This window comes from Stegodyphus dumicola, chromosome 8, assembly GCF_044657685.1.
Source record: "Stegodyphus dumicola isolate Sdum_Otavi_A_Nest chromosome 8, ASM4465768v1".
Lineage (NCBI taxonomy): Eukaryota > Metazoa > Arthropoda > Arachnida > Araneae > Eresidae > Stegodyphus > Stegodyphus dumicola.
The window spans coordinates 93,772,387-93,904,858 of record NC_140775.1 but is presented as its reverse complement, the minus strand read 5'-3'; the positions used below and the strand labels follow the sequence as shown (position 1 = coordinate 93,904,858).

The 132,472-nt window shown below is 32.6% G+C and overlaps 1 protein-coding gene across 1 annotated transcript; it reads left to right on the top strand.

The window, feature by feature from the left end:
* The first annotated feature begins 34,535 nt into the window (after nt 1-34,535).
* LOC118181384 (putative cytochrome P450 49a1) lies at nt 34,536-128,405 on the top strand. Its single transcript, XM_035350511.2, has 12 exons — nt 34,536-34,667; nt 38,298-38,527; nt 42,243-42,389; nt 42,483-42,573; nt 48,036-48,226; nt 61,499-61,709; nt 71,977-72,133; nt 75,708-75,874; nt 93,849-93,927; nt 101,691-101,900; nt 115,272-115,387; nt 127,864-128,405. Exons 2-11 carry the CDS (start codon nt 38,308-38,310, stop codon nt 115,380-115,382), a joined length of 1,584 nt encoding a protein of 527 aa, XP_035206402.1. The 5' UTR covers nt 34,536-34,667; nt 38,298-38,307; the 3' UTR covers nt 115,383-115,387; nt 127,864-128,405.
* The last annotated feature ends 4,067 nt before the right edge of the window (nt 128,406-132,472 follow it).

Here is a 132,472-nt window from a genome sequence, read left to right as displayed (position 1 = left end):
ATATATAAGTATCAATTATTAAATTTTTCAAGATTAACATGATTTATCATAATTTTTGTATCAGTTTTTCAAAAAATCTAAAGAAGAAAAATGTTTTAGATGGATGTGTGTGAGTAGTCTGTAGACATATAAATATTGAATGGTAAAGAGTGTGGTAGCCAACAGAGTCTGAGGTTTGGATTTTGGTTTGTTTCCAGCAAGCTGACAATAGAGATTTTTATTTTGGCATTTGAAATTTTAAATCGGAGAAAGACTTCCGAAATAGCAAAAGCATGGCAGTTTAGTTCACATACTTTGTGTGACTGGCTTCAATTTATTTTTATTTTATTTTTTTTTAATACACAGTCCATTAATCTATACAAGGCCAGATGTGGTGGTCTCTTTATTATAGAGGCACATGATAGGTGGGCCGCCATCGCCTCCTATGAAGGGACGAACAGTTACAACCATGCCTTCTCTGGGATTCGAACCCAGACCCTTCAGTATCGCAGTCAGGCTTCCCTAACCACTATACCATCTGGGCAGCTGGCTTCAATTTATTAATGAGACCATTTTGGATTATATTTTTAATACTTCTGAGAAAATAGGGGGTAAAGATAATGTGGCTGAAATTGGCGAATCTAAGTTCAGAAGAAGAAAGTATCACCGAGGGTATCCTGTGGGGGGGGGCAGTGAACGTTTGGAGGTGTAAAACTGCAAATATTTGCGGTTTTACAGCTGAGGATGGTGGTTTGGTAAAACCATCGAAACTAGTCCTGTGAAAATTTTGAAAATATAACGCTGATTTTTGTTGTTTGACTTCTGAATTAGTATTTATTCAGCGTGTTATTGTGTCTTAATTATTAAAGTTAATTTATTAATTTTTCATTTAATATGTTTTCCTTTTTCAAACATAAATTTTATTTCTAACTTTCACAAACTGATGTTTATTTCTACAAAAGTGAATTTACATTTTCGTTTTACTTTTTATTTTGCAAAAGTTTATTATTATTATTATTATTATTATTATTATTATTATTATTATTATTATTTTTTCAAATTTATTCCTTTCCGTATTTTTGCTTTAATTTTTTTTTATATTTAACTTTCTTTTTGGTTTTATAAAAGTAATATTTATTTTTGCGAATTTAAATTTTCCTTTTCGCTTTTTATTTAAAAAAAGTTGTTACTACATTTTAAACTTTTTTTTTCATTTTTTTCCCTTATGTGTTTTACTCCCAAAAGTCAATTTTAATTTTTTTTTTCCTTTAAAATTTTTTGTTACATTTTTATTTCCAAGACTCTAAACAAATCTTGTAAGGAGCAATAAATTTTTATGGTATGAAGTCCACTCAAACCAATGCATGGGGCATTTCTACCCAGTTAAGTTTAGATACGTACCAATAGTACTTCATTTCTTCTTATATTACTCTACAGACATTTATACGTATATATTCAGAACACTCCGTTTTATTCAGTAAGATTCATTTATACTACTAACTCAAATTTTGATCAATCTTTGAAATATTTTACAAAAATATCTTGTATTTTCTTGCGCACATCCTACTTAAATCACTAAACATATACTGATCCTTGATTTTTCCTTCATGTGAAAAAGTCACTCGGATTATTAATATGATTCCACTAGTTACTGCAGAACTTTATAAACACTACTATATTTGAACTTATCACAGCCTTACTCTCTTAACAAGGTACAGAAGACTGAATTATATTTTAACTACAGAGAAGAATATCTACATTGTATTATTTTAAATTTGAATTATAGTTACATTTTGTGAAGGGGAACTTAAAGTCTATAATACACATGGAATTAATATTCAGCAATGGAAATGAAACTTTATCGCCTTTTTCCCAACTTGGAAAATTTTTAACGTATTCATTGTAACTTAACTGAAAATGCCCATTTTTCATATTGTCAATAATTTATTTAGCACTGAACTCTTACACCCTTTTGAGAACGAATTTTCTCTTTTAACCGGCTGTACTCTTAAGAAAAGATGCAGTATGGAATGCTTAGAACCACTTGGTGCCCCAGTTCCTCATTTCCCCACGCATTGATCAAAATATACATGTACTTTAAAAATCAGTTAAACAAATTCAAATGCGAGTATTTAAACAGGAATACTTCACAAATTAGATAAAAGATAGGTACACAATGAACTTAAGTGATAAACACAGAAAAGCATGTAAGGACCAAGAAACAAAAATGTATTTGCGCAGAACTTAAGATAAAGTTGCTCTATTTTTGCACATGGATTGCATTTTTCATTTCAGATTAAGCAAATATTCAAGATAATTCCTGTATAACTATGGATTTTATTCACACTTGTTAGTAATGTAATTTATTGGAACAGTGACAAACATATAGGAGAAGTATGCCATATCCATGGAAAAAAAATTTCCCACGCCAGACTGTAATAGTGAAATATAAAATGGAATAAGAAAAGACCATATTTCCAACAAAATTAGTATCTGAGTATGCAAAACATGAACGAGAAATGAATATTTTTTTCTGAAAAATATTCCGAATGTGATAAGTCAGGACTAGTTTCATGAGCATACGCTCATTACATTTGATTTAACAAAATTACAAAGAAGTTAGGAGTTAAGTGAATATTTCCTGAAATACTGTACATTTCATTTCGGAAAGCTTACATGAGTATCTTCATTTTGAACCTTGTAATGTTCCTTTTCCTGCATCCAAAATATATGTTAAGTATAAAATTTTCAGTTTTGACGGAAGTTATATACGGATGGCTGTGACGTGCTCGTGTTTTCATAAACCGTTTTTGTGAAGTACCTTATTGATAATTTTTTCAACACTTTTAGTAGTACTGACACTGCAAGTCATTGAATTTTCAAATATTTTCCTATTTATCGTTTACAACGCCTCGTAAAGCCTTGGGAACAAAATTTTACTAAATAGTTACAACAACACTATCACGCTAAACCAGAAATTAAGCAAAGAAACAGAATTTTTATCTTTATTCTATAGGGATTGATTAATTTTCTCTAATATTGACATATTTGTATGCAGATAATGGAGACTTTTAACCCAGCTCATACACACTTTGAATATTTTCTCTTAAGTCATCAAGAATCACTGACTTGCACTGTCATAGATTTTTCTCATGAAGTCTATTTATTTCTTAGAAGAAGTTTACATACTAATTTCATTAGAAACTATCTCGCATTCATAAGAAACATCTGCGCTTTGATTTAAATTACTAGGAAACTAAGAATCATTGTTTTGTAAATATGTTTCTCTTTGACTCAAAAGTTTCTTCTTTATCATATTTGAAATGAACAATTAACTCTACATAACTAATATATTGTATTGATGAACCAGAGTTATATCTTAACTTACTGTGTTGCATTTCAAGCGAATGTGTTCATTGCAACTTTTAATAAAATCTTAAAGGCTGAAATGAGTTTTTCATTACCAAATTTGTACTTTCTAACTTCATTATACTGAAACGAAAACATTCATAACTTATTGCGAAGAAATTTAATTTAATTTTAAAAAATTATTTATTTTTTTACATGTTATACGTTTTGATTAATTTTCAAAGCAGAGTATTATCTTTGAATATTACTAATTTTCGCTCCTTCAATACATTTCGTACATGACCAAAAAACTCAGTTTAAAAATGATTTTTACTTAAAACCTTGTATTGCATAGCTGAACCGGGGCCATGCTTTCATTTTTATTACATATCATAGGAATATTTTTAAAAAGGCATATTTTTTCCTTCTCTTAGCACAATTTTAAACAGAATTTTACTATTACAGAGACTTCTTTAGTAAAATCTCAAGGGTTAAATTGAACGTTTCATTACTAATGTTGAAGATTCTGGAGATATCCTACTTAAAAGTTCATAATCGATTAGCAAAATAATTTATATATGTACTTCGTTGTGCTCTTGGTTAATTTTTAAATCGTTGCTCAACTATAACACTTGATTTCTAGTGAGGTATCGAAATGATTACTTACTTTCCGCTTTTTCCAAAGAATTTCGTAGACACATATGTTCAGTATAGAAAATTTTCCTAACTGAAAAGTATTATTACCAAAATAGAAAACATGCAAAATTTCACTAAAAATTTATACATTTGTTTTTTTACAAACATATACACGAGTACCCACATTTAATTACTTAAGCCCCGTTCACAAGAGCAGATTCGACCGGTAGCGAAAACCGGTTCTTCCAACGTGTCCCGTTCACATGGGACAAGCATTAACTGCCTCGCCGAATTGGAGGTAGAACTTGGTTGAATGTTTCTTACCTCTCGGGAGCAGGGCAAATGGGGGAGATTTCCCGTACTATACTGCGCGGTTCACTTAATTTTAGTTACTGCTCGCTGGACTGTCAGCGAAACAATCGCGCTGATAGATGTCTGGGGATGTGATAGCATCCCCCCCCCAAAAACAAAATTAGACAGAACTGTACAAGATACGGAAATTATAGGCAAATACAGACAAGGTTTATCTGATGCTAGGTAATCCAAAAATATCGTTCAAATTAAAACTAAAGTTAAAACAAGTGCATATCGGCTTCAACGCAAAAAGGGACTCGGTACCTTTTGAATGATTTTTTTTTAAATTTAAGCATTTTCATCTACTTAATAATTATGAATCATCCATTTAATAATTATGAATATTATTAAATGGTTTTGTGAGACAAAATAATTTTGAGCTGAAAAAAAGTTTTTGCTAGCATTTTTTTTAATTTAAATTTTTGAAGAAAAATTTTACGATTAAAATGTCTTTCTTCTCCTACAATTTTCAATGTCTCCCCCCCCAGTTTTTTATTGTATTTATTAGAGTGTTCTTAATAACTTCAAGGAATGATTTTGCAATTAATGAATTAGTTTCTGAGGGGGGAAAAATACACTTTTATCTAAAATCTTTAAAACAAATATGATCTCTGTCACATTTTCATTTCAAATAATTTTTTCCGAAAGTATTTTGCAAAATCCATCCTTGTTTCTATAAAGTATATAATTTTATATAAGCAGTAAAAATAATAAAAAATTTAATCCATACCTGTATATGTTTTAGGAGTAAAAGGATTTATTGGAAAATGTGCAAAAGTTTCTCAGTTTGCATTTGCAGTTTAAAGAATTCAAACTGTCTAAATAGACATTTAATCATTTCAAATCTTTAAAATTTTATTACTGAATTTCAATATACACATATGTATATAAATCAAACCTAGTGCTATTTATTCAATTGGTAAATATAAACATAAATTACAATCCTTTTTTTAAAACCTTATGTGGCCAGAAAAATTGCAAAAACTCATAAAACGCAAGCAGAATTTTTCTTTACCTGTTTTTGTTTCGTAAAACACGTTCAAAACAATTTTAATACATTAATTACTTATAATATTGCTGCGTGCGTACGGGTTTGTAATAGATTGATAATAATTTTTAATAGTTGTCATTGCACTCAAATCCGATGATAGCTTAATTAATTTTATTTTATCAACATAAACACTTCAAAGTTCTGGAATTTTCCACAGAAATACTCGTACAAGTGTTTAGTATATCACTAAGTATAATCAGTAGTTATGCTTCAATCTAAAGATCTAAAGAACGTTAAACACAACGCATCTTAAGAGAAAGTTAATTCAGAAATATCTCCAATCTCACGCTGAACTAACAACTGGTAACAATAACAACTTATATAGCGTAAATAATGTCATAAAAATAGTGTGGTATAATGAGATTATTACTTTGAAACCGATGTTTCGAATTGATGCCCAAGAAGAACCAATATTTTCCATTCTGCTTCATTGCATATCTTTCAAAAAAGTACAAAATCATCCATTTAATTTCCTTTATAATTTTTTTTAATGCAAAAAGTTTGTTTTATAAACTGTGAAAATGTCGGAAGTTTGTAACCGATATATTTTTAAATAGGAAATTTTAAAATTAATGGGAGTCAAAAAGTCTAAAAATCTGAACGATTTTCAAAAATTCTACCAAAATATTTTAAAAAAAATTACGCTAAAAATTTCATTTAATTTTTTTTCTTTCACAGTGTGTTATGGTGCAAACTATAATATTCTGAGATTCTCAGTTTATTTGTTAATAATTGCAAAAAATCGTTTCAACTTTAAATTTGAAAAAAAATCTAATCCTCTAAAAATCAAAAGCGTGACACCACATCCACAAGCAGTGTATGTACAAAGTTTGAGTTCTATATCATATCGGGAAGCAGTTTAAAAATTCATTACCATCTTTTAACCATAGCGACAAGCACCAAGAGTGAACTAAATAACAGCTTATAAAATAATAATAATAATTAAAAAGCATATATTTTTCAGGAACCATTACGAAAGTACAAATTACAAAATTAACAACAGTAAACCACGTTAAAAATGTGTGAACAGTATCGTAAATGTAAATGTGTGAACAGTAGTGAAATCTGCCAATTCGGAGACGTGATTGTTCATAGAGGCTTTAGGTGTAAAGGGGAATGAAGACGGTGGTCTTCTGAACGGGTCCTAAAGACGAAACTCTTTCATGTCTCCTTTTTCTCCCCTTGCTAACGGCAGCTGTGCGAAGGAGCGTTGCATGTGAACGGGGCTTTAATGTGATTTTCCTATAACAGAACGAAAATTTTTAAATAATGTCATGTTCCATAAAATTTATGTATTTGTGATGTCATTGTCTTTTCGCAAACGTTTTGAGAGTGTGCTCTAGGTAGTCGTTTAGACATTTCGAAACTGTTTCCTCTTTTCTATTGGAAACTATTTTATCTTTGCTGCTTTATCTCTTTGAACATATCCCAATGAATTCTCGACACTTTTTTGGTTTATCTTCAGCTTATGAAAGATTTAAATACTTAAAAATATATTTGTAGCTCGTTTATGTTGACACTTGTTATAGATTTCCTGGATGTTTGTTTTGGAGAATGTATTTATTTTATTCACGTGAATGAAGCTGATGTTTTCTTAAAATTTTATTATTCAGAGTATTTGTCAATTATGACAGAATGCCGGATTTGTGCTTTTTATTCAACATTCATTATTCAGTATTCCAACATTCATTATTCAGTATTCCAAATCTCTCACGTAATTGTAATTTTTCTATCAGTAATAGGAAGACGAATGGAATAAATGCAGGTTATGCAGACATAAGATAAAAATCTGGAAGTCAAAGAAATTCTTCAGAACTAGGCAATTCAGTAGAATGTGCTAATATTCATCCTATTCGAAGCTTATTTTTGGAATTACATAGCATATAAAATGTAAATTTAATAAAGAGTTATTATGAAGATCAAGTACACTGCAAAATCTGGACGGTAATTATACAAAATTAGTTATAAGGCAGTTTTTCATAAAAAGTGGCTCCTACGGAGGAAACACGTCAGCAGTCTCCTAAAACTCTAAGTGAGCTCCTGATCTTTGCTCTTACAAAAGTTAAGTAGAATTGCAAATTCTACGTAAGAGCGAAGATCAAAGGCCCACTTAGAGTTTCAGGAGACTCCTGGCGTGTTTCCTCTACTGAAACCATTTTTTATGAAAAACTGCCTTATAACTAATTTTGTATAATTACCGTCCAGATTTTGAAGTGTACTTGATCTTCGTTATATCTCTTTTTTTTTTATTTACATTTTATATGCTATGTAATTCCAAAAATAAGCTTCGAATAGGATGAATATTAGCACATTCCACTGAATTGCCTAGTTCTGAAGAATTTCTTTGACTTCCAGATTTTTACCTTATGTTTGCATAACCTGCATTTATTCCATTCGTCTTCCTATTAATGATAGAAAATATTACATTTACGTGAGAGATTTGGAATACTGAAGTTCATATGAATGTTGAATAAAAAGCACAAATCCGGCATTCTGTCATAATTGACAAATACTCTGAATAATAAAATTTTAAGAAAACATCAGCTTCATTCACGTAAATAAAATAAATACATTCTCCAAAACAAACATCCAGGAAATCTATAACAAGTGTCAACATAAACGAGCTACAAATATATTTTTAAGTATTTAAATATTTCATAACAGGGTTCGTAGCCGTCCTTACAAGTGCTTATAAGTCCTTATATTTGAAAATAAAATATAAGGGCCCTTATAGGTGCTTACTTTTTCTTTAAAGCCCTTATTTTTTTGTTTTTAGTGCTTATTTTTTGCTTTTAGTGCTTTTTTTAATGAACGCGCATTTTTCCTCTCGTACCAAAGCCGAAACTAAATAAACAACTTTTCTTCCTCATATGGAACGTCAGATGGTGAATCATACTCCCGGAAATAGCTTCCCCCCCCCTTTCTCTGCATTAACGTAACCTATGGTGCGCGCGAGAGTATAGACAGGTGCACGTCGTTCTTTTGGTCAAAGAATTGCGAAAACCGTAGAAAATTCCGGTAATTCGGTATTCTTTTCCGCCCACCCAAATACTACACACGTTTGAATTTCTATCAAGATTTTAATTTGCATTCTCGTTCCGCGTGGTCAGTTCATATTTGTGTTTATTATGATCGTTATGCTTATATTATGAGCATATGTATGAATATTTATAGTAATATAGTTGCAGTAGCTCCTGAAGTGTAGATAAACTTCCAAAAATGGGTGTATTTTTACACAGATTAGCTTTCTAAGGAATAATATGCGGAATGGCTTAAATAAAAGGAAAGTAATCGAATAGTCAGAATATTCCCCCCCCCCCAATACATTATACAGTACGGAGGTTGGGAGGTTCTCCCCTTTCTCCGCAAAATCTCTAGTATTGAAGCAGCAAACTTTTTTTTTTTTTTTTTTTGGTCACTGTCCAATCTGGATTGAATAGGACTAAAAGTTTTGCGGTCTACCCAACCCAAGCGAAGAATGAAAATTGCGGAAATTTAACGCAGTCTGTTCAAAATTAGAATCAAAAACACCCCAGATTAGTAAGTCTCTTTTTTTTTCCTTTGTTTAGTTCTTTATTCTCCGAATACCGGCAGTTGTTGATTCCGATTGCGTAATATCACATATGAAAGAATTACACCGCACGTATTGCGCAATAATGTTTGCGATATTTTGCAGATATAATTAATTTTGATGTGCATTCTGAGATTTATTTATGAACACTTAAAAGAGTTTTATTGTGCTTTCTAAGCAGAATATTTCTCAGTTCCGTTGTCTATTTTTATATGATGCACATATCGAAATGTCAAAATCATTTATTTAGCCGAGAAATCTAAAGAACGGCTACAATCTCCCCCCCCTCCTCTTTTTCCAGTTACGCCCGACTATACGGAATATTCGGCAATTTCCGAGTATGCGGGTTAGTTAAGCTTTTACTGTTTAAGAATGACTGCATGAAGCAATTTCCCGTCTCCTGATTTCAGAAATGTTCCTCTTTTTTACTTAAATTACTTTGCTTGGAATATATGTTAAGGGAAAACTGTTATGCAATGAAAATTTAGAAAATGTTCAGAATTTTGATTTAAATTATTTAAATATTAATATGAGTGGGAAAATAAATTGTATTTATTATTAGATGCCAAGCGAATACAATTAATATGGCTTATTATTATTTATTTTCTACATTTTGAACTGAAATTTCATCATTAAATCTTGTAATATAGTTTAGTTCTGCATATTCTTTTTTTTTTTTTTTCTCTCATTGTAAACTAATTCTGTAAATTGAACTGTCATTTAAAATTAAAAAAAAAAAAAAAAAAGCAGTTGTTTTCCATGGTTGAGGAGCTCATTCTCTTGATAAATATTGCATTGCTCATATTTTAAATAGCAAGTCTAATTTTTCTTTTAAGGTTATGCAGTTGTGTATAATGTAATTAGACGGGTGCTTATTTTTTTTCTTAAAATGTGCTTGTAAAGTGCTTATTTTTTTAACTAAAATGTGGCTATGAACCCTGCATAAGCTGAAGATAAACCAAAAAAGTATCGAGAATTCATTGGTATATGTTCAAAGAGATAAAGCAACAAAGATAAAATAGTTTCCAATAGCAAAGAAAAAACAGTTTCGAAATGTCTAAATGACTACCTACAGCACACACTCAAAACGTTTGCGAAAAGACAATGACATCACAAATACATAAATTTTATGGAACATGACATTATTTAAAAATTTTCGTTCTGATATAGGAAAATCACAATAAGTAATTATATGTGGGTACTCGTGTACATGTTTGTAAAAAAACAAGTGTATAAATTTTTAGCAAAATTTTGCATGTTTTCTATTTCGATAATAATACTTTTAAGTTAGGAAAATTTTCTATACTGAACATATGTGTCTACGAAATTCTTTGCAAAAAGCGGAAAGTAAGTAATCATTTCGATACCTCACTAGAAATCAAGTGTTATAGATGAACAACGAATTTAAAAATTAACCAAGAGCACAACGAAGTACATATATAAATTATTTTGCTAATCGGTTATGAACTTTTAAGTAAGATATCTCCAGAATCTTCAACATTAGTAATGAAACGTTCAATTTAACCCTTGAGATTTTACTAAAGAAGTCTCTGTAATAGTAAAATTCTGGTTAAAATTGTTCTAAGAGAAGGAAAAAATATGCGTTTTTTAAAATATTCGTATGGTATGTAATAAAAATGAAAGCATGGCCCCGGTTCAGCAACGCAATAGAAAGTGTTAAGTAAAAAGCGTTTTTAAACTGAGATTTTGGTCACGTACGAAAGGTATTGAATAAGCGAAAATTAGTAATATATTAGCAGTGGACTAGGAAACAAATTTTCAAAGATAATACTGTGGTATGAAAATTTATCAAAACGTATAACATGTAAAAATTTTTCTTCGCAATAAGTTATGAATGTTTTCGTTTCAGTATAATGAAGTTAGAAAGTACAAATTTGGTAATGAAACATTTCAGCTTTTAAGATTTTATTAAAAGTTGAAATAAGCACATTCACTTGAAATGCAATGCAGTAAGTTAAGCTATAACTCTGGTTCATTAATACAATATGTTAGTTATGTACAGTTAATTGTTCATTTCAAATATGATAAAGAAGAAACTTCTGAGTCAAAGAGAAACATATTTACTAAACAATGCTTCTTAGTTTCCTAATAATTTAAATCAAAGCGCAGATGTTTCTTATGAATTCTTATGAATGTGAGATAGTTTCTTAGACATGTTTCGGCTTTAGTGTAGAATTGGGTGCCCCTTCGATGGGCGACATTTTTTTAAAATTTTGACGATGAAACCTCACTTCTGGTTACCACGATAATTTTAAATTTGTTGTAGCTTCCCGTTTTTATTTAAATAAAAATAGATTGATGTGTACATGGACATATTTAAGGCAGCGCGCAATGCCTAGTTTGTGCAATTCTAGGATGTTTTTTTTTAAGTAAAAACAGATCGATGTGTACATGGACACAGATCTTATGCAATTCTTCGACTTCTTATTTTGGTTTTGTGTAGCGGCCATCTTGAAATTGTGACTTCTTGGCGTCAAGAAAGAATCGCCAATAAACAAGGGGCACCCAATTGTAAACTTTTACCTATGGTTTCTAATGAAATTAGTAGGTAAACTTCTTCTAAGAAATAGGCTTCATGAGAAAAATCTATGACAATGCATGTCAGTGATGCTTGGTGACTTAGAGAAAATATTCAAAGTGTGTATGAGCTGGGTTAAAAGTCTCCATTATCTGCATACAAATACGTCAATATTAGAGAAAATTAATCAATCCCTATAGAATAAAGATAAAAATTCCGTTTCTTTGCTTACTTTCTGGTTCAGCGTGATAGTGTTGTTGAAACTATTTAGTAAAATTTTGTTCTCAAGACTTTACGAGGCGTTGTAAACGATAAATAGGAAAATATTTGAAAATTCAATGATTTGCAGTGGCAGTACTATTCAAAGTGTTAAAAAATTTATCAATAAGGTTCTTCGCAAAAACAGTTTATGAAAACACGAGCACGTCACAGCCATCCGTTTACAACTTCCGTCAAAACTGAAAATTTTATACTTAAAATTTACTTTGATCACAGGAAAAGAAACATTACAGGGTTCAAAATGAAGATACTCATGTAAACTATCCGAAATGTAATGTACAGTAAGTATTTCAGGAAATATTCACTTAACTTCTAACTTCTTTGTAATTTTGTTAAATCAAATGTAATGAGCGTATGTGAGACAGGAAATGCATTCGTATGCGAAAAAAAATAACAAACATTTTAACTATCTGGCAATGAATCAAATTACATTGGAAATGTAATGGCAGGAAAAGTAGAAAAAATATATCTGTATGGAAAACATCTTGATGATCATTTCTGAGTGTGTTTTTTTCGAATAAAAAAATAGTTAAAGGCTCCTAGGTTCGTAATCAACTACTAAATTCGGTCAATTTTCATCAAAAACCCAATAAGAAGTTCTGCGTGTTGATAAAATATTACTTAAATTCTTTAGCTTCGTGATTTCCCTCAGACTTGGCAAAACCAATGGCTGTCACGGCAATACAAGATAATTTGGTGTTTAGTAGGTTACTTCAAAGCTATTAAAGAAATAACGTTTGGGAAAAAATATGGACATTTTCAAGAAAAACGTTCTCTTATGCTCTTTCGATATTATAATTGTAAACAAAATGCAAAAATTAAATAAATCTCGGGAAAACATAAATTAACGTGAAATGTTTTCTTAAAGTCTATGTAAATGGGGAAAAAAAAAATCATAGTTCATATACAGTACATCAAAATTTTGCTTTCACGGAAATCAGCGAGAAAACGTCATTTATCATATTCGCTTGCTTACGGTATATTTATTCTTTTGTCGTTTTAATCTTTTTGCTTTTGAGTTGTATTATTTCCGAGGTTGTAATATTTCTGAATCTGAAGCTTTAAACACAAAATCACTGCCATTTATCAACTTGTGGCTAAATGTAGAATACAGTCAACCAAACGGAAGATTTTAGTATAAGTAAATGTACTACAGACAAAATAAAATTAAAAATTCTTCATTATTTTTCATGCTTTGTTCATGAAACTAGTCCTGACTTATCACATTCGGAATATTTTTCAGAAAAAAATATTCATTTCTCGTTCATGTTTTGCATACTCAGATACTAATTTTGTTGGAAATATGGTCTTTTCTTATTCCATTTTATATTTCACTATTACAGTCTGGCGTGGGAAATTTTTTTTCCATGGATATGGCATACTTCTCCTATATGTCTGTCACTGTTCCAATAAATTACATTACTAACAAGTGTGAATAAAATCCATAGTTATACAGGAATTATCTTGAATATTTGCTTAATCTGAAATGAAAAATGCAATCCATGTGCAAAAATAGAGCAACTTTATCTTAAGTTCTGCGCAAATACATTTTTGTTTCTTGGTCCTTACATGCTTTTCTGTGTTTATCACTTAAGTTCATTGTGTACCTATCTTTTATCTAATTTGGGAAGTATTCCCGTTTAAATATTCGCATTCGAATTTGTTTAACTGATTTTTAAAGTACATGTATATTTTGATCAATGCGTGGGGAAATGAGGAACTGGGGAACCGAGTGGTTCTAAGCATTCCATACTGCATCTTTTCTTAAGAGTACAGCCGGTTAAAAGAGAAAATACGTTTCGTACATTGTGAAAATGTTATTTACTTATTATGTGTCATGCTCATGATAAATAAAAATGTTATACATGTGCGCAGGACTGTGTGGCTCCAATGTTTAATTAAAATAATGCTTTTCAAAAAAAGTGTGGTCTTTCTTATGACATATTAAAATGCGTTAAAAATTTTAAAGTTGGTGACTATAGTAGATCATCATATGGAGTTTCTGTCATTATTACCTATTTTGTATAATTATTTGTGTGTAATTTTATTTACTATATGAGAAGTTAAATGTCAAAAAAGCTGTAAAAGTTCATTATTAAGCAATGTCAGTTTGAAATTTCTATCTTAAAATTATTTGTGTTAGGTCTTTTATGTTAATTACTATGTTGGATCATTATTTGGAACTCTACTCAATATTTCGTACAATGTATCATAACTCTGTAGGAGTTATTTGTCAGGTATGATAAATTAAACTTCGTCCTCAAAAAAATGTAAGAGTTCAGTGCTAAATAAATTATTGACAATATGAAATATGGGTATTTTCAGTTAAGTTACAATGAATACGTTAAAAATTTTCCAAGTTGGGAAAAAGGCGATAAAGTTTCATTTCCATTGCTGAATATTAATTCCATGTGTATTATAGACTTTAAGTTCCCCTTCACAAAATGTAACTATAATTCAAATTTAAAATAATACAATGTAGATATTCTTCTCTGTAGTTAAAATATAATTCAATCTTCTGTACCTTGTTAAGAGAGTAAGGCTGTGATAAGTTCAAATGTAGTAGTGTTTATAAAGTTCTGCAGTAACTAGTGGAATCATATTAATAATCCGAGTGACTTTTTCACATGAAGGAAAAATCAAGGATCAGTATATGTTTAGTGATTTAAGTAGGATGTGCGCAAGAAAATACAAGATATTTTTGTAAAATATTTCAAAGATTGATCAAAATTTGAGTTAGTAGTATAAATGAATCTTACTGAATAAAACGGAGTGTTCTGAATATATACGTATAAATGTCTGTAGAGTAATATAAGAAGAAATGAAGTACTATTGGTACGTATCTAAACTTAACTGGGTAGAAATGCCCCATGCATTGGTTTGAGTGGACTTCATACCATAAAAATTTATTGCTCCTTACAAGATTTATTTAGAGTCTTGGAATAACGAAATTTGTATAAGTCTATTTTTAATTTTTGGGGGAAAAGGAATCAGAAACACAGCATGAATATGTTTTATCATTTAAATATAAGGGTAAATGTGTAAATCGAATGTGTAAAAATTACATTTGTTAGACATAGTTTGGTGAATCCTTTGAATAATAATAAGACGTCTAAAAGAGAATCCGCGAAGTTTTGTATAGTTGGCCAAAAAGTTAATACACTCATTAATAGTTAGTACAATACATTAGAAGAGAAATTTCTGAGTATCTCCAACTTAGTAGTAAAAAAGTAAGGAATGTAGTATTCCAGTTAAACTATATAGAATGAACATTGTGTATATTGGTTTAAAGTTACAGAAAATATTATCTAAAGTTATATGCGTGTAAATTCCAGGTTAAAATTTCGTAGATAGAGAAATGTAGGTAAGTTTACTTTTGGAGAAATGGTGATGTGACATCATGTTGTATTTAAAACAAGGAAAAAAAAAAAAGTTAAGGGTAAAATAAAAGGTAACAAAAAATTTTAAAGGAAAGAATAAAATTAAAATTTACTTTTGGAAGTAAAATACATAAGGGAAAAACAAAAAAACTGCATTTGTGTAAACAAAAAAAAAAAAAAAACCAAAAAACTTTAAAAAAATTAAGCTTATGGAACTAAATATTACTTTTGTAAAAAAAAAAAAAAAATAAAGTTTAAAATGTAGTAACTTTTTTGTTACTTTTCCGTTTTGCCGGCGCAAGCGATAAAGTCGCCAATAATGATACGACCGATGCCAAACGGAATATTCTCGCTGGTAACCTTTTACGCCTCATTTTCAAACCAAGTGGCAGCTTTTTCTTATCAGATTGATTGTTTCTTTCAATACTGGCATATCATTACATAGAATTTTTATCAGATAGTTCAGTTTTACAAAAGTAATATTTATGTCAAATAAATATTACTTTTGTAAAACTGAACAAAAGTAATAATATTACAAATAATATTACAAAAGTAATATTTATGTCTAAGGCAATTTTCGGTAATTAAGTCAATTAGGATGCAATCACAGCGTTTACCCGAAGCCGAAAATATAGAAAAGGTAATGTCAAGGGTTAAATTCATCAATTCTAATGAGAATACATTAGAGAAGTAAAGTACTGCAGTTTTACATAATTTCTGAGTAAGTTATTCGTACGAATTGAAATATTTCTTGCATTTAAACTTGTGTTCCAAATTCAGATTTAACTTGAAATTAATGTAGATAATTACTGATAGCATTAGATTTTTGTAGAATAGTTTACGTGAGATGAGATCGCTTGGGGTCACGTGATATGAACCGGCGAATCAGGATGTTGAACCATGAAAGCATAGTAAATTCTTAAATTAATGTCTTTTTACAAATTTGTTTGTCTTTATTTATTGGCTTTTTATAAAATTTTAAGCGATATTAAAATGTTTATGCCTTCTTTTTTAAAAAAAATTCTTATAACTAACATTTTTTAAATATTTTTTATGTGTATACTGTACGTTGTCGCCAATAAAGTCTGGTTGGCGAGATTTGCGTCGGCGAAAAGGAAAAGTACCTTTTTTTTTTTAAAAAATAAAAATCTGATATGTACACCACATGACTTCCTTGTACGGAATATTAAATTATACGCATTTTTTCTTGCATTTTATTTAAACTTATTAGCTTGAATTAAACCTATTTCGCCGACAGCGCATAAACCACAATAGACTAAATGCATTCTTTAAAATTCACTTTGTTTACCATAGCGAAACTCTGACGCTAGGTTTACTTAACAGTATTATATTGCATTCATATTATAACTCAGAATGCACAAAATGTACATCATTTAAAGAATTATCTAATCGTTGCCACATGTTCAATTCAGCTAGAACTATGTATAAAAGAAATTAAGCAAACAAAACAAAAAAGAAACAGTTTTTCACAGACGATTGAGTATTTCTCATTTAATTAATTCAGTTCTCAATTATGAAATTCAATAAAAATTAATGAAAGGTAACAATTAAAATAGTTATTAAAAAGGGTAAATAATTAAAATTAATGACGTATTAAATAATTAAAAAGCGTAAATAATTGAAATAATAAAAGTGATGTCATTCCAAACACGTGGTTCAAGAGCTCGTTGCCACAGAAAATAAAAACATAAAATCGTTGCCACACAAAGCGAAACTTTGATGACGTCATCCCATCCATCTACGTCACTTCCGGTTGACACGTGATCCAAGATGGCAAAGACCACCTATAGCTTCGGCGTCGCACGAGGACGCCCGGTGACTACTTAGCGAGCGTGCTGACCACTACACCACAAAAACACGCCAAGATGGTGAGAGAAATACCTTATAACTTTATAAAATACAAGAGTTTAAGCTTGGAGTTAAATATTTAAGGAAGGCAGAAAATGCGTTGAAGATAAACATGTTCTGATAAACCATTCACTTCAGCTAATGAGCAACGTAAATTAAGTCAGGTATTTAATACGTAATGTTCGTCCTTTAACAGTTAGGAATATTTTGGATGTATTTTCAATATTATTTATATCATATCAAGCAATTTTAAATCGAATCACTTGTCCTTGCGGCACGTCACTTCTATAGTTTACCTAAAAATATTGAATTTTTTCTAACAAGAACAGCGTGGTTAAGTGGCTCAGGAGATGCTTTCTCAAAACGGGACTTTCTTATCCCATAGCTACAATTATATTATTGAAAATCTATCTACTTGTTTGTTTGTTCGGGGCATTATCTCCACCGGAACGGCGAGGAGATGAGCTTCGATAGAGGTATTCCGAATTCTAAAAATTCGGGGGAAGCCATTTCGAACATTCTCATCTTCGTACGATTTTAATTAGCCGAGATATTAATTAAAAACTCCGAAAAACGCTAATTTTCGCTCTCATTTTTCCGAGTGGGAGCAGTCTCGCACACGAGATAAAAATCAGCTTTATTTGGAGAAGTGTTGCCACTGCTCGCTTTGAAATTGTATAGTTTGTTAATAAAAAATTTCGGAGTTTTACAAAATACGAAACAAAAATAGCATTACCAAATATTAAATATATTATTATTATTATTATTATTATATAAGGTCATATTCTGAAGTTGAAGAAAGCATGCGATAGTATGTGACGTCGTCGAACATTGTACGTCGAACATTTTTCGTTAATATCAGCACTTTAAATAACTAGCTGCTGTTGGGAACTTTTTTGTTTCGGGTTACGGTAATTGACACGATGTGGTATTACCACGTTAATTCATTTATTGGTATTAAGAAGAAGCTGTTATATTAAATTTAATTTAAATCATGACGTTATACGTGATCTGAAATGCTTTTGTTTCATGGTTTGGCAACAAAAAAATTATTTACGAATTGGTTGTTGCTGTAGAAGAATGAACTGATTTTATTTATACTGAAATATTTTTATGCACTTTCTTTTCGCGTGTACTTATAAATTTTGCTTCGCCCACAATTAGCAACTTTGTGTACAGAACATTAGATTAATAATAGTTCATTTTATTTTCAGGTTTTTGGAGGATTTTAATAATTTAATTTACAAGTATTTAATTTCTTTCATTATATATTTTCTGATTAGGCTCAGCAGACAAGTGGAACGAACGCAGAATATGCGTGATGATGAGAGAGAAGTTGCAAATAGACGAAGGGCATAAGACTCACTCAGCATTACCGTCAAATTCGAGTGGAAGAGTTAGAAAAGGATGCCACTAAACGGCGAACGCAAGAGGCTTTATATAACAAACAAATTCGATCTGAAGAAACAATGTCTGTCCGAGAAGACAGGCTTTGCATCAGTAAAGCACGACATTCACGTAGCACTCTTCACAATGCAGGAAGATGTAGACTCGAAGTTTACTTTGAGAAGCACAGTGTCGTTTCAATGGTAGCTTGCTGCTATCTCTGCAGTGAACTCTTCTTCCAGGAGAAAGGAAGACGGAAGTACGTGCACTACTGTCGCAATGGGAAAATTGTAGAAGCTGAAAGAAGATATCCAGACTAATGGCATATATGGGAACCACCAATTTTCTCCAGATTTTTTGCTTACATACATATTTATAACTGTCTTCTTAGGTTTACTTCTTTGGGTGCCAATATAGAAATGCCTATAGGTTGAGGTTCCTATTATTTTAGATTTTATGCTACTATATATGGACGAACAAATCACCTTCATCCACCTAATCATGATCAAGAACAGTATGCCCAGTTGTATTTTTTAGATTCTGATCAAGCCCTCAGGCAAAGAATGGATATAGTTCAAAATGTTGATCTGAATGCTGAACTGCTCAGACAGCTGGATGTAGTTTTATGGAATATGAATCCATATGCAGAATGATATGTACAAGATGCTGAAAAAAATTTGAAGAAGGAACTCTGCGAGAGCAAGGTGCTGAAACTGTTGCTGCTATCCATATCATGTACATCAATTACATCAAGGGCGAAAGTGTTGTTACAGGTGAGCAGAGAAGACGTTACAACGCTCCAACAGAAAATGAAGTTGCAGTTGTCTTCAAGAGGGCAGATGGCGTTACTCACTCAAACAGGCTTCCAGTGGCTCAGGAGATTCTTTCTCAAAACTGATATTGTAACATATGCAAAAAGTGTTGGTCTCATTAATATTAGTACTTTAAATCCTAATTCGGAACCGATGACGTATGTAATTTTCTTTCCTCATGATAATCAAGGATTCAGAATTGGACAGCTGTACGCAGAATAGCAGTTTTACAGTCACAGATATCTGTACAAAGCATTAGTAGAACCCTATTTTGTATGACCGAAAATTGTTAATCAAGGCAAAATAAAGCTGAAACATTTTATATTAAAATGTTTTTATGCATTTGCTTTTCAGATGTACATAGAACTTATAAATCTAGCTTTGACCGCAACTCGCTCATCTGGTAGGCTTGCCAATTAGTATATAAAATAAAACATGAATTTGCGCTTTTGATATGGAAGCAGCAGAACAATAAAGAGAATGACGCTTGAAATATGAAGAAGGACTGAAAAGGCTACTTCATAGTCTGCCAAAAAGAGGGATAATTTTGATCGTTTTCTTTAATTATTTTAATGCATCATGAATTTCTACCAAGTGACCAATCACTTAGTACAGAATATTATTTGAGAGTTTTGCGACATTTACCTGAAAAAAGTCGTAGAAAGACGAATTGGTCAATGCAGACTGACACATCAGTATCTCTTGAAAGTAGATATGAGCCTATTTGTGGCACTTGCAACCTTCCCGTTTCAGTCAATCACATTTTAACCTGCTGTCCTGCTTTTAGTCAGAAACGTGAATATAATTTTAATGCTACGAATGTTAACTTAACAGATCTCATTGGAAGAAACCCTCACATCAACCTCATAAGATTTTTAAAAAACATCTCTTTTTACCATATGATTTGAAGTTTTTTTTTTCTTTTTATCCTGCTCTACCTGTTGCTAGAGCATTTCTCAGTCATTTCTCCATGCCTTCGTCAGCATTACAGGTTCATTTGAACAATTCACATCTGATACAGTGTGTTTGTGCATTTTGGGTTTTATTCACCATTCTTCTGGCGCATAATAAAGGTTTTGTGCCATTAAAAGACAACCAACCAAGTCGTAGAAAGCAACCTGTACTGTGTCAAAATAATGCATGGATTTTGTGCAGTGGTAATGTTGTTGATCAGAATGCTCTTGTTTGTTCAAAATTTCGTCAATGTGGCTTCAGAAGGTTCACTTGGTCTCGCACAATATGTGTTTTTCTTATTTTCAAGATAAAACTGCCGCTTCGTGGTCACCGTTCTGGCAATTGGTAGAGTCAAAGAAATTGCGCTACGAGTTTTGAAGGACTTTGAAAAATGACTTTAAAACTTTCGAGATTTGGGGAATTCTTTTGTCCTAAGTTCAGTGCATACGTCGGGAATTATAAAGGGCATGTAGTAAATATTGACAAATAAATTGAAATCACGTGTTTTATGCAATTATTCCTAATACTTTTGGATGACAGCGGTAAATACAAAAATCAGCATGTTTATGATTCTTTTGTGAGAGGTGAGAATTTCTGAACAATAAGCAGCTTTATGACAGCTACTTCTATCATTGATGAGTGGAAGAAAGTCTGATATGGACACAACATTAATGTTACGGCCTATTAAATTATACACGTTTTTACTTTTTCATTCAAACTTGTTTCCTCGAATTTAATTAGTGATATATTTCTCATTCAATTAATTCAGTTCTCACTTTCCGGCAAAGGAAAAATACATTAAAAACTCAAGATATCTTCATAAAAGATTATAAAATACAGAAGAACATAAGACACCAAATACAGTTAAAAACGTAGAGTTTCTAAGCAAAAAAAAAAAAAAAAAAAAGCAATTAGGCCAGCGGACAGGAAGATATATTTGTTGATGCCCAAAACTGAACGTTTACTTTTGGTTCCACTTCCCCACTCCAAAACAAATTCTGAAAGTTTTCGGATTTTATATTACGCCCAAAGGGGCATTTTTTAACGTTTTGTGTGTTACCTTTATTTATCAAATATTATGTTCTTCGCACTTAAACCATAAAATTCAACTCAGCAGCAATACCGCAAAAATATTTTAAAATGAGCATATGTTTAGAATTACCGGTACACAGTCTCGCGCGGTGGAGATAAAAATGTTTTTATTTATTTTTTTTCGTACAATGTTGCATTGCTCGCTTTGAAATCGTTGAGTTTGTTAATCCAAAGTTCGTTAAGGGACTAAAAAATATGAAATAGGTAGTAAAACAAATTCCAAATTTGTGCTTCCAGATGCCCATATTCGGGTGGAAACGCATGTTATTCAAAATTTGATGGCTCTAGATACCGTTGTTTTATCACAATGCGAGAAACATACGTGCATTTATGTAGATTCTTCATCATTTAATTTTTTTTAAATATAATACAGGACTCTAATATTTGGTGGAAACAATTTAAAAAGTGAACCGACATTTATAGTGAATCAATGCAAAATTCGAAAACGAAATTAATAGTCCTTTTGGGTTAACGCCCTTTGGAATAAAAATTGAATTTGGTGCCCGAACTTTATCTGCTATTCTACAAAGTGTTTCAAATGTAAACAAATGGCGGCTTCGTTAGGCTTAGTACCACTTAAACAACTTTTAAATTGTTGATACTTCTACAACTATTTATGCAGATTAACTAAAGGCGTAAAAACCTTAACTGGGACATAAGAAAAATATAGTTCAATATTTTTAAAGCAAAAAATACGCAATTTTTCCAATATATAAGAATAAAAAAAAATTAGCTCACTGATCCGGGTGACAGAGTGAGTATATGTATATATATAAAAACGTTTGGTGCGGCCGATTGCAACCAAAAGGGAGATAGAAAACTACATCTTATAGCAGTCCCATATGCAAAATTGCAGCGTTCTCAGTCTATTCGTTTTTAAATTATGCAAGATACATAAATACGTACGTACATAGGTACAGGAGTCACAAAAAAATCTCTTTTGAATCCATTTTAAAATCCGTTTTGGAAAAAAGAGTCCTTTATTCTACCCGTACGTAGAGATTTCACTCAGAAACAACGTTCAAATGGATTCAAGACCGGTTAAAATGGGTATTTTCGTTTAAGGGAAGTTAAAAGAAATAATTTGAATTCGGACAAGCGCAATTTTAGTGCTTTGAACTTTTGTAGCAAAGGCATTATATTTTGTCTACTGTCTTTGTCGACATATGTTGAACTAGTGTAACCTCTATGAGAGCACTTTTGCTCTTATGTTTACCTTTTCCAAGTACATTTAAAAAATCATGCGTCTAGATAGCTTTCAAGAGGAAAGGTATAATCTGAAGAATAAAAATAAAAAATGGAAATTTTTTCTAACAGTTTATGCTTTCTCAATTTAACCACGAGACACGTGTTTTACTGGCTGACGCCAATAATAGACGGGTATGAATATTTATTAACCCTTTGCGGCACAGTGTGTCCGGTCTGGACGCACAGAAAAATTGAATAAAAACGGATTTCTAGGTTAATATAGGTTACTCTGAACCTTCTTTATTTAATGTAGATGGCAGCTCAACACAAACCAGTCCATATATTTTAGCCATGTTTAGTTTTTTAAGACCCTCATTTTTCAAAGAAATCTTCCAAATTTTTTTAGGGTATAAAAGGAATTGTTTGAAAAGAAATTTGTATGCTATTTTTTTGGCTGTATGCTAATCTCCTTATTCTATATTAGTTTTAAATTTTTACCTTGGAAATCTTGCCTAAAATCAAACGCGAACCCTAGGTGTGCCTAGACTGGGCTCACCGATAATCTAGGACAACTGAGTGTCTGTATTCTTTGTTTCTCCACATCTCATCGGTCAGTTCATTGACAACAATGCTCGTTTCAGCATTCTTTTCGAAGTCTATTCAATCAGTTTGCCCTCTTCGGGCACAACCTCAGAAATAAACGATACATGCGACAAAATTTTACTTGTGTACTCCTCTAGCCTATTTAGACTGCCTACCTTTTTTTTTTTTTAAATCAAAACTCCGACTTTAAAAGGTAGCGTGCCGGAAAGGGTTAAACACCAAACAGAAACGAGCTAAAAGTAATCCTCACAAAAATAAAGTCACGAACTTTATTTCTTTTGAATATTTTTCGTCTACGACAGAAATTTGAATTACATGCATCGGAAAATACTACTCGAAAATACTGTATCTTTGCTGATGGGTTTCTGTGCTTTATAATGAATATTTTTTCAGTTATCTAATACCTTCCGCATCCTTTATTTACGGCTCAATTAAATATTTTGGGGGGGGAAGAGAATGAAAATGTGTTCAGAAAAGTTCAAAGTGATTTAGGTAGTTATTTTCGAAATTGGATTTGAACACAATTCAGTACAAACAGCATGTGATTTTCCAGCCCTGGTAATAGAATTTATTCTTGTAAAAATTTATAAATATTTTCAGATATATACAGTAAGAATAACGAAATGCAAAATTGTCATCTTATAGAAGCATAAGGTTACCTACAACAGAAAGAATTCGTTCATTTTTTGATGGCCTAAAATCACACTTCTAATTTTATGACTAATGTCCAAAATTATTATTTGATTTATTTTAAAATCTAGAAAGGGAACTGTTTTTAAATTTTTATATTGTACTCTACAGTTATTTAATAATATATCTCTGAAATTCTAAGCTAATTCTATCACAACAAATAGAAGCACTTCAGACATATTCTGAATTAATTTCTTAGCTTCAGGAAAGAAAACCCCACAAGTTTATACCATCTCATGCTAATGAATTGTTATGCATTCTAAAAGAAAATAATGATGTTCAAGAATAAAACTTCTTCTCAAGCGTATATAATTTTTATAATTCTAGTATCCAATACTTAGAGTTGTGAGGAACCAGTTTTGATAAAGTTAGTAAATTTCAGTAGATAAATTTACGAACTGAAATTGCCTTAGATGAGATTGCACAAGTTGTTCATGAAATAATAAAAAAGATCGATAAATACTAATGACCTATTTGATTAACGTACTTTGTTTAACCAGGTAATTCAAAACCAAAGGGTAGGTTGGAGTTCAGGTTCTGAAAAAATATCATATGTTCTTGAAGAGAAGTGGAAAGCAATTTTTAAGGTGTTTCAAAAGATTGATATTTCATGTTACAACATTTCTAAAATGGTTGAGTTTGCGATGTCTTTTCCTGAAACATCTGCTCCAGTTGAAAAAGTTTTCAAAGTTATGGAGAATGTTTGGATTGCAGAAAGGGGTAGACTTTTAGTATCTACTGTTAAACATCTGCTAAAAGTTATAATTAATTCAGAACTTTGTTGTGAATTTCATGATGCATTAAAACAAACATACCATTTCTGAAAAAGTCATGTCTGGGCAAAAAATACAGCTGAATAAATGTTTTAGTAAATTGTTAAGACTTTTAAGAAATTTCAAAAATTTGTCATGAGCTGAACCCAGAAAAATAAGCCTACATATAAGGTATGTACGAAGTTTCAACGAATTTAGTCTATCAGAACTGACTCTATCCAAGTGTAACTAGTGTAACTATAATCCCATGTAAATTAAGGTCTAAGCTACTTCCAGACCATTTCAGTTGTGGAGTATGATTATCTTGAAACCATTCAGCACGTAGCAGCATTGTGACATGAAGCTAAATCCTCTTCAAAAATGCCTGTTTCCTTACCCAGGAAACTTTCAAGTGCGAAACTGCAGTTTGGACTGAAGTATTTCTTTTGCGTGTTTTCGGGCATATTTATATTCCCATTAATCACATAAATTCTGCCCATACTTTTTAATGTCAGAAAAGATGATAACAGTAATTTAACGTTTCACGGTAAATGTAATTCAGGCAATATTCAAATTTTCTCCAGTTCTTCCAGACCAAATTCCTGCAGTCTGTATCCAAACAGTCCTTATACTCAAGTTCACACTGCATTGCGCTATATTTTCTTTACTCACCCAATATTAACTGCACACATCCAATTAATTTTTTTATATTACATGGGTACAGTCTCTTAATTCTTCTGTCATCATCTGGTGTTAAGCACGTTTTCGACTTTCACCAATCTGATAAAAATAGTCACCAATCTTGCAGTTATTGATTCTCCTTATACCATTATAAAAATTTAGAAATGTCATTTCTCATTAAATTTCCGCCAATTTCCCATCTATTTTCTTCTCAACTGTAATCTTATTTACTTAATAGTGCAAGTGTATATGGTTTTTCTTGGTGGCTAGTCACTTCTTTGTTCCATTTAAAAATTTTTATTACGTTTTAAAAATTCAGTAAATTAAAGAACATCAAAAAGGCAAACATTTTAATAGCAATTTCATAACATACTACAAATGTCTTCCTTGAGTCTTAATCCATGATATCATTAGTTGAATCCTATTCTAGGGTGACCTCATTGGCTCACTGTCAAAACAAAATGACGTTTATTTGGCTCTTTAAATACTCATGCTCACCGGCTTTACTAAAATGAAGAAAATCTATTTTTACATGAACTTAAACAAGTTGTGTTTCTTTATTTTTTCTAGTTATTTGACTTCAAGCAGTGATATTTAATTAACAAGATCTCCTAAGCCAAAAAATACCTGAATTTGGAACAAGCTTGCGTGTCATTACATAGTATAATAACATAAAGTACACTTTCTCTGAAGTAAATAAATTTTTAAAATTTATTAATATTAGCACTTTTGAATAACCCTGAATATATTAATTTGAATATAAATTATTTACCTATATATTTCACCAAATGGATATATGTATTTATGAATATTTTTTAATAAATATAAAGGTGGACTCAACGCTATACCTATTAACTATATAGTAGACGGATTGTGCTCGCGTTCTTTCGTCACCTACTCTAATTATTTGAATTGACTTTTGATTTTTCACAATTTTGACAGAATACAAATAACTGTATACAATTTGATGTGTTATATTATTCATTCAATTATAAATATTTATTGATATCAAACAGTATGTTACATGGTATTAAATAGAAATATACATATGAATAGAATGGAGTTATGAGCTATCAAAGCTATGCATCTTCCAAAAAGTTCCACGATTTTGGTCACTAGTGTATACCAAAGTATGCCATTCTGGGGCTGTCTCTTCAATTTCTAAGTAATAAAAGGTTTTTTTTTCAATCAGAGCCGGAGTATTTGGTTTTGAAAAATCATTTACTAAGAAGCTAGAAACTTCTTTCCCTTTAGCTTTTGAAATTGCATTAAAAGCGTTACTTTATAAAACGTAACATACAGGATACTGGAAGGACATCATTTACTATTAAGTTTGTATATTAGAACAGTTATAATAACGAATTAGGTTTGCTTGTGTGCACATTTGTATCACTACTGTTGTTTGCCCTGAAGCAGTAATAACTTGCTAAAGATTTTAATAAAAGTTCTGATTTAGAAAACGTAAGTAAATAATTAAGATTAGCTGTTGTCACTGAGCGATAAGCCATGAACTGCGTAAACACCTTATCTCAATTTTTTTATCATAAAAGCAATTTCGATTGCGAGAATCAGTATATAGAAAAAAAATGGAATCAGATAAAAGCGTATCGATAAACGTTACTTAGTTGAACGGTTTTGAAACATCATATTTCTGATTGTGTTTCGAGATGAAAACATATCATAATTAAAATTAGGTGCCTCTGCACGCACGATTTTGATAAATAGTGCTGGTACAGCATCAAAAGAAGCCTGGAATACAGCCTGGAAGAATGTTTTTTTCTGTGCATGATAAAAATTAAGTGATAAGATATCGGATTAAAAAATCTCGAAGCTTTATTTATTGTGAAACTCTGATGATGATAAAATGCATCACTCTTATTTTTCCTTTCACTATAGAAATAAATATGATGTACAGAATGGCTCAAAATATTTGTATGGCAAAATACCCTTGGAGATTGACTTCTATCCCAAACTATGAAACGAATCAAATAAAGCAGGACTTCAGACACTGTCAGTTTTGGTAACATGATACATTTTAATAGATATATACTAAATAAAGATGGCTGAGTACATTAAATCTTCCAACGCAGATTACTTAAATGTACCTTAAAAGACAGAAAAATAAGAGTTCAGAAAAACTTGTGTCAGAAAGAATTGAAACTCTAAAATTCGAAATTTTGTGTTATCTGTCTTTCATGTAAAGTCATAAAGTTGATACTTTTCAGCTACAATTATACAAAACTTTAAGTGGGATTTTTTTCTTTTTTCTTCAGAAGAGTTTGGAAGATGATGCTTTTGTATGGGAACCATGAGAAAAATTTAAATATCTTGCATTTTTACTAATGCGGAACAATAAGTGCTTAAAGCTTTGGTGATCTAAATGCTTACCTTATTTGATTTATTTCTTAAACTGAAAACGTGGTTTTAATGAATCAACTCTTCAAGATATGCTATTTAGTTGTGCAGTCTTTCTAGGCATTACTCACGTAATCGAATACATACTTGTATGTCGTTTTCACTACTTCGAATTAGTCGTTAATTATTCTTTTTTTTTTACTTAGGGTGAGTTTCGTTAAAAGTAGTTTTGAGAAAATTAAGCTTCACTTGCTGTTACTGGTTTTATAAATTATCATACGCAGCTTTGAAAGAAACCCAGGCATAAAAATAAGCCAATCTTAAAAAATGTACATTGCAATGTAAACTTTGAATAAGAAAACTGGCTTTTAGGCAGTAACAAATGTGTAAAAATAAAGACTAAATAATGCGAGAAGTTCAGTGGTAAACACAGAATACTCATATTCTCCAGAAAGCCCACCAGCGGCCGAGTAGTAAAGTCTCTGAACCCTAGAGTTCGGTCCGAGGTTCGAATACCGCGAAAGGGTCGGTTGCATGGTCCTTTTCTTGGTTTTCCCCATGTTTAACTTGTATACCAGCCAGTTTTCCTTATAAATTCCTCCACGAAGGCATCCCTTACCTTAGGGAGATAGCCCTCGAGGTTTTGCCGTCATCACATAAACTATTTCCTCTAGATGATGTAATAAGAGCCGCATGTTGATAGGGGAAATTTCACTCAGTCTTCCACGATGCGTGAGACTTGGTTTGGTAGATTATGGCAAAGCACACTAGAGCTATCTGCCTCACGGCAGGGATGCCTACGTAGAGGACTTTCTAAGGGAAACTGGCTTGTATACACATTACACATGGACAAAACTGGAAATCGGCTCGTATATACCTTACACATGGGCAAAAACACGAAAACGCAAGTCCGTTCTCCTGGAATCGAACCCAGGTTGGAACTATCAGTGTTCGGCGATTTTACCTCTCGACTGCTGGTGGGCCGTTGCGTGAGGAAAGATGGGAAAAGGGTTTTCCTTTTGCTCGCGTGAAATACATTATTTCATTATGATGCTGGAATTTGACATCATGCAGAAGCAGAGAAAGTACAACAGTGCGCAACTCTTTTTTTTTTAATTTTATTTCTGATCATAAATAAATTCTTATTAAAAACTACATATTTGAAGTAATTAATAAGGACTTTACAATAGGACTGAATTATAAACAATGATTAATAGTTATAAATAATAAAATAATAAATATTAGATAATAATTTCTTTTTCATAATTTAAACTGTATGTGCTGCATGCATCGTTTGCCTCAAGATGACCTTCCCTGTCCATTTTACGGAAATTGCCAATTTTATAAGACGCTTTCGACTCGCATGCTGACGTCAAATGTAGGAAGTTTGTATTTTTAATTTCCTCTTATGGATGAATGTAAATAGTAATCAGGTATTTGTCAGCAGGCGATTTCGGGTTACTTCACAGCAGTAATCGTGCAGTGTTTGAGGCCATAAAAGCTTGTTGGCAAGAGTTACATTTCCAGAGAGGATATAGCATGACGTGTTACGCAGTGATGTAAGAGGTCAGCTGTGGAAATCAAACGATCGAATTACGATTTACCCAACGCATGCAATATATGAGAGTTTTCTGCTAAGGAAACATAACATTCTTCAATAACATTTTAAAAACATTCTAAATTTCAGATTTTCTTATTATCTAATGGGTATAAAATTAATACACTTTTAGTAGGAATGGAACTGTTGTATTCGGGAATCATGTCTATTATACGGAATAATCCTGCATTTATTAATTGGCATATTGCCGTCATGTGATTGTTACATATCTGAAAACCAGAGCCAGCCTTTCCAATTTTAATATATGTTTGATTGCTTTATTAAAAACAGCATCCTAAGTATGTTATACGTAAATGTTTTGCATTATGTTGGAGGTGCAAAAAGTAAAGGCGTCTATGAAATTTCATAAGAAGAAAGGCACGTCCACTCTCGCTCGCGGCTTACAGGAAATACTTGACTTTCGATTAACAGAACACAGTCTTACTGCCATTACTGAATTTAATTTTCATTATGTTGCATTTTCAACGCCGATATTTTGCATTTAGTGAATGTTAGTCTTCCTAAAAATAGTCAACAATATACCTTTTTAAACTTTGATTAAAAATGTCATTGAATTTGCTTAATTAAGCAAGTAATTTGCTTCAGCAAATAAAACTGAAGTTTTTCAATTTCTAATGGAATTTCATAGAATTAACGTCTATTAGAAGTGGGCGCTTTTGATTTCTCTATGAACTTGGCCAAGAATCTGTCACTAATTTGTGGAATACGAATTTTAGCAAAAAAAAATAATAATAATAACATAGTTAAAAGGTTTTAAAATATTGTAACTAATATTAAAAAATCTGATTTGACAAGCACAACTTCCCGCCAGTTCCACGTTAAAACACGGAATAGCAACGAGCTTTAAATAAATTATCCTTTGTAAGCCAAAATCTGAGTTATGTTTATTTACCTTCAGCCAAATTTGTTTGCTTTCAGTGAAGGAATGAATTTATATTTTGCATTGATTATAACAGTCTAATTGCATCTGTTCACTTAATTTCCTTAATTGTTTAAAATTGTGTATTTCTTTGTCAATTATGTCAATGTTGAATTGTAATGTAAATGCAAATTTGAAATTGAAATTTCAACGCAGGGTGTATATGTTACGTCATTAGCTACACCTACGTACCTCAGCCCTCTAGCGGCATTTCCTGTATATGCTTAGGAGTAGAATAAAATTATTCATTAGCAGAATACAGTCCATAAACAATCGCTATAGTATCTATATTTGCTATATTATTTCTTTAAAAATAATACATAGCGATAATGTTATGAGGGAGCATCCTTTTATTTGAAAAGTAATTTGACACAAAAGTTAACCGAATACTGAGCTGAGGCTAATACATTTAATTGCTTCGCAACGAGAGCTCATCTTCATAATGAGATTATCCTCATTGCATTTAGCATATATCCAAGAATATATTTAATGTTTATGAGTGTAATAGGTTGTTCTCATTCGCATATACGTATTTTAAGAACAGAAAATTTGAATTTACTATTACCTCATAATATATTTTTAATGAAGAAATGTTCAGAGCTCCAAGTACAGAATGACTCACGGCTTATCAGTTTTAGTTAAAATGTTAGATATTGTTGTCTTTGATATAAAATTCTTAAATACTAAAATTGGAAATTTTGGATTGCATTTTAATACACTTTTTCATTAAAAACTATTGTATTGTGACTTATCTCACTTGTCTGACAGTAATATCAGAATAAACCCACGAAACTCATCGTGGCAAGAAGAGAAAAATTGCGCCTGTCGTTGGCAAGAGCCTTGAGTATCATACAGGTGACAGTACGACTTCGCTCAGTTTCTCCTCCAGTTTTGATGGAAAGCACTACGGGAGGAAGGGGTCCGAGAGTCTCGCGACCCACTTCCAGTACCACCAACCTCTCGAGAGCATTTTCAGATCGACGTATATTTAAGTTCCCCCACGCCGAAAAGACACTATATATTTAAAAACATGCATGCCTTCTCCGGGATTCGAAACCGCATCCTTCGATACCACAGTAAGTTCGCTTAACCACTATATGGTATGGGAGGCTTAAACTTGTAAGGTATATCCTAAGTTTATAACAGTTATATTAAGTTTATTTACCTTCCCTATCTCTTCTAACTTCCCCTTACAATTCCTTACCAGAATGAGGTTTTAGAATTGCGTGAAATGCTAATGAGAAGGAGTAATATTTAAGTCGAAGTTTCACTGACTTCGATAGAGAGAATTAGGATTCTTGAATGCCTTTTGGCTACATCTCTCTGAGCTGTTACTACACTCGGCCGTATTACGTGCCCTTGGTAGCTTCGCTAGCTAATTTAATATTACCGGCCAACTAGTTTAGAAATTATGTTAGCTTCAGCTAAATCTCTTTAGTTAGTCATTAAGTTTTTATTTCTTATATTTTTGAAATTAAGCCCAAGTGGAGGCTTTGTTGTACGTCCTGAGAAAGGGACCATCTGTTAATCTTTATTTTGAGCAATAAAGGGCAATTAACCCTTCTTGCGTTTACGTTTCTGTTTCTGGACTTAAGGGATTATTCGCTTAGTAGTTCACCAGGTTCCTCAACACTTAGTTAATAGATAAAAGTGAGGATCCCTACAAACTATTAATCAGCTTCAAGTAAAGTGTCACTTCAGGTTGTCCAATAAAGACTGTTATGACCCTTATGTAAAGTACCACTTACGTTGTCCAGTTTTACCCAAAATTTAATCAACTCATTATATGAACACAGAAAGCTTAAATTGGAAAACAGATTTTTTTGAAGTTTCATATAAAAGTTATCGTGGAAGAAACGATCATCCACACAGATAGACAGGCATCACTGAAAAAATTGTAAAAATGAGTTGTGAGGAGCCTAATTCGGGTTTATTCACTAAAAACTCACTACAGAATTTTTGATCGTAAATATTACCTCTCTTACCTACCTACGTATAATACGCTAGTGGAAAGTTAAAAATAATAATAATAATAATAATAATAAAAAATAAAAAAAAAAAATCTGAAATGTTTCAGATTTTAAATTACGTCCAAAGGGGCGTTTTTTAACATTTTGTGTGTTACCTTTCTTTATTAAATATCATGTTCCTCGCACTTAAACCATAAGATCCAGTGCAACAGCAATATCGCAAAATAGTTTTAAAACGAGCATATCTTTAGAATTTCCGATACAGAGACTCACGCGCTGGAGATAAAAATGTTTTTTCTGCACAACGTTGCCATTGTGCTCGCTTTGAAATCCTTGAGTTTGTTAATCAAAAATTCGTCAAAGTTTTAAAAAATAGGAAATCGATCATAAAACAAATTTCAAATTTTAAATTTGGTCTTCCACATGCTCATATTCGTTGGAGGATTACGTTATTCAAAATTCGATGACTCTATGTACCGTTGTTTTATCACAGTACGAGAAATATACATACATTTATGCAGATTTTTCATTATTTAATTTCTTCAAATATAATGCAGGACTCTAACATTTTGTGGCAACAGTTTGAAAAGTGAACCGACATTTATGAGTCCGACGCAAAATGCCAAAACGAAACTAATAGTCCTTCGGGATTCAAATCCCTTTGGACTAATAAATAAAAGCGTGGGGGGGGGTGGAAGAAAGCCGGTTTTAAAAACACCGACTTTGTTTCTTTCCCTGCTCTTTTTACCTGAGTGATCTAATTAGCACAAGTCCACGAACTTTATCTTGTGAAGCAGTGCAAGATAGTGTCTGTTGTTGGCATGGGCCTAGAGCACCATACAAGGTGACAGGGCGACTTTGCCCAGATTCGTCACAGTTTTGACGGAGAGTACTTCTGGGGGACGGTTCCGAGGGTCTCCCACTTCTTTTTCCCTACCATCAAATGGGTTCGCAGCGTATTTGAATGCCTCCCATGCCGCAGAGACACTATACGTTTAAGGACATCCATGCCTTCTCCGGGATTTGAACCCCAGCGAACGATATAGCAGCCAGGAACACCCGATCACTATAACGACCAGGGCAACAGATTAATATTGTCACAGCAATTACCAAAGGAAATCCGGGCAAATGGATATTTTAACGTATTTCACGTTAAAATGTGTGTAATAGCAACCCGAAAGCCGGTGTTAACGGTGAACTGACAAGTGTGATATTTGTGTCATATCTCAAAGATAGCATATCGATTACTGTACAACATAAGAAAAGTAGAGACCAGCTGATAGTAATAAAAGATGCAGTAAAGTTTAGAATAGCATAAAATATTCAGATTTTGGGCTCACATTCGGGTGTTTGGTATATTCCAGATTCACTGTAAGATCGCTCTGCCTCTTATGCGCTAATAGCTAAGCGCAGTTGACGTCATAACCCCAAGCAATTCGCAAAGTCCCAACTGTTGCAACAGTCATGAGGATATTCTGAAAAACTCGGCTCCAGGTTTGAATTATGAAGGCTTATATGTTCGAAGACCGAACAATTGGGTAGTAATGTCCAGAGGACATCGTAAAGGGCTTTTCATTGCATTTCAGGAAAACTGGAAATGTGCTACAGAACTCCTAAATTACTTGGTACTTGCCACGGCGTTGGGAGGTTTATATGACAGTTTAAAAATATGGGCATATTTCCTACTGAAAAGTTACACTTTCTGTGAATTGTTCAGTAGAGTTCAGATTGTTTCTGGATTCATCCATGCTTCAACTATATCCACCTTTCTACATGTAACTTGAAATAACCTTGTTATCATTACTTTAGTTTGTTATTTCTAGCCTGGTGATTATTATTAGCTTGCGTTAAATATGGAAAATAAACAGTTTATCGTATGTGTTTGCGTTCAAGTGCAATTTTCACTACAAACTCAAAAATGGAGCTCATCCTCAAATTTCTGACATAAGCAAAATTTCTTTTTACGTAATTTATGACTTTTAGCTTTTTTTTTAAGTAAACAAGTATTATTTTTCATCTTCTGAGTTTGCTTAAATACGATAATGCACCTTATTTTCTTTGTATCGGTAAGACTGCGTTCCGTTGCGTCGTTAATATTGTAATTACTATCAGTTGTAATTGTCTTGTATGCCAAAAATACCTAAACATTAAACATTATGCACTGACTTAAAGTAAAAGTTTGGCAGACAGCTAAGGAGGCTTTTCTTGCCTAAAAAATTTTTTCTTAAATACAATATCAGCATAATCAATTTTCGAGAATTAATTTCTTTAATATAATTTAATATCTATATGTAATGCGAATAAAAATTGAGTAACAACTTTTTTTGATGCACGAAAAAAATTTAAAGAATGAAGAACATCATATTTTCGGAATCAAGGATTTAAAAACCAAATGAAGCTTAAATAAGTATGTTATCTAACTTCATTCGACCTCTACTTATCGTATACTTTCAGACATGTTTTTTATCTCATCTTTTTTCCTTCCGAGTTCTCTTTTTACCAAGGATATTCAGTGCGTTTGCACTGACAATTATCTTTTTAATCTGAGAGGATGTAGTAATAATATTAACAGCCTTTTATAAAAGGCTTTTATTGAACGAACTGTCAAAATAATACGGATCTAACTTAGCTGGAGAAGGTTGTAAGTATATCAGGCGATTTTCGTATCTTAATGAAATTTCTTCTAAACGTTATCCTTAATTTCGCTTCAAATTAAACAAAAATTTAGTGAATTGCTTTGTTATGTTTATTTATCTTTATGTTCGATTTATTTCTATTTACATGTTTCTTCCATAGCTTAATTCTTCGTCTTTATTCTTTGATTTCTGTTACGCTTATTTTATAAGGCTTTATCGCTCGAATTCAGCTACGTGTAAAATTTTGCTAATTATTTTTGTATTCCATTTATTTTGTATTTGAATTCCATTACAAAACTTCCAGTTGTATGAAAAATACAGTTATTAGAACTTGCTTCTTATTATTTCGTTTTTGAAAATTCATATTCATATTTGCTTTCCTTTCAGTAAGGAATTTATTTGTATGGTACCTTTATAGATTTAATCTTAAAAATAATCACAGAAATTAAAATAGTTCATTCTTAGAATAGTTAGTTTAAAATTTCTTTCTGCAGTTTTGACATCAATAAGTTTGAAAGTTATCAGAAATGCTGCCAATCATCCTATTTACAAAATGTAATAATTAATAAAATATTATCTTCCAATAATATTTTAAAATAAATTGTATTCAAGAAGTTGAAATGAATGGATACTTGTTTAAAATTTTGAAAAGTAAGTAATGAAGTAACTTAACTAAATAGTTTTACATAAAATATTGACAAATAAGGTTTTTAAAAGCTGAACTGATTTTGGTATTTGAAATCAAGTAATGTTTAATTATTTTTAGTGTCTCTTAGTTTTTTTACAACTCTCACATTTGCTTTCGGACACCTGTGTTTTTCTATTTTCGTAATAAATATCAATAAAACGACTTTTTTTCCCTTTCACATACATTATTCATAATATTTTGTAAAACCTGCTTGTTTTCAATAACGTTATTCAAAATTGTGTGAGTTTAAAAGAAAATGGGTTATTTAAAATATTCTCAAGCTGAACTAACAGAAGTAGTCGGACACTTTGAACAAACAGTTTATGTTTAGTAAAAACATGAAAGAAACACGATATTCAGTATTTCATAAGATATCATTTATCTAAAATTACACTTTTCATTCATTCTGGCATGGATTTAACTAAAGTTTTCATATAAGCATATTTGGTTTTGTTAGTTTCCTCTGTAATAATTGTTTTTAGTAGAGGTTTCGAAGAAACGTCATATTTTGATATTCTTTTCTCCAACTCATTCTATAGATATTCTACAGGATTTATGTTCGAAGAGTATGAGGAATTTTGGTAACTTCAGTTTTATAATAATTGTTGTATAACAATTAAGAACATCCCATACAATGATATCTTGATATTTGTAAAACTGAGTTATACAGAGCGTTCCAGCAAATCGGTTATAAATTTCAGGAGAGATTGATCCTGAAATTTATAACCGATAATCATATACCAATGCAATGGAAAATCATATACCAATGCATGGTTGGAAATGCTTTCATGGTGCGGTAGGACAACACCAAAAAACAAGAAAGGAAAAACATGAACAGGGTGAGGGAAAATGTTTATTATGCTTAGTACAGCAGAAAGCAAGAAATAAGAACAAAAATAGACAACGATCGAAATTAAAGAAGGAATTCGAAGTTACGATCCCGGGCAGTGATGCAGACCTCACATCTCCGGCGCATGGAAGATCGCATAGAAGATGCATTACGCACAGTTCTTGCATAACGGTCCGGGGTAGTAATTTCGAACACTTTTTTTGATGACGATTGTTATCTGTTTATGTACTTATTTCTTGGTTTCTTCTCTACTAAGCCTAATAAACAAGTTTTCTCACCCTGTTTCGTGTCCTTCCTTTCTTTTGATTTGTCTCGTCACTACCGCGCCAATTAAAATTGCCCGATATATTACCCCCTAGCGACCTATTCACTCAACTAATCGAAATAAAATTTCAGATATTGTTATTTGAAGGTATACGCTTGAGATTGTAATGATTTAAAACAACAGAGCTCTTAACTGTTATAGTGAAAACATTTCGAATGTCAACACCCACTTTTCCAATTTTTTCCTGCGAAAATTAATTAAAACAGGGAAAACCCATAAATGGCGTTGCGACGATACACATAATGACGAAACTTTCTGGCGTAAAACATTTGAAAAGAGATCATCACTATTCCTCATCAGATATGATGAAGATAGTAGGTTACTACTGCGGATATCATGAACGGATGAGGAGTATTTCTCCTGAACTGGAAACGTAAACAAGGACTGCATTCATTGAACTGACGAAAATTTGGCACCAGCGCTCTTACATGAAATTAAGTCACTGTGTGGTGCGGCATGGCAAGCACATTCATTCTCCATCAGTACTTGTTCGAAGGGGTCACTTCCACATGTATCGAAGTACTCCATCACAAGTACTCGGTGTACAACAATGTTGCAGAATTACGTAAATTCAGAATTGCAGGAGCGAAATATCGTTAATGACATTGTACAGATACAAGATAGTGCTGCTCCGCACATTGCCCCATGTGTTCGGCAGGTGCTGCAAAAGCACTTAGGAGATCAAGCCATCTCCCTTAACTTTGCGGTTTCATATACCGCGATCCCCTTTCCCAATTTCTAGTTTTGGAGATATCTGAAACCTAAGGATCAAATCCACGAGATTTGTCAGAATGGAAAGATGCCACAAAACGTGAACGAATTGTTTAAAATGGCTAAATGAAATAACTTAAATGGTAGAAAAAATTACTCTTTTATTATTTCGTTGTAAAATAATGCTACACGAAGATTAATGCTCTTATGTAACAAATAAAGACTTAATTGGTCAAAGCACAGTTGGACATTAATTTCATTAAGGCACTTGTTCGCAAGGCTATACACAAAGCTTTATGTCAAAGACATTTTTTAAAGAAATGCTTATTAAACTCAACAGTTTCATACCAAAGTTTCAAGAATATTTAGTTAGAATTATTTCCAGAAACTGGCTAAAATTAAACTAACCTTTCTTCTTATCTATTTCTATCCTACAACTGCCACATAATAGTATTATCCGAAATCTTAAAGTTAGGTTACAGAAAGTTATTGTTTGAGCCGTAATTGCCAACTCTATTTAATAGTTGTTGCTGAGGAAATGTATTCCTATATCGCAGTAACATTTCATAGAGTTAGTAAAATCTTCTGAAAGTAAAATCCAAGAAAATGCTTTGAGATTTTACGAATGCTATTTAGTAAAGAAAACGGAATAATTAAGTTGAAAAACATCATAAGTACAATATTCATTACCAAACGGTACTTCTTTCTGAATGCATTTCGTAATATATGGATGGGTATAATATAAATTAAAATTAAAAAAATTCTGAATTTTGTTTGTCAGTAAATTGTATGCATATTGTTATTAATAAGATATAAATAAGATGATTTCGTTAGATAATTTTAGTGTTAACATCGGAGATATTTCATCTGAAAATCTTTTTTTAACTTAATTATACAAGTAAAATTGTCCTTAATAAAATTGTACAAGTATACTTTCAAGGCCTTTTACCTAGAACGGTTTTCAGGTTTCCTGAATTACCGTTTTTTTTCTTACCTATTTCATCTGAAGTATTACAGCAATACATGTTCGTGAGCATACGCATATTTGTCTCTCATTTTAGTTTAACACAGATGAAAATGAAAATACCGAAGAATATCCTGTTACGCTGTTCTCGCAGTGATTCAGTCGAATTGTTGACTTTTTTCAAAAGTTGCATTCGAAAACAAACTACATATGTGTTCGACGCTGTTTCACCTGAAGCTCTGAACAATGCTCGCCCGTTTGAAGAAATCCCGGGACCTAAAGCCTTGCCGCTGATTGGAAATTTGCATAGATATCTGCCAATTACAGGTGAATAATTGTTTTCTTTGTTGCTTAACACTGAGCATAAATAGTAAATGGATTTCATTTTCACATTTTATATATTTATGACTTTATTATAATTTTGTTTTTAGAATATTCATAGTATTTAATATGAAAGATAATAAAGAAAGTTTCGTCTTTTGTGATCGTCAGAAACAGACAGACATAGGGTTTATATTACTCAGCGTTAGGTCTCGAAGTTTATCGTTATGTTTATCATCCAGTATACTTTGAAACGATTCTGCAAACAGCTGTTCTGGCGATAAATCATAGCTGAACGAACGTCTGGCGATAAAACGCATGGCTCATGGACGCAAAGAAGTCCATCACTGCATGCTGGAAGTCAGTCTCATTGCTGAAGAATTTCCATCGAAAATTTTTTGCTCAGAAAATGAAACTGGTTTTTAACGCTAGGTCCGTCGAGCAGCCAGATCACTAAATGTATGTCTGGTTCTCTTGCCATTGATGCTGTCGCATTGTAGTCAAGTTACAGTACAAATGCCCATCAACTAATGCTGGCTCTTTCTGCTGCAATGCATGATGCACCTGTGGTAATTGTTGCGAGTACATCAGTGATGGTGTAGCCTTGTGGTAGTAGCTCGTAATGCAGAACTTAGCAACTAGTGTACCAAACACAGGGCATGATCTTGCGTGGATGCAGAGGTGTAAAGCACATGTGGTGACAACACATATCTGGTGCGCTTGAGAGTATCATACTGAAACCGACTTTCATCACTCGTGAGCACGCGACCAAATGCGAGTGTGTTGCGGTGTCTGGACAACAATTACAAGCAAGTTTCACACGTTGTTTCTTGTTAGCTGCTGACAATGTATGGGATATCCACTTTCTCAGCTTGTACACCTTCCGTATCCTGTGCAAGTGAGATCCAAATGTTTCCTCGAAAATATGGAAGCATTCAGTGAATTCACCATACTTTTGACTGCTATTCTCTACGGCTGCCGTTAGAACTTCGTGATTTAACACCTTTTGTCTCCCAGTGGGGTATACATTGAAAAATCTCGTACCTTCCGACCTGAACTTCTGAAACCAGTGCCTGGTTGAGCATTCGTTTACCGCATCCTCCTGAAATGCCTGACATGATTTACAGTTTGAAGTGGATGCTAACAGGCACATTCAAAGTCATATAACAAATTACCGAGTCCGAGCTGCGAAGCAGCTGTATGATTCTGGATGAGCTCTGATTGCTACGTATCCCCAACATGCCTGTATTAGTGTAGTTCAGTAGTTACACTTCCTTTCCATCGCTTTTTCGGCGAGTAAAATACTTCGTTTCCTTTTTGTGAGCGTTTTATCAAGTGGGATGTCAAAGCACATGAATGGTTTTGGCTACCTTGTATCTGTAACAAATTTAACTAACATTTTCCGTAACACTAGAAATGCAAGTCATAAAAATTTAGCGTTAGTTAAAAATTTCAACTACATTTTAAAGAGGAGGATGCGGTATATTATGAGCATTCTGAAAAAGAAAACACGTGATTCACAGAAATAAGACGTAGTTTACGAGGCGAGCAGAGATATGATTGTACTAAATTTAAAAATTAGCGCGAAGTGCTGGTAAATTTACTTTATGCGTTAAGATCACTATATGTTATGTTTTAGAATTTTAATTTTTACTTTATGCATTAGGATCCCCATACGTTTTAGTATCTGAAATTTTTACCTTGCTGTTTTCATATATTACAAATAAATGGTGGAATTCATGACTTTTTATTGCTGAGTTGGATACACATCTTGACTTTCTTGACTCATAGAAAGGTATAGAATATAAAAAAAACCTATGTTCAAAGATTTCGAAGAAATTATTACGGCAGTTTTATTTAAACTGCAAAAATTATTATTTAATGACTTTCGAAATAAAATTAATCTGATTTTATCAATTTTACTTCAGTGCTGATTCGTTTCTCAAGTATATTAGTAAAATGCCTGTTTTTATATTTACCATAGACTGGCTATTGCGACGTTTTACATAGCTTGAAAGGTCTAAAAACGTTGACTCCGCAAAGCCATCTTTATAAAAAGGAACTCAGAGGCGAGAATGTGAAAAATCTGGTAAGTAAGAGTGCTGTGGCATGATAGCAAGTTTCTTGTGATTAAAAAAAAAGTCTTACTTCTTTGGTCTCAAGACATAGTTTAATTCCTTTTATACTGCAAGCATGAGCTACGCTTTCCATGATGATGACCTTTCATAGCGCTTTTCTTCCGTGCAGAAAACATTGTACACCTCACATGGCTGGAATTTTAGTGAATGTTTTGAACAAAGATTTCATACTATTGATTCAAAATTATCGTTATTTAAAGTTATAATTAGAAACTACTATGGAACTTTGAAAAGCTGATACTAAAGGCAGTTTCGTGCAAGCGAAAATTTCAGATAATGCGATTTTTCGTTTGCGCTGGAAAGTACCTGAAATACCCTCACTTAAGAATTAAGAAGGAAAGATGAAAACTTCTGAGTGCATCAATGATAAAAATTGTTTTGATGCGTGGGGAATGATGGAAAGTGAAAAAAATCAATAATTCGTTTTTTTCAGTCTTATATTTGTATCATAAAAATGATAAGAAATCATATAGTCCCGATAACTAATTAGTACGAAGAATGCAATTACTTAATTTTGACAAACTAAAAGTTATCTACTTTTAGATGACACATTTTACTTGAAAATAATAACGAAAGGTTTAAAAAAAAAAAAAAAAAAAAAAAAAAAACTTTTTTTTTTCATTTCAGAAATTCTTTCTTTTTTCAATAGCAGAAGTATTTCAGGATGTAAATGTATTTAAAGACCTCATGTTTTTAAGAAAATACGTTAAACATTTTAGAACATGGAACAAAATGTCAAATTTCAAATAGCTCAGTTCTGTCTTTTCCAAAATAAAATTGAATATTATTATAGCTTTGAATTTAAAATTCGCCTTCAAGTATCTTTGAGACATTCACGAGAATGAAAGGGAACTCTCACCTGGGAACATTGAAAAGATATCGAAAAGAGAATACCGCAAATTACGTAAAGGAGGTTTTTGGGAAAAGATATTCATCATTTGGGAATAAAAGAGATAATACTGTCTTCGATTTTCTAAAAATGTACACATTTTGTATTGTGTAATGTCTACGTTTAGCACTTCTAATGCCACTAACATCAGTTTTAACATGGGTGCTGGTTATCGAAAACTGCTACAGTTGTCTGGTAGTTATTGTTTTATGCCTTATGGACAAAAACTCTTTTAAACACTTTTAGGATTTGTTTCAGATCACTTACTCTTACTTGACTAGTAATCGAATTTTAAAGTTTTTCTATTTTCGAGACATAAATACAGATGCGAATCTGGATCTCTTAAGCCCTGTTGTCTTAGTAAGAGCTATGCCAGGAGAGTACCAAGAGTTCGTTCGCATTTGCACTCTTATGTACCTCTCGTTTATGTTTCGTAATTCTCAATATTTAAAGATATTACTTCTAATACCACTAAATATTTGAACTCCATACTCTGCTAATGTTGGTAAAATTCAAAATAATGCAACCACTGTAGGAAGTGCATACGTTGGCTTACATTTGGAATGGTGTATTAGCCAAGTTTTTTAGTTTCATTTCATAACTATGCAGATTTTTCAAGTAAAATAACACTGAATTCTTTTCAAATCTTCGTGAATAAGCATTCTATTTACTTATTAACTACTTTCTGACACAGGTGAATATTCGAAAGAAAAATGGCACGAAACGCAGAGAAAAAAGTTTGAGGAATTTGGCCCGATCGTTCGCGAAGTAATCGTACCAGGATACAACATGCTTCATCTTTATGATCCTAAAGATATGGAAATTGTTAGTAGGAATGAAGGTAAGTTAATCTTCGTTGCTTAGCAAAATATAGATTATTTATAGAAATATCACATACTGTTTATGTAATGCTCTTAATCAAATGTTTTTGAAGGGCGTTATCCAAGAAGGGATTTCTTCCTTGGTATGAGAGCTCTTAGAGAAGAAAATCCACATCTGTATTCTACTGTTGGAGTTGCTGCTGGGTAAGTGCATACTAATGATAGCTTATAAAGCATATTCCGATAAAGATGATATCATTTTAAAACGAAATGACAACCTTTCTTAGAATATTATCACTTTCACTGATTATGTTTGTTTGGTATTCTCTGAAAATTAATCATGGTTAAACACAAACTACAAGAACGTTAATTTTTTGCAAAACATTATCTTCTCAGATGAAATAAATTTTTTCTTGATTGGATATGCTAACAAAAAATATGGTTTCGGAGTAAAAACAATCTTCAAGTAATTCACGAGAAGCCCTTCAATTTGCAAAATGTCAATATATGGTGTGGTGTATGGCATAATGCCATCATGGGACCATTTCCCCCTCAAAGCAAGGAAGGAGATGCAGTTATAATGATTGGTGAGCGATACTGATGGATGACAACAACTTTTTTCTGAATTAATTTGGAGAACATGTGGTTCCAGCTATACGATGCCACATATGACGCTTCAAACGCCACTATCGATGTACTGCAAAGAAGTTTGGTGAAAGGATAATTTCACTAAATGCAACTGTTAGTATGTCTTTTTTAATGGTTGTGATTTAAGGGGACTCATACACCTTAAACCCCTCATGATTTTCGAATATGTGACTGTTCCAAGAATTGGGATATTTTATTTATTTTAAAAGCAATTACTTCCAACCTTTTACAGCTGACTACATAATATAGTTGCTTTGGAAACTAGTAACCAGAAAGTTTGTGTTGCCACAAATATTTTTGTAATTTAATCCTCTTTGCGACAAAATATTTCGTCATGTTTTCACCTTGCGCGCATGATATTTTAAAAATGGGTAATGGTGCGTACTTGAAATTCGATGGAATTCTTTATATGAGCACTATTTTTTAACTGAACCAACAATCTGATGAATATTTTAATACTGAAAAATTTTATGGGCGAAAACATTATAAATTTTGTTAATAAAATGCATTTTATAAACTCAATTCAAAATAAAATAAAAATTTAACGTGAAATTTTTAGAATTTTAGGTTCACAGTAGTTTTCAAATGTTATAAAAGCTATATATTAAATATGGACTTAAATTATGAAACAGAATGTCTTAAACTGTGCGCGCAAGTTGGAAACATGACGAAAAATGTTGTCACAAAGCGGATTAAATTATAAAAATATTTGTGGCAACACAAACTTTCTGATTGCTATTTCAGAAAGCAGCTATATTATGTAGTCAGCTGTGAAAAGTTGGTAGTAATTGCTTGTAAAATAAATAAGTTATCCCAATTCTTGCAACAGTCACCTATTCGAACATCTTATGGGTTTTAAGGTGTATGAGTCCCCTTAACTCCTTTAGATTTTTTTTGAAGTTATTTGAAATCAACAGTCTATGCGAATAACCACAAGCCCTTGAAACATTAAGAATAAACATCGAATGCTACATTCGTAATATCAAACCCGAGGTATTGCATACAGTCATCGAAAACTTAGTTCATCGAATTCGCTTGTGCGCTCTAACTCGAGGTGAAACACTTTAATGATGTTTCACTCAAAACATAATGTCATAAATTGTACTTCAAAATAATATAAAACATTTAGTTCTATCTGAAGTAATTTTACTTTGATTTCATTTTAAAATCGTATCATTCTTATTGAAAGATCCTATATGTGTATGGCCTAAAGATTAAAAATAGCAAATAAATATCTGAAACGTTTTTTAGGATTCAAAATGAAATAATTCGTTGCTATATTTAGTTACATCAAAGAGAATAGTTCTTACTACAAAAAATTGAGGAAAACCAGTTTTTTTTGTAAAAAAAACATACTAATGTCATATTATGGGTTTTTATTTGAATTCTGTTGTAAAAGTGATTAAATAATTTAACAGTTTTAAACATTTGAATGACTAAGGTCCTTTCACTTCATCAGGTTTACTCATCAAGTCCTGATAAAACACATTTTGGAAAATAAAATATTTTAAATCAGTTTACATTTAAAGGAATCTGAAAAGGATCGAAAATTGATTCCTAAGATTCAGATACTAATATCTACGGGGAGGTGATAGGCGTGCTTCAGCTCGGCTGCCTAAGGCATGCCACATATTTTGAATTTAATTCAAGTCTGGTTAGTATGCTATCCAGTCCATTCGTTTGAGACTTTCTGTTCTTTCAAGTATTCTGACACGAGAAATATTTGACTAGGGCAAGCAAAGATGTATACATATATAATTTGTCTTCCGTTAGCAAACACGCTGGGTGAACAGCTCTTATAAATGGATTTAAACGGAGTTCTAGAATATTCATAGACATATATATATATATATATATATATATATCCGTTTACAAAGTCTCCATCGAAGGTATACAACTGAGCTAGGCCTTTTCTGAGCCCCAGAACAACCCAAAATCATGAAAGCACTTTAGGAAACAGGACCTTTCATAAACAAAGGAAGATAAATAATATGTTTTTCTCTCTCTCTAGATCAAAACATATTTAGAAACATAATGCAGATTATATTTGGCTCCACTGAACATGACGACAACACAAACTTTAACAGGCTTTGTAGCTGCCTAAACTTCTAAAATTGATTCTTTTGTAGTCACTTCACGGACAGTGACAAAAAACGATTTTCGGATGAAGCTCTTGGCCGCCCTTTATCAAGTTAGTTGCTAACTGACTGCTTAAAAACGCAGTTCCAAGTTATTTATATCACAATTTGAGGGAAATTAGTTAATCTACACTATGCTCTTTGCTTAAATGATGGCTTTGAATAATAACTAATGAGTAATTATCATTTTCAAAAACTACATTAACTTTAAACAGCACTAACGATTCGACCTCCAACATGCATGCGTTGTACAACATATTGCCAGCCTCCTAATTTTCATATTTCATGCGTTAGTATATATGCAGAAGTCTACTTTTATGACCATTTACGGGTAATTAAGATAAAAAATTTCACCATTATTGGACAATGGTCAAAATTTTAATCAGTGTGTAGGGTTTATATTTATTTTAACTAACATTTATTTTAAGTTTAAACTATCTTTCCTGTCAAGCCTTACTTTCCCTTGGAACTGCCAATGCCAGAGTATGTAAATGTTAGTAGAACGCGCAAGGATTCAAATTATCAGCGGAAGTATTCTGAGTTAAATAGAAAGGAAACGAGTTCGAGGTGTGCTGTTCTTACTTCACGAGCGCGGAGGTAGTTGGTCAGAAATTGAAGAACCACGCGTTTCGGCCTGTGTTAGCAGCGGTATTGTAAAACGCGGTGAGGTTAGTTACGTTTAGATAGCCTCGTAGTTAGTCTCTTGTTATTATTTCTTTTCAGGTTCTTATTTTTTATTTTAACCGCCGGGTCGGCGTAGTTTGTGAGCGTCAAGAGCACGCATTTGTAATTTCTAAAGTTGAATAAAAAGGGACTTAAACCCTCCGCAGGACTCTGTCTAATTTCCAGTTTCAGCTGTCACCACTTGGTTGCGTGCAGGTTGGAGGCGCGCAACTGTACAAGTGAGCACATTTTTTTTCATATTATCGTTTAAGGGAAATCGCAACAATGGTCATTTTCGATATACATTTTCTCAATATCTGCTGTAAATACATATTTTAAATTTTTTGTGTAATTAAAATACATCTATCTAATTACACTGAAGTGAGCTTTGGAAACATTTTGAGGTTTAGTGTAATTTATAGAATATTGTATTAGGCATAGCAAAATTTAGCACTTTTCTCACAAAAAAAAAAAAAAAAAAAAAAATTACTGAACAAATTTTTATAGTTCATCCAAGAAAAAAAACTTATTTCAGTAAATATTAGGAAACGTAATAAATAAGCCATGAAAATTTACATACCTGTGAGCAGTAGTTTCTGAGAAAAGGTACATCAAATATAAAAGAATCACATTTGGAGAAAAACGTATTTTTATGTAAAAATCCTCATTTATCAAAGCATTCGATGATAAATAGAAACTAGATTTTTTTTACAGTTCTAATTTTCATAGAGGTTAAAGTATTTTTAGAAAGTTAAAAGAGTGAAAAGAATTTGAAAATGCAAAAACCCCAAATCACCATTTTTGAAAATGTATGGTTTCCAACACTCTTTAACAAGCAGTATACAATGCAGTTTATTTATCCCTGAACGCGCATAAAACGTTATCTGAAGCAATAAGTCTGAAAATATTTGAATATGAGAAGATCTTTATATTTCGCTTGCAAGTATATATAAGTTTTTGATTTTTCAGTCAATTAGAATTATTTTAAAAAGAAGGCATAATTTAATATATTTATACATACGCTAAGACTGGCAAAGAACGCGAAAACCTACGAAAATTTCAAAACTTTATAAGAGCCAAACAGCTACTTATAACGAAGAGAGGTTTGCACTGAAATGAAGAAGTTGGATTTTTCTCTTTGAACGGGCGGGCCATCATTTTATTTAAAGAACGAGTGTTGTAGTGTCTTGGCAATAATGATTGTAGTCAGAATAATGTGAGAAAAGAAACGAATTATAATTATCATAAAAGTTAATTTTTCAGTGTATCTTCTTGGATCAGAAATCATTTAGTATAATTATATTGTTGTTCTGATTGCGTTCGTTACGGTCCATACCAATCATTATTGTACAATACTATCTATTGACGAAAGTTTGAATTAAATGTTCCTCCTTCGACAGGTAGGGATAAAAATCTTCTTTCCGTTTAAATTTCGTGCAAGCAGCTTTCCGCTACAGTCATTTGTTTGATTGTTATAAATTTTTGAAATCTTTAGCGAATTTTTAAAATACCTTGTAAATGATATTATTGCAGAATCCCCCGTCAGTTTTTTACATTCGTTGAATTAATTTCCTGTCCAAGAATAGGCAAGTAGAAAAGTGATTATTATACAAAAGTCTTGAAATGGTTTCTATAGACCCGGTAAGAAAGCACATATAGCAGTTATCATATTTTCGAATGGGTCGCGACTGCACACCTGTCGTAACGCACAAATGTAGCCCTTCTTTGTAATTTTTAGAAAATTTCATTACAGGACGGGATCCTGCATTTCCAGTAGCAGGTGAAAGCAGTTTTAGGCATACAGGATGTCACGACAACAAAAAATATCTTGTCGACTTTAAACCGCTCCTGTGATTTCGTTTATTTTACAAACACAGACAGGTAACAGAATTAACAGCATTTTTATCCATATTTTACTCTAGATATATTGATACTTTAAAAACAAGTTACTGAATTCGTTTGAATGAATTATTTAGAAAGACTTTAGTGGCTTTTATTTTACCTGTGACCATGGGGAAAATATGCAGACTGATTTGAAGGGAAATTTCGTAATTTTTTTTTTTTTTTTTTAATTTCAAGAAATGTTTCAGCTTTCAAAATTAATTTCTACACGGAAAAAAGTAGTAGTTTTTTAGTCATATCAGTTTGTGCTAACACTAAAATGAGATTCTCAATAATGTTAATACCTTGATTTTTTATTTTACTGCTTTTTTTCAGTAATGGGGAAGACTGGTATCTAATCCGAAGTCGATCTCAAAAGGCTATGATGCGACCCCAGATCATGAAAACATATCTGCCCCAGATGAATCTTATCGCCGATGATCTGATTCGCAGAATTCGTCTTCTTCGTCAAGCTAATCACCAAGTACCCAAGTTTATGGACGAACTCTTCAAGTGGGCACTCGAATGTAAGTAAATTTTGACCGAGGCAAACTATTTTTGTACTGTACCTCTTAATTTTCATGAAGCTTATCAAGCTATGTCCTTCAATATTTATTATATGCGCCTTTTTCTTTTTGCGTCATTAGTATGCACAAAGGCTATCATATATGCGTATTGTAATAAGATATGTAAATTGCAAATAATTTAAAAGATTGTTTTATTTAATTGCGGTAAAGCAAACACGGGCTACTTACCTCGGACAAGGGTACTTTCATGAAGAACTCTCTGACGAGAACTATATGTCAATTCTATATGACGCATATTTAAGTACATAAATACAGAAAACCACGAAAATGGAAGTATCTTATCTATTGAAAAATCATCGAGAATAGAACCCGGGGCAAAACGTAAAGCTGTAATCTAGGTTACTGTTGTGTGGTTACAGCCTCTTGACTATTGGTAGGCATATGATATACATGCATTGATTATGCTTACATAAATATACAGTAAATATATATATAAGGTGTATATTTAGTTTTTGCGTGAGGGTTGAAAGAAGGGTTCATTGAAAAAATTTCTATATATCTTGAAGGTAATCTGATACTAAATCTGACTGAGAAAAACTAACATTTAATATGCATTTTTTAACCATAAATTTAGAAAAGTAATCCATATGTTATCGTTATTTATTCTAAAACTTCAAGAATTAGATTGCATGCCAATGAATTAGAAGTTAATACTTCGTGTTCCCGCAAGTATAAAATAATTTAGCTTTCGAAATAGCAACAAATACAGAGATATATTATCAAGTACCATAATTTCAGCCTATAAACTTCATCGCATCCTACAGTAACAGTACAAGGAAAGCCTGACTATTTTTAATTAGCTAAGCGTTTTTTACCACAGAAGCGTTTTGGTATATTAATTGTCATGCGTTTTAAGCAGCTGTTATTATATTGTGGCAGTCTGATGTTCGACTATGTGCGCAACCAGACCACGTCATGTGGTTTACGTAAAAACTACCAGCACGACGGTCAACTCACCTACTTCGCCTGCGTAGGATGTTCATTATGCTTAACAGTGCTTAAGAAGCGAGTAGAAGAGGCGAAATAATTGGTTTGGACATAGCAACTCATATACTGCCGATTGAATTCATTGTTTTCTTATAGAACTCTGTTGCATTCAGAAGTGTAGCCTTCTCTCATCTACATTGATGATATTCTTCAGGAATATTTCATCACGAGCATGTTAAAGACGCAAACGCTTTGAGCCAGCATCGACACATTTCACTTTGGGAAGTTTCGAAAATGTAGGCGACAGAACTCTTTTAAGCTCATTATGGATGATGTGATGGATTGATCGAACACTATAGTCTGACAATGGTGCCACTTTCTCGACTGATTTTGTGATACATCGGTCTTCCTATATCATGCTTTCTATGGTTGTAGTGCAAGCTTCGTGAGTGCTGAACTCCTGGGCGGCAAGGATTTTTATGTGTACAACTTTTCATATGTTCATCTTTTCATATGTACAACTAATAAACTTATAACCGTATCGAACCGTATGACGACGTACTTATAACCGTATGATGACGAAACTGTATAGATTTTATTTACTTGTTAAACAGAAATTTCTGAATATTTTATAACAACATTGGATTGAAGCACGAAGTGGGAAAACTCAATGATGGATTCGAACTCTTGATCTTCCACTTACTATCTAGACATACTACTACGTAATTACACCACAATAGTACACAAGAACGATCACAATAATTACCTCCTTATTAGATCATAGTGTTTAAAGAGCCAAACAGTTTGCGAGAAAAATATAATTCTTGCTAATACAATGGAGAGCATTCTAATACAGCGCATATAAACATGTGGAAGCTTTAGTTATAACTTAATATTAGGTAAATGGTGATTTAAAATTAAATATTACATTTTTGTCCGAATATGCTTGTTAATTTTAAATAAATCAGCTAAATAATAGTTGATTTGTCTTAATTAGCTTTTAAAACTAAATTAATGAAAATACGTTTCCAGTTGAGCTTTAATTAAAGAAATAACTTTCACGTGTAATTAAATAATGTTGTTTAGTTTCAAAAGATATTTAGGCTCAAATTTTTATAATTGAATGATTTTTCTAATGCAGTTATGAAAATTTTCCTTACGCTCTTCTAGAAAAATTGATGTGAAAATAATTGAATTTAAACGTGTAAACAATATATCACAGGCAATGTTTCACTGTTTTCGCAGACGGAAACGTTATTTCTTCGGAATAGTAAGCCTTTTTCCAGACATAATTTAGTTCTGTGGGAAAATATTTTTCAGATTTTGGAGATCGAATTCTCAACTTTCCTCCAAACATCAAAAGCTTCAGATTAGAACTCTAAATTCTTTTCTTTCTATTTCTTAATTCAGTACATTTCGAAAACCTAAAGGAACACGAAGATAACGATACTTTTTATTATTTGCCTATTTATTGAAACCGAACAAGAACATGTAAAGTATATTTTAATTTTATAATAGTTAATTTAATTTAGTAAACCTTTCTTGTCTTATCTCGCTTCAACTTACAACTCCCTACCAGAATGAGTTTTTAGAATCGCGTTGAATGCAAATGAGGAAGAGAATAGTATTAAAGTCAAGTTCAACTGACTTCGACAGACAGAGTTAGGGGTCTAGGACATTTCGCTGTTGCTATTTCACCGTGGCCGTTTCGCCCTCTGGACGTTTCGCCGTGAAGACATATTTGCTTTATATTATTGTATTATATCTTGCCATATTAAATTTATTTAGTTTGATAATTCTGTTTTCCTTTTGTATACTTAATAAAAGTTGCTTGTAATACATATAGTTGTTTATAAGTACGAGCGATAAAGAAATTAGACATAGTTAATTGGAATATTACACCAGTATCAAAGAGAACTGGGGCTAAACCTCTGATATAACAGAATTATATTAAAATTTCTTAAAATTTTAACCGCCTAGGTCAGAGAAATCACTCATACGAGCAGGAAATTCACATTTTTAAGAAATCTGAATGGGAAACGTAATTACTTTGGAATCTTGTCAGCACATTACTCTCTTAAAATGAATATGTCGTGTGCAACGATATATTTGTATAAAATTTTACACGAAAACATCTTAAAATTATTTTATATAAAATGTTTATTAAATTAAATGATTAAAATAAACAGAATTATTAAACTAAATCAATTTAATATAATATGGCAAGATATAATACAGTCGTGCAAAGAAAAATATGTCTTGAGGGCGAAACGTCCCGACGGCGAAACGGTCAGGTCGAAACCGCCATGGCGAATAGTCCCATTCCCGAGTTAGGATCTCTGAGTAGTGCCCGTTTGCCTTAGGGCTACGTTTCTCTAAGCTGTTGTTAAGCTTGGCCGTATTACGTGCCTTTTGATAGTTCGCTGGCTAATTTCAGATTACGGAGCCACTACTATAGAATTGCATTAGCTTCGACTAAATTTCTTAGTTAGTCATTAGTCAGTTCTTATTACTTGAGTTTAAGCCCAAGTGGAGGCTTTGCTGTACGCCCGAAGAAAAGAGCCTACTGTTAATCTTATTTTGAGTGAATAAAGGGTAATTAGCAGATCTCAAGATTACGCTTTCTGTTCTTTGACTAAGCGTTAATTCGCTTACCAGTTCACAAGGTTACTCGATATTTCATTTAACAGGATAAAAGTGAGGAACTCTATAAGCAAAAGTATAAGTACAGATTGAGAAGTATGATAATGCTTGCTTAAATCACGCAAAGGAAGATGCGATAATTCTTTATCCTCTCCGCCACTTAGAGAGCAATTGGGGAGAAACGCGAGTCTAAATCGACAAATCCATGTAGGGACGAATTATCGACAACCTCGTATTAGTTTAAGCATATTAGGAGTTTCGGAGCTCAAAGACATGAGAACGCATCTGTGGCTTCCACGGAAGCCCCCACGGATCTTCTAGCTGCTTAGCTAGACATGCTAATCATTCACATCAAGATAGCAACGCATATGGGAATGCCTTAGTTGCTTAGAGCAAGGTCTTCAAGATGACCATTATTTCAATGGGGCTATAGTTTAAATCCTACAGAGCTGAGCATGTGGGTTCAAGAAAGGAAGCTGTTGTCTCTTAAAAATCAGCTATTAGTTGGATATATTTTTAAATCAGAGCTTTTTGTTCTTCATTGCTTGTAATATATATACTTCCAAAGCGAGTAAGAATGGGTAAGAATCCAAATTAAAATTTAATTGACAACAGTGGAAAAATTTTCATTTAGAATCCTTTCTTTTACAAACTGACTTTCACATTTTATAAACGGAAATGGATGGTGTATTTAATTATGGCAAAGCACACTAGGGCTATCTGCCTAAGGGGAGGGATGCCTTTCGTGGAGGACTTTCTAAGGGAAACTGGCTCGTATACACGTTACACATGGGGAAAACCACGAAAACGCCCATGCAGCCAGCCCGTTCGCGGAATTCGAACCTCGGACCGAACTACCAGTGTTCAGCGACTTTACCGCACGGCCGCTGGTGGGCTAAACGGAAATGGAAGAAGATTTAATAGGTTGTCTCATTTCAAATATTTTGCAGCATATAAAATAGAATATCCATTCCCATTTTGAGGCCAACTAGTGGTTAAGAGTATATTGTTCGAATACTGGTAGTTTGACTTAAAAAATCACTGCAAACATAGTAAAAGATGTTTGCGTGATTTCCCATGTGTAATGTGAATACGAGCAAGTTTCTCTTAGAACGTTTTCTAGAAAAGTACCTCTCAGTTTAGGCCAAAATCTCTACTAAGCTGATCACTGCTATCGTTCCTTAGGACTAAAACTAGTACTTTTATAATTTTTTAGTGTTTTAGTACGTTTGCCAACAGACTTAGTACATTCTTTTTTCCAAATATTGCAATGATAATAGCGTGAGAGTTAAACCTATTGATTCATACTTTATCTTATATGCAGTAGAAGATGGTGCTGAACAAATTTCTTTAACTGCACTGTAAAATGCAATGTAAATAGAGTGAAAACTTTTATCATTCTTAATTCTTGCTAGAACTGGAGAGCAAAAGAAGTGTAATTTTGTATTTGTGTTATTTTCACATACGTTATATAGCATGGCTTCAAAAAGGAAAACATTAAAATTAAAACAAAAAAGTTGATGTAAGTTGTGGAGCAGAAACTGAAAAGCTTAGTTTGAGAGATTAAGGATATAAATTTAAAATTTAAAATAAGTAAAAAACCTAGCAAGTATGTATTAAAGGATATAAAGAAATAAAAACATTATAGATTACTAATACAGATAAACATTCCAAGACTAAAATTTAGAAACACTGAAGCATGTGAAATTGACAGTAGTGTTCAACTGATTTTGTTCTGTAAGAGCAAACGATATTCCCATAAGTGGAGTATTATTGCAAGAAAAGGCAAAATAAATTTTGGAAAGTCTGGGACTACAGATCTTCAGAGCATCAAATGATTTTTTTAAATAATTTAAGCAAAGAGATAACATTACTTTTAAGACTATTTATGATGAAGAAAATCAATAGATACGCAGCCTATAACAGAGTCCTAAATAAAATATGTAAAGGATATAAGGCTAAAAAAAAATGTACAGTGCAGATGAAACTGGATTATTGCATCGAATATTCCCTAAAAAATTCTATGCTTCAAAGGAGGGAAGTGTCTTAGTGGTAACAGCTCTGAGGAACGTCTCACCGTGCTACTTTGTTGTGACATGGAAGGAGAGTTTGAGTTCAACCACTTACAATTCGAAAGGCAAAAAATCCAAGATGCTTCAGACACATCAATCTAAAAGCTTTACCAATCCATTGGTACTATATTAAAAAGTCATGGATGACGCAAAGCATAATGTCAGAATGGTCGATTGCTCTTGATGAAACAATATCTAGAAAAAATAGGTAGATTCTGCTATTTCTTGACAATTCGCCTGTCCACTCATCAAATGTGAAACTGAAATCACTGAAATTGGCGTTTTCCCTTACCTAATGCAACACCATTATTATCGCATTTAGACCAAGGTATAATTAGAAGCTGTAAGTTTCATTACAAAAAATTGTTTTTGCGGCATATTCTTTGAGACGCTGCTTGCAGAAACAGCGATCAGCTTGCAAAAAGTATCAATGTACTGAATGCCATTTATTGGATAACAAAGTCTGTTAAATCCATATCACTAAGTTGTGTTCAGCACTGTTTTAAGAAAGCAAGGTTTGAAATTCTAGTTCATTATGCCGTTGGCAAGAGCCTTGGACACCTTACAAGTGACAGTATGACTTTGCTCACTTCTGATTCCTGTTTTGAAGAAGAGCACACCGGGGGGGGAAGACGGACTCCTCTTCTCCTACCAGCAACCTCTTGAAAGGACTTCCGGCTAGACACATATATTTAGAGTGTCCCGGCCCCCCAAGCCACACAAACACTATACATTTACAAACATCCATGCCTTCTTCTGATTCAAACTGGGCCCTTCGGTACGGAAATCATCTTGTCGCTAAGCACTGTTCCGGTTAGACGGCACGAATTGTTTGAGCTTATCAAAAACAATCGTAGTACTCAAATGCAAGTATATCGATGAAATTATAAATCGATGAAAACGTGTTTGCTGAAGACATCAGTGAAGATACAAGATTTTTAATTTCAAATGTAGTTGATGATATAAGTTTTAACAGGAATAGCTTGGAAAGCAACGAGAAAGAAGAGTGTGATGTAAATATACAGATACCTTAAAAATACACCTCCCAATTAAAAGAATTCATAAGTGTTGTTTATAGTGAAGGACTTAGAGCTTCGGTGACTTTAATATTCAAGTTGAAAAAATGCTTTCACTGCATAGATGGTTTTACAAATGCTTGCTTTATACAGACTTTCTAACACACCCGTGTAACGACTTGTTTTCAATAAATTTCTGTAAGTACGAAATATATTGTTCATTTCATACATTTTTTGCAATACTTAAACATTTTAAATTAAAAATTTTCATTTTTCGTTTATTTCAAATTCAAACAAATACCTGTGGCTAAAATACTTATTTATATATAATTTATTTAAAGCTTGACACAACCTGAATTTCTGATTAAATGAATTATTTTAATATGTACCCCCTGAAGAAGGGAAAAATGTTTGTTTTTATACATTTCAATTTACTATATGAAAAGCAAATTTAATCTATTTCACATGATAGATGCCTTACAGAGACCTTGCAATATTCCAGCATTCATTCGCGCAGACGTTGTATTTAAAAGTCCATTTATATTCTGATCGAATTGTGTTTGATACCGACGGATTAAATTTGCAAGAATGGTTAGAATTCCTATGTATATAGTGTTACAAAATTGTAAAAGAATATTACTATTCTCACAAACCTGATTTATAATATCTTTCGAGAAGCTTTGTACATTTCGCGTTAAACCTAAGACCTTTCTATACAAATCATCCATGTAGAGAAATACTTGATTGATATTCTTTTTTCCTGTTTATTAATAGTGACTTCATAATATTTCAGTTTCAATAACTTTTAAAACATATTTTTCCCCAAATTTTGGAGCACATTTTTATTGCTTTTATTAGTATTTTAAAATAATTACATGTTTTGAATGAAATGTTGGTGCATTAAATTGTCTTACTTTTAAAATGGAAATAATACATGCATTTGAATAAATTTAATTAAGAGTTTTATTTCTCCAATAACAAAATAAAAATGTGCATGTTATGTTCTCAATGCTTTGTGATTGATATGGCATATGACGCAGAGATTAAAAGGTCTTCATAACTCCTCTAACCACTACTTGGGTTCATCGAAGATCTGAAGCTGATGAATATCTGGTTTCCGCAAAGCACTCATAGTCGCTTGGCTTGTGATTCTAATCATTGAGACATTTCTATCACTGACTGGGTTTCACAGAGATGCCGCTACATACTTCACATGCGCTTGATCCCGTAATTTCGCAGACTACATTTGCTGACATAATCTCATTCAGATTTGAGAAGTGTCTCTCATAGTTGCATATCGGATGAATGCAGGCATTGATATATAAATTATTAATTTGAGATTTCTGTCCTCGAAACAAATAATCTTGATTTGAAAATCAGGAACACTGACACATGATCCGAAACTTCTTATCATTATACTTAAAATAATTAATAACCAGATCTATAACGAAAAGCCGTAAGGAAAGAAACGATCAATGGCATGAAACAACAGTTTTCCCGTTTGGTGGATTATATGTTTTCTGTTTGGCGGTAATAATATGCAGTATTACGTGTTAAATTTAACCTAAGTTACACTACATAACCTTTCTTGTTTCGAAGAATTCTCATCTTTATAAACAAAACAAGCGTCTAATCAAACTCCAGAAACACAGATAAGAGCAAAACATATCTAAAACAGTTATTCAAGATATTTTTTTTTTAGTAAAACTAAAAATTAATACTTACTAGCTACCTTTAAATGCTCAAAACAGTAAACCACTAAATAAATTTTCATTTATCAGCTTGGCATCAGAATTACAAGACTGCTAGAAGAAATGTAAAATTTGCTGACAAATATATATAAATTGACTAAGAGGGAGGATTGACATACTGTATGGGTAGTTGCCACAGTACGCACTTTAAAACAAAAATTCGCTTAACGTACTTTGCCCTCTGATGAAGGCTATATAGACAAAAATACAAGACATAGAAAAGAATTAACACGAAGTATTTATTATATTAGCCAAAAAAAAAAACATTACATTCGTACTATGTTGTAGGGGTTTATTTTAATATCTTCACATTTATTTTTAATTTTGAAACCCTTTTCTTTACGTTCTTGTTTCCCACCTACAATTCCCTGCCAGAATGAGTTGTCAGTATGACGTTTTATGTAAATGAGGTAGAACCAGCATTTAATGGGAAGTTCTAGTCACTTCCATAGAAGAGCTCAGAAGTTCTCTGTAGAGCGTGTTCTGCCTTCTGGCCACCTCCTTGCTTTAAGCCAATCTTACTACGTTCGGCCGTATTCTTACAGACCTGTTAGTATTCGCCGGTGAGATTAAATAAGCACCAACTTGCTTAGTTATTTCTATACAGCTTCGGTTAAGTGTAAGTTAGTTAATTAATGTAGTTTCTTATTTTCTGTCTCAAATTAAAGCCCAAGTGGAGCCTTTCTGGTAACACCGAGAAGGGCCGACTGTAAATATTGAGTTAAATAAGAAGATATTTTAACCCTTTTCTGGAATTTATGAAAAAGCAATGTCGCTTTACACATCTCTAGTTCTAGCTTATGTAGTCGTATCTTATGTAGTCGCTTTACACATCTCTAGTTCTAGCTGCTAAGGGCCACTTTAACTAGAACTCTATAGTTTTATTAATTAGCGTCATGCAAAATAAAATTTAGAGAATAAAAAAATTCGCTTGCTATTTAAACTCAGCATAATTTATATTCTGATAAAGGCTGACAAAATACAAGAGAAAAAATAATTGACACAGAGTAACATGTGAATTATAATAAATCTTTTATACATACTGTACTGCAAAATAAAATAATGTAAAATACACTTTACAGTATACTTTCTATCGTATGAAAGTAACGGATTTTAACCAGTTTCATAAAAAATGATATTCTGTACTATTCCAAGGGATGGTAGAAACAAAAACATTCTTTTTTCAACAAAACGATGAAAATAATAATAATATGGTCAATACATGAGAAAAAGAGTGGCTTGGTTTGGTTTATTTAATTATGGCAAAGCACTCGTGGGCTATCTGCTTAAGAGGATGGATGCTTTCATGGAGGATTTTCTAAGGCAAATTCGCGCGTTACACGCTACACCTAAAGAAACCACGAGGATGCCCATGCAGACAGCCCGTGCACCAGAATTAGAGCCTCGGGACCGAACTACCAGTGTTCAGCGACTATACCGTTCGGCTGCTGGTGCTCCCGTGAGAAAAAGAACAATGCAGTACAATGAGAAAAAGAAGAATTTTCGGCACATTTTAATAGAGAAATATTGTACCCGAAAGCATAGAAACATGTGTTGTATACACTGTGATCCCTATTGATATATTTATAAATATTAATGAGATGTGAAAGGGTAAAGGCGCTAATATCAGGGGTTGTGACCGCTTTTAATCCTTCTAATTGTTACATTGATCCTAAAGAAAGACGAACTGTTGGCCATGATTTTTAATGCTAATTTGATTTGAGATGCTAATACTGGGCATGTTTGAATCCGCAGGGTAGACATGCTTAATAATTAATGTCAATAGCTTACTATGTTGCAGCTAATTTTCCTTTAGTGTGTATTAAAGGAACTTAAAAAATTGTTTTAAAAATTTTTTAATTCAAAAACTTTTTTCTGTTTTCTTATTAATTACCGATACCGAATCAATAGCTACGAAAGGCACTACTGCATTTAACACTAGAAATAAAACGCGAAATACCAAAAATACAATAGGCATTGTTTTGAAAATTGTTTTCCATTTTCAGGAGCAATTAAAATAGAAAATGACGACACTGATGAACGATTTACAAATAATACCGTATAATAGATAGCGCATGCAAAAAATAATAATCTCATAAAAGTAAACAAATAAAAATATCAAATCATAAAAACTTGTAAGATTCTCACTAGTGTATTTCTCAGTTACTGTAGAAAATGACGAATCTTAAGAATTAGTTAGCGAATAATCGCTTAAGTTCGTGTAACAAGAAACAACAAGAAGGAAGAGTAACCAACCCTTTATTATTCCAATAAGATTTAACAAAACTCCGTCTTGGAGTGTACAATAAAAGCAGACACTTGGGCTTGAACTTAAGAGACTAAGAAATAAGCTAAAACTAAGATTAACTAAAGAAATATAGCCGAAGCTATCAAGATTCTAATCGAGCTGGCCCTTAACTCTATTTGACAACGAAGCTTATCAAGGGCCTGAGTACGGCTGAGCGTAATAACAGCTTTGTGAAAGAAAGAGTAGCCAAAAGGCAGAGGCGCGCAAATCAGAAGCTCTGATTTTCTCTAACTCTGTAAGTAGACTTCGCGATTTAAACACCGCTCCTCCTCATTAAGTATTCAGAATGATTCCAAAACTACGTTCTGGCCGGAAGTAGTAAGTTGAAGTTAAGAATTTGACAAGAAAGGAACTTTAACTTAAAACTTAACTGTTAATAAAATTAACATAATCTTTACAAACTAAATATTATAAAACAGTAATAAAAATGGATAACTTTGCAAAAGCGAATTTACTGCGGAATAGCTCAACTATTATTTCGAAAACGCTTCTCGCATTTTTATTTTAATCTTATACATCCTTTTGCAGAGAAAAAAAAAAAAACCGAAGCACCATGAAGGAAGTGGTTGTTTTTGATGAAATTGAATATGTGTACAGCTGTACCGCCCCTGGCCGCAATGCATGTTTGAATTCGTCGAGGCAAGGAGTGATAGAGGTTCCTAATATCATCCTGCGACACATTCTTCCAGGCATTCCTCAGTTGTCGCTCCAGATCTGCGATATTTTGTGCTGCCCGAATCTGGCGGCCTACCATGCCCCAGACATGGTCGATTGGTGAAATGTCTGGTGACCTTGCTGGCCAAGGAAGAGTATCAACCGCACAGAGACAGTCCAGAGATATGCGATCGGTATGTGACCTGGCATTATCTTGTTGGAAAATGGCTCCAGATGATGTGCCATGAAAGATAATGCAACCGGCCGCAGGATGACATCAATATATCGTTGAGCTGTTAAAAGATATACAGAGGATGACTAAAGAAGACCTGCTGGCATAAGAAATAGCATCCCACACCATCACACCAGGAGTTATGGCTGCCGCTGGCCCAGTCCTCTCTAGACATGAACGCGATGGCCATCTGCTTCAAGAGATTTGCGGATTCATCGCTGATTCATCTGCCGGATTCATCGCTGAACATTATACGACGCCAGTCTGATGGCAGCCATGATGATCGGCTGCGAAACCACTTCAGACGACTCCGCCGTTGTGGATCAAAGGCAAACATCTTAAAGGCCTCTGTAAGCGTACCCCGCCTCAGACAAGCGCCGTGAGAAGGTGGACGATAGGACGGGAGGTATAGACGTGGCTGTAGTGCGTTAAATAGTCGACAATGACACAGTTGGGGCGGTTCGGTAATGGCGAACAATCATCTATTGCCTTGCATTTGTGCTCCTTGGCTTTCCAGAGCCTTCCTTTCGTCGGCAATTTTCTGTAACTACAATTCCTGCCAACATCTTTGCACAGCAGTGTCTGTACACTGCAGGTGGCGGTCTATTGCTCGGTATGACCACACAGCTTCACGCAGCCCTACAATGCGACCACGTTCGAAGTCGTTTAGTTGTCTGTAATGTCTTCTATATCGTCATAATGTCATCTTGAGTTGCATTTTTACGGAATTACAATGGCAGCAACAAAAAAGATACATTTTCCGTCTCTGTTACTGGTTTTATACTTTGCGAATTGCGCACTAGAAATGCGCGCTCACAATTTCTGTTCATTTGCCTTGAAACTTTAATATTTTGCATGTTCAATCAAGTTGGTTTTGCATACCAAATTTCGTCACGATCCCAAAAGTCCTTCTTGGTGTTTCGATATTTTTTTCAAAAGAGTGTATTATATAATCTTTATATAATGTGAAAGAAGTAACCACCAATAATTTTTTTTAAAGCTTTATGTTTTTTCTTGAAAATTATATTAGTGTTTGTTGAGTGAGACAGAACATGATTGTTTACCTGTTTTCTCTTACTACCACACAGTCAATGTAATAACCAGCGAAGTTTACTGTCGTACCAATAAGTTCGAATCACAGAAAAGGCATGGATATTTGTAAGTGTATAGTGTTTGCGTTACAAGGGACGGGACACTCAGAATACACGTCGAGCTAAAAGTCCTGCTAGTGATTGATGAAAAGGCGTACGTGTCCCTCGGATAACTTAGCGGTGATCTGCGGATAACTTTTCGGTAATTTCCTTAAAACTGGGAATTGGGGCTTCAACTAATAACAAGGGTCGGTAATACCTAATTATAGACCAGAATACTTTACTTCATAAAAGGAAGAGATCTTCTCCTAATAAAATGACTAAACTTTTAAATAAGAATAACGCCAAACAAAATTCAAATTTCACTGAGTTTTAAAGATTACCTCCTTCTGTTATATTTTTTCTCAGAATTCAGATATATATACGCATATTTCTATTAAAATATTTATTTGTGCAAGTTATGCATTCTACTTTATTTTTCATTAAACTATTTATTAATTTTATTATTTTTTTTCCAGCTGTAACATATATTCTCTTCAAGCAGCGAATGGGCTGTCTTGCAGATGATATTGGCCCAGATTCCCAAGCAAAGAAGTACATCCAGTATGTTAACGATTTCTTCCGACTGTCGGCAAAAGTTGAACTGTCATCACTACCTATCTGGAGGGTATTTCCTTCGCTGTCACCATCTTTCCAGAAGCTTAAGAAAGTTCATGATTTTTTCTTTGAGTAAGTGGCATAATTGCACATATTATTGCTTATTGCATATATTTCAGTAAGTGAGATTAAATTTGCCTCACAAATTTTATCTTATGCTACTGAAGTCTCATACTAAACTTTAAATAAGAGTAATTTACTTTATTACATCAGCTTTACAGTAAATTAACTTCAGATAACATGTAGTGTCGTGTGGCCCTAACTTGTCAGCAATTGTGGTAGTGACTGCTACGAAGTTTGAATTTACACAGACACGTAAGAAGGGTTTAACGCCCTTTTTATTCAACTTTAAAAATAACAGCTGCGTCCACTTGACGCTCACAAACTACGCCGGCCCGGCGGTTAACTAAAACAGAACGTAAAACTGAACAATAATGACTGGATGAATAAAATAGCGAGATCACTATCCACGATGTTCTGAGATCTTAAAAACTAACCTAACCGCGTTCTAAAATACCGCTGAGATTCAGCGAGCTTACTAATTAAGCAGTTGAAAGATTTAGCAAAAACTGCCGGGATAGGCACACAGGCCGAAACGCGCGGTTCTTAAATTTCTACCTAGCAATCTTTACGTTCGCGATTCAAGAAGCACACCTACAATCTCGTTTTCCTTTTATTTAAACTCAACTTACTTCTGCTAAATTTGAATATACTGCGCGATCTACTTCAATTTACATACTGTAGCATTGGCAATTCTAGGGGAAAATAAAGGCTTGACATAAAAGATAGCTTAAAATAAATGTTAGTTAAAATAAATATAAACTCTACAAACATATAGACATATTATGCCCGTTAATAAACGCAATTCAAATTTAATTATTAGCCGCACATGTAAAATTTCTGCTTTTTGTGAGCAAGCAAATATTAAAAAACTTTTAATAACACTTGCACATATGTTTATAGTTTAACGGTTTGCAATAGAATCCTTGGCTGTTCGGATGTCGAAAGACCGAAAATTTTAACTTGTTAAATACCTCGAAGAAAGGTTTCTGTCTTCAAAAAGAGGATTTCAGGTTCTGGTCAGACTCCTGGACCACCCCTGGGTACTTTGCCCCAAAATTGGGTGGAAATAGAACTTCAAACCTCTTTGAGGCCCTGGCAACCAGTCTTACATAAAATTTGGACTCAACAACCCACACAAGTCTCCACGTGACTCAATTCACGGTGAAGTACTAGCGTAGCAAAGTTTTTGCCCTATCATTTGCCACTACTTATATTTTCATTCTATGATTTTATGCTATGTATTTTGAATTCCTCGGCTATTAATTCTTAAACTGTGTGATGTTATATATGAGACACTTCCGTTCTCACAAACTGGAAGGTTAAACTTAGTTTTTTTTTAAAGTTGTTTTGGGCTTTAAACTGGGATCAAGATACGAAGATATGAATAATTTTTTTTAAATGTTAAGATGTTTATATTTTTCACACATTTAATGGTATCTTAAATGTAAGTTTTTCAAGGTGTTGTTAGTCTATAAGGTTAAATTTATATACGGCATTTTAATTTTTTTTAAATTTGTTTGGCAGACATCGGCATTTGAGAAAATCTGGAAAAAATATAGTTATGATGAATAAAAATCTCCGAAGTTTTCGAATCGATTTTGCTCACTTACTCGATAATTTAGTCTTCGATCTTGTAACACTGTATCTGCCGTCATCTATCATACATACCACCTGTCTTTTTTCCAGAATCACGTTTTTCTCTTTATTTACTCTCCTTCAGTTTTGGGATCCAAATCGGAAAAAAAAATCTATTTATTTCCTAATTAAGTCATTTGATTGCAAGCAAAAATTATTGCCAAATTGTTGCCAGTTAGAGTGAAATAATAATTATTAACTATAGGGATAAAGAAGTGAAATAGCAAGAAAATTACTTTTTAAGGCTCACATATAAAGGCAATTACGAAAGTAAAACTTGTGGAACAATTGAAATGTAATTATAACGATGTCAGCATCGGACGTAATTGCATAAATGCATACTAAAAATAAGTTCGAAGCTTAATAGCGGAGTGCCAGAACTGGCAAAGTTTCTCGCAGGACACTGCCCATAGATGAGCTACCTTTATCTCTTTGGTTACACAGATAGTAAGTAGTCTTAGAAAATATTTCACAACTTTATTTCAAAATGCAGATTGACAACTTGGTGAAGAATTAAGGGAGACATTTTGATTCAGCTGTTAAATTATTTGTATCAATTAGAATATTGGAAAAGGGTTAGTATGCAAGCAAACGTAAAAAATTAAGAATGTTTCTGGTCATTTAAAAGTATGCAACATTAAAACAATTAACAGCAAATTTGATATAATATCACGGTTGAAAATAGATATATTTAATTATATAATAGGATAAAACGCTGTTTTGATAACGTTACGAAATTTCAGAATGCTGTATATTTGTCAGAAAGTTGGTTTCTGACAATCTAAATCTTCATATTTAACAATTGTTAATGGATTATCTGTATATATTTAGCATCTAATTTTAATTGATACCTTTCTTTTCGAATGTACAGAATCTGTATTTTCCTAAACCTGTGTGGAGTTAAAAGCCGGCGGATCGTCTTTGTGAAACTACAGCAGTCAAAACAAATTTTTATCGCCATCGCTTAAATTAGCCAAAATAATAATTTCGTACGTAGATTCAATTTTATATACATTCTTGGTTCTATAGAAATCTCTAGTTTCTGTTAGAGATAGTACAGTCATTCACACTTTTCTAAACCGGGGTTATTCAGAGTTGATCTACAGCTTCTGATAAGTCATTGGACTGCGTAATATTCGTGAGGCTTCAGTCATAACTAAAGTTTAAATCTTTCACATCTATACTTGAGCGAATATGGTAATTTAAATGTGGGAAGTTCAGTAAAATGCGTATTGTAAGAAAGTATTATTCAAGAAGTGAAAAAAATCTTCAAGTTTTAAATAATTCTTCTAAAATGATATTAAAAGAGCTTTCAAAAATGATTAAATTTCCTATTCCATAATTTTGGTCGGCTTTGCAACAAAATATTTCAGTCCAATTGATTTAATGCATCTGTTTCTATAATAAATTAATTGGGATATTTCCTCTCTTTCCCTAGTTTTCAAATTTTCGTTTACATTTTCTCTGGGTAAATATTTCTGACCTGCTTTCAAAATACTGTTACGAATTTGGTATTTAAAAAGCTAATGTTAGTTCAATTACAAATTAAATGGTTTTATTTCTTGCGCAGTGCAGCGCGTGACGAATATTAAAAGAAAGCTAAGCCGGAAAATTAAAAATACAAGAGCGCGTGCATTAAATAAATAAATATCTCTTTTTGATTTCGAGAAAGTACTGGAAAATTCTAGCGCGTGATTTTAAAAGCTTATAAAAGGAGGAAAACATCTCAGTTCGTAGTAGTTGCTTAGTTTGTTGTTGTTTAGAAAACTGCTGTTGTTGATTATAGCGAATTCGCGGATTAGCGTTCTTTAGCTGTTATGAATTACATTCTATTGTACATTTGAGTAGTTAAAAGATAACTACTGTGAGATATTGTAATACTGCATGATAATTTGAGAAAATTTAAGCATTTTTGTTGTGATAATAATAAATTTTTGTTCATTTTTCATCGGATTTGTGCATTCATTTCATAACGAACCCGTACGTACGCAACAATACTTTCTTTAAAAGACTTTTCCCATAAATTATAGGTTTCAGTATTTATATTTAGAATCTAAAATTTCCCGCTTTTCTTTAAAATTTTAGATTTAATATATTTAAAAGTTTATCAAACAAGAAATGATTTGAAAGTCTGAATTTTTTGTAAGGTTGTAGAAATGTAGAAAATTAACGATATTCAGTATAAAGAATAGAAAACTTTTATTCATGTCACACAGAAAATCACTCCCATTTTACAAACTTTTAATGAAATTCAGAAAGAAAAATGTAACGGTGGGAGGTCTCTTAGAAAGGTCCTGTCTCTAAACAAATTGAATATCTTGTTTTCAATTTGTAACTTTTTATACCGCAAATCGGGAATGTCTGGGTTGCGAGTATATATGAATCGTAGCTTGGAAAGAGCCCAGGACTACTTCACTGTGTTAGACAGTTTTTGCTATCGAAGCTGGTCCTACTTAATATTTATTCAAGGAGACTGGAACTGATGTCCTATACTCCCTGACGATTGACAAGGAACCCTTTAACGGCTCCATATGATAGTATCTTTACATGTTTCTAATGAGTTTTCATATTTTCGTCCCATTCTTACGAGAAGTAAGACGTGGTTAGGCCAAATAAACAGACGTGGAGAGATCCGTTATGACATCAAGAATTATGCTTTCTTTGGGGAAAATGTAAAGATCCATTCTCAGGGGAATATGAATCTTGAAGCTTCTGCTACAAGTATTTCAAGAGCTCTTGTTAGCTACTTCTGTAACACTAAGAGAGTTTAAAGACGAAATTGGGAAATGAGATCTTGGAGGCACGACTGTTTAATGTTAGAGATTTTGATTGCATAACATTATTCCTTCGTAAGGTAATAAACATAAGTTTTAGTAAGCAGTTTAGATTAACGCAAAGTAACTCTTCAGTGAAAAAGCCTATAAAATGTAATTAAGTATTACTGATTTTGTGCTTTTTCTCCCTAGTTCTGTGTTCTGTTCTCTTTCCCTGTACATGGTGAAATTTTATTTCTATCTCTAAACTGATCTCTTCGAATTTCCGAAAATAAACATTTTCCATTCTGAAACTGTAAACCATTTTTGCTAGCTCGGTCAACTCAAATAATATTCTGTAACTGACTTTATTCATGCTATACTTGACATTTAAAAAAATGGGAAAGAATTATTGTAAATAAATCAGTAATCTCACTGTCAAAGAGTTTCTGATAGTTACTCAGCCTTTTATGATTACAATGCCAGCAGGTAGGAGAACTGCTATTATTGATAACTTTATACAAAAGTATTCGCTTACTCATCTGTTTAATAATTCACTTGATTATCTTGGATGTCCTGTAGGAAATTGAATTCTGAAATCCGTACATACCAACGAGTACAAAAGGTTTGAAGCAATGGATTCACCGGAAAGTCAACGGAAATTTTGAATGAGGAAGAATGGACTCCTGATTCGTCAAACGAATACCATTCCCAAAGAATTTAATTATAAATCTAAAATAGTTGACTATCCATTCAACAAATATCGTATAAGACAGAATAGGAATGAGGTTCCATAATTAGAAACCATTTCAATGCAGTTACGCACTCTCGATTCCATTGTGAAGTTCCTGAAATGTGCAAGCATCAGTTATCTAATGCCAACTTGAATAGGTTTTCGAACGAACTGGTAATGTATGAGATATTTTCCAGTTGAAATCATAGTAGTCATTATGTTTCGTGCCGTATCGAGAAATATTGGTGTTCCTTATATATAGCATTTTCATTAAATTTAAAGCTGTGTTTATTCTACGTATTTGAAAACTTCTTTTCTGCGTTGCATGTGTTTGTACATATATATAGCAACGCAGAAATAGATCTCTTGATTATTTAATTGCTTTTACCACATACTAAGCAACTTTAATAATTAATAATATTAAATTTGAAATTTCTCTAATTTCTTATTTGTAAAATTTAATGTTGTGATGTTTTTAAAATGTAAATATTTAAATTGTATTTAATTGCAATATTAAAACATACTTTTTATTATTAAGGAATATTTAATTTAATTCTAAAGAAAAAGGGTTTGTCGATTATAAACCTTTTCATTAATATTGCAGTAACGGTAGGGAGTCAAGACAGATGCTAATATTTTAAATCTTTCAGAAAAGTTAAATTCAACTGTATGAACGATGAACTTAAATTACACTTTAATTTTTCATCTGTAATTATATTTAGTATTAAAATAACAATAATATCTTTACTAATGATGCTACAAAGAGTGCGGTGCATGCAGGTTTCATATGCTGACTTGTTGTTGATATAGCATTGTTATTAATAGAACTTATTTTTGGTATTAACCATTTTCAGTTATTTTTTGTGTAAAAATGAATTTTCATGATCAATGTGATTATGGGTTTACTCATCGATTCATCTCATTATTTTTACTCCTTTTTACTTCCTTGTACAAAGTAAAGGAAGTATTGTAATTGCGAAAATTTCGGGTACCACATTTCAACAAAAATATTTATTTTGACCATTCCCGAAACAATTTGGACTATGTACGTACGTATGATGTCTGTACGTACGGACGAAGACTACTTTTTCCAAAACGAATTGTAGAAAGGATTGAAAATTGATATTTCCGCGACATCTGTATCTCGCGCATCTGTTGTATCTCGTATAACTCAAAAACGATCAGTTGCGGAAAGTTGAAACTTTGTACATGGTACTTTGTACAAACTTTGTAAAAACAAAATCTGATTTTCAACGCAGTATCCTGTTTCCTATGCTTATATTTATGTCTTTATGAGAAGATAAAATTAGAAGAAGTTTGACTCCCTTATGACAAAATTGAACGGAAAGTTTTATTTCAAAATTTTCAATCTTTGATGTCAAAATTTTCAGTTCTCAGCTTTCCGTGAAGCATTGGTTAATTAAGTTATAATAATTTGAAGAAATAAATTTAAATGAAGTGCAGCAAGAAATGTGTATAATTTAATAGGCTGTACAAGGGAGTCATATGTTGTCCACATGAAGTTTTTTAAATTGAACAAATATGTGGTAAATGTCTACAATAAATAAGCGTTTAACATTTACTTGTACTTAAACTAGAGCAAAATATTTTCCTATAATGCAGCAAAACAGTATTAACCCATTAGCCGCTGGTGTTGCGTTGTCGCAACGGTAAAAAAAAATGCGTATATAAATATAACTACCTAAGATATTTTATACTACCAGATGATTTTGTGTAGGGAATATTCTGAAGATTATTTCTGTAAAAAAATATTTGCCTTCAACAATCATTTTGTTTATATAATTAATCTCATACTTTAAGCAAAATTTAAGCAAAATTTTCGACCTGGTATTTTTGCTGAAAATATTTAACGAAAGAATCGCCGTCTATATGAGTGATTTATTTTTAGTCAAGTTCACCGTTTATCAGAACATTACATCAGTCAGATGTTTATATTTGTGTTGGGAAGCAAGGAAAAACAGGTGTTGCGCTGACGCAACGTCAGCAGGAAACGGGTAGTCAATCTCCTTTTTCACTCAGTCCTTTCGATGTTCTGGTTCATGTTCTGGTTGTTTAAAAATGCCTAGAACGAGGTATCTTACATTAGAAGAAGCCCTTCAAAGATTTTTTGATGCAGAAACAAATGATGATAATGTTAATAATGACCAGAATGAAACTGATATTGTTGTTGTTCCCCCAGAAATTGCAGAAACTAGTGACGAAGAAGAAAGGCATGGCAATGTTTTAAATAATGATAATGATATTTTACCAAATGATACTGCTGGGGAAGTTGAAATTCACGTAAGAAATCTTCTTACGTGAATAATAAGAATAATTAGAAGTTTCAGCCTTCTAAAAGCAGTTATAGTCATACTAAAAAGTTTAAAAAGCAGAAGATTGAAATTTTGAAGTGGATAAAAAAGGAACTGTTAGTTATGTCTCAGGAAGAACACGAAGAAAGAGATAGAAGAAAAATTATAAAAGACAAAATACAAGGTAAATCTAGTGCACAGATTTTCCATTTTCGTTTTGGTTTCGACATTTACTCTCTTCTCGTTGAACAGACAAATATATACGCTCAGGAAAGAAAAAAAAAAGCCCAGAATTTATTGCATTTGAAGCCTATATGAGAAGATTTATTGGAATATTATTGCTTACAGCATATTATTCTTTACCTCAAGAAAAAATGTATAGGTCTTTTGATAAGGACATTTCTGTTTCTGTTGTACGAGAATCGATATCACGTTTGATCATTGATCAAATGTACAGGAATATGAAACAGAATTTGCATTTGACAATAGTCACATTGACAATACTGATAAATTATATGAGGTGAGACCGTATCTAAACTTACTAAATATCACTACTTTTTACTACTGGAAATATAAAGTCTCTTAGATTTCAGACGCGAGAATGCATTATTCCTTTTGCAAATTCCTATTGAGAGTGTAGTATTAGACAGAAATAGATCAGCAACAGGAAGACCTAGTAAATTCAGCAACCAAAAACCATTGCATGGAGATGGTAAACATTTTATCGTTAAGTCCGTTGATAACAAAAGACTTTGTTGTAAAGAGTACCATAGCTAGACTGTTTATAGATGCATATGTAATGTAGCCTTACATCATGATTGTAATCAAGCTTTTCATGCTTGAATCTTTCAATTGAAATAATCTGTATTTGTAAAAGAAATACAATGCATATTTTAATATTAGATTAATTACAAGTGAAGTGATTTGTAGATTTATGAAACGTTATACAGATAAAAAGTAATCCTGCGCTCCACTCAAAAGAAACATCACACGAGTACAATCCTACTCACTAAACATCCGTAGTCTTATTCCGCTGACGTTGCGCGAACGCAACACTCGCGCTTTCCACAGGTAAGAGCATTTTTTTATTTTCAATGTAAATTTATGTTATAAATGCTTAATTTAATATTTGCTATTATTTTCATGAGAAAAGAAACATTCCTTGTAGTTTTGGCGGTTAATGGGTTAAGTATGGCTGACCTTTACTGTACGGGAATTAATAATACACGTATTTCGAAGCTATTGTACGAAACATGTGCGAAATAATATTATTAAAAAGAATATTATTTATCCACAAAATATTACTTAATGCAAGCAGTTTTAAAAAGGATTATCTGCTGATTCATATTACTGTAACAAAAAATAATATTAGGAACGATTGCTCAAAACAGAATATTTCAATATATTGGTTAATATTTATTGCATTCCCTTCAAATAATTCTCTCTGGCTGTAACGTACTTATACCAACGAATTTTCCCAATCATCGAAACTCGTTCCAAATTTGGTTTCGTGAAATCCCCTTCGGACTTATAGGAAATCCTTTGTAATGGAAATAAAAAAAAAGTTGTCTACTAAGTGGTAGTGGAAATTTTGTATTCATACGTAGCATCTATCACGGTGTGACTAAAAAGTCACATGGGTCCATATCAGATCAATAAAATATTTGCGAAGACTTATTTTTTGAATTTTTGACCAAACATTGACAAATTGCAAGAACATTTTGAGGACGTGCCTTATCTTGGTTCAAATTCAAAAGTTATCTCGTCAGAATGGAAGTCATTCTTGATATATCTGTTTCATACAAATCCAACAGGACACACAACTGCCTAAGGGAAGGAATGCATTCGAGGAGGATGTTTTAAGGAAAACTGGCTCATATACACATTACACCTGGGTAAAACCATAAAAATGTTCATGAAACCAGCCCGTTCACCGGGATTCGAATCACGGACCGAACGACCAGTGTTCAGCGACTTTACCGCTCGACCGCTAGTGGGCAACAGTTGATTGAAATTCGGATATACAACACCACGATGAAAAAATAGGTATCATTCACCTTAATGTTTGATTGACGTTGTTCAGTTAAATTTAACGTTTTGTGAAATATCCAAAGTAAAACATGATTTTATTTGCAACCGATAAAAGCAAGCGACTTATGAAATATGGACTGTTTACATATGTCCATGAATGATGTTATAATTTCTGGGAAGGAAGAAATGAACATTACGTGGGATTTCTTGAACATACAATGAATTTAATGAATTATTTCCGATACATTTTTATCACAATAGTAGTAATTTTCAAAAATTATTTTTAAGCACCTGAACTACTGTTTATAGTCTCATCAATATGAAACTCGTATCATCGACACGTAAAAACGCATGGTATCGTCAACATGTAAAATACAAACGGACCGTTTCTTAAAATCTGATATTTTGAAAAATAATGTTGAATAATTTGTAACTTTTCATATTTTTTTCGTTTATTATACTAAGAAATGTATCAACCATAATTATTGTCTCCCCACGAAAAAAATTCATTTATTGAAAGAGATAAATTTTAACAACTGTTTATCTCTTTTCTTGAGAGGCACAGACTTATTAGTAGGTGATAGTTAGTAACTTTTGCTAGATTTGAGAAAAGATAAAGTTTGTAATTTCCAAATGAAATACAATTTTACCCATGCCTTATTTGTGAATTTATTCATACCTCATGCCAAAAAATTAAACGCTTTTAATGCTAAAAGAAATTGCATAAGTTTTAGAATGCTTACGCAGACGCTCAACTTACATAAGAAATTCTTTATAATGTACATTTTGCAAGAAATCTGCTTTCGTTTCAGGAGCGCTTTACAGTATGTGAATGCAAGAATGGAGGAACGACAGAAGCTGATCGAAGATGACAATGATCTACCTTTAATAGAACTACTTCTCAAGTATTGTTCCCCAAGAGACGCCAGTGTAATGGCCGTGGATGCTATGGCCGCAGGGATAGATACAGTAAGTACCCATTAAATACATATTCTGCGTAAGATTGTTAACTTAAAACTTTATTATCAGTTTCACTTAGGTATTTTGTTATCTCTATTAAATTAAGTTAACAAAAGTATTTTAATGCGTGAGAAATGGCTTTTTATGTTGTACCTTTGTTACGATGGTAGCGCCATTTTTACTTTTAGGAAGTAAAGGAAGTATTGCAATCGTGAAAAATTTCAGATATCGTATTTCAACACAAATATCCCTTTTGACCTTACTCGAATCCATTTGGAAGATTTCTTTGCTTGACATCTGTCCGTACGAACAGAGTAAAGGACGTTTTTCCTCCCAACCGGATTGTAAAATGGATTATAAGGAGATTTTTTTGAGACGTCTGTATGTATGTATGTATGTATGTATCTGGTATAACTCAAAAAGGATTAGCCATAGAACTATGAAATTTTGTATATGGGACTGCTATAGCATCAAGTAGCGTACCTTCCTTTTTGCAATCGACGGTACGTAACGAATGTACGGATGGGCAGTACATACGTATATATTGCAACATAGAATGTACTAGAACACTTAGATTATAAAAGGAATTATCGTTATGTCTTTTAAATACCGCAGAACTAGGGAAAGATCGTTAAGGACCCTTTTATTTGGCTCAAATAAAAGTTAACAGACGACACCACTCGTGCTTACAGAAGTCAAGAATTACTGCTTAAATCAAAGATAATGGAATAACTAAACTAAAAAAAATTCATTAATCTAACGGCTGCACAATCTGACTAACGCGAAACTGGCTGTGACCTGAGCTCGGTGTAACAAGCCTAATACAATACAATATAGCGGGAATAACGCAACGCTGCAAGAAAATCAAATTAGCAACGTGGACTTCAGCAGGCAGAACACGTTCTGATTTTACCCTCTAAAATCCTCCTTTAAATACTCTCTTCTTTCCACCTCGTTTGAATATCAGGCGAGTTAGAAATTCATAGTCTGGCAGGAAAATGGAAATGATGAAGATAGGAATTAACCTAAGATAACCAGTTATAAACTAAACGTAAACTCTAATACATATATATATATGTGTGTGTGTGTGTGTGTGTGTGTGTGTGTGCATGTAAGATAAGAAATATTAACTCAAGAAATAGCCCCTTAATTTACCCTCTCTATTCTAAAAATAGTAATGCTTTCTTCAGCTTGGCGTCATTTCTAGATCAATTCATAGTCTTGCATAGCGCTGATGAAGTAGCAAACTCGTAACTTAAACCAAAACTTTCTCTTAATAGGTTACCATATTGGATAACTGTGCGCATTTGGCTTTTTAGCTCTGTTGCCTTTACGACGCTGCCATGCTGCTTTTCTTTCTTTCGCAATAATATTAAAAATGTAAATGTTCTTGAATAGGCACAATTAGAGTGTCAAGTGAATTCCAGCTGCAAATGTCAATTGAAATGAAGATGAATATTTGATTCCTCGTCTGCCAAATTCTCTTTTCGATGTGGATCAGCATTCGGCATCATCAATAATGCTAAGTTTATAAGGTATTTCTCCCACTTTCCTAGCGTCCTTCGTGGTTTAGTGGTTCTGCACGGTGGACCGGTATTCCAGAGGCACGTGGTTCGATTCCCGGCGAAGGCGTTTGCTATTTTTCATCTTTTCTGCCCCTAAAAATCCTAATGACTCTACAAGTGGCGCCCGAACTAAAAGGATTATGGATGATGATTCTCCGCACCCAGGATTTGGCGACGAGTCCCCTGAAACCTTAGTCGCCCTTTAAAAAGGGGAGTATATAAGGTATTTTTCCCCCTTTCCTAGCGTCCTTCGTAGTGTAGTGGTTCTGCACGCTGGGCCGGTATTCCAGAGGTCCGTGGTTCGATTCCCGGCGAAGGCGTTTGCACTTTTTCATCTTTTCTGCCCCTAAAATAATCCTAATGACTCTACAAGTTTGCTTTATTAAATTTATATAGACACCAGCGCTTACCCAGCTTAAAAGTCTTTACCAGACCTTTATTTTGGCAATCGTTGGGATAATTATATACTTTTAATTGCAGAAGTGTTTTAAATGACGAGAATATTTCTATTTTGTCAATGTCAGATAAAAAATATTAGTTCGGCAAATAACAAATCTAATTTTTTAATGAGGACCCTCGGTTCCTATACTTATATTTATACTCGTTATGAAAAGATAAAATTAGAAGAAATTTGACTAAAATTGACCTTATATTTAACCTCAAAATTTGTAATTTTTGATATAATTTTCAATTTACAGTGAGGGATCGGTTAATTAAGTTAGAATAATTCGAGGAAAAAAATTAAATGAAGAGCAGCATAAAATGTGTATCACTTAATAAGCTATGCAAAGAAGTCATGTGGTAGCCACATCTGATTTATTGTTTAAGTAGGACGAGTAGAGTTTTCATTGTCTGGTACAGAACTATTCCGCGGATTTGTGCTACAGAGACTGTAACCCCAGTAAAACCTTACCTGTGCCAGTATGGCATATTTTTATGTAAGTAAGAAAGTCTGAGGCACATGACTGAATTTGAAAAATATTGTAAATTCTCCAAATTAGTTAATTTCTTTCATAAACACAGTCAGTTAAGTGAAACAGAATGAAATTCATCTTTTTTTTATTGTTTCAAGCGACATATTGATCGACTGTTGCTTTCAGAAGTTCTTTAGGGTTTACGTTCTTTGAAAGGATGTATTTTATTAACACATTATTTTGTGGATTAAAACATAATAGTTGGAATGAGATAATTGTGGCTAATTTAAAGATTGATAATTTTAAAACAGATTTAAAATATTAAGTTTTTGTTTGTTTTATCGATTGCTGCAAAATATTAGAACAGTTAGTTATGACCCAGATTTGACTTTTTGTGAGATAATTCCTATGAACAAACATGTTCTCTAAAGTTTACTTGAACACTGAATCAACGCGACCTGTATCTATTTTGGGAATACCAAGTTATCTTTAAAATTTTTTAATACTGTTTAATGTTCACTTGATCGTGGCAAAACACATGTGGGTCAGATTAAAGAATGTGTTGATTCAATAGAGGATGACCATCTGACTATAAGAAAGGATGCTTTCCTGAAGCTATGTCCTGAGGCATAATACCTATGGGAAAAACATTTAAAACGCCCATGCAGCTATTCTGTTCTTTAAAATTTGAAGCCAGGTCGAATTGCAAGATTTCAGTGCTTTCATTTATTCGGCCACTGGTGGGCGAAATATTTTGACGACACGTCAATTTACACTCAATACATATAAAATGTATTAAATAATCTACATCCTTTTTTAGGATAACTATTATGAAATTTTCTAAATGCAAATTTTCTATATTTGAATATCCTTGAAATACTCTTTTTTGATTTGTTTCATGGGCAGTATGACTACGATCTAGTTTCCCTTAGACATCCGCCATGAAGACATCTCTCCCTAAAGCAGATAGCCCTATTAGGCTTTGCCACAATTATTTAATAAATTCTTATTTCCTCTCTACTTTATGTATGATTATTAATGTTAATTATTAGTGTGAAGTGAAATAAGTATATTGAATGTTATTGTCTCTTTCTTTTATTCTAGACTTCTCTGTCTGTCGCTTACGTTTTGAGAAATCTTGCTGCCAATCCCGCTTGCCAGAAGAGGTTACAGGACGAAGTGGACCGAGTGTTACCGGAAGGAAAGCCTTTAACTGTTCAAGCTATGGAACAAATGCCGTATCTTAGGGCTTGTGTGAAAGAAAGCATGAGGTAATTGATTCTATTATTGTATTTCCAGATATCTTTCTCCATAATTAGTCATTAATCTCATAAATTTTCTTTGAAGTTTCTTCTATTCTTTCTCATCTTTCTTCTTTTACATGCAAAATGGCATACAGGGAATATACGAAAATATTAAAAAAGTAAACAACAATTTGAGTAAAATGAAAATAAAAAAATCACCTTGAATATTACAATCTGTACATTACTGAAAAATTTTATCATCACCTTTCAATTTTACTTCGTGTGCAGACACTAAATTACAGTAAAATTAGAATCAGAAATTCTGCAGTTTACTACTGTAAACTACAGAATTGAAGCTTTGAATTGTATTTTATTTATTACACTTATATTTAAAAATAATAATTACAAAATGTTGTTAACAATAGAGATAAAATATAATTTTAAATGACGCAGTTTCTCAAGCTGATGAGTAGTGCAGCTTAAAGTTAAATTCAGTACCTTATACATCTCTGAGTCGCCGTAACGCAACGAATTCTCGTGTTTTTTATCTTTATTTGTAGGGAATGAGATTTTACTTCTAACTAAAAATAAAAATATATCTTCGAAATTTTGAAAATCTTTTACCCATACGTTTAAAAGACTTTACATACAGCAATATTTTTGTGAGCCTAATTTTTGTTTAAATAAATAATGTAACTAATAACCTTTTCATAAAAGTAAAAATTCACTCTAATACTTTATTTGTATTAAAAGTTCCTTGCTATATTAACTCCTAATATTTTCATGAATTCCACGAAAATCGTGTAACAAATTAATTTTGTTAAAGTAGTTTGATTATGTAAAAATGATGCAAATTCAATTATAAAAGTGTTTATATATATACTGAGTATTTTTATATTTTCTATTTCGAAGCATCTGTACACTCATGTAAAGCCATTGTAACTAAATACGGGGAAAGGAAATCGTCACTTCCGAGCTTTACCTGCATTGCGATACTACAAACCCCCCTCAAACTCTGAGATCGCATTCTAATTTGATGATCATTAGTACGTTGGCCAGAATGTCGGTTATTAGTGATCCGAAAACATCTTTTCTCTATAACCCTAATCATTTTAAATTTACTTTCACTCAGTTTCCACCACCCATGCTACTCTAATTAACGTGTTATTGCGGTTCCTCTTTTAAAGTTCTTTTTTTTTTTTTTTGTCATTGTTAAAGTAAAAATGTAATAAAAAGATACATAATGTTTGTATATAAATTATTATAAACATATTTATTTCTTACTGCAGTTTGACTTTTCTTGACATTTTGCTGAAGTTTGTAGTCCTGAAGAGAAAAGAAAATATCTCCATCTTGCATTATGGATCCTCATCGTTTTAATCGGGTTATTATTTAATCGGGTTATTAATTTAATCGTGTTTAATCTGGTTATTAATTTTCATCTGTGAGAAAAGGCTGTTCACGTGTACATGTTTTCCAAAAAAATCGATTATTATTATTCTGAGCATTCGTAACTGAGCTTATTAATTTTTTGATAAGTACGGAGAAGAGTTTATAAAATCAACAAATCATTGAGTAAGGTATCAAACTGTAGGTTAATTATCTCCATTTATAAATTTTACGATGCGTCATTAATGGTAATGAAAATAATGCAACCTCGGACTTCAAATAACTAAAATCTTGAAATTTTTGCTACAGAGTATTTACAATAGATACAATAACTTTGACGGCCACGAGTTTGAGATAACTGAAATCTATCTGAAAGCAAAAGCATCAGAAAGTTGCTTAGATTCTGGGTGATTCTTGTAAATGATACAGTTGACAGCCCACTTGATTTTTTATGTTTTCATCACAGAAAAACATTTAATAGATTTTAGATCTTCTAAAATAATAATAAAAGAATTTATGAAACAAGACCTAGCAGTAGTGTTAAATAGTAATTTATGAACTGCATAAATTATTAAAAGATGAAGGTGCAACATATTTTTAATATTATGATTTTTATTTAAATTTTTGAAGAACATTCGTAATTTATAATGGATTCAAAATCTCGTACACTTTAATCTGGTGTGAAATTAATAAGATAATTATTTAAATTTGCATAATCAATTATTGAAACCATCTTTATTCCTAATCCATGAACATGATTTTTAAATTTCAACTCTATTAAGAAAACTTTTACTTTAATATCACATTTCTTTACCTTCTATTAGGATTTTTGGCAGTGATAGATTAAAAAGCAGAAATTCCAAATGACATCATCCTAAAACTTTCCGAATATTTCCAATTCTCTTCCTTGATAGCATCTCAAGACATATCTCTAATAGAAGATTGGAATCATTCTTAAAAAAGTTTCGCAATCAATAACTTCCAATCAAATCGCAAAAACGAAATGAAGAAGGAAAGAAGGAATGTTAAGATCTTCCTGATTTACGTCATCTTTACCGAAAGGATAATCAGGAATATCAAACCGGAATAACCATATCCTTAGGAATCCTATCGAACTTTTCTTTTGAGCCGGGATTCAATACCTTTCCTTATTAGTAACGGGTGGAAATTTATGATCTTCAGGCGACAGGAGAAAGATAGAGAGCTTTACCATAATTCTGGCGCGACTGAGAACCCATAAAGTTTAATTCAATATCCTCTCTTAGGGATTTTGTAATAAAAATGGCGAATAAATAAAGAAGAAAATGAATTTTTCCGATTTTTATTCCCTCTTTCAAGAACTACGAAAGATACATTGGAGGGAAAAATTGGAAGGGAAACGTTTCTCTATTTATTTTCTTTGTATTTTAATAGAATTCTTTTCATCTTGCAGTAATTCATTCTTGAAACTTCATTTTTCAATCGGTATATTTTTTTGATAATAAATTTCTAAGTAGCAAAGATGTTGTAAGAAGTTTTATCCTTTAACAAAGCACTCTTGTTCTCGTGTATTTTGTTTTAGTTGTTTAAAATATTTTAAACAAAATAAAACAAGCATATTTTATGTTCGGTTCGATCATTCAATTTGTGCTTGAGAAAAGTTCAGAAATTTAATTCTTCCTAGAATATGCATATAAAATTTTGACTGAGGTTTTCTGGCACATGTACGGAGTTAAGTAAAACTATTTGCCTCCATGCATGTGCTAGAGAAGTAAAAGTTTTATAAATTCTTCGCATAACATTTATGAGAAAAAGTCTTTTGTTATCCATAAAACGGTATCTTGAGGCTTCTTGAGGCTAGTACATTCAAAAAGCTCTTAGAAATGCATTAAACACTGTTATCATGTTAAAAAAGTATCTTCTTGGCACCATCGTAAAGTTTTATATTGTCGATCCTCAAAAGGAGTGACGCTGTTTTCATTTTGTTATTTTTGAACAGTTCTTGCTTCTTTTTTTAATAAAAAAAGGAAAAGAAACAAGTTAAATTTTCTAGAGGTTTTAATCCGACTAAAATATTTTTACAACTCAATAAAATTCATTTTTTAAGTAGAAGCTATAAAATGTATTAAAATTCTGTCAGCTATATTCATAAGTATTTCTTCAAGCGTAAATGATACTGTTGAGGCGTTTAATAAAAGAGTGAGGGATACAATAATTTTATTTCGAGTTTCTGCTATGAAAGTTTAAGCAGCTGGATGAAAATGTGAGCAAAGATTTTTTAAATTATCTAATAGAATAATTTAACTATTAAATTTCTTGAAATTTTCATCTAGTATCTTGTACTTATTTTGCGAAGTTTAGAAATCTTTGCAATCATAAACTCTACATAAACTCTACTAAACATGTGGCGAGATAACGTAAAATAACATTAATTCAAATATAAAATTTAAATTCAAATACACTAGTAGCCGAAGGCTACACAAATTAATTAACATAAAGTTGGCTCAAACGTTAACTGGCGTGGATATTCAACTATCGGCAATAATAATTATTCAAGGCCGAACACTACAAGTTTTATCGACTGTAGCAACCTAGTAACTAGGTTTCAAGAGGCAGAACACGCTCTGCCTTAGAATTTAAAATCCTCACCTAAAGTACACGCCAATTAATTCGCATTCTGACGAGAAAATGGAAAGAATAAGTGGGAGTAAAGATCCAAAACACAAAATAACTGATTAATTAAGATAAAGGAAACTTACACTTTTTAAATGCAGAAAAATATTTAATTTATAATAGAAAACTCCGATCCAAATTCAAGATATTCTTTCGTTTTGGTTCCATCTGTACTAAAAATTGTACATTACAGTTAGCAGTTCATCCTGGCTCGGTTCCTAACAAACAGGCTTGCTGCGTGAACTTTTCGTGGGTTTTTAGTGCGTAGCGCGATTATGATCCAGTTTACCTTAGAAAGCTTTTGGACTATATATGATCTTTAAAGAAGAATATATAAGTACAATTCTATACATTTTCTATATTAAATAAAAATATATTTTACCCATTAATGGTTGAGCGGATAAGACAGCTGAATTTTGATAGTTTCATCTGTGCTCAAATTTGGAAGAACAAGCTGTGCTGGAAAGGATTTTTTATGGTTTTCCCCATGTGCAATATCAATAAAAATAAGTTTCTCTTACAAAGTCTTCAAGCGAAGCATTTCTCTCATCAGACAAATAGCGTTAGTACGTTTAGTCGTAATGCAATAATCAAATCAATTCTTAGAATAAATGTAGGGAAATGACCCTCGTACGCTTTGACACAATAAAGATAATCTAATCCAATCATTAGAACGTATTTGTTATTAAAGAAGAGGTTTCGAAGTCAGTTTCTCTGTGTTAATTTAAAAAAAATTATCAAGTATTAGTTCTATCAAGTTTTATAGAATTTTAAAATACTTTATCTGTGTTACTGTAGTGTAATTATTTTGTTATATTTATATTTTTATACAACTTCGACAAATGCTCGAAACTTCTTGGGGAAAAGATTTAACCCACTTATTACTACTTTCTCAAAGAACGAGAAAGCTAATTGCCATAATAAATTTGTGAAAAGTAAGTTTGCAAAAGCCTAAAAATGCTCTTTATCCTGTATAATAATTGAAACATTTCATCCTTAAGTAATTAAGAAGCAGAATAAACCAGAGTAAAATTTTCCCTGAACTTCTTTTGGAAAAGAGTCATCATTCTTTTCCTAACGAGGGCACATATTGAAATCCTTTACAAATTCCCAAGTTTTCAAAAATTATTAAATTAGTATAGTTTCCTTTAATTAGGCATCTCCAACAACGTGCTTAATTTTCAATAAACATAGCTCCTTGTTTCCTAATTATCGCACGGAAAATTGATGCTGCAAAGTCAAAATGGGGTACAGGATAAGAAGTATCAAATTTCGAGTTTAGTTCTAGATTTTTCACCGTGGTGCTTTGACATTAAGTAATGGAGTCTCTGAGTAATGAACAGGAGAATGTTTTATAATTAAAAGGTTTACTGCATTTGTTATAGGCTAGCGCACTGGTTTTCATGTACTATATGGTTCACACTGGAACAGTAATGGCAAACAGACTAGAATATGAATTTCTTTTATGTATATCTCTTATTCTGGAAGACATTATCACAATATATAAAGTATAATATGAGGAATACAATAGAAACCTTGAAACTGAGAAACTCATGACAGAACTGCAACAAAACGAAAGGAATTTTGCAAGAGGACTTAGACAACATTCTAGTTGAAATGGTACAAATAACAAAAGAGAAACTTCACGATAACGAAATAATATATAGACTGTTTATAATAAAGAGAAATTACAAAAGAAAGAAATTCATTAGAGAAAATTCTCCAATAAAAATTTATGTTAATAATGCGAATACAATTATTGTATAAATTTTATTTGTAAATCAACCACAATATATGGCAATGTAAAAATTTTAGAATTAATTAATAAATACCAAACAAGGGCGGTCGTGGGCAGAACTGATTAACCGTAATGGTAGAGGGTTGGTGGCCCACTTCCTCCGTTACTCTTACTACTACTATCTATCTCTCTCTACATATTTTAGATACATACTACTGATATATGTTCGCGAAAAGTGGCACATGTAATTTCTACTTAAATACAGATTCTAGATACGCACTTCAGTTGCAAAAGTTTTCAAAAGTAGGCAGACAATTTTACAAAAATAGATTTAACACATGTTACAGATTGTAAAACAATTAATATCAATATTTAAAATTATCTGCTATTCACCTACGATTTTCAACTTATGTTTATTGTTATTACTTTTCCTGTTGTTGAATCTCAACGATTATTATAGTAATCGATTATTATTGGAAAATAATCGTTTCTTTTTTGCGTAATCTTTAGAACGAAATGTTTATCATATTTTTTATGTTGTTTATGTTAGCAGTGCAAATTTAAGGCTGGCATTTTAACTGAATAGGTACTTGTTAATTTTTTTAATTATTGTATTCATTCACCTGGAAAACATGTAGTTCATTTGAGTGATTTAAAAGGCTTTTTGTTTGCTGTTGTTATTTAATCTGTAGAATGGGAGTAGTTTTTAAATGAAAGATTTAACTCTTTATGTAGTTAACGTACAGCAGGAGTTCTTAACCGGGGGGGGGGAGGCCGATTTCATAGTGTTAGAGGCGAGTCTTTTATTTACTTGTTAAGTATTTAGTTGCGACTATAAAACTTACTTTTGTTTAAGTTTTGGTATTTATCATCATTGTCTACATTCTTTCTCCTTTAGTTTATAAACACATTAAAATAATGTAAATTTAAATAAATGTATTTTTCGAGTTTTGGAAAGGGGAGAGAATGATCATCTAGCAATGATAAAATGGGTGCATGGAGCAAAGAAAGCTGAGAAAATGGTACGTAGAGCAACGTAGAACAAACTAAACAGTTAGTAAATTGCTCATAATGCTTTATTAAATTAAACAAAACAAAAATATATGAATTTACATAGAAATTCATGGAGATATAAGACTAATCAAGAAAACTGAATAGATATTTGGAGCCAGAAACGTGAAACTCAGATGTGTCCTCGTTGGAATTTAGGCCACGTATCTTCCAATTGCTGACACATGGGAGAAAATGGTAGTTGCTTATAAGATGCCTTTTGAATACATGTCATCCACCAAGTATAAATATGCAGTGCGTCAAAGAAATTTTAGCATAACTTTGTTAACAAATTGCAGGAAATCTGCAAAATTATACTTAATAACATTTATTACTTATGAAAGTAAAACTCACTGATATGGGATGCCGTAGAAGTTATAGTTCTTGACATGGGAGATGAAATTCTTGTTCGGAAGAAAAGATATAGGCTAGAAGTATAATATTCTCGTGAATGAAGAAAACTTCTCTCTGTTCTTGTTTGGAAACAAGCTTGTTTCGAACTCCAAGTCTTTTCTTTCGACCAAAATCGTTCCAGTTTCTACTTCAAGCACAACTTCTACTGCATTCACTAACATCACCACTTTGGTAAAGCTGAACGGAATACCGATGAAAGTGCAATCAGTAATACATTTTTGCCTATTTATACTAATTATGACACTGTACTTCTTAATTTATTTTCTGTAGTAATTTATTGTTCTTTTGCACCACCACGGTTTCCTGTGTTCCGCTGTGTTCTTTCAAGGGATTTTTTAAGCACTCTTCTATCCCTCATTTATGTAATTTTGTTTTAAATTCTGATATTCACAAAATGATTTTCCGTATTTTCAAAGCAGCGTCAGTTATAGAGTCTATGTCTTTTTGGAAGCATAAATTGTAGACCCTACGTAGAAGACGAAGTAGCGAATTCTTGCTACGTCTTTACAACGAATAGCGTTTGCAGTGATCGTAAATTTTAAAAAAGTAGAATAGCCTCCAAATTTTTTTAATATTTTTATTATTAACGTTTTGTGTTTTAAATTTACTAATTAAAGATTACATTCTCCGCACTTACGCCGCATAAAATTTCATTCAACAGCATGTAGAGTTGCGCGCCTCCAACCTGCACGCAACCAAGAGGTGACTGTTGAAACAGGAAAATAGACAGAGTCTTGCTAAGGGTTTAAGTCCCTTTTTATTCAACTTAAGAAATTACAATTGCGTGCTCTTGACGCTCACAAACTACGCCGACCCAGCGGTAAAATAAAAATAAGAACCTGAAAAGAAATAATAACAAGACTCTAACTACGAGGCTCTCTAAAAGTAACTAACCTCACCGCGTTTTACAATACCGCTGCTAAACTTAGCAAACTTTGAATATCACGTTGAACGATTAACAATTCTCCGAGGCAAGCACACAGGCTGAAACGCGGGGTTCTTCAATTTCTGGCTAACTACCTCCGCGCTCGTGAAGTAAGAACAGCACATCTCGAAATCGTTTCCTTTCTATTTAACTCAGAATACTTCCGCTGATAATTTGAATCCTTGCGCGTTCTACTAAAATTTACATACTCTGGCATTGGCAGTTCCAGGGGAAAGTAAGGCTTGACAGGAAAGATAGTTTAAACTTAAAATAAATGTTATTTAAAATAAATATAAACCCTACATTTGCCGCTGCCAGAATTTGGAAAACTTGGAAGCAGGTCCTACAAACGACCTGTTGTAAAGTTTCTACAATTCTGAACTAACTGTCAAGAGCCTCGTTTACACAAAAAAATCTTATGTAACAAAAGTATACTAAATTTCTGTCGATACTTATATAAATCTCTCTTCTTACAGCAACTTTTCCTGGAATTCATCAATCAATCTTGTTCTTTTCCTTCCAGCATCTGGAAGGAATAAGTATCAGTATCTTTCTAAATACATTATAATTTACACTTTCTTGACACTGAATAAATTTTTGTGTTTAAACGATTCGTTTTCCTTAGTTACTGCTTAATTCACATTCATTCAATTATTCAAACATTAATTTAACTTTACCCTGGCTGTCCACCATGTGTGGTGTCAAACGGGAATATTCGTGTTTTAGTCTTACAACACTTCCCCTAACCACCATGATTTGTTAGAATTCAACGACCAAATAGACACACCTTACTCGACATTCTACAACTCGATGAGCTTCTTTAACATTCTTAATAATTCAAGTGTAGGTGGAGAACCCTACAAAACACATTCATTCTAACTTCCCCCTCATTCATCTTTAGACATGCAGGCTTTCGCTCTAAAGCATGATTTTATCTACAGTTTAATACTTAAATTTTGAATTCATTGCTTTAAGCATTTACTTTTAGCATCTAAAATTTTATGCTTCTAGACTAAATTCTACTTTTACATAACTTTCAAGTATTTACGTACATTTACAAAATTTTAATACATATGATTTTTACAATTTACCATAAAATGAATAAGAGAAAATAAATTTTTACTTTACTCATTCTTCGCCAAGCTGGCGGCACTGAAACTAAAATTCTTATTAATACAAGAATACGAAGTTATTTTTATCTTCGGCCAAATTTTGGCTTTAACATAACAGAATTAGTCTTTCAACCAACAGAAAATGCTTGTTCTTAGCTTTTATACTTAAAGAAAATAATACTTTTGCCTTATCTAAATAAAGTAAAACAAAACTAAGTCTCAACCGAGACATATTGACTTTCGTCAAAACATAGAACTTCGTACTTATGCATAACATTTCGGAACAAGAGAAAAAAAAAATTATAGAAGATTTTAACTTATCTTTGAGTTTTCGATGATTGAAACTCCGTCATTCTTTTCTGGCAAAATTGTTCCCACGTTATAGGTTTCATGGACGTCAATCTTCTCCTTACTGACCTCCGAGTGTCGTCCACATTAGTTTTTCTTTTGCGTCCTCTGCATGCTGGCCTCTTGGCGTAGCGATCGTCGGGTTGTTATCTTTTTCGTTTTTCCATTGGACGGCTGGTCTTGACGTCCTCCGGTCTGGAGTCCTTCTTGAATTTCTTCTGTTGTTCCTGGTATTTTCGTTCCTCCTGCTGTCTTTTCAGTTTCCGGAACGGCGGCCTTGTTTGCACCTGACTCTCTGGCCCTGGGAGCGTTCTCCTTGATGTATAATTTCTACTGCGATACGTTGTAGGTGGTGTTTTCCTCTTTACCAAGGTTTCCTTACGCGGTGGCTTTGCATTCTTGTTTTTCTTAAATGCTGGAGTCTGAAAATTTTCATTTTTTCTTTTTGGTACCGTCGTCTGGGTTGTAGAAGGGCTAGGTCTCTCTTCAGTTCTCTGCTTCTTGGGTGGTGGAACGGTTGTCGTTATTTCTGGACCTTCTACTTCTTTTAGGCTTGAGTCCTGCAAGAAACGTTTAAGGATTTCAAAATCATTTGGATTATAGTATTTTTTCACCTGGTCGGGACTTGCTTTACAGATCTCCCCTCTCCCGTTCTTAAGGTACAATACGACTCCTTTGATTTCCTGAATTACATAGGGGCCTTTAAAATTTTGGAGCTAACTTTGCAGTAAAATTGTCTGAGGCACTTGATAAAGAAAATTTCCGCTTCAATACTTTATCCCCAACTTTAAAATCTGCTTCACGGCGTTTTCTATCGTAATACACTTTTTGCGCATTTCTTGCCGTATCCGAGCTTTTAAACGTCTGATCAATAAGTTTTTGCACATCTTTCTGTTTAAACTCTTGCTCTCTTTGTTGCACAAAGAATAATTTATCTAAAGGCGTAATTAACTTTCGGCCTAAAAATAATTCTGCTGGGGTTTTTCCCGTAGTATCGTGATTTCCCGTTCTTAAAGCATAAGCTAATTCATTTATGTAGCCATCCCAGTGCTTGTGATGTGTGCTAACGTAACTGCGAATTATTTTTACGATGTTTTTATTCACTCTTTCTGCTATGTTTGCCTGTGGTCTATACGGAACCATTTTGATATGGCGTATGCCAAGTCCAGTGCATATGTTTTCAAATATTTGACTAATGAATTGTTTTCCGTTATCGCTGATGACTTTTATCGGTGCACCGTATTTTAAAATGTATCTGTGTAAGAATGCATCTGCGACTGTTTTGGCTGACGCGCGTTTAAGTGGAACAATTTCTGTCCATTTTGAAAAATGATCTACAATTACTAAAAGAAAACGATTTTTATTTAACTCGCTCTGGGGGAAGCGACCAAGAAGATCTATGCCTAAAATTTCATTCGGAAATGTAGCGCGAATGCTATTTAAGTACCCGGCCGGGCTGTAATTAATATCATTTATTAACTGACATTGATTGAAGGACCTGACATACGCAGTTATTATTTTGTATAATTGCGGGAAATATACCGCCTCGCGTACCCTTTTTAAAGTCTTTCTGACCCCTAAATGACCCGCTGTTTTCGCGTCGTGTAATTCCTTCAAAATGCTTAATTGAAGCGAGGCTGGGATGACTGGTTTGTACTCGAGATTTTCGTTTGTTGTTTTCGTATAAAATAATAAATTATCTATTATTTCATAGTTTTCTGCTCTATTTCTTATCGCATCGATATCTGTGTGCTCAAAGCTTTCGGGGTCTTTCAAATATGCATAGATATTTCCAAATTCAGGATCAGCTTTCAGTTCAGTGATAATCGTATCTCTAGAATCTAAAATTTTTGAAGTCAACACAGCGCATTTAAGTTCATTTCCTTCATCGTCCAGTTTTATACGAGAAAGTGCGTCAGCTACATTGTTTTCCTTACCCGGTTTATATTTTATTATTAGATTATATTCTTGGAGTTTTAAAGCCCATCTTATTAACCTGGGCGTTAGGTTTTTCCCCGAGTAAAGTCTACCAACAGCCGCATGATCCGAAAAGACTGTTACTGGCGCTTCGCCGAAATAAACTCGAAATTTGTGTACAGCCATTAATACAGCTAATGTTTCTCTCTCTCTGTAGCTGTATAATTCCTTTGTGTCTGATTCAACGTTTTACTAAAAAATGCTAGAGGAGGGCTATTTTGCATAAGAACCGCACCCACCGCATAGTCCGACGCATCTGCTGGAATTTCCAGGTTTTCGTCCCCCTCCGGGAATTTCAAAACAGGGCCATTGATGAGCGCTTCTTTTAATCTTCCAAATGCTGTATTTGCTTCCGCTGTCCACGTAAATTTGCTTTTCTTTCTTTTAATTACTAAGAGTGGTTCAACAATATTAGCGAAATCTTTTATGAAAGACCGATAGTAAGAACATAACCCAAGAAAAGAAGAAAGTTTCTTGGCGGTGTTAGGCGGTGGAAAATTCTTGATTGCTTTTATTTTTGAATCTTGCGTTTCTATACCCTTTTGTGAAATTTTATAACCGAGATATTTAAGTTCTTTAGTTGCGAACTTGCATTTTGAGGCGTTAATTGTAAGACCGGCCTCTTTTAATAATTTAAAAACTTCTTCTAGATCTTTAATGTGTTATTCCAACGTACTACTCGTTATAATTATATCATCTAGATAGATTAAAGTTGATTTTCCTAGGACAGGCTTTAGAACAATGTCCATAGCTCTCTGGAATGTTGATGGGGCCCCACACAACCCAAAAAGCATGCATAAAAATGCATAAGTGCCCGATTTTGTTATAAACGCGGTTGTATGTATGTCTTCGGGTCTCATAGCTATTTGATAGTAGCCAGAAGTTAAGCCAAAGTAGTCATGTATCTTGTAGATTTGATCTTTCTAATAATTTCCTCTATAACCGGCAAAGGGTAAACTGGGAATTTAGTAATACTATTTAGTTTTCTGTAATCGATAGCAAACCTCCAAGCCCTTTTATCCGAAGGAGGAAACGTTCTTTTTCCTACATAGTACGACTGGACTCGCGTACTCCCTATTTATGGGCGTTATTATTTTATTCTTTAACATCTCCTGAATATGTTCTTCGATGATTACGTCTTTTTGTTTATCATAACGATATGGTTTAGTCCTACAAGGATTTTCGGCAGTTAACTGTATCTGATGCGTAACTATTTGACAGCTACCAGGCTTTTCTGAAAACAAGTTAGAAAAATTACTCACCACTTGCTGGATGGCTTGACTTTCATGGTCATTCAAATGGCTAAGGTCAACTTGCGGTTGTTCCAAAGGTTCCATCACCCTCTGGTCCATCTCCAGCACAACAGAACTGTCTTGAAAATTCAATTTGGCCCTCGCGGCCCTTAAAAACTCCATACCTAAAATAAGAGGATTTTGCAGATTCTTCACTACAAAAATTAATACTTTGAGGCTTTCCTCTTTTACCTGTATGTTTAATGATAATTTCCCGATGCAGTAACAGGTTTTTCCTTGCGCCGCTATAATTTCGGTATTTTTGGTTTTAAATAATCGTAACCTATAAAAATTCTTTTTGAAGAATGTTTCGCTCATAAAATTACCTTCTGCTCCTGTATCGATGAGGGCTTCTACTGGTACATCGCCAACCAGGACTTGTATAATTGGTAGATGTGAGTTTTTTACGAGGACCGTATTTAAATGTCTTTTTGAGGGTTTTTTTAAAACTTCCGGGGTGTGGACCCTCGCTTTCACAGGCCCCTCTACTCGTTTAAAGCTTTCCTTTCAACTTCTGCCTTCTGGGTACGCGTATGTTTGTTTTCGAATTTCCTTTTTGGGCCTTGACCTTCGAGGTTCGATGAGTTAGCTTGATAGCTCTTTCCCCCATAAGAGTGGTTTGCCTTTCTGGTTTGCTCATTTGAAGATTGCCTTCGGGTACTTTGAGAATACGTTGCCCCTCTAGCTTTTTCCGCTATTTTGAGATTTTGAAACTTCACCGCCAATTCGAAGAGCTCCTGCAAAGTGCTTGGGTTTCTAATTTCGAAGTAGTCTTGAACAGCAGGTAACAATCTTGGTAAGATTATTTCAATAATTTCCGCGTCGGGTTTCTTCCCATACAGCATATCCGTCAGCTTAATTTTTCGCAGAATAAAGTCCGTCAACTCTTCTATATCCCGTTGATAGAAACTATATAGTTCGGCTTCCAGCCTTGCTCGATCTTTCACTATGGGGAAGGCCTTTACTAACGATTTTTTGAAATTTTCAAATGTATATGTCTGGCTTCCAAATTCCCCTAATAAAAATTTGCCTATATTCTTCCACCATAGCGCGGCCTGTCCTCTTAGTGCAGATGTGGCGATGGCAACTTTTTGTCTTTCAGGCACAGGGTAGAGCTGAAAGTGATTTTCTAGGCCTTCTAGAAATATCGCCACCGAATTTTTTCCGTCGAAATTGACGTTTGGCTTGATTGACGCTCTCAAAGTCTGGACCAGGTATCCAAATCCTTCCAATTGGCTTGCCATTTCTTGGTGTTGTCCCCCGGCTTCCATCCGATTTTCGGCCATTTCAGTTCGATAAGAGTTCGGGCGCCAATGTAGAGTTGCGCGCCTCCAACCTGCACGCAACCAAGAGGTGACTGTTGAAACTGGAAAATAGACAGAGTCTTGCTAAGGGTTTAAGTCCCTTTTTATTCAACTTAAGAAATTACAATTGCGTGCTCTTGACGCTCACAAACTACGCCGACCCGGCGGTAAAATAAAAATAAGAACCTGAAAAGAAATAATAACAAGACTCTAACTACGAGGCTCTCTAAAAGTAACTAACCTCACCGCGTTTTACAATACCGCTGCTAATTCAGCAAACTTTGAATATCACGTTGAACGATTAACAATTCTCCGAGGCAAGCACACAGGCCGAAACGCGGGGTTCTTCAATTTCTGGCTAACTACCTCCGCGCTCGTGAAATAAGAACAGCACAACTCGAACTCGTTTCCTTTCTATTTAACTCAGAATACTTCCGTTGATAATTTGAATCCTTGCGCGTTCTACTAAAATTTACATACTCTGGCATTGGCTGTTCCAGGGGAAAGTAAGGCTTGACAGGAAAGATAGTTTAAACTTAAAATAAATGTTAGTTAAAATAAATATAAACCCTACAAGCAAAATTACAAAATATTGTAAATCAACATTTCTTTAGAATTTCCGTTAGGCAGTCTCGTCCGCTGAAGATTAAAATATTTTATTTCGTGCAGTGTTGCTACTACTCGCTTTCAAATCGTTGAGTTTGTTAATCAAAAATTCTTGAAAGTTTTACAAAATGGGAAATACCATCCTTTTTTTACAGTTCGAGACATATACATATATATATGCAGATTCTTCATTATTCATGTCTTTAAAAATACTATCGGACAACAATATTTGGTGTTTACAATTTGCAAAGTGATACAGCTATTGATGGTAATTCAACGCAAATGCCCGTTTCAAGACTAATAACCCATTCGGGCTAGTAAAATTTTGGGCTTATAAAAATCCAGAAAATGAGTTTTATGTTACGTATTATATCCCAGGACTTTAAGATTCTTAAAAGCTGGATGACTAGTTCTTTGCAATTTTCTGCTTTTCATTTACGTTCATCGCTATGATTTACTGGAACATTCATACATCAAATTCACCTATGTGCAATATACCTTCTAATATAACATTACTTATTAAGCTCCTTTACTTGAAGAGAAACACAGATTCTTTAATACTGGCTTTGTTAATTTGGGAAAAGGATAGCTTTTAGAAATAAAAGTCATTTTCTTTTTCGAATACTATGATTTTACAAAATGTTTCAACTAACACGTTGCAAGAGAATAGCAGATTTATTTTGTGATGATCTACTAAAGACTGAGAAATTATATGTTTTATTCCGAGATTAATACCCCGCTTTTAGGCCAAAATTATTTAATATTATGTCTATCTATGTATCTGTTACTTCATTCACACAAAAGACTACAGAATTTTTGAATCTGAGTTTAGCTTCGATAATATGACTCCTTCGTATGTGCATACGCTGATGGATAATCATTTTCATTATGGAACAAAACTACTAGTACTGTATTTGTTTCAAGAAATCTATAAACAGTCTGCGTTCTGGAAGTTCATGTTGATACTCTCAAACCATCTGCATCCTTATAATATGTACAATCATGTTCGTTTTGTAAAACATAAGAGCACGAACTCTTCTGCGACGAACTTGAAATCTTATTTCATAATAAATACTAGCATAAAGTACGCAAGAATCAGTAAAAATGCTTTCTTTAACAAAATCTTTGTTGATTAGTGTCACACTGTAATGGCTTTTACTGACAAAATTTAGAAATTTTCGACTGTGTTCATGAGCAACCTAAACAACAAAAATGCTGATTTTGCCAATTAATGGTTCTGTACTGGAAAACAGCACTCATTATCAAACATAATTAAAGTTGTAGTTGGTCTTTTAAAGTTTTAATTATTCATGGCTGCAAATTTTGTATGTAAAAATGTACAACGCTTTGTATTTAACTTATTAGAAGATTGCTATTATTTTATTAATTGCAATTTTGTGTTGTGAAAGCTATATAAAAAGTTAGATATAATGCTCGCGGAATCTATATCAGCCATAGTATTGAATATGTTTTCCCTTTTTATAGCCTGTTAGTTTAGTAAAGGCACTTCAGGATCTTTTTCCTCCACACAGTTTGTCCATACCATAGTAACGACACCCGCAACAAATGCTCGTGCCTCTAATTGATATTTCCTACTTCATTTTCCTTCAACGTGCTTCGCTTCGTCAAAATCGCTTGGATGAAGGCTAACTTCAGCCCAGATAAAGGAAAGAAATAAATGCTGTGCGTAGTGATGGCATGCTTTACGATCGTAAATGGAGGAGATTGAATTGCCTATTTTAAAGTAACAGACTTTAGCTTAATTTAGGTAGTTTTATAATTGGAAGTGCCTATCTAGGGTTTTGAGCTTCAAAGTACCAAAAAAATAATAGCACTTTAAATAAGTTTATTATATATAAATATTTTATGTAGCAATACAGAAAATACTTGCCAATGGTGTTTCCAAGAGTTGTTATTACAGAAATCTGTAAACATCATTACTCCTGCCGCGGGACTTTTATTGATCAGGAAAAAATAATAATAGCATTATCTAATTTAATAATAAAATAATAAAAGCATTATTTAATGTGAAGAGGTATGTAATAGACCTTTGTCAAGCAGACATCAAATTTCTGCCACAACAGAATCCATAATTTGATTATCAACGGGCAATAGACCAAACGGAAGCTGCTTTTTCTCCATACACAACGCTAATGAGCCTCATAACTCTGGGAGTAAAAAAATCCTTTTGATCAGCTCTTGCATTACAATAAAAGTAAGTTAAGTATTCTATATCTAATATAGTTATGTAAAAGTTATTTCAGTTGAGTTTTATAAATGCACTAAAGAAAGAAATGATCTTTTATATTTACGACAAAATATGGAACATGATGCTAAAACTTACTAGAAACTCTACTAGAAAGAATATATAATAAATTATTGTTGTAGCAGTAATGTAGGGTTATCCGAATATAGAGCACGAGATAAATATAAACTAATCTAGTTTATGAAATAAGACTAAGACCAGACTTATGAAATAAGCTAATTCAAATGTTCTTAGGGCTTGAAATGTGGTATATGATCATTTGAGAAATAGTAAATGAATAAATAATCTGCCATCTCATTTTAATTTAATTTTGACTACAAAGTATAATAAGCTCTTCTAAGCTCCTGTACTGAAGTGCCAGAGACTTCAATTTAAGTAATGCTTTCCACCTCATTTACATAAATTTCGATCCTGAAAACTCATTCTTCCAGGGAATCGTAGGTGGGAAACAAGAGAGTAAAGGAAAGGCTTGTTCAATAATAAAAATAACTATTAGGAAATTAAAATAAACCCCCTATAATATAATCAAAATTATTTTCGTAAATTAAACAATGTTAACTGTGTAAAGCTAAAATTATTCTTGACTTTATAATTATACTTTCGTTACTAAAAATATGAAAATATCTTTAATGCATGTTAGTTTTATGCTCTTGTCTTTAAAACCGCTGGTATGGCTAAGGTTATAGAGAAGGGCAGTTTCAATGAGGAGTAGTAAATCCGTGATAATGTCACAAAACAATAATCGTTAACGTTTGGTAAGGAACTTAATACCCTGAAAATTACTTTAAAATATTCTTAATTTTACCAAAAGCAGATAGTTAAGTGTGAGAAACGAAAATGTCGCTTTATTTTTCTCTCTCTTTCTCTCTCTTTTCTTATAAAGGAAATGTAATGATATCTAATCTGATTGTTTTTATGAATTTTACAGGTTATCACCAACTGTTCAGGGTACATCGCGAACATTGGACAAAGATATTGTTCTTTCTGGATATCGAATACCTGCCAATGTAAGTTGCTTATCTAATGTTTTGCTGCTTTCATTAGAATCTAAAATCAAAAGGAAGGTCATTGGTTTTTATTATTTTCTTTGATATCCATTGTACGTCCATGCATTTTAATGGCTTGAATCAAAACAACAACCACTTCTAGCAGAAATATTTTGATTCACGATGATTAAGTATATCGATTTAAACGTAATCAATGTTACTACATGTTCTGCGTGCTTAAAAAATAAAATTAAAACATAACCATTTCTTTTTATTACAGCATTTTTTTTTAAATCTTGTAAAGTTTGTCGCTTTTTTTTTGCATAAATCTGAATAAAATTCAATTTATTAGATAAAAAGTATTTCTCGGGGAAAATATATCTGGATTCCTTTAATTGTTTTAATTCTAAATAATTTTATGCTATGACATATTACTACTAACATAATTCTTTTATCCAATCCAGAAAGGAATGATATTTTAATATGTAAAAATAATAATTTACATGAGTAAAATAAAATTATGTGCAAAGTTTTAACAGAACAGTGTGAATGTCTATTAAAAATTTGCGCAGTCTCTTCAGTGTTTCAGTTCATTTTACAATCTCTTCAGTGTGAACGTCTCTTTAGCATTTTCAAAAAACATGTAAAATCAACACACTGGTATACCAGATTGCGGTTTAAAAAAACTGATCCCTGATGTTTTGTCGTAAGGATAAATATAAGTTTAATTTTTCAAATATTTACCGATAGACTGCACTGTTGATAACACACTAAAAAGCTAGAATTAATAATTTACAGCATTTATACGTGTACACCTTTGAGCACTGTACTCCATCAGGAGTTCTCATTCGTGTACATTGCGCAAAAAGTTTTTTTTTTTTTTTTTTCCCAATGAGACGTTTCTATATCTCCCGTTCTACTGGGCTGATTGACGAAATTCAGCTTGCGTTTTTCATGTCTCGAAAGGGCGACTTAGGATATGTATTTATATATAGCATTGTTCTAATATAGGTATTTTGATACAAAATCGGACTTTTTCTGAAATAACATACCAATAGTTTCAATGTTTCGATTCTACGACTCAAATTACGCCGCTCCTCAATGTTAATTGAATTTGGTATATATTTATTAATCTCTCTTTTTATATTAAACTTATTTGATTCTTCACATTTCAAAATTCAGGTTGAGTTCCAAATAAAATTCATCCATTTTTTATGATTTATTTTTAAAATTTGTATTTTTAAATAATTTTTATAATTTTTTCTAAACAAATTTGAATTATAATCTATTAAAATTTTACCATCACTTTAAAGTAGATGTATTTCTAAGCATACCTGCAAAAAATTGCAGTTTTTATTCAAAATTTCTGAAGATATACGTGAATTTATATATTGGCGGGTTTTGAAATTTGGCATGTTTCTTGAAAGCGATAAAACATCAAATGTGGTTTAGACACTTTGCTAAAATTATTTGAAAGTTAGAACGAAGTGACTTTTTTCCGCTCATGCACAATGTGAAAAGATAGGAACGAGGTGCCTTTTTTTTCCGTTCCGGCATAATGGAAGGGAACGGAAACTTGGTTGCCATATATTAAGAAGTTCGCCAAGTGAATTATTCTTGGCGAAAACTAAAAAACAATTGTGCCAAGATAAATTTCTGAATTTCTCCTTAAATTTCGCACCAAATTTTACAAAATTTAATATCTAGGCATAATTTGAGTCGCAGAATCGAAATATCGAAAATAATTGGTATGCTTTTTTAGAAAAAGTCCGATTTTGTATCAAAATACCTATGTTAGAACAATGATATATATAAATCTAATATATATCTTAAGTCGCGCTTTCAAGACATGAAAAACGCAGTTTGAATTTTGTCAATCGGCCTAGTAGAACGGGAGATATATAATTGTCTCTTTTTTTTTTCCGCAGTGTACTTTCTCGCGTTTTTATATTAATTGTACAGTATCACCAGTTGGTGAACGTGTGAACCAAAATATACCGTATGTCTGAATAAATAAATAAATCCACTTCTGTGATAAATCATTAGATGCACTCTATGCGAATTTTATTTTATTTTATACGAAATTTTAAAAATAGAGTCTGAACTTATTCGACCTCCTACGTTTAGAATTATCAAGCTAAAAAGATTTATATGTGCAGATACTTACTTATAATTTTTTAAAAGGAATTGTTTTTTTTCACTAAGTCTGTGATTTCGAATGACAAGATTCACATCCGAAACTTAACTAGAAAAAGTATTCCCCCCCCCCCTTTTTTTTTTTTTTTTTTTTTTTTTTTTACTGATAGCGCTCTAGAAGAATAAAAAAAATCTACATATTTAAAATATCCAATAAAGGAGAATGAATCATAAATACCGTAGTATATTTTTATATTGAAAGTTTTTTAACTAGTTAAGGTGTAAATACTGTATGTTTCTCATTCTAATTTTCTTAACTCGCATCACTCATTATTTATCTGAGCACTTTATAAATGAGCAAATAAATATGAAAAGGTTACTTAGCATCATAAAAGAACACACGTATGGTTAAGATTTAGTAGTACCTTATTTGAGCTTACGAGACACAGCGCCGATTTTTTTCCTGGCTTGTTAGCAAAGAGAAAAATCTAGTTCAATTCCTATAAGTTAGAATCTTTGTAGAGAAGTTAGAATGCTCTGCTTTCAGAAATTGTATGAGTATTAATATCAGTAAAGTATTGTAAACGTATGAGTATTAATATTAGTATTGTATATGCATATTGCTCATGCATATATTGCACGAGCAATATAACAGTCTTACATCAGTAAAGTATTGTATCAGTATTATATCAGCCTTGTATCTGTAGTGTACCAGTTATATTTCATCAGTAATGTACAAGTAATGCAACAGTAGAACATTGATCTATGATATTTTAATTCGCAATATTTTGGGTCTCTGTAAAGTATTATTTTGTGGATTTATTTATCGACTTGTGCAAAATCATTCCCGTTTAATCAGTATTAATAATCAGAGTTATATCAATGAATCAGTACTGTAGCAGTATTAATCAATATTAATATCAGTACCAGTATTATATCAGCCTTTTATCAGTTCTGCATCTGTCATATTTGCATCAGTAATGTACCAGTAAATGTATCTTGAATATTAATCTGCAACTATGTAACATGTTATTTTGTATGTCTTGTCTTTCACTTTGAATACCTTTCAGGTGGCATTATGTATTTTGAAGGGGTGCTATAGATAGTTGTGGATGTGGTGCTACACTAATTAACCGTTTGGTAAGGGGATAGTGCCCACGTCCTCCGTTCTCTCTCTCTCTGTCTTCAGAACAAGGAGCTGAAATCTAAGCAGCTAGTAGAGTAGATTTAATACACTAGTTTATAAATTACGTTGTTTCATGTTTATTCAACTTTGGTAGTTTTATTTCCAAAGCATTAAATCCACGAGATTTGTTAGAATTGAAAAATGCCATAAAACGTGATATTATACAAAATTCCCCGTAGAGGTTACGTTCTTAATAGTTACCAATAATCTCTGACATGAAATTCGCTATCGCTGGCGAAGGTGGGCACGTTAAAAACTATGTTAAAAGAATTTGTAAAGAAAGAGGAAATGTGAAGATTACAGGATAAGTCACAACGTGACTGTAGTAATTACATATTTATGTGACTTACACGGCGGAAATTATTGTCTGAAAATTCGTGAATCCGCTTATATCGTGTTTGTACTAGGAGGAGAAAAATGAAAAGTGATTTGAGAAGAATGGAGAAAAAGATGGGCTTAGTTAGATATAAAATTATGAAGGCTTACTTGAGAAGAAGCGTAATCGATATATCAGAAAGTTATGAGCAGTACTTCAAAAAGATGGCATGGCTGCTTATCTTTAGAATAATTGGCTAACACTCATGGTACCAGCTTCCGGAATTAATTAAGTGCCTTTTAGATTAGGCAGTAAATGAAATTAAGAATTATACAAGTGTCCTGGGAAAAAAATGTTTGATCCAGTCAATCCTCTTTTACTCTGGAGAAGGTCATTTTATAGAAAGTCTGCTTCAATAATGTACAAAATTGGCCTAAAACAACATGAAGATTACATGATTTAAGCTGCCTAATCAGCCGCAGTAAATACTATATGCCTGTTTTAGTTTCCGTACAAAAATGAATTAAGTTATTCAAAACGTTTTCTAAATTTATTATTCCTACAAATAGGAATTTGAAGCCATTATACATTTTCCCCCTTAATTAAAAAACATCAATCAGAAATTTAGCTTGTAAAATTTATATGTGAAGCTGTCTGTATAACTATGGTAACGTTTTGGACAGAAGGTAAACATTAAATGAATGAATGAATAACCAGCTTTTAATATTATTTCGTTCCGGATTCAAATCTCATCAAAGGGGCTGTTTGTTTAGAGTTATTGCGATTTTCTCCGTTTGTAATATGAATACGATCCCTAAAATTGATCTCTACGAAAGCGTTTTAGCGCTTTGCTGTCAAAGAAAAAAAAAAAAAAAAAAAGCAAAAATCTATTGAAATATCTCTATATATACCCTTAAAACTTTGATTAATGAAAACTTTCGCAATTTTTATTATATGAGAATTCTTGCTTTTCCAGTTGTTATATGAGGATTGATTGTTCTTCCGTTTATTATATGAGGACTTACTGCTTTTTCGCTTGCTATATGTATTCGGATATAAGAATTTGTTTCACAACTACAAGGCCCATGAAGTAGGCTACATTTTTTGGACAGAAGGTTAAATGTGACATGAATTGCCGCAAGCTACTTTAATTGATTCGTTTCTTAATTTTGACTTTTGTGTCTATGACCAGATTTTCAAGAATTATTCATTCATTCAGTCTCTTTGTTATGTCTTGAATTGCAGGATTAGGTTTCAAAAACTATCAGGAACTGATGTCATTATAAAATCATTGAAACAAGACATGCATAGCAAACTAAAACAGGAAGCATATTTAGCCGCAACTATATTTCTAGAAATTTAAAACCTTTTATATAGAATTAAAAGAGTAATAAAGTTTTATGTCCATGGACTTCATTATTCGTTTTATTCTTACATACTGTCATCATGCTTAATGAATGGAAACGTTACAAACTGATTCCATTTGCCTGTGATTTTTCTGAAGCATTTGTATTCACTAATTACCGAGTGGATAGAGTTTCTGAAACATTAGTAATTTCAGCTAGAGTTTGTGCCTCGGCCTTTAGGGGGAAGTTGAGCATGTCCTACAACTGTTAAGACGTTCCTTTTAAATATTAAGCGTAATATCACGTCAACTAGGTACATTTCTTCCGACGAAATGAGTTACCTCCTAATTACCCATATTGTTTCTCATTGTGTTCGTCTTCCTGTAATATTTGTGAGGAAGACCGCGAAGAGATTATGATTCAGTGTCTAAAATGCAAAGGACGGGTACACGACTTATGTGCTAAAGTTGAAAAGAAAATGAAGGACAAATCTTTGTAATCGTTGCTGTAATTAATTGTATAAATACGCTCATTGAGGAAAAGAAAGTTTTATTGTAATTGTCGAATTCTAAACGTATACGATTTGTGTTACGATGTAAAATACTTGTTGTCTATATCGTATTAAATTCGTCTTCATAACTTTTATTGATTTTTTCCAAGAGAGTAGACTGCATGGAATTTTATTGTAATAAATATCAGCAACGATAATACAAAATATTATTACCACGCATAACGTTTTTTCATAGATCCTGCAATTTATATCCATTTTTCTTTGAGAGTGAGACTTAGGCAACCTTACCCTATGTATTCGTAAAATTTAAAGCAATTTCAAGCAGTTTCTCGAGAAATTACTGCAGGAAAAACATTAAATCTAACAGAAAATAATCCCATGGATTTCGACATAATCAATAAATCCATAATACTCATCGCATATACATTTCGACTTTACATTAACAAAATATTCAATGTATTATTTAAGTAAATTGATGAATTATCTGTCCGAATTAGTTTGCGAAAAAGTGACAGTATAACATTTCTACAAACGTAGCTAGCATCGTCTTTCAACATAATCCTTTTTGAAAGACAGCTTGTTATTAATGGCTGAATAAAAAACAATCTCTCCTTTTTGTCTAAGTCCAAATATAAATAATATATCACCCTTAGACTGAATAGCGGGCAACCATTCGTAACTAAACCACCTATTGCTGCTTTACGCCTGGACGAACATCAGCTTTACGGCCAAGGCGGCGATAGTGGACTTTATCTCTTACTTCCAGGTGACCTGTTAATGTCCTTCTTTTAGCCCATTCCAATTCTTAGGAGCCTTAGAAAACTTCTCTCTTAAGACAGGCGACAATCCAGAATTCGCACAATCTTCTTCCTGTAGCTGCCTATTGCTTTAAATTGTCGGTTTCTTCTCTTTTATAGCTGCAGGTCTCGTGCGACGTGGACTTGTCGATACTGTGTAGTTGAAGTCGTGCGATCAATTGGCTAATGGTTTTTGCAGCTATAGGTTTTCTTTCATTTGCCGAATCGATTCGCCAATTCAGTAACTTGCAAAAAATATAAGATCAAAATGGAAAATATTGGATTTAGTAAACCGTGTCAGTGATATAAATGATGTTTTCGAACAAAGAAATTGTCCTTGGAACTGATACTTTTGCGAATCTTTATTTCTGAATGCAAAAAAGTAGAAAAGAAGCTTTTTGTTTCAAGATTCCCAAACGTTTGGAAGTCTTCTGAGTCTTCTAATTGCAATTTTCTATTTGTAGATAAATGAGGGAAACAAAATGTATTTTGACAACTGAAAACAGTAGACAAATTTCTTTATTTAATGCCATATGTTTTAAAGTAAAAATGACTTTGTTATTATAGAGTATAATAAGAATATTCAAGTCGATTAGTATAATCAGGTTTTGACATGTGCTACAATTAAAAAAGTATCCTCTAATAGAATATTGAGAAGTAAAATTATAGTATCAAATAATCAAAATAGCCTTTTTTATATCCAGAGAGAGAGAGAATTCAGCGGTTTCACTTATTTATTCCCGTATTCATATATGCAGGAAAACGTAAATACTGACATGATTTTCATTTTTTATTGATAAGAAATAATATATATATTATTTTCATAAAGTTATCCTGTTCAGTATTCCAATTTATGGAGTCAACTGTCATTTCTTCGGGCTTGGGTTCGAATCCTTGAGAAGGAGTGAATGTTTGTAGTTTTCCGTTCCCTTTCTTGCGAGTTTAATATAGTTCGTCCCTTGTAGTCCACCCTGGATAACATTCTCGATGAAGAGATGGTAGACTGACTGGCCATTTCTGAACGAATGCTTTATGAACAAGTGTGTGGCTATTAGATTAAAACATTTTTCTCCATAAATATATTTAAATATGTATTTTCACATCATGTCTATAATTATCAAAATAAGCGCATCTAGAGCAATACGAAGAAGCAGCATAATAAAGAATGTTTCTTTAGAAAGGATCAATATAAAAATTCAAATTTCGTGATTTATATTAAAAGGTGTCTTGTGACAAATCACTATCTGAAGATTTCTAGCAACTTTCTTTTCTCCGGAACAGGGGAAAAGAACAGTGAATTTGCCTATATTAAAAAATCATTTCGAATTTATATAGAGAATGTTTTGAATAACTTCGGTCTTCAAAATCACAGTTTTTGATTAGCAAAGCATTCACTTAGATTTATCAACTTTTATGAAAGAACTAATCATTTCAGAGATTTTTCTTGTACGTTTATCATACGATTATCATTAAAATGGATATTCTGTTTCAGACGTTAATTACGCTCAACTACTACGTGTCTAGCGTGCAAGAAAGCAACTACCCAAACGCTAAAAAGTACGTACCTGAACGATGGCTGAGGACGGAAACTGGAGCACCTACTACGCCAGATTCTTTTGCTTTCCAACCATTTGGTTTCGGACCAAGGATGTGTATTGGGAGGAGAATAGCCGACCTCGAAATGCTAACATTGCTGACCAAAGTAGGTGAAAGTGCTATTTTATGAAACATTTTAGAGATATTTTATTGTAATTTATTTTGTACATAATTTTGGTTCGTATGTGTTTGGTAGGATGAAACAAATATGCAGCAAAAGTTTTGCTTACAAAAAGCAGTCGAAAATTCGAGTAGGATCTCTAATAACAGAAACTGTGAATATTTGGTTATCCTTGAATTTATCAAAGAAAAACTTTCGTAAGCAGGGATATCATTAACATAATTCACTGGTCAATACTGTGTATATACATATGAACATTCGGTTGTTATATCATCTCTTATTGTATACCATTCTGAATAATCCCTAGCGAAGCGAAAGATTCTAAACATAAACTTAGCATTTTCCTGTATAGCGTACATCCTGTATTGTTTTATAAGGTATATCTCCCAACTTTCCTACCGTGCCTTCGTGGTGTAGTGGTTCTGCACGCTGAGCCGGTATTTCAGAGGTCCGTGGTTCGATTCCCGGCGAAGGCTATTGCTCATTTTTCATCTTGCCTGCTTCAAAAAGTACCTAATGACTCTACAAGTGGCGTCCGAACTAAAAGGGTTGTGGATGATGATTCTCCGCATCCAAGATCTCCGCATCCAAGGTCCCCTAAAACCCTTGTCGCCCTTTAAAAAGGGGAATATATAAGGTATTTCTCCCGCTTCCCTAGCTGCCTTCGTGGTGTTAGTGGTCAGCACACTGAGCCGGTATTTCAGAGGTCCGTGGTTCGATTCCCGGCGAAGGCTGTTGCATATTTTTCATATTTCCTACTTCTAATTAACCTAATGACTCTACAGTTTATTTGATAAATTTTGCCCTTTCTGAAAAATTGATATTCCCTTGATAATTACTTCCATAAGGTTCGAATTTCACTGCGTCTTTCTGAGTGTTCTTTCTTTGGTTGCATTTATAACTCAAGTAAAGTTACTATATATGTAGTTTTCTCCTTTTATGCTGTGCATGTAATTCGGTTATCAATTTTAACTAAAACGAAAATGTTAGAAAAACATCTTCGTTTTATTTATAAACCACATTGTAATAGATATATTAACCTAACTTACGAAAATGTTAAGCACACATCTTTCATCTTATTTACGAATCACACATAACGTAGACATAATTAATTATTGTATTGGTCTATTTAGTTAAAAATAAATATTTATGTGTATTAACTCACATGTTCATGGAACCGGAATTTCTATGACAGATGGGCAAGTCACGGCTTATCTGCTCCAGATCTGCTTTAATTCAAGCCGGAGATTTATCTAACCTACCATGGCAGTCACAATGCAAAAATAATATCTGTTATATAACCTTATCTTCTGAGGACCATTCAAAGTCCAGACCGTGGAAATTATGGTCTACATTGCAAGTTTCACAGTGGTTGCACAAATCAGGACTCTGATAATTCTCAACCGGGATTTTGCTAAGAATTCCAATCCGCAGCTGGCAAGATGAACGAGCTTAAACCCACTCCTACCCCTCTACCAAGATTGCGGAAACAATCTAGAATTGCAAATTGTGGCCTATTTATCAACTCGGAAACAAGGCGAAGAGGGATCACGCATCGGTGGAGGTCTGCTAACTAGACAGGAAAATTATTCATCAGTGTCATCTTCCCAGCGATGGCCATTAAATGTGGTTTTCGTTGGCGGGGTATTTCCAAGAGAAAGTTATCTTCTGTTACCAAAGGTTTATGTAGCAAATTTCAAAAACTAAAACATGAAATCGATTCCAGGTTCTTCGCTCTGGGGTTGGAGTGATTCACTCTAAGGTCGGCTCGTCGTGACAAGCAAGGATGTATTTAATAAGATTTCAGGAGATTTGGAGTAGTAATTTAAATGTTTGGTCTAATTCAAAAAATATCTTCAAATTCCTATATATGTTTATGCTGTCACTTAGAGTTAAGCGAAAGTACCTCACCATTAAGTCTAAAGAAACGAGTACATCGTATGTTATTTGTATGTGCATGTGTTATATATCTATGAATTTGCAGTAAATGTGTTACATATCTATGAATTTGCAGCTCCTGAAAGACATTTTCGAACGATTTTGATCATCTAGGAAGGTAATCACGTTAGCGAGGTGAAGTGAAATATCGATGTTTATTCATATTCTAACATATGCTGGTCACTTTCAGAGATGCTCCCCTTTAGGTTTATACATAACATCCATAAAGGCTTTTTATTTAGTATGCCAGTTAGTAAAGCAGCTCGCGTAACACTGAACCAAGTTTCAATTCCCTAAGAAGACATGGATGTTTATGATTATTTCTTCCTCCCTCTCGCAGATATAATATCGCTGCACTTCTTGTGGTGCGTCCTGGACAACTATCTCTGCGCTGAGAAGGCTAAATAAACGACGCGGCCATTTCCAACCGATACTTAACCACCAAGTGTCAGATCTTCGAAAAACAATAATAATATTCATAAATACTGCATACTTATTTAAAACATTCACATAACATTTAAATATTTTTAAATTAAATAAAATTTTACTAGAATTAAAAACTATAAAATTTAAAAATCTGACTGTATTCGGTTGTTGAGTTTGTTTATTTCAATACGGTAAAGTATTGGCATGTTACAAATAGAATGGCCGATTGAAAAAGAAGACAATTAAAGAAGAATACCTGTTTAATCAAAGTAAGTTCCAGTGGCAAAAGCACATTGTTTCTTGCGTTTGTAAAATTAGTGTATCTGGAAGTTACGAAGTCCTCGCTGTCTTATAAATTGATTCATAGTTGGCAAAGTGTTTCTTGGTTAAAAATGGCTGAAGTGCAGGAAAAAAATTGTAAGCTCTTCGGGAAGTGTCAGAAGAGCACTTGAGGACGAGGCATAATTTTGTATTTCAAATTCTTGATTTATTTTACGGTTTAAATTTCCGTATGTTGTTGGGTGTTATCCTGGAGCAATAGAATTCCATATCTATTTACAGGTGTTGTTGTTTAAACCCAATCTCTCATGCATTTGCCACATGTCTATTCAATATAGAGCTACATTTATCATTTTACCTCTTGGAAGGAAAGAGTAATCAATAACAACAACGAGCGTAGCACTTCCTGGAGCCTAGTCACTGCAATGAATGTGTACAACTGTTATGGAATACCTATTGGTTATCCAGACTCACTATTCGTTGCAGAAATGTCTCTTCTTTAATTCTTTTTAAGACAGAAAGCACATTTCCAGACGTCATGCTTTGTTTTCTTCAGTGAATTCATGAGCCACCCACTTATCAAGATTTCGTATTTTTTGCAGTCAAGCGCCATTATACAGTTAAGCACCATTATACAGTTAAAAAGTGTACATTTAGTGTTTATTGAATTTGTCATGCAGTCTTTCCGGGATTTGATTCGATGAAATCGTTTTAACTTCTTCGATACAATGGAGAAAGGATCTTAGGCTTTCTTTTGTAACCTCACATTTTCTGAGCGAAATTTCCCAAAACAAAGGTTAAGGTAGTACTTCCGCCTTCTTAGCATGCCTTCATGGTGTATTGTTCAGCACGCTTGACGCGTATTCGAAAGGTCCGTGGTTCGAGTTCCGGTGAGGGCATTTCTCATTTTTCACGTCTCCCGCTTCGAAATAACCTAATAACTCTAGAAAGTGACTGAATCTCTTATTAGTTGTTTCTCCATTAAATTATTTATTCATTTATTTTTTTAATTGCAGAATTCCCAAATTCGAACTCAGAATTTCTCACTTTGACTCAATATTTACTCAAATTTTGCACTTTCAGTAAATGTTTACCAAACGTAATTGGCTAAGTTTCGTAACTGACTTAATGTCAGTAGTAGTCAGCGTCTAATACTCGCTGAAAGAAACCAATACTATGGTTGCATCCCTTAGTCACATGGCAGAAAAAATTTACTTAAAATTCAGAACTCAGAGCTTGGTAAATAAATATATATATCGTCATAACCACATATTCATATAATCATAAGTAATTTGGACATAGTAGACATACAATTGAAGGAAGTAATGAAATCTGGAACTAAATTTAGACCAGTTCAAACGATCAGCAAGAACTCCAGCCCCCGCAATACCGGAAATAACGTGAACGAATTAACATTTAAAACAGAATGTAAACTCAGCCTTCCCAGTAATACATTCTTAGCATGGAAATAAGGGTCTTTTAGAAAAATTAAGACTAGATTAAATAAATTGAAATTTATAGGAAAACTGAAATAGAGTACAATCAAGTAAATATACTCTAAATTAAGAGGAAATTTTCTATTACCAAAATAGATAAAACAAGCAATAATTTCAGCATCCTATGAAAACAATGTTACAGCCAAGTAATTGAAACTAAACTTCATCAGCATATTTCCTACAAAGGAAGCTTCCATCATCAACAAACTAAACGCCTTTCATCTCAAACTTAAAATTTTTGATGCACTTGACTGCAACAAATTCTCTAACCCATATGCGCTTGCCAAATTCCAAAAGAAGAAACCACTTAAATTCAGATTTACAGCCATTGTGAAAAATATTATAAGAAAAATATTGACTACATATTTGCGATCCAACCAAAAAAATCGTTCTATTATTCTTAGCTCAGCTGACCTAAATCACGGTTCCTGTTGGATTATCAACAATAACTTACCTGCTATTTCAGCTATTCAAAATCACAAGAGTCTATAACTTCTTCCAGATTTATTCCCTGAAATGCTTACTAGGTTAGCAAAAGACAAATAGAAAGCTTTTTCTCCGATGCGCGCTTTTTCAGAACCTTATTAAATTTAATGACACGATTTTTAAACAAATCAACGGGATCCCTAAGCTCTCTAATTTCTCTTCACAAGTCTGCAATTAATATTTATTTGCAAAAAATAACAATTTCAGAAGTCTTTATACAATACAAATTTAAAAGTATTTGCCAATATCTACAGGTACATAGAAAATGTTAGCACTTCAGCAATTTTGTATTTGTTGAGAAAGTTCATATATACTCTTCTTGCTTAACGCTTCAAATTAACAAGAAATAGAATTTCTTGATCTACAGATTATTCAATACAATAAAATTAAACTGTTTGATAAAAGAAGAGAATTTTAATTTACTTCTATTAAACTAATTAATAGGCATATTAACTTACTGAAAAAGTTATTCCCAACACAATAATCAATCAAATTAATAGATTCAAAAATATTTATCCTGAAGTAGATTAAAATGTTGAATTAATTTTACTCACGCAAGGTTTTATAGGCAATCCAAATCCATATATTTTATTTATTATTCATTTAATAAAGCAGGCGTTAACTTTCGAATTTAATCTTTACTCTAACAAGTTATGCTTTCTTATCTTAAACCATCCAAGGATTATGATGAGACCGGATGCTTTGTTAGCTTAGAAAATTTGTACATTCTGTATTTAATTGTAAATTACTTTAATATAAGCAGTTCTGGCTACTTTTTTATTAACAGAAAGCCATTTAATTGCTACATAAATCAAAGATAGTGGATTAACTAAAACTAAGAAAAGTAAATTAGCTTAGCAGCTCTACGATCAGAATAACGCGCAAGTTGGCTGTGATCTAAGGTCGGAGAAACAAGTCTAATGGCGAAAATGACTGCAAAATACTACTCGCAAGAAAATCAGATTAACAATGTGGTCCTCAGTAGGCAGGACACGCTCTTTTCTATCCTCTAAAACCTTCCTTTAAATAATCTCTTCTTTCTACCTCATTTGAATATCGCGCGAGCTAGAAATTTATTTTCTGGTAGGAAAATGGAAATGAGAGAGCTAAGAAAGTAGTTTTAACAAAAGATAACTGATCAAAAACCTTAAATGAGACCTTATAACATGTCACCTTCACTATTAGTAGAACCGTTCTTATATTTTATATCAAAATCGTACTTATATAATTTTAAAGACCATCGGAATAGTCTGCCTATGGAGTGTTTTATATTGAGCCAAGCTAAGACAGTATAATCAATATGTACAGTAAAATGATTCCCATGCAAATAGTAGAAAGTTTTATCGATAGTATCTACAATGGCTAAACATTCCAACTCAGTAATTACCTATTTTTCTCATGTGATTTTAATTTTCGAGAAAGAAAAGCTACAAGATGTAAGCTACAATCTGAATGGTCTTGTTTTAGAACTGCTTCAACAGCTTCTTTAGATGCTTCTATAAATACATGACAGGGATATTTTGGAATAAATAGTGTTAGAATGGTCTGTAAATTAAGCCATCTTTTAAACTTTTAAAGGCATTTTGTCGTTTTAGTTGTTCATTTCTACAGTGCATTTGCACAGCGTTCTAGTACTGTATCTATTCTAGGTATGGCCTCGAAATCTGTTTTCTGTAATGAATATATGATCTACATTTTGCTCCATTTCTTTTGTAAGTTAAAATTAGAGGAACAGTATAAGAGCTAAATTATGGTTTTATGATACTTCCATGTAATAACTCGTCTATTTGAATTTTAATTTCATTACTCTCTTTAGAGGATACTCTATGAGATCTGTAAGCTACAGGAAGTTCTGTAGTCAATATTACTTTTGGATATTCAGTATTAATACAACCTATATATCACATTTAATTTTTGCAAATATGTGGCTGTAATTATTTAATAATTCTTTTAAATGAGCATTTGCACAGGAACTTTCGCACAAATTATTTTCAACATGACTAGCATAGTATTTTCACATAAATTTAAGAAATGACTCTTAAAATAATTATTTTAAACGTATAGCTTTGCTTGGATTTCTCTCAAATTGATACACCTGATAATCAATAAAATTCAACTGCGATTAAAAAAAAGAAACACAAGATGAAGACAACAATAAATAGTACAAATAAGAATATAAAATAATAAATTTGTACGTATTTTTCCGATTTTCCATGATAAATTAATTAATTTAGTGACATAAAGGCCTCTAGATAAATAAAATAAATTTCTTAAAGTTTCAGTTTCGAAATTCACAAAATTATCAATACAACTTAAAGTATTCTCAGATACTACGTTAACATGGCCACCTGTATAGATAATTACCAAGTTATTTCCTACGTTAACATTTAGCATAAAATATTGACATTTTTAGGTAAAGTTTGATTTTGGCAGAATGGAGGTTGATGATAATTTAAGGCGGATGGCTATCTCAATGGTGAAGATTGATCATTTCTCCAGACCGGATTTTGAGTCAAATAAGATCTACAGTAGAATGGTCTTGGAGTATGATATCTTGGATAACTAAAATATGGACGAAGATTTTGTCTAAGTATACTAACCTGGACACATTAGTGGTGATTTGGGATTCTTCAGATGAGCTTGAAAATGGAAAGAACTTTACAGGTAGAGAAATCCAATTTTGAAATTGAAGTGAACGTATATTTTAAATAGATAATAATATACTCTGGGTTTGGTTTAGCTGATTATGAAAAAACACATTAGGGTTATCTGCCTAAGAGGAGGGATGCCTTCGTGGAAGATACAGGAAACTGGGTCATATACACGTAACGCATGGGAAAAACCACGAAAACGCACATGCAGCCAGCCAGTTCGCCTGGAATAGACCCAGGTCGGAACTAGTGCTCAGCTATTACACTGCTCGGCTGCTGGTGAGCTATTAACTTAGGGTATTATTTCGGTAATTCTTGGGTAAGTGACTCAATAAGAATTTGATCACTTAATTCAGATACTAGTTTTAATTTTTAGCTGAGCTATTTATCACTATCTTTAAATTAATTATAACTGACTGAAAGAAAGTCATCAAAGCTAACATGTTCAGAAGTGGAAAATTAATTAAAAATGTCTCTTTTAAATAGATTCCAATTACCTATTTCGACACATTCTCGAATAAAGAATGGCAAGGCCTCTCCTTTTAAACAATCTGGAAATAAAGCTTTTTTTTCTTTTTCAGAAAGGCCTTTTAAACTATATCATGTTTAAGCATTTTGCTCTTCGATAGCATTTTGCTCTTCGATTCCATCGTAGAAGTAAATGTTTGTCCTAGCTGGTTATAAGAGCTTTTCGACAGACAGGAGATTTTCTACGATATATCAGCTAGTAGCTGTGGGAAACATGAAATGGAGAGATGCAAAAATCCTTGAAATCTTTGAGGTACACAGCGAAGGGTCGATGGGATAAGAATACAAATCAAGTTCAATACAATTTAGATACTAAAAAAGTTATGAAATTTACACAATATATACAGGTGCGAATTAATATGCAGCATTGTGATGAACTGTGTATTGTCGTTTATAGGTGTTTTTAGTGGTAGGATCATAGTCTGCTAACTGAGCAATATGAGCATATTTAGAGTTCATAATTTTACTGAAGAGGTTATGAGAACTTGTAAGAAGAATCTTGTGTATGCGAAATTTCGCTGATTTCGCACAACCATGATGTATTAGTAATTGCTCTTAGGATTTTATTTTAAAAAACTTCAAATCATTATCTACAAGATAATATTACTATCTTTTGTGGCGTCAGATACTGGACAGGTAAATTTATATTTACCTATAGAAAACGTTTTGGCTTGGGACATCTTTAAAGCCTGAGATAAAGTATATCTAAAATTTTGTCAAAAATCAATAAATCTTGTACCTAAACATAGAAAAATCACATTAAAATATTATAAAAAACCATGAAACACTAAAATTACTCACTTACAATTATTTAAAACAAAAGATTATAATACTACTTTAAAAAAACTACATGTTTCATGGATGCAAAAATTATCCTTTTTTTAATTCCCGGAAAAAACACACACACAAACTTAATTCATTCTATGATACTTTTTGATGCATTTGATGACAGCAGCTGTCACCCTTTGAAGCCGAAGATGAGCACATTCGATGACAGAATCGCAAACATTTGGTGATTTTCAATATGCAAACCGAGCCACGCAATAACTTTAATACCATGATCTGAAATTTGAAACGAACAATTTCACCTCAGTTCAATATGTTGCGACACATTAATTTAGCGAGAAGTCGTTGATCTTCTTTCTTTTCCAGCACTTTTGCTGACGTAACGTCCCATCTTATTTTACTGGCTAAACTTTTGCAGACACATTATCCTCTGGAGTTGGCGGCTGGAAGCTTTGGGTTTTTGGTTTTACTAAGAGAGAGCTGACTAGAGAAGGTATTAATTATTTTACAGTCGTATCTGGGATGGTGACATAGACAGACTTTGAAACTGCTGCGTAGATAACTTTAATTTTGGAGAAATACAATTCGCTTGATAGTTAATAGATTATTTTATTTCTATTAGATGAATTTTATAGCACAAATCTTCTTGGTCCATACACTACTAGGGGTGCTATAAACGCCCCATAATTATATATATATATGCAATTATATGCAAATTACATTATTACTGTAGATGAAGCTTCCCAGCGGTTAATTACATCCTTACGTAGCGACAGCAAGGGAGAAGAAAATGCTGCATATTATGCAACTGGAGTATTTATGGGGTCCGCTTATTTATTTTATAAGGTATTTCTTCCCCTTCTTAGCATGCCTTCGTAGTGTAGTGGTCAGCATGCTCGACGCGCATTCCAGACGTCCGTGGTTCGATTTCCGGTGAAGGGGTTACTCATTTTTCACTTCTCCTGCTTCCAAAAAATTACCTAATGTTTCTACAGTTTAATCCTGAACAGCATTTAGGTAAGAGCTTACAGCATTGCGGGTTACTGCAGAAGAATAATGACGTCAGTGACGCAGTACAGATGGTTAGAAGAGTTTTGTTTTTAAATTAAAATCAGAAATTGAAATTTCTGTCGTCAATTAAGTCGTTATTTTCTTTCATATTTTATAGCTTACACACACACATATATATACGGTAATTTTATGGATCGGATGAGGAAAAAAAACTAATTGCGTCTTTATCGTGGTTGGAATGGGGGTGATAGAAGATAGGTTGATACTATTCCATAATAGATAGCTGGATCTCTTTTGAAAAATTACAAAATCAATTGAAATATCTGAACATCTCTTTATTACTTGTTGATTTCTTTATTCAGACAGATCTTATGGCATAGTACAGCAAGTCTGCACCCCCACAATTTTAAACTACGTAGTTACACTTTTTAAACCATGCAGAACTATAATTTAGCGAAGAGACGTGATTTACCAGGACAGTGAAAACTGTGAAAGGAAGTACCCAACCGTTGACCGGGACTCGGAAACAGGCATGTAACCAGCTGGTTTTACGTGAATTTGCTACAGGCCGTTAGCTTCATGTATACATAAGCGCAGAGTGCCGCCGTAAAAATATACTCTATGACACCGTACGATAGCATTTTGCTCTTCGATTCCATCGTAGAAGTAAATGTTTGTCCTAGCTGGTTATAAGCGCTTTTCGACAGAAAGGAGATTTTCTATGATATATCAGCTAGTAGCTGTGGGAAACATGAAATGGAGAGATGCAAAAATCCTTGAAATCTTTGAGGTACATAGCGAAGGGTCGATGGGATAAGAATACAAATCAAGTTCAATACAATTTAGATACTAAAAAAGTTATGAAATTTACACAATATATACAGGTGCGAATTAATATGCAGCATTGTGATGAACTGTGTATTGTCGTTTATAGGTGTTTTTAGTGGTAGGATCATAGTCTGCTAACTGAGCAATATGAGCATATTTAGAGCTCATAATTTTACTGAAGAGGTTATGAGAACTTGTAAGAAGAATCTTGTGTATGCGGAATTTCGCTGATTTCGCACAACCACGATGTATTAGTAATTGCTCTTAGGATTTTATTTTGTAAAGTAATGATTTTCTTTTTGTAAGTACAGAGTGCTGGCGTACAATGAAACAAAACTAATTATAATGACACATAAGTGTGTTTTGATGCGTAAATCTAAGTTACACTGAGTACCCAAAAGGCAACTGTAGTATTTATACTCGGAAATTCTTTGTTTGAGTTCTAAATGATGACCGGATAAAAGCTTCCAACAATACCGCCGAAAAAGAGAGACGTAAATGCAGAAGTGAAAGGGGTTGTCTTTTAATTTAAATTAAGTTTAAATGTCTATCGCTAGTTAAGTGTCCTTTATATTTTTTATTTAACACAGACACACAAACACACACACATTCATATATATATGTATATTCGTATTAAATTCACAGCATTTTGCTGCGAAATTACTGCGGGGTTCTGCGTCGTGACTTTAGTATATTTTAATTAAGTTTTATTTTCTGTTAACAGCTGTCTAAATGTGTTCTCCTTCACATAATTATATACACGAATGCATATGCATACACGCATATACACGTACGAATATGCATTATATGAATTAAAACTGACTGTTACTAACTTAAAAGCGAAATAAAATAAAAATGCAAATTAAATATAATAAACAAATGTTTAAAACTACAATAGCATTTGAATAAGTATACTAAAAACTACTAAAGAATATCTACTATCAGGGTATAAAATTATTAAGATTTTTATTTCAACAAATCCAAGGACTATCTGCCTGAAGAAGAAAGGCTTTGTGAAGGACCTATTTAGGGTAGATGTTTAGTTCATATTCACGCAGAATACAAGAAAAATTGCAAAAGCCTTATGTACTCATATCAATCGGGCTTCAGAAAATCGGACGGATTAACACCATTTTATGCTGTAATTCATTCGGGACCTTAAAGGTGTAGTTATGAAATGAATTCCAAAAATATCAGATTCATATAAGATTAAGAATTTCTGAAAATAAGGATGCACAAATATGGAAGATAATAAAATTAACAGAGAATTGCAAGCGCTTAGAACGATAGGATAAAATGTAATTATCAATATTCCAAAATAAAATAAATTTTCAAGATATATAATAAAATTCGGAATAGGAAAATAAGAAAGCCAGGCAATGAATATTAGTAAGATCGAATTATTTGTGAACGATGTTTAATCGGAACAAATCAATTTTACCTTGTTTGAGCAAATTATTACTCTAAACCTAATGACATACATCTTCAGTAACACATAAAGTTAAGAACATAACTAAATATTATATTTATTTATTTATTTATATCAAATGGGGGGTTATCAGTCGACTTCGGCTTGGCCACTACTAAGGCCCAAAGTGGAGGTCACTTTATTATGGAGGCACCTGAGGGTGGGCCACCTTTATCTCCTATGAATGGACGGACACATACAACCATGCCTTCTCCGGGATTCGAATCCGGGTCCTTTGATATCTCAGTCCGCTCCCCTAAGCGCTATACCGTTTGGGTGGCACATAACTAAATATTTATTGCTACAAATTGTAGACTTTACAACCGAAGCTTGTAATTAACAAAATATAACCACCGCTACTTTTGAGATTTCTAATTATCACAAAATATTTAAATTTAGAAGAATACAAAGATAACGAAGCTTACAAAGATTCAGCTCCGATATATAGCTCTAGCACTAATGTTTCACAGATAAATAAATCAGTCACCGACTGCAACCTATTATTATTATTATTTACGTATTCCGCCCTGAGGCATTACACGGAACGGAAAGATGCCTTCGTAGAGGACTTTCTAAGGGAAACTGGCTCATATCAACATGTTACATATGGCGAAAACCACGAAAACGTCCATGCGGCTGGCCCGTTCGCAGGATTCGAACCTCGAACCGAACTAACAGTGTTTAGGAAATTTACCGCTCGGCCGCTGGTAGGCCATATGGCAAGCTATCTATGCGTAGTTTGAAAGGCTGGTTGAATCACTGTGTAAACAGAAATCGGCTCTCTAAATACTAGCCACATTTAATAGTATTTATATTTAGTTCTATTTCCTCTTCTAGTGTAAATTGACTAAAAAATGAAAGGTAATAAAAAAATTACGTGGTAATTAAATAAACCTTTCATTCTATAGTTGAATGTCCTAGATTTAAAGAATGCAGGATGCCTGATTCACGTGAAATTCTTCTAGAAAATTCTGTACTTTTACAATCAAAAGCCTTAATAATTCAATTTAAAAACATGAAAAACCTTTAATTAGTTTAAATTTTTCTGCTTTTACATACATATACATTTTGTTTAAGTAATTACCGATATTCGTTTAATGCTACTCTTAAGCCATCATACTCGGTCGCGTTCTATATTATGCGACATTATTTTCTATGCATTCACAATATATTTGCTGCTGATTAATGAGCACAAAACGGTAATAAAATGCTTTTATATACTCTTAGAACTTAATTGAAACTGAATGTAGCATATTTAATTAATATAGGAGACCTGTCATACTGCATGCCTAACATTTTAATAAAACAATTACATTAATTTCCTAAATACTTCCAATGTTATGTAGTTCAAGTAGTACTTTAATAATCTTTCTGTTGTACAAAGCATTAATTATAATGCGATATAAGGAATTGAATTGTATATCATGATGTATGAATAATATCGCCGTATTCTCTTTAGATAATGCAGAATTTCTGGGTTGAAAATAGAAACCAAGAAATAGATATCAACTTTCAACTCGTCCTTATGATCAAGAGCCCACTCCGATATGAATTTCACGAAAGGCGATAAATTTGGTAAGCTTTAATTAATTTTGTTATCAAAAATAATTTATTCTTCAGTTACCAGCTTTAATTAGATGCACCAAAATGAAGAATTTCTATTTCTGTTTGATGTGTAATATTCAAACGGTAATTAAAGACTACTTGACAAGGAAATTTTCTCTGATTGCTAAATTTCTCAGAGATAAATCTTAATTTTGTTGAAAAACGTATCTTTGAGTGTTTAAAAATGATTATGTATGCAATTAACTGCAATTTTAAGACGTTTAATAAGCGTTCTGTTGCGGAAATCTGCTGGTTTTATTTGCCTTGGAAATGATTAACAAAAGACTTTTAGTAGAAATGGTCTCATATTTACATATTCATCTTTTCCGGAAGCACGCGTATGGAAGCAATGTTTAAAATAAGTAGAATTAAAATGTGTATATAAAGATGGAAAAGCAGTCTGTTTCGAATTTAGACTTACTCTTTTATTGATAACTCTGAAGATGCTGGAGTAAATAAAAAAATAATAAAGATGATTTAAAATATGTGGATGTGACAGATGTTCCGTCTGCTTTCCGTAAGAGAGTGTGATAAAATTTGATTTCATTCTCGATTTTTCTTAATAATATCTTGCCTAGTTTTTTTCTCGAGTTTGTATTTCAGTTTAATGCTGTTTGTGCTGCACCAAACACAGCAACTGATTAACAAAGCTGAAAGCCCAAAATAATTGGCTATGTAAGATTCTATTGCTAGATATAAGATATAAATGATTTCAAACGTATATTATGTTTATACTGTGAAATATATATGAACATACTATAAAAATAATTCGAGTTGATCAAATTGATCAAGACTTAGTTCGAATATGATTATACTGTAAAAACTTACAGTTTTTAGTCCTGGTTTTCTATTTCATTAACGATGTCTTCTCTGGTATTGAAAGTCTATAAAACAGCTAGCCAATTTATTACTTAGTTTGTTTATAATCATTTAATACAATTTATACCCCCTGTCAGGTATTGCGGTTAAAAAAGTCGACTACCAAATAAATGGGACCATAGTCGAATATCGGACGAAGTTTGGTTATTTTATAATTATTTATATTTCTTCGCGAGAAGGAGGTGCTTAAATTGGTGCAGCCAAAAGTTCTATTCAGAAGCTAGTGATAGAGTAAGAAAGGCATTTCGAGATACTTGAATTCTACGTCCCAAGTTTTTGTCGTCAAAAGTAAGTTAAAGCTAGGCATATGGCTCATATTCATATTCTGGAATGGAACATTAATGACGAAAATACCAATAATGCCAGCCTCACTAGTCAGAATTTAAACCTCGGTCAAATTAGCGATGTTTACCGGCATTACACAGTCGGATATTTCCTGGCCGACTGGTACCTAAGGCGTCAGGCAAAAAAAAAAAAGGTGTTTTTGATCTCTCCATAATCATTCATCTGTTCATCCCAAGGGCTACAGATATGCACAGAGAGAAACGTTAAAGATATTATTTTAGATAAAGCGGTAGTGCATGTGACATTTGATTCATAAAGTCTAAATACTTTTAGAACTGAATTTTTGTCCACCAATGGTTATAATTCATGAAAACCAAATATGTTCCCCAAGAATTGGGTATTTTTGTCTTGTAGTGGTTACAAGCGAACAGCATTATACAAAGGTATACTACCCTAAAAGGTATCATACAAAATAGGAGAGAAATGTGAACTCTTTGCAGTAACTCATTGATCAGAGCAATCATTTGTAATTCGATTTCTTGAAGAAGGAATAAATTCTACAGATCATGCCGAATGAAAGGATAATTGTTAAATCATTAGGCATCCTTTCATCATAAAACGTGTTGTCAGGACGTAAGTTCCAAATTAAAAGAGAGAACACATATTATCAGCGGACTGACTGTTATCGGGAAGGTTATAAAATGAGAGGTAGATCAATAATTCAAATAATTTAAAAGATATAGTATTGTGTTTCACAACGAAATGTTACGGATTAGATTTTATCCACTGATGTTAAAATTTTATTCATTTATTAATACCCATTTTTTAAATAACAGAATTTTTTTTCAACATTTCATATTTCAAATTTACAGAACTAAGCTATTTATGGAATCAAATGCCAAATATTATATGTTTGGGTACAAGAGAAACATGTTAATCTGAACTTTCAAGTTCCTGAAAAATTAAACCAAATATTCTTTGACTTTTTAAGACTGAAAGAAAATTTTTGTTTGATGAAAAGAAGCATGTGTTCTGCTTCAAAATGCATGAATTTTTCTTGTAAAACCAATGGCGACTTAAGTTTGGTTTTGGTCTGGGAAGTTTATTTTAAGTTACACTAACAATAAAATTTGAATTAAGTACTGTTTTCGTTTTCATTCCCATCACAGATATTTACTTAGACAAGAAGGTGTGCAAAGCGTAAATTACAGGCACGAAATTCGGTACTTAGATATTAATGCAACCACCCTGGCGCCATATGACAATTTTTTGCAAATGGAAAAAAGGATGTTACTTATTGGGTGCAAGTTGGTGATTTTCGGTTATTTTTTTAAAGATTCCCAAGCTATCGATATTTATCGTAAATCAGCAAACATTATCAACATTAAAAGAAAGCACTTTATCAATTTAAAATACAAACTTAAATTTATTAAATAACGATTATATGATACAAAAAATAAATAACATTTTTCGCATATTTCTGTAATTTTACGCTCTTAATCTCCCCGTATACATAGCGCTTTGTTTTCGCTTAAAAAAAATCAGAGAAAGACACAAACATGGCATCTCGCATAACTTCAGCATTTTTAATAGGCTATCTACCAAACGTATCCCATTATTCCTCCTTTTAACGATTTTGTGAAAAACAAATACTATATTCCTGCAGAAAGTTTACTCAAATTCCTTCTATTACGGATAAATTGCACGACCAAATATTTTAAAATTGAATCTCAGGGGAAAAAAAAAGAATATCACGATTTGTCTATAAAAACCTTTGGAACTTGGAATAAAAAAGAACAACAACAACAACAAAAAAAAAAAAAAACGCTTAAGAAAGCGCGACCTTGCTTGATTGAAAAATAGTTGCGAGTGTGGTTGCCTGAAGAATATTCATGCGCATATAGTTGCCAAAGTTCGGCTCATTCTGTTAATTTGGCGATTTTGAATAGGTGGTTGCAATAATACGTAAGTGCCAGAAGTTCAAACATTAGGAATTAGTTAATTGCAGCTAATGCGAATATGTTTAAAGATTTGCCTTGAGGGTGGTGACTATTCACGTTGTTCCAGCTAAATGCATTCATAAAGAACGTAATTTTGGTGTGTAGTAGCGTCGAATATTACACTTAGGTAATTAAGTGAACATATTCTACAATCGTTTAAATGAAAATCAGTAATGTTTCTTATTTAAAGATTTATACCTTTAACATCAATTTTAACTGATTGAGATACATCGATACCACTGCAGGTCGCTTGGTTATTACAAGTTTACTGTATTTAAATAATCAACTCTATTATGTCTGAATTATTTGCTTTAGTTATAACAACTGCATGTGGTTAATAAAAGTCGAATGAAATATGCTTCATATAAGCCTAGCGTTAACTCATCCCCATTTCTGAAGCAATTCACAAACCCTTAAAGAACGACTAAATTTAGAACTATAAGTAATACTGAATGTTTCTGTTACTGCCGTTTAATGATCTTTAATAATCATGCAGTGATCAGATTTCGTTCAACTCGTTTATGTTAATAACACTAGTAAACAAAACATTAGAAAATAACAGTAGAAAACAAGACTTAATTTTCAATCAGCTGAAATAAAACATAAGTTTTTTAACTAATATTTTTCTTTTTAACTCAGAACCGCTGTTTATTTTTTTCTACATCAGATATAATTTTTACGATGCATATAATGTGATTCACAAAGTGTCCTGTGCATATATGCAGTTGTAAAAAATTGAATATCTTACCTAAACTCATGACTTACATATGTAAGTATTTTTACATTTATATATTATTTTCATATTGCTCCTTGCTGCGAAGCACATTTTATTTGCCACTCACTTAAGTGTATTTTTAAGAGACTGCTGCTTATCTTTTTGATACAGTATTTAACATTAGCGCCTTAAAATTGAGTCGAACTATTTCAACCATTTTCTTCCATTAATTTTACATTGTTATGGAAAATTGAGAACATTCAGGGCAAGTCTTACAATGTTTTTGAAATACCGTGTATACAAAGTTATATATGTGCAACATGATAAATAATAAATCTCGATTGATCAATTATGTCTCAGAACACATTAAAAAAAGTAATAATAAAGTGCACTGTACCTTCACAATGCACATACTCTTTCTGTCTCTCACGGATATGAACTGAACATGAATCTCAGATTTTAACGTAATTGTCAAGAAATGATGGTGCAACGAAAAAATACTTTGTTTGGGCTGAATAGCCTTATCCACAATTTCAAGAAATAATAGAACAAAAAAAGCAATTAAAATAATAAAATCTCACAATACATTCAGCAAAAAACGTCTTTAATTATAGGCTCAAGACTTAATTATTCCACAAGATGTAATATGAAGGATCTAGACACGATTTTTTAGCACAGGAACTATTAATCGCCCGCAAAATGAAGGTCGTTCAAGAGACTACCATATACAAAGATCTGTTTCTGTTGATAAAACAGAGATAATGCAATTATAAGGTGACTCACAGCTATATCGTAGCAGTCACTAAAGTAATAATAGATAGCGTAACTGATTGCCGAAATACGCAGAAAGTTGGTAACATTCTAGCAAATTGTTTGTGCCTCCCTGATTGCCATTGCAAAACATATTATCTGCCTGAATTTTATATTATTTATTGATACGTTAAGGATCATTTTATCTAGATAGATGAAACGCGCAATTTTCCACAAAGTGTTCATGAAAACCCTTTTATCATGATAGCGATATGAAAGGAATTCATGATATGTGGATGCACTCATCTGAATATTTCTAACAGTTGTTGTGATTGACCAGAGTTTATTTTCCTGTATTCACAGAGATTTTCAAATTTTTTAGGAAAATTCATTAATTTAATGATTTACGAATAATTTAAAAGTGGCGATTTAATTCATCCCGATTAACCAGCATACACTCTACTACTTAGTTTTATTGAAAAGGTACCTTGAAATGTCTTAGGAGTGTCGAGCTGGAGCAGGCTTTCAGCTAGCCTAGAACTCCAAGGAACTCAGACTGCCCATGCTAAAACTTTAGCGCGCTGCTGAGATGGCCTCCGACCACGGAGTTGAACCAAACGAAATTCTATGTCATTTCAACGGTGAAATATGTTATCTGTCGAAACGTGGGCTAATCAATAATAATAATAATAATCTAGTAACATAGAAATAATTCCAAAATTTTAAGCAGCATTATTACTTTATGCGAATTCTTTAGTGCAAATGTTACGTTACAAGATAACTTTGCGCAGATGCCTATTGTCATTAGGCATCCATTAGTGATTCTACGAACTCCATTGTAAAATATAATTAAAATCAGTATTTTACTGAATCAATAGGATACTACAAAAGCACGTTGGAAAATAATTAAGTATGGCACAAATTAAAAATAATATTAATAAATAAAAATTATAATAATAAAAGTTTCAAAACTTGAGTATAAATCATACACAATTTCCTTCCCAGAATAAATAATTTCGTGGAAAGACGTTGCGATGCCTGCTTTTTAGTTCATGATGATCTCGCAGAGATCCTAATTCAGGCTAATAAATTTATGATTGTTTTTTAATCGTATATGTATTTCCTCTAAAATTATTCCTGAATAAAACGTGCACTTTACATAGAAATATATAAAGTGCAGCTTTGCCATATGTAAGCAGGGTATTGTGCCCCTATTCAAAATTATGCAAAAATACAAAACTTCCTTTTTCATATATCTTAAGTAACATCGAATTTTCGAAGTTATCCATTAGTTTGACAGGTTAGGGTAAAAAGAAAGAAACGCTTGCATGTGAAATCTTTTCAATAGTTGCAAAATGAATGCATTTCACTTAAAAAATTTATTATTTTAACTTTTTAGTGATATGTTTGTATTCATCACTGAAATTGAATTGCTGTAGACACGTAAATTTTCTTTTCCTTACTACCGTCATTATTTCAGTTAATTAACCCTATAAAGGTCGTAGTTTGATTAATAAAATAAGTTGATTGGTGATGTAAGATGATTATTCTAGAGTACATTTGGGTTTAGTTGTTAATCAGTACAGACACTGAATAATGCAGGCATTATTTAAATTAACTGCGCTTGCAAAGATAAAGCCAATTTTGTTATGTAGACAATTAGAAAATGGCGTGAGATTAGTTTTTATATTTTTCTTATATACCGTCCAATTCTCCCTACATAAAATTAATGCTTAGGAGCCGTATAACATCAAACTTGCATTAACAAATTATAAATTAGATCTATCATACAGAAATAAATATAAGAAAAATTTTAAACGTACATTAGAACTAAGAGTAATCAATACATCATACAGATGTTCATGAATCTTTGCACGCTCGGAAAAATATCAAAGCACATACGTATAAGGCACTTACGGATGTCATTGATTATTATGTGTGTTAACAACAGGTTTTATTTTTTAACTGAAATTTTAGCGTTGGGCTACGTCCCTCAACGACGGTCTCAGGGACAAATTTTTAAGACACAAAACATGTCCTAGTAGAAAGCTTATATCTCAATCAATAACCACAAAAGCTGTAGTTTTCCTTTATGGTTTATTTGATAGTTAAAAGGGACCATTACAAAACATAAAAATTGGAATTGTAGTTGATTGTAGTGGAACCACAGTAGAGTCTCAAAGTCAAACAAAGATATATAATATTTTGATGACCTCACAAGTGCGCGCGCACGAGTTAGATTATAACACCGTTTAGTTCTATGTTGGAGTCGACGGTCAGCGGTTGTGGGAGTGACATGCTGATTTTATTTGTACAATAATAAATATAAAATGCCGAAAAATTAAGATGCACGTTTTATTCAGGAATAATCTTAATAAATAAATATTTCATTCATTACTATTAGTTTCATTTTATTTTTTCGAATTTCCCTAAATATTCATTCTTTAAAGTAACAAAAAAATTACACATAAAAATAACAAAAAGAATATTTAATCAATAAAATAAAAATTAACATACATTGGTGTGCAGAAATTAAGAACGATACGGTTTTTTCAATATAACGTTGGGAAAAAGCTTTCCAAATCAACAAAAATAATACCATAAAATCCCTAAGATGTAAGAACATGGGTAATGTAAGCAAAACTCCCCCCCCCCTCCAACAAGAAAATCAAAATGATAGAAAGGAACTTTATTGAAAAAGCAGCATGGAGCACAATGCAATAGAAGACCGAAACATCCATGTGACAGGTGTCCAGCAAGAAACATCAGCCTTTATTAGGATATATTCTCCTCTGACTGCTGTGCAGGTTTCACATCATTGCAGAATTATAGTGCTCACTGGAGTCACAATTTTCATCACGACTGGAGGAATGGTGCCAGAATGTTGTTAGTTTTCTAGTTAGTGTGTGGGGCTAATACCTGCTTACTTAGGGTAAATATTAGGTGCCCCTCACTTATCCATAACATAACATCATTGCAGAATCGTTACTGGAGATAAGTTACGTGCTGCCACGCGTCTGCCTAGAAAGTTCCATATATGTTCAATGGGATTTAGATCCAGAGACCTTGCCGGTATATCCATGTGTTCTCCAACAGCTCTTCGGCAGCAACTGTGCGATGAGGTGGAGCGGTGTCGTCATGAAGAGGAACTGATAATGATGCATTAAATGTATAAAAATATTTGCATCGATATTTTATGAGGAGAACAATATTAATCATCTTTTCTTTCGGTTGCATGAGATAAACTGAAGTTTAGATTCTCTTGTTTCTCCACAATGCATTTTCTGTTTCTAACACCTACTCCTCATCTTGGACTATCTAAATTCCCTCATGCATCATAAGAAAAAAGAAGTCGAACGAAATTATAATGAATTTGTTCAGAAGTTTACATAGTAGAGTAACAAACTCTTCTTTGCTCACAGGGGGATCAAAATCGTTGCTATGAATAGCTTAATGAGATTTTATCGTTCGGTGATAAAAGCGAAAATTAGTATGTCACAAGGACGGTGTAGTAATCCGCTGTTAATTTGTCACGGGTCTAGTGTTTTGCCGAATAAAGGGGCTGGTTTGGAGAATTTAATGGTTTTCCGAATGAAAGACATAAACACAACTAGTTTCTTTTAGAAAGCTTCAATAAAATATTTTCTTCTTAGAAAGATTATTTTCAAGTTTTATCACAAACGTTATCCAACCAAAATTGGTTCAAGTAATAATTAGTTTTCGGTTTTGGATGAAAATCATCAGCTTTTGTTGCTTTTAAATATTTTGAATTCTTTGCTTAAACAAAGCATATGATTATATTCTTTGAAATGCTTTCCTTGTCAAATGGAGTTATAGAAATGAATTTAGAAGTTTAAGGAAAGAATAGTTACATTTGTCTTTTAAAAGTAATTAAGCACATTGCAAATTTAGAAAATGTGAAATAGAAGTAGCAACCCCATAACAACTAGTGAAACTAATCTAATTTTGTAAATATGCTATGAATCTTCTCTAAGACAGCCACTAAAAGTTTCAGATAATTTCAGTCTTTTGTGAAGATTTTTCCTTAGAGAGTGACATTCATTTTCCGATATTCAGATGTAAATTATCAGCAAAACTGTTCACTCTCAGAAGCAATAGCCTCGAAAGAATTCATTGTATATTTTCTTCTCTTTAAATAAAACATTCAAACGTAAATCAAGCATGCTTTTTTTCTGTAAACCAAAAAGACTACATGTTGTAATTTTCTTGAATTTGAAAACCGTAATTTTGTATCATTTCAGCTTTGAATGTTCAAGGGCCTTTTACCTGTATAGTAAATTTTAATAAAAAATAATTAAATCAAAAAGACTACATGTGATAATTTATTGAATTGCAAAACGTATTTTTTTAGCATTTCGATATTGAACTTTCAAAGGCTTTTTACACTTACTTCAACAATCTTAATGGAAAGTACTTTCACTTTCTGTATTTGATATAAGTCTTCTTTTCTTTCGAAACTAGAAAAACATTTCTTTTCTTTCGAAACTAGAAAAACATTTCTTGTCTTTTGAAATGGTAGAATATGTGCTACACTTAGCCACAAATTTTAGCGAATAGGGAAATTATTCAGAATTTGAGCTGAACTTGCCAATCTGTCCATTATGCTTTGAGAAGTTAGGACATATTTTAGATATTAATATCATAAACTATTCAAAAGGTAGAAATTACTCCACGAAAGGGTTTCAATAAATAACTAAGAAAAGTTCGATTGATGGAGTGTCAGATTAAAGCTGTACGTCTTCATCTGGGAAGAAGAATTTTACTGGCGGTGCAGGAATCTCTTCATGTTCTTAGTTAGGTTATTGAAGCTAAAATCAGTAACTTTTTGACAGTATTGAATAAAACATCTTAAACGTGCTTAAAAGGATATTTTAGGTTGATGTTATTATCCAAAAAGGTCTGTTCTTTGAGAGTACATTGTGAATAACTCATGATTCCTTAGCATCAAAATTCTAATATAAGATGTTGTGACAATGCGAATTTTTTAGAATCTGAGACGATATTTTTGTCATATAAAATATTCCGAATTATTACAACCGAAAGAAAAGTCAATTTACAACATCAGAATTTAATAAGCATGTAAGGTGTAAGCTTATATTAAACCATTACATTTAGGTTGGTGGATCCCATCTATTTTAATTTTACCTACTTACATTATTCAGTTTAAAAGGTACAAAATTTATTAAAACAAATAATAAATCAAAAAATGTTATAGCAGCAGTTAGCTAGCATCATTTTTATCTGGTAGAGAACTATAGCGCTACTGTGCATGTGCTTTCGTGAAGCAATTGGTTGCACGTTCAGGTAAGCATTTGAAAGTTTCGTAATTCGAGTCCAAGCAGAAATGGCAAACCTATCGCACGCGTGCCACTACGTGGCATGCTACAAGTGTATATTAAATTGCTTTTATTCGCTTGCATTTACTGAAAACAACAATTAAAAAAAGAGAAAAACTGTTCTTTAGGCTAGTGACCAACAAAGGCGTATTCAGAAACGAACAGGAGCATGGGCGCCATTAGTAAGTAAACAGCAAATATAGTTACAAATTAACTGTTCGATAGTTTAAAATCAAAGCATGGGTTTAAAGTTATAAAGAAATATAATAAGTTAAGTTATTATAAAGAAATATAATAAGTTAAGTTATTATAAAGAAATATAATAAGTGGCACACTGGACACCTGAAAAATAAATCGTCATTTAATTAGCACACTAATCCAGAAAGGTTCGCCATCCCTGAGTCCCAGCCAAGGCACAGATGATTTCTAAGGTTTCTCAATTAGAAAACCTGAAATCAGCACAAGGTTATCCAAACGTAAGCATTTTACGCTTTCAAATGAGAACTAGTTTATTATTGTAAACTCTGTTTTGACCAATATTTATTTGGATTCAATTTGAAACTGCTATGAACAGTTGATTTTTCGTTACCTTTATACTATATTGGATTGCAATGTTTATTTATGGCTAAGCACACTAAGGCCATCTGCCCGTCAGAAGTGATTCCTTCATAGAAGAAGTTTCCTTGAGGAAACTAAGGAAACGTCATGCACTCAGCTCTTTCTAACGTATTGCGACAGGAATATACTTGTGCACTTAACTGTAAATTTCTGACATACTCTTCATTTTCTCCTGTCCTGTCTTGGCCGCATCAGGACCAAAGGTACTTATCAGTGTTTTGCGGTTTCAGCCATTCGATCACCGGTCAGCCTTTTTTATTGTCACAAAAGCCTTTTGCATTATTTTTTAAGTCATAATCCTTGATAAATACTATATGTAGTAGTAATTTCTGTGTTGCAACTGTTTGAAATACTGGTTGAATGCTGTAGCAACAATCTACGAAAATGGTAAATGGGAAAAATTATTTGGTACTGTCAAGGGACCCTCTAGGATCCTGTAGATAGATCTTAATAGAAGAAACGCAGCCACTGATGAGGAATATTATGCAGCTTTTTCATAAGCTGCACAATAAAATTAAAGGTGTAGAACGCTGACAAACAGAGTTAATTTGTTCTGCACTCAGCAACCATTGCTAGCCAATAAATTAAAAAAAATGTCTGTTTGAGGAGATTAATCAATCACTACCCACACCAAATTAGCTGCAAGCGATAATCATCTGTTCTCCAAACTGAAATTGGACCTTCGTGGAAAGTGGATTAATGATGATGATGGCGTGTAAAGAGCAGTAGCTTTGAGAGCGAACCCTCAAATTATTTTTTCGGGGGGCCTAGAGTTACTTACTAAACGGTGTGAAAAGTGTGTTGAAGTCTAAAGAGAGAGTAATGAAAAATAAATCATTCAGATAATTCTATGTTTATTTAAAAGTATATACGTCCAAATTTCTTTGAATCTGCCTATGTAAATAAAAATCTAGAACTCTAACAACATGAACCAAGCTGAAACGTAACTAAAATATGTATTAAAAGTACTCGCAGTGCAACTAAAATTTAACGAAGCTTACCCTCTTCTTCTTACAGGCTAAAACAATATCAGTATTTAAATGTATACAACACAAGTAACTTCAGTTTCTAATCAACTGTGCTTAGCTAATGCGACTAACTCTCAACGCTAGCAAATACAAAAATTACTCACTAAAATTAGAGCGTAGAGTAAATGGATGACTTACGAAATAAACTTATTTTTAATGCGCAGTGAAAGTAGTCTCTATATATTACATATCCTCTAAACACCAATTAATTTACATTTTGGTGAAGACTGAGGGAAGAAACAGAAGCTACAAGAGGAGTTAACATAAAACAGCGTGTTAGTTAAAATAAACTTTACAGCAGGATAATAGACATACACAAATCTTCGTGTCAAAATGCTTCAATTTTTAATTCAGTGAATGATTAGTTACAGAAAATTTATTTGCAATTTAAGCTTGTCTGCAGGTCAGCGTCAAAATCAGCTATTCAACATTTATTCTTAAAACCAGACAGCATTTTGAACATTCCTAATTCTTCTCGCTTATTCTTTTTAAACTATAAGTACTTAAATCCAAGGTTCTGAAGACGATTTAATTCTGCATAATCAATTTCTTAAATCACGTTTAATTGCAATTGGAAAGCCATAATTATACCTGCACTGTTCTCATCAGAAATTTCAGCACGTGAAAATTTAAGTTTAATCAAAACTTAAATTCGTTACTGCATTCTGTTTAACCTACTTAAGAATAATGATGACGCTTAGCTATTTTGAAAAGATTAAACAATTAACATCAGGCATATATTTATAGATGCCATGTACTTACTTGTTTCAAATATTACCATATTATCGCAGTTTCTTTTCTCTTTTTTTTTCAGGATCAACGCTAGCTTCATGGGAACAAAGGGATCACTTTGATCGATCTTTTCTAAGTTTTACGAAGTTACCAATATTAAGACACTGCAGCTACGGATATGAGCTTTTGTATTTATTTATTTATTTTATTTATTTAAAATGTATTTTAATTACATTCCTGATAAACAGTTCAACAGACAATTTTCTTTTATTAATGAGATTAATATTAATTTTGAAGCTAAGTAAAGTGACGTTTTTTAAATGAAATGTTTGGTTTAAATGTATTCGCAGTGTAAAAAAGGAAGATATTTGCAAAGTGTTATTTCACATCATCATGTCGTATGTTATTCAACTCATTTCAGAAATTTCATTTTATGCTCATGCATAATTTATAGCCGAAACAAGTAGTACCTGTAGTTTTAATTGCTTTTGTGTCGAAGAAATGGAACGATTTATTCATTCATTAGAAATGTGATAAAAATATTTGATGCTGATATCCATAAACGGTTAAAATTGCTGGCTATTTAGTATACTTGTTTTTACATTAAAAGTTTTTATTTGTTTATATTAGTCTCTTTATTTCATGTTTTGATCTTACATTCCCATTGTATTCTCTTAAGCTTTGACTATCACCTTCTTACCTCATCCATAAAACATCAACTTTTAATTAGGTATTATATATTTTTATTCATGACCCCAGTATGTCACGTTTTTTCGCTCTGTGTAAATTTGCGTTTCACAACAAGTTGTAATTAAAATTATTGTAGATGTGAGGTATTGTGATACTTAAGAAAAGAAGAGTGAAAAGAATTTAAACATGTTACATATTAAAAAACTTCATGTTATCTGATTTTAAATATCGATATGCAAGAGTTAAAAATATAACTGCAAGAGTATTTGGAATGTGTTACTGTATACTGTAGAAGGACATGATGATTGGTGTATTAAACCTGAAACGTTTTTTCATTTGAAATGAGAGACATCTACCTGGTCGAGATTATATCTTTAGGTAAAGATGGCGGTGAACGTGTAGCAGCAAGTTACACTTGTAGAGTAGATGAAAGTTTACTAAAATGATAGTTCAACCTCAATAGGCGGTGTTTCGATGCAACATTTTTGCAATTGATTATGGGAAGGATGAAAAGAATATTGCTTACAAAGGTCCAGAACAAAGAACTTCTTAAAACACTTGTAGCCTTAAAGCAACATCAATGTTAAAGATTAATGGAAATGCTCAGTCTGATGCAATTTAATGAGTCTGGATTGGTATTTTTTACAATCTAAGCATTTTCTCAGCTTGAAGAGTTAATTTGTCGAGCGGGAAGAGAAACAAGGTAAAAACTTAAAATTAAACAAAACATCAACTTTGTGTTTGGAATATAATCACAAACTCCGATTTTGATAGTGATCAAGCGCAGATTCCTCTTCGTCGAATTTCACATCAAAGAACACAAATTTTACATTCAAAAAGGAGAAAATAAATACTTGATAGCTAATCATAGTTAGAACTTTAATCCCAGTTTTGACTTTGGGTGTGGGAAAATTATCCATAAAGCTTCTGTTAGTGAATTGGATTTCCTTGAAGATTTTTATATTCACAAAAATTTATCTTGTATAGCTGTGATATTAATTACAATTCAATCCTTCCGCACTCTTTTAAAATTCTAACATCTTATTTGTTCTTGTTCCCTTACTATTTACCTGACCAGATGGTGCTAAGCTTGTGTTCGGTTTGTTCGTCTCATTGTTTTTGGTATTAATACAATCTTCATCCCCCTTCTTTTCCTGCTAACCTTCTCTGCATCGTTCCAATTTTAATATATGTGCGGCCGAAGAAAGTATATATATTACTACATTATCGACATTCATCATTTCTTTGAAGACCTTTCCTACAAGGTGTTTTTCAACATTGACTAAGTAGACGTTAGATTTAAATGTGTACCTCATGCCTTTTAGAATCATAGATTTTGCTGATTATAGCGTGCATTGAAATGCTAATTTATTTTCGCACTTTCGTGACTTGTGCTTTTAATTGTCATGAATTGTATTTTTACTAGAGTATTTTCTGCTGAAATGCTACTTTTTCCCTTTTGGACTTTCCAGACTCGAAAGAAACGGGCATGGAACTGGTCCTCTGCGTGTCTGATAATACTACAAATAAGTTCGCCCTGAAAAAAACTTCATTAAATAGAACGCTTCTACTTAAAAAGATGTACTGACTGGTACCGAATACCGTCCATCTATAAAATTGCTAAATAAATAAATAAATAAAAATAAACAATCAGAGGACAACAGGCGAGACAAAATTGATGCAGCAGATAACAGAGGAAGAAAAACTGTGAAAAATTTGAAAGAGAAATCCTCAAAGGTTTGGAAACGCGAAAGGGCACACACAAACCAAATAGTGAATCAAATAGTTAAATAAATTTTACTTAAAAATCATAACACATCTCTGGCAAACCGAAATTAATCTGTGTATTTCTTAACATAAATAATATCATTGATGTAAAATATACTGAGCTATTACTATACAATAATTTATTGGAATATTACGTACTAATGCAAATATTCCCAAACGTTGAGTATCAATAATTTTTTTTAATATTTAACAATTTTATTTAAATAGCTCCATTCTGTCCTATATGTCTTCGTTTATAAATCCTAAGAATATGTTTTTTCTAAAATAAATTGTAAAAGAATATCTGAAAGAAAACCTGAACAGTAAAGATGATTCCAAGAACTCTGATACTGCTATGCAGGAAGACGTGGGTTCAGAAAGCGAATGGGAAAAAAACGGAAAACGAAGAAAACGAAACCCACAAAAACGATAAAAATCAATGATAATTTCAGGTGACAGGTGAGAGCAGGTCCGGACGGCTTACATAGATTAATCGGGTATCGTCCGGATCTCACAACTATCTGAAGCTACACTCCGAAAACAGTAATAGTGAATGATGATAGTATAGATACAGTACCCAAAGAGGATATAAAATTTCATCTTCATCTCCCCGCATCTTCTGTCCTCGGCCTGACGTCAGCTGGAACAACATAAGAGGTTTATTCATAAAATACAAATTTGAAGATTATAAAAGAAGAGTAGGTTCGGACTTGAGAGCCTGTTCCGTTGCAGAGAGGTATCAAGATCCTGTTCCGGTCCAAGGACACAAGGAACAGAGCCACAGTATATCTCTATACTCTAGGAAGAAATTCTCTCAGCACTTTTCACGGAAGAAAAGACATCCCTATAAATAATGTTCTGCATCCGCTCGGTCTCTCTGGGACAACTGCACTCTTATAGAATCAGCTCCTGCTCCAGACTTGACCTCAAGTTTTGTAGAATCCATTCGACTAATCCATCCTTGACTTTAGATTTTGTAGAATCCACTAAACTACTGAACTTGATTGGAACTCCTTTATAAAATTCAATCGATTAGACCAGACAGACCCAGATTTTAAGAAGAACTCAGAATTTCTGTCGGTAATGGCAGCCTACCTAGTCTGTGTTACTCGGCTTTGCTCAAATCTGAACTGCAGTGCTACAATTGAATCTCGAGTTTTTATTGGTGGCGGATTCCGATAGTTCAACTGGATATTTGGCCAATATTTGATGCTTATAAAGGCCAAAATTTCTTGGCTTCATAAGCATAACCATTTGATTATTGGACTACTACAGCTTCTTTGCAGAATTGTTTTGCTCCTCGCAAAGAGGGACTGAACGCCCTCGAAACCGACAGAGTTTTGATTAAAATGTACGCCAAACAAAAGGTTGCTGTTTTGCTTAATTTTAAGAATTAACTTGTGTCGTTCAAATATTTCTTACAGTAAAATAGTTAATCTTATAATCATTTTATAATTTTGCAACCAAATAGTGAATCAAATAGTTAAATAAATTTTACTTAAAAATCATAACACATCTCTGGCAAACCGAAATTAATCTGTGTATTTCTTAACATAAATAATATCATTGATGTAAAATATACTGAGCTATTACTATACAATAATTTATTGGAATATCGCGTACTAATGCAAATATTCGCAAACGTTAAGTATCAATAATTTTTTTTAATATTTATCAATTTTATCTAAATAGCTCCATTCTGTCCTATATGTCTTCGTTTATAAATTAATACTAACCACTTTAAAGTTAACTGAAATATTCTAGCCCAAGTTTGGAATAAATTGTCTTTCATGAACATCATTTGATTAAATTAGACATTTATTTCCTCAAATTATACCAGATCACTCTAACGGAACTGACAAATTTTTATACTCAAAAGTAATAACTTTTAGGTATTTCATTGCGCGTATTTTAAAATTGAAATATAGCTTAATCATCAGCGACATAAATGTATGGCATAGTTCAGTTGAAGCAAACGAACTTTGTCACCCATCTCTATCTAAAATAGCTTATAAAACCAAAATGCTGAATTTGAAAGCTTCACTCAGAGTATTCAAAAACATGTTTACGAGAATAAATCGCCGGATACTATGGAACGACGTCATACATACCTCACACGTAAAAAATCTTTCGACGATCTTCATTAGTGGCAAGAAACATTTGTTATTGTTACCCCAATTTCTGCTCGTCAATGTTTTTCCAGTAGCTGGGAACATAATTTGATACATCGCCAT

Bases quoted from the DNA above. Each gene is read 5' to 3' on its own strand.
- LOC118181384 (XM_035350511.2), top strand. From the start codon at position 38,308: ATGAAAATGAAAATACCGAAGAATATCCTGTTACGCTGTTCTCGCAGT. The intron at 42,574-48,035 runs GTAAGTGCATAC...GCTTTTTTTCAG, and splicing joins ACTGTTGGAGTTGCTGCTGG to TAATGGGGAAGACTGGTATC. The intron at 101,901-115,271 runs GTAGGTGAAAGT...TATTCTCTTTAG, and splicing joins TGCTAACATTGCTGACCAAA to ATAATGCAGAATTTCTGGGT.